Source organism: Salvia miltiorrhiza, chromosome 4, assembly GCF_028751815.1.
Source record: "Salvia miltiorrhiza cultivar Shanhuang (shh) chromosome 4, IMPLAD_Smil_shh, whole genome shotgun sequence".
NCBI lineage: Eukaryota > Viridiplantae > Streptophyta > Magnoliopsida > Lamiales > Lamiaceae > Salvia > Salvia miltiorrhiza.
This window is the reverse complement of record NC_080390.1, coordinates 2,419,050-2,562,127: the sequence shown is the minus strand read 5'-3', so window position 1 is coordinate 2,562,127 and position 143,078 is coordinate 2,419,050. Positions and strand designations below refer to the sequence as shown.

Below are 143,078 nucleotides of genomic sequence, written 5' to 3'. Positions count from 1 at the left end.
AATTTTTCGTTCACTACAAAGGATGGTGGCGTGATTCTCAGCTAGCCAGTCCATTCCTAAGATCATATCTACGTCCCACATGAGCAGAATATTAAGATTGTTCGCTACCATCTTAAGTTCTCCTATTTCAAATTCTACGTTCGAGCAAACATGTGTGGTGGTAGATCTTCCTCCTGAGGGTGTAGTGATTCTTAAGGCACACTTAGCTCGTTCTGATTCGATTTCTAAGGTATCTACGCAAGGGGCAGATATAAAAGAATGCGAGGCACCAGTATCGAACAGAATCATTATGGAAAAACCTTTAAGCTTGCCCATACCTGCCAGGTTTCCCTGGTTTTTCTCGGGCTGGTTTTGGGTGAGAGCAAAGGCTCTCGCCTGCTGCGGCAATGGTTGCTGCCGCCTCTGTTGCTGTTGGCGCTGTTGGTGCTTGTGTTGGTATTGCTGCTGGTATGGCTGTTGTTGGCGGGCTGGTATTGGTATTGCTGCTGGTATGGCTGTTGTTGGCGGGGCTGGTGTTGCCCTTGAACTGCTTGCAGGGGCTGGGCATAAGTGGCCCTGATTGCCGCGCCCTGCTGTTTGTTGGGGCATTGTGAGGAGTAGTGGCCCTTCTGGCCACACGTGTAGCAACTGTCAGTTCCAGCCCTACAGACACCACGATGTGGTTTGTGGCATTTTGGACAAAGGGGAACTTCATTTTGTCTTTGGCTGCCTCCAGCCGGGGCAGGACCCTGTTGCTTCCCTTGTCCTTGTTGCTGATATTGTCCCAACGGCGCATTTCCTTGCCATGGCCTCTTGTTAGTCTGGTTTTCATTTCCTCCATGGTCGTTCCAGTTGCGCTTCCCTTTAAAGTTCTGAGGGCGTGCAGGTGGGTTGGCTGGCGCTGAGGTCTGTGGCGGAGCCAACCTTTCTACTGGCATCGCAGCTTCGATGTCCAGTGCCCTGTTCAAAGACTCAGTGTATGAGAGTCCACCATGACTAGCTAGAGTCATCCGAATCTCGTGCCTCAGACCGGCACAAAATTTCTCCGCCATTTTCTCATCAGTATCCACCTGTTGCGGAGCATAACGCGATAGATCGCAGAACTCTCTGTCATACTCTGTCACCGTCTTCTTCCCTTGTTTCAGGCTATAGAACTCAGCCTCCTTCTTCTTTCTGTAGCTTTTGGGAATATACTTATCATATAATCCCGTCTTAAAGTCTTCCCAAGTGTATGCTGCCCATTGTTCGGGAGTCAGAGTCTTTCGGCGGGCTTCCCACCAAAAGTCAGCCGATCCGGCTAGTTGGAAAGACATACACGAGAGTCGCTCCTCTTCTGTGCAGTGTAGGAAGGTGAAGATACGCTCCAAGGCGCGTATCCAAGCTTCGGCCTCGGCTGGGTCGCCTGTCCCAGTGAATGTGGGCGGATTCTGTCGAAGAAACAGTTCTTCAGTCCTTCTAGCAGGGGGTGGAGGGGGTGGGGTAGGTTCCCTGTCGTTTCGCCGTCCCTCAGGTATTTCATCACGATTTCCATTGTTGTTAATGTTCCTCCTAGCGGGGCGACCTCGTTTAGGCGGCATTCTGTACAATACAAACACCCATTTTAACGCATTCTATACAGGAGTCTCTAAGGCAATTAATAAAGAACTGTTTGTCAAATTTAACTTATCATAACTCCAAAACTAAAATATAACAGGAACCGTTGCATGCACAAGTCACATTATTCAAAGTTACTACATTCTTAACTGACTCGTGAAGAATAAAACCCGCAGAGAAACATAAAACATACACGAGATCGTCGTAGAAAGCCCATGCTAGGGTCATATATATATCATGGAAAATTGCCTCATCGAGGGCTTTTACATTGTCAACCCAAAATGTAAGTAAAGTCTATCCAGTACTCCCTATGATGTACCGGCTTACTAGTTAAGCAATCACAAAAGGGTTTTTATTCACGGAACGTCCTAGAGACCAACATTTCCGTACTAATGCTAGCTAGAAACAACATAAATAAAATCATAGTCATTGGAACGAATCATCGTTTCCGGAGTACATCCACAAGCTAAAACTATCAAATCTGTGAACTCTGAGTCGCGGTATGACTGCTCCTCGGTGACGCCAGGGGGTCCTCTTCTGGATCCTCCTCGGGGTCCTCCTCCTCATCCTCGCCCGGCTCCCAGCTGGGCAACGGAGTCTCTCCCTGGCCCTCGCCTGTCTCCTGCATGATCTGGGCTGAGCGGAAGATGTCGTCCATAATCTCACGGATCGGATCGTCTCTGGTGCGGATCCTGGCCGTGGTACGAGGCTTGATCGGAGCTGGAGTTGGCACGGGTTCAGGACGAGTAATCCTTATCATACCATACTGCGCTGTATCGTCATCCTCCTGCATAGGGTATTTGCTCCTATCTAGAAACTCCCTCATGTTGGCCATGACCCTGTCGACATCTGCCATGGCAGCCTCAAACCTTGCGTCTATCGTAGGTATCAGTGGTGGTGGAAGAGTAGTAGCTCGGATCACTGAGTCAGGAGGCGATGGGAAATCCCTACGAGCCCGTGGACGAGAAGGGCCTGTCTCGTCATCATGCCTACCACGGCGCCCTAGAACTGAGGCAGGTGGTGGAGAATCTCGTGGCAAGGCCATCGGAGACTCAGGGGCAGTAGCGGGTGTCTCCGCTGGCATAGGCGTCCCCACTTGTACGTAGTCTCCCGGAATGATGTAGGGCCCTAGAGGGGCGCGGCCCCACAAGTGAAACAGATCTGAAGCTCCGCAATAAAGCTAGGGAAGTCTCCCATGAGGTCGTGGTAATCTTCTCGGCGAAAGATGTAGTGGGCAGAGATCTGCCTAGCCCATCCCTGCCACTCGGAAGGTAACAGTAAGATTCAACCTCTGGATACCGTCATACCCTGATACTCCATGTGCACTCGCCTCGACCCAGTGTCTGTGAAAACCTGCGAGGAACTGTCCGAGGTTATCCCCGTGACATGGAGCATAGGTGCGGTAGGACCGCTCGACCTCCTCTGGACTAGCCCATGGGGGCAGTGGTCGTCGTCGGGTGAAAACAGTCCTCGCCATCTAACAAAGGAAATTCTATCGTCAAAAGTAGCACACGACAAGTAACTTAAGGCGATAAGGTTCTAAATATCTAAAATCGGAAAACAAGTTCGGTTCAATAACCATAACGTGCAAAAACACCTCATCATCTAAATCTAGCATTTACACAAGCCATACAGGTTCTTAATACTTAATCACAGATTACCAATTCGACTATCATATAGTTCTAGTGTCGTTGTTTACCGAACTTAGGGCTTGTTATGTGATGATGATATTTTCTTAAATCTAGCAACGAGCACTAAAAGTTTCAACAAAATAAGTTCAAAAGGCCAAGCTAATTCGAGATCTCATCGTAGAAAAACACTCGAATATTTAAGCTATGCCCATGCCATCAACGTACTATTGGCGTTCGTTACGCTGCTCAATCTTCATGCTCGTGGTTTCATCATGCGACCCTTCGTGTGATTCTTCTTTCTCTATTTCGACCATCATTGTCGATGTCATCGTAACATGAAGAAAAAGTTAAGGCATCTCCCTAAGTTCTCTTCTATGTTCCGTCGTGAGAGTGAGCATATATAACTTAACAGTTCTAAGTTCTTGTGATTCATACAATAGTCATACTTATTCATGCTTCATACATTTCAAGAAATTAACTTAATTAAAACTTGAAAGTACTTACCATAACCTCCGTTGAGCATGACGAGATGTAGTGCCAAGCTTTTGTCAACTAGTTCAAAGTGTATTAACTCACTTAATCTAGACTCAACTTAGAAGGAATGATTAGTACTCAGAGCAAAAGAAACGCTCTGATACCATTCTGTCACGACCGCACTTGCTAAGGATAGCAAATTCGGGGAAACCGCGACTAAGGGAGGGGAATTTAGGAGCGGGAGTAAGAAAGGGCATATTCGGTTTCTTGATGACTCGACTTGTATAAGGAAATCAATCGAAATATCTAGATATCAACGAAGGCCACAAGGGGAACCGTACATAATATTATCCCAAAACGGGGTACTCAATAGTTTTAGTACATTATTAAATAATACATATTGTTTGACAAATGACATAATATCTTAACATAATCAGTGTTCGCAGCGGAATAATCAATAATTTGAGTATATGTATGAAGACATATACTCCTACTCTGAGGTTCTCGTCCTAAATTGACAAAAGCTTCCGCTTGCACACTACATCCTCGATCACAGCTCAACCTGCACATTTAAAATACATGCAGGGCTAAGTACAAAAGTACTTAGTGGACACTTGCCGAAATTTACATACATGCATAATATTTTATTGTCAAGCCTTTCAACAGTAGTAATATACGAGGGTTTTCCTTTAAAGACTCGTATTTACCAAACATAATATCATTTCTTTCATCAATAACCCGCGCAGGCATTTTATATCATTAATCACCATATCAGTAACTCGTGCCGAGAGGGAGGCCTCCCTCTACGGACACTATGATCGGCCAACCCGCTAGATGACTCACGATCACAAGGTGTACACCTAACTTCCGAAGGGATTTGCGGTCCCATCCAGAATCCGAATTCGATTAACATCAGATAGGCAATTAATAATAAAACATAAAGCATTTAGGCATTGACAATATCATTTAAATTCATAAGCATAAAGTCTTAGCAATTCTAATATATAATTTTAGTTTATACATAGAAAGCCTACCTGAATAGCAGACTCACGATTTAGCTCTAACTCTGGTGCTTGACCTTTAATCCGAGAAAATAAAATAAGATTCTAATTCTCGAAAAATCTCAATAAATGAGGATGCGTGAAATGATTATGCATGATTCATATTCCTTTAATTAAATTATGAGATGCTAATCCTATTTAAGGAATTAAAGCTCGTCTTATGAGGTCGGATTATTAATCTTTAATAATCTACTCATCTTAAAATAATCTAATTCACTTACTAATTAATAATTAGTAAGTCCTTAAAATCTTCTCTAATTAAACTTAATAGAATAATTATGAAGGCCTAAATAAATAATCAAGGCCCAATAGGAATTTAATTTGAGCCCAAATGAATAAATTCAAAGCCCAATGCATAATTAACATTAGGCCCAACATCAATTAAATTCTAAAGCCCAACAAATGAGGCCCAAGATAATAAAATCATGAAGCCCAATAAGTGAGACCATCATCACCCTTAAAATAATTAGTAAATTTTAATATTAATCTCTAATTAACTTAATTAGGATCAATAGTGAAGACCCAAATAAATAAAAATTGACTAATTGAGGATCGTCTCATGAGGGTGGATAAATAATTAATCTGCTCATCTTAGAGTATTCTAACTCACTTACTAATTAATAACCTCATTCTAAATTAATCCATAATTATAATTAGCTCAATTTAATTAATAGATTAATCTAAACTACCCTTAAATTGGGCCTGATTTTAAGCCAAAATAATAATAGCAGTCCAAATAAAAATTAACTCTAGCCCACACTAATTAAATACAGCCCATTATCAATTAAAAGGTGAGGCCCAAAATAAATTAAAAGAAAAGCCCATACTGAAAATAATCAAAGCCCATTCTCCCACTAATTCTCGGTTATCTCTTTCTCTCCAAGCAGGACACGTTCTCTCTCTCTTTTTTTTTTCAACTCAGAGACCGAATCTTTCTCTTTTTTTTCTCAAAACAGTCGGTTCTCACTCTCTATCTTTATTAAAGCAGAACACACTCTCTCTCTCTCTCAATTATCGGTTCTCCCTTTTTTTTTTTTATTAAAGCATAACACACTCTCTCTCTCTCAGTTATCAAGACTAAATCTCTCTCTAAATTCTCAAGAATCGAACACTGCTCAACATCTCTCTCTCTCGCTTGATCCAGCCGCCTCCTCATGAGTTCCACCGCCAACGGTTCCGGCGAGGCTGTAATCTTCGCCGCTCCGCCCTCTGGACGTTCCAGCCGTCGCCGAGGAATTCGCCGCCGACTGCTGCTGTTCCCGGAGTCGCGGCCTGGAGTTGCAGAGCTCCGAAATCCGGCGAATCAGCCTCTATCGCGCCGAGGTCCGGCGTCTCCTTCTCTCTTCCTCAATCTCGCTCTAATCTCTCCTAAATCAAACGCTCCCTTCGGTTCTCTCTCGATCTGTATCCAGTCGAGGAATCCACCGCCGCTGCAACTGGATTCCGGCGAGTTCGCTGCCGTCTGCTGCTGCTTTCTGGTCTGGGTCGCGACCAGCGGCGCTAGGCCTTCGGCCGCGCCATCCCGCTCAGCCGCCTGGAACTGCTGCTGCTCGCCCGGAGTCCGCCGACTGCTGCTGTTCGTCGAGTCGGCGAGAGATGGCAGAACAGCTGCTGCCGCCGACAGAGGCCATCTCGCCGTTTGGTGCCGCCGCCATCGGCTGCCGCTGCCTCGCCCAAAGACGACTCCCGGAGTTGCCGTTCGTCGTAGCGAAGGTCTCGGCAGTTCGTCAATGCCTCCCTCTCGTTTTATCTCTCTTCGATAGGTTTGTTGATTTGAAAAAGTTTTACATAAAACTCAAGTTTGTGTAAAGATTTGATTATGGAATCAAAACTTGATTTTTCTGTACTCTAGTTTAGTTATATAGAGGTTCTATTTCTGATTTCTTGCAAAGGTTTGATGCGTATGCAAATACTGTAAAATGTAAAATGATATATTGCTTGCTAATGAATTCTATTGAACATAAACACTTGTATAAGGAATGAAGTTGAAGAACTTTGAGATTAATATATACCTTGTTCTGCTGAAGTTTGGAACTCAAAACGAACACTCTGTATTTTAGAATTAGCAATTGAAGGTTGTGGTTTTAAAACTGATTCGTTTGAGTTAATTTATAGGCGAATTGCGGCGACAATGGAATTTATGAATGTGGAATTTTTGTGAGTGAAAATCGGCTGCGCTTGAACAAATAAGATTTGCTGCGGCTGTATCTGTATCTTTGAAAAAAAATGAGATTTGCTGTTGAAAACTGAGATTTGCTTTGTTGAAATCTTTCTGACTGTGTAGGATGGAAAAAGAAAAAAAAACTAAGCACGGGTGAGAATAGAGTGGCTAAGGGAGCATAGCGTGCTAGATTTAATACACGGAATAATATCTAAATTAATATCGTAGATTTAATTCTTCACAAGTCGGAATAAATTCACGACTCAAGAAATAAAAAAAATAGAAAATTAATTCTATTGTGATTAATAATTAACATGACTTTACTAAGTCAGTTATGAATCTGAAATAAATAATTATTGGCTTACTCAATAATTCTCATCGCGGTTTTATTTACGCGAAGCTACTAACTTGGTAATAAAATAATAATCCTGCTTAATTGAATATAATCCAGTGTCATAAACTGAATTTAAATCATAAATAATTACTGGGTTTGATTTACTGAAAGATGAAATAATAATTATCGTATTCCTGGATTTAAATATAATAAAAGAGCGGGTTGTTACAAATATTCTTTTATATTTAGTTAAAATTAAATTATGTTGCATTAAAAAAACAAGAACGAGTCATGATTTAGTGGATAAGTTGCTCCTTGTATTTGTTGAAGACTTGAGTTCAATTTCTCTAATGAGCAATTTATGTGAATTTTCTTTTTTAAATGGGTGTTTGGATACTCAATAACCGAATCGATTATTGAATAGCTGAACACCCAAATCGGTTCGGGAACTGTTATTGAATATGGGTGAAAATCGGTTTCACGTAACCTAAATTTTCGGTTCGAGTAACTGAACCCGAACCACTCGACGGGCCTAAATTTTTTGAAATATCTTATAATTTGTTGAAGCTTATAAACTCTCTAAAATCAGCTTAGTCTAACAATTCCTTAATTAAGTACTATAACTAACTAATTAATAATCCTTTTTTTATACACTAATCCTTGGTCTAAAAAACTAATTACAAATCCTGATTCGATCCACCGCATCAAACCCATGTAAAGAGGATATTTATAAATAATTAAATATTAGACATAATGGTGATTCACATATTCCAAAAATACATTATTATAAAGGGGAAAATTGTAATTATTGGTCAGTCCCTATTTAATATTGTGATAATAATAAGTCGAAGAAACGAGCACGACTCTACATCAAGAAACGACACACCCACAAACCACTTTTGGCCTTTGACTCAATACACGAGCCACACTACACCTCTTCTCGTTCGTGGTCGTGGCAGACTGGCACTTGTGCCATGGATTCGTCGCTCCATACAAAAATTATATGCCGCCTTCATTGTACCTTTTGAACTCTTTTACATCAGTCTTTCAATCTTTTCCTTAATTTCCATTTTCGGTAAAGAATTCACACCTCCACTTCATCTTATCTGTTTCCTCCCCAACGCTTATATTCAAGAATTCCCTTGTGATTCTTTCCCCCATAAGAATTGGTTGCCCAAGTTTTAATTTTGCTCTCAGCATGCGCTACTGCATATCCAGGATTGTCAAATGGCATCCGGGTCTGAGGAATTTCAGCTCCGTAAGTTCGTTTTGTTTCCTTCGATCAATGTCTTATGAAGTGCATTTTTCAATTTTATTCCATGTGAAGTGTGCTTCCCCAGTTGCCTAGGATGCACCTTCATTGGTGGAATCATCTTTTGATTTTTTCTTTTGGAATTTTAGTGAATTTTTAGTCCATCAGTGGATTTGAACTCGGGATATGGATTTGTTATGGATTTGATTGAGAATTTGAGTTTGTCATCTATCAGGATTTTAATTTTAATAAAATTGTGTTATTTGACAAGTTTCTGCTATTGAAATATTGTTTGTCTTGATTCAATGAATGTAGGCATTGTTGTATTAATATGTGGACATACTAGTTGATCATAACTTTGATCTTTGCTTATCTTTTGCTTTCTTAGTATGATACTTTTCTTGGTGGAAATATTTGTTCTTTATTAGAGTAGGAGGCTTCTGCATGCTGAATCATAAGTAGGAACCAAATTGGTGATGAGAAGTAATTCATTCGAACTAGCTGAGATGTAGAATGGGTTGCTTTTGAATGATCAGGCGTTATAACTATCTGTAATATCAGCTCGTCTTTATGTACATTGTCACGCATTAAATTTAGCCAAGATCACCTTAAGGTCGAAGAAGGTGGAGTCAAGGAAAGCATGCTTGGTTTTCACTGAGGGCTTCAAAGAGGAGTAGATATTTTTATTTGGGATTTTCTATAATTTTGAAAGCGAAGAGTTATTTCATTTTCATTTTCCAGTTGCCCTAATACTCTCTCCGCCCCTGCAAAATAATCCTAAGAGGGACTGACACGGGTTTTAATAAAAATGGTTGAGCGTATTGTGAGTGTAGAAAGGGTCTCTCCTAAAGGCTAGTGTTAATAATGATAATTAATTATATTGTGAGTGGACCATATGATAGAATAGGTAAATAAGTTGATATATTGAGGGTAATATGTTGTGGAGTAGTGTCTATAAATAAAAAGGGACTATTTTTTGTGGACGTACCAAAGTGGCAAAAATTGATTTTTACGGAGGGAGTATAATGTTAAGTTTGCACCTCGGCAGTGACTATTTCCGTTGTAGCCTCCCAGTTTACACATTGAATCATGGACTGTTCACTGCCTTAAGTGCTGGATTGTAGTTTTCCTAATAGTGATCAAATTTCATTTCAGGCCAACAGTACCTTGACGTCTCACATTCTACAAAACAGCAATGATGGACTAACTTCAACAAGTGACATTAATGATGGAACCGTTTCAAAGATGTATGGTACTTCATGTGAAAAGTTTCCAGCGGATGAACCTGTTTCCAACATGCTTGTTGATTCATTTGGGAGGCAACATACTTATTTAAGAATCTCATTGACAGAACGTTGTAATTTGCGATGCCAGTACTGTATGCCTGCTGAAGGTGCAGAGCTAACTCCGAGCCCTCAACTTCTCTCAAAGAACGAGATTGTGCGCCTAGCAAATTTATTTGTCAGTGCAGGTGTTAAAAAGATTCGCCTGACTGGTGGGGAGCCCACGATTAGGAAGGACATTGATGATATTTGCCTACAGCTTTCAAACTTAAGAGGGCTAAAAACGCTTGCTATGACTACTAACGGAATCACCCTGGCAAATAAGCTTCCAAGATTAAAAGAATGTGGACTTAGTTTGCTAAACATAAGTTTAGACACATTGGTTCCAGCAAAGTTTGAATTCATGACTCGGCGGAGAGGACACGAAAGAGTGTTGAAATCCATTGATGCTGCTATAGAGTTGGGATATAGTCCCGTCAAAGTATGTATTATTGTTCTGGTTGTTTAATTTTCCTATCTATTTGGCAGATTAATATGGATTAGAACTCATGACTTTATTTCCTCTGCCATGTTCTCTTTTTCCTATTTTTTTTCTTGTTCTGGAAGACAAGCCAGTATATGTTAATGTGCTCTCTGACTTTCTGTCAGGTAAACTGTGTTGTAATGCGCGGTTTCAATGATGATGAAATATGTGATTTTGTTGAATTGACGCGTGAAAAGCCAATAAATGTAAGGTTTATCGAGTTCATGCCTTTTGATGGGAATGTCTGGAATTCGAAGAAACTAGTACCTTACGCTGAAATGTTGGATATTGTGGTAAGGTAGAATTCTAAAATCTCTATTTTTAGCTTTCAGATTTTGTCATTACATACATGAGTGATTTAGAAATTCTCAACAGGTCAGGCAAAGAACTCCAACGAATTCAGGATCACCCAACCGAGACAGCGAAGAATTTCAGGATTGATGGGCATCAGGGAACAGTTTCTTTTATCACGTCAATGACTGAGCATTTTTGTGCTGGTTGCAACAGACTGAGACTTTTAGCTGATGGGAACTTTAAAGTTTGCCTCTTTGGTCCCTCAGAGGTAAAACATCGGTACCGGTAGTTTCGTCCTAGGTTTGATGCTCGCATAAATGCATATGAGGAATATGAATTTGAAGCATATTCGTTTTGCACCCTTGCCCTTCAAGTTTCTCTACATGTGCCACAGAGGAACGTGAATATTTTATTGTTGAAGTTTAAAAGGGCTTAATCGTGTAAATTTGTGGTTATCAATTGTTTTATGTTATGTATAAAACATACCTAGATGTTTGAAAGAGAGCTCTCTTGAACAATTTCTTGTTCTGTTTTATTTCATTGCAATTATTAGTGGGTTACTTTGTTGCAATGCCAGGCACAATTAGATTATTCTTTAGGGTAAGTTCTATTTGTTGACTGCGTAATATCTTTAGTTAACTGACTAACTCTCCGGCAACTTTTAGGTACAGCCAAGCGAGCAGATAGATTTTGTTAATACTATCAAATTGAGTCTATGTGTTTTGCACTTCTCTAACTCCATGCTTCTCATCATGTAATATGAGATTCTGTTGTAAGATTTACCTGCTGCTAGTGCTAGTATGAAGGTTTAAAATAACGTTTGTATCTCATACTTGCGAGGTTGCTCCTTTCAGGTTAGCTTGAGGGACCCCCTGCGCCGTGGTGCTGATGATAATGAACTTGAGGAGATTATTGGAGCAGCGGTAGGTAGCTTTCATTATCTCAATAGTAATTGCCCCCCCCCCCCTCCCCCCAACAAAGCAACCATAAAAAAACTGTGGAAAAAACTTTAAAACTGAACCTGCATGCTGCATTTTTGTGGTGTGGCTGATGAGGGAATCCCAGGCTTTTATCACCATTACTAATGAGTTTTTACAGTTACATCTAATATATCATTGCTGTATATTTATAATCTCACATATGCAAGCATTTATTGTTTATTGTGAGTACCAGATAAAAAGAAAGAAAGCAGCTCATGCTGGGATGTATGACATTGCGAAGACTCCCAACAGACCAATGATACATATTGGTGGCTAGAAATCATCATGCCATCTGCACTATCCTGTATGACTTGTGAGTGCTCTTTTTCTAGCCCTACTGCACACTTTCACTATGTGGATTAGCTGTTTGGTATTTCAATTAATTTCAAATTGTGTGCTTAAAACTCATCAAACATTGTCAAGTATGTATGTAAGACCTTGTGACACTGATCCTGCGGATCAGACGGTTATACATTAAGAAATTAATACAATAAGGGTGTGTTTACTTTGGTAGTAAAATTTTCATTTGAAAAGGATGGATAAGAAAAGGTGAGATAATATTATCTTTTTCTCCTTTTTTTTTTTTATCATGTGTTTACTTTGTTAGAAATAAATGGATAAACAAATTGAAATGTTGGAAAATATTTTCACACCCTCCCAATAGGATAATATTATCCAACATTTGTGAGAAAAGGAGTGAAAAGGGGTTGCCCGAATAAATTTTCCAGCCTAACCGGAGAAAATTATCCATCATAGGAAACATGTGAAAATGATGGAAAATATACTTTTTCTAACCTTTTCTATCAAAGTAAACACACCCTAAAAAAGAAAAGGATTTGTTTTATCCATTGTTTTCTCGTATGCTACTTAGTTACTGACTTTTGGAATGTAACTCAATTACTTGAGGAATATTTCCTTGATGATTTTATAATTCTTCTCTTTCAGCCATCAGTATAACTTGCTCCCCAGAAACTACATGGAGAAATTAGTTCTCCCTCATAGCTGACCACACACTGAAGAAAAAGAAGATGGGAATAAATGAGAACCTCTGCAGAAAGAGATGGCCAATTTTGATGTAAAATATTACATTATAGTTATTGCAAGAATTTATTGAACAATATAAATCTTTTTCATGTTTCATGTATTTTGGGTAATACAATTTCCAATTTTCTCTACATTTCTTGTAAGGCATATGATCCTCTTCTACAGAGAGAGAGAGAGAGAGAGAGAGAGAGAGAGAGAGAGAGAGAGAGAGAGAGAGAGAGAGAGAGAGAGAGTTCAGACTGGCCATACTTGTTTACCAGTGCATTAATAGTATAGGTCTTTTGTATCTATATACAATTCCTTTTTGGAGCATATGGCATTATTTACAACTATAATAGTTCACTTTATTATGGTATCAAAATTCCAATTGCTCTACTTCATTTCTCTAGAAATTGGCATAGAAAATATGATATGGAAAGTGTTAGGTGATTGGTAAATAGACACATTGTATACTAAAAGTTTGCTTTAGTATAAATGGGAGATTGTTGGATTTGTATACTGAAAGCAAGAACTTTTATGCTTGTATACAATGATTTATGAGTTCACTATCTAATCTCCTATCTGAATTGTTCATAATTACATATGTATGTCCAATTATCTCTATATAAGTAGATTATATGGTGTGTTGTAGATCACAGAAGACCATATAATTGGAATAACCTTATGAGATATAAAATTGATCACAGCCGAGACGACTCTAGGACGAGTTGTTAGTTTACACGCACCAGTATGTATCAAAAGAGGTATATCCTCTTTGATTACACCTAAACTAGAAGACCCTAATAGAAAGAATATATATGAGCACAATGAATAGGATGAGTTTCTGCTCAAACTTATTTGTACCAGATCATGGACTCTCACTCCCCCAACACCTCCTCTCCATCATCCTCTTCTTGTTCCATTTATGATCTAGTGGTAGCAACCGAGAGCGACGAACATGATGCTAGTATATCCACAAGTGAATCTCACAGTCATACCAAACATGAAAACTTTGTTCTGCACAATCCAGACATGAATCAATCTGCAACCAAAATCGAAAACAGAGCACTCCTTCACCAACTAGCAGAGATGCATTTCCCCAAATATATTGATCTGAGAAGGCCTGAAAGAAAAGAGAGGGGATTCATTCATATCATGAAAGAATCCATCAACATCTTCTAGAAAATTGGAGTACACGGTGTGATCGTGTATCTCTTCAACCTCAATCTTCATTCTCTCTTGTAACACACCTTCTGTTTTTATGCTGTTTCCCTTCTTTCTGCTCTGTTTCCTTTCCACTGGCTTGCCTGTTAGCCTCTGGACAAGCTGCTGGAAATCCTCAGCAGTCGTCGTTATGACTTCTGGCTCCACTATGTGAGTTATGCGTATCTTCGGCTTTAGTTTGGAAATGGAGCGTGAATAATCCGACAACTTAGGCCGAGCTATGGCTGCCTCCACTGAGTTGTAATAAGGTTTCATGTTTTCTTTTGTGGAAGAAGATGCAGTTGCAGATTATGTTGAAGATTCAGTTCTTCAAATGTAAGCATATATATACAACTAGAGTTGCACAAAAGAATTCCAACTTGGGAAAATTTAAGAAAAAATATGTTTGGCCTTTGGAAGCATTGATCAGATAATGTACTTACTAGTACACAAACACCAACAGGAGCCTTAGTAATAATCTTAATGGATAATGCTGTCTTGCTATGAATATGATCATATAAATTAATCATAATAATTTGATTAGTCAACGTCTGTTAATCACATAGCTAGGTTTATTAACGTTATCAGCTGTCTCCACATCAATTTGACAATATTTTTATCATCTTAGGACCACACACGATAGGACAATTAATTCACACAAAATATACAAAATTTTTTCATAATTTTGATCATGAGAAAAGTAATAAATAATTGATTGGTGGGGGCTGAAGCCCCTTCCTCTTCCTTAGTGGTTCTCGTCGGCAACGGCGGAGCTAGGGGGTGGGCACGGGGAGGGGGGTCACTGGAAACCCCTGGATGTTTCAAAAATAGTAGGAGTATGTTCGTAATTTTATAAATCATATTATCAAAAATAGAAAAATGTAATTAGTTTATGCATGTGATGCTTGAATCATAGAGATTCATTTTTTGAATTTGATATTGAAGCTACTTTGTCTAGTAAAGTTTTATCCATCTTAATTTTTTGAAAGGTAGTATTTTTTTATAATTTTAAATGGTATTATAATTGTGTTAATAATTATTACTTGTTTAAATTTAATTTAATTATTAATTTTATCTTTTTAAAAAAATTGAACCCTCATGAGTCGAAAGTCTGGCTCCGCCACCGCTCGTCGGAGAGCTTTATTTCTCACCATTACATGAATTTTGAATTTCGGTAGGTTGACTTTGTGCAACACATACACATGGAGTCTTTCTTTATGTTTACCCTCAAAGAATTTGGGTTATATATATATATATATATGCAAGTTGATGAGAATGTGTGTCATCCAAGTAAGATTATTGCCAAATTGCTAAAGTTAATCCTGATCGTTGACTTAAACATCTTGTTGTTTAATTACTACTAATAAGGATTAGAAAAAAACACAAGGTTGTTTGGTCGTTGTTGACACGTTCTTAGTCTTCTTCACATTGCAAATTGCGAGCTCCTGATTCCTCCAAGAGGGGAGCACCGAATTTATTGGTATTGTTTTTTTTTTTTGTTTTTGAGAATAAATTTTTTGGTATTGTTGAGAAGGAAACATTCTGATTCTTTTTTTAAGTCAAGGCTTGGGCGATATGAGATGCAAAACTCAACGTATAATACAAAATTCTAAATTATTGCTATTATAATAAAATATCAAATTATATGAAAGTGTACGTTGCGATAATTGCGACGTGCACATGACCGTGCTCGGACTCGGATGGTTCTAGGCAATGCACGGACTTGCTACTTGCTAGTCATAAAATGCTTAATACAAAAGACCCACTAAGGTGCATCATAGTGGTGCACACTTGATTGTTCCCCTTTCAATGAGATAACACTTATAAATGGATTTAGACTTCTTTATTTTTCTGGATAACTATGTTTCCCTCATTCTCAAGTATCAAACTTTATGCATTAATATTTATTTTGTCCTAACTCGAAAATGAACTAATAAATACATAAAATTAATGTACTCAAAATGTAGATTTCAAATTTACCATTTAGTCTCGATAAATCCCAACGAATTACCATAGTAAATTATAGTTTTATAAGCCATTTAATATAAAATTTCCAAGAGAAGTATGGGGTAAATTTTAAAATGAAACAATAGGGCCGGATGGCCCTATTCAACATACAACATCAAATTTTGTCCACCATTTGAAAAAACATAAACTTTGGCCATTTTTGTATGTCATGACTATTCTACCCTTCTCTCTCTCCCTCTCCAGCGGGCAGCGGTTGCCGCTCTCTCCTCTCTCTTTCTCATCTCCCTCTCTCTTTCCAGCGCGCCGCTTGGGCAGAATTCGTCGGAGTAGAGGATGAGGCGGCGGCGGTGGAAGAGATCCTCCATCTCTCTCTCTCCAGCGGCTGCCGCTCTCTCCTCTCTCTTTCTCATCTCCCTCTCTCTCTCTCTCCAGCGCGCCGCTTGGGCAGAATTCGTCGGAGTAGAGGATGAGGCGGCGGCGGCGGAAGAGATCCGATCCTCTAAAATCGGCGGCGTGGAGGAGGGACTGGTTAGGTGGCGGAGGATGAGACGGCGGCGGCGGCGGATCTGATTTGCTGAAGCGGCGGTGGGTCTGATCTGATGAGGCGGCGGCGGTGGATCTGATCTGATCGTTGCGCCGCCTCCTCCATCGGCAGATCTGATCTCCGCCTCCTTCGATTTCAGCCATCGGTATATCTGATCTGATCTGTATTTGTGCTGTACGTATGGCACTTATGGCACTAATAGTGCCATAAATGCACACTTCCCCCTAGGGTTTAGATATTTCATTTAGGGTTTAGATTATCCATTTGGGATTTAGATGTTCCATTTAGGGTTTAGATGTTCCATTTAGGGTTTAAATGATGTTGTTGTTTCTGTATTTGTGCTGCACGTATGGCACTTATGGCACTATTAGTGCCATAAGTGCCAAAATGACCATTTTACTTAATTTTATTTTGAATTTTCGTTGGCACTTATGGCACTAAATAGTGTCATAAGTGCCAAAATGAATATTTTACTTGGTTTTATTTTGGATTTTCGTTGACACTTATGGCACTAATAAGTGCCTAACCCGACCCGGCACGCGACCCGCGTGCTTGATCCTACCCGGTCCGCCTCATTAAGGGTAAAAACGTCCAAATCAATAAAAATGGCCAAATTTTGTGATTTTTCAATGTGTGACCATAAATTGTGTTTTATGCTTCATTTTGGCTACTTCAAAATTTTACTCTTTTAAAATTCTAAGATAATTCATGTATTTTATTATAATTAGCGGTAAGTTGGAAGTATTTTTATTAGTTTTTCAGATGGTTCGCATGTTTTATAGTAGTAATTATCAATTGCACATGATATTTTTGGTAAATAATCACTACTTCAAAATTTACTGTAGGTTATCCTAATAGTATAAAATATTGGAGTTGAGAAACAAGAAATTCGGGTTTTATCAGTTGGATTGTATTTGCAATTTATTTGCATGCTCGAATAAATATAAATTGATCAGTGCAGCGTTTATGCGATTTTGGAGTCCATTTTATTTTCAGAAGATGAAGTGAAGTCCAATACTTTGTTATCTTCAAAGAATTGTATCAGAAATCAGCAATCAGTGATTGATTATTGGATGCAAAGACATTGAGATAATAATACTTGGAGAATATTATATGCAAATGAATGGATTTGGTAGCAGAAGGGGTGGGATTATTAAAGGGTCGAAAAATTGAGAGGCTATTCTTGTATATTGAGACATTATTAAACACAGCTGATCTTTGACATTGGCCTATTTTAGTTGAAGCCAATTGCTGCTGTACTGATTTCTTTTTTCCTTTATTTATTTTATTTTGAGGGAATTGCTGATGTAAAGCTGATGACGATTTTGTGCATGTTGAAGTCGAACTACAACTAAGAATTTTAAAAATTTGTGTGTGGAAGTCAACTCTGTTTAATGTGACACCAACTCATTGGGTTTGTATTATTGTTGTCTGGCAAAAGTATAATTTTGTACTCCCATGTCCTCTAATTTCATATCACTTTTTCATTTTAGTCTATTTTCCAATTTCATGTCATTTTTATTTTTAATAAAATTACTTTACACAACTTTATAAAAAGTGAAATCCTCACTCACCTTTAATAGGACTGTAAATGAATAGAACTACAACTATTCGCAGATTATTCGAGGTTCGGCTCGAAAAAAACTCATTCGAAACTCGATTTGATAATAAACGAGCAAAGGTCGAGCCTGATTTCGAGCTCGATAATTTTATCGAGCAGAGCTCGAGCCTGATAGCACTTGGCTCATTGAACCCGCGAACATATTTGGCTGATAACACTTTTATAAAGGTGACTCTTATTCCACTCACAATACACTCAACTATTTTATTAAAACTCGTATCACTCTCAAACGGGAATGAAATTGGAGAATAGTATAAATCAAGTAACCAGGAACATATTAATGACCAATAATCTCCATAGGCTGAAATCAGAGATGATTATAGACAATGCTCAAATCGTTAAAGTAAGTATGAATCTGGGACATATTAATGACCAATAATCTCCATAGGCTGAATCCTGTATACGAGGGCAATAGGTAGCTACATATACAAAATTTCAAAACAGCAGTAAACACAGAAGATCTCAAATCAGGTCTAGTATTTGATCTGCTTTTATAAAAGGTAGTGCAAAATGTAAAGTAACGTACTGTCATTAGTCGTACGGGATCTGAATGTAAGCCGCATCGCACACGAACGGAACGTCGGAATACATCCCAGCAAGGGCACACCTTATGCACTCCAACACTGTGAACAAATACGCAAACGCCATAGCAGTCCAGAAATGCATTCCAACCTTGCCCCAGTATACGGCAAGTGGCATCCATCGACTCACGGTTCCAATAACCTGCAAGGCAATCTCCAGCAACATGCCCATAACCACGTGGAATCTAAAGAAATGGGGCCACTCCTTTCGTCTCACGACTCCAAGGTAAGCAACAAAGAAGTATGCCATCAGAAACCAGCTTGGTAGCCTCCCTAATGCTCCCAAGAAAGGATAAGTCACAAACTCAAAATCCTCGAGGAAAGGATGTAGGTGATACGCTGTTTCAGCATACATCCATGTCTCGTGTAGAGGCATCAGATACGGGAGGCAGGCCAAGGTTCTCCACCACCATCTCGGCTTCTTTGTCATAGCAGGGTACCGGTAACTGGAAGGCACATCTTTGGACGCTCTTGCAGCCAACGACTGCCGATGCCTCGTAGGAAATTTGGGAATAGTATGAAACAAACTCCCTTGTTCTCCATGTAAGAGTGGTGATGATGCAGCAGAAAGACACAAGTGCTGGATGCCTGCCAAGATATTCCGAAAATGAACATCATGATGAAAAAAAGTCACTACTAATTAGATCTGTAAAGAATATACTGATATCAATCCATCCTATTTGAGTCGTCATAATCCAACTAATATTCATTCTACGATCCATGAAGACTTACTCAGCTTGAGACCAACACGCTTCACTTACCATTTTGGAGTCTCCCAAACAGTTTTACTAAACCAATACTTTCTAGAAACACAAATTGGTGAACCAAGAGAGCAAGAGTAGCTACAATCACATTGATCAACTGCACAATTAACTAGTCACAGTGATGGAACATGCAATGTACCTTCTAGATACATTACAACAATAGATCAACATTAAACGCACAGAGGTGTATTCAATCGGAAAACAAGATTGATTGCAACTACTTGTTCTCACCCCATAACAATTGTAGGCTGTAGATCTATATTAGAAGTAATATCAGATACCACCTGCACAGGTATATTCTAACAGATAACAATATTAGGTTTTTTTATCACTGACACCAATAAATTCAATCAGATAAAAAAATGGGTGGGGTGGTAACGACATGCCTCTAAATTCTGTTATCTCTACCAACTTTGGCCATTAAAAAATAAAAGATTAGCATCACACGGCACCCACACAGGAAAATCCTATCAGATAACAATCTTGGTGGCAAGTGGCAACCACTCACAGCTGAATTCCCGTACTACAACTATACGTTAAATTAGAAAACTCCAGAAGATTCGCCAACATCAATTTGTTGATACATTAACTCAATGTTAGCATACAGGGTTATTTTGCAAACACGAGAAACTCTCACAGTTGCCCTATCACATCACATTAAGTCTGAGTTAACATTGCATAATTATGTTGCTAATACTACATTTACTATTCAAGATTAACAGCATACATGACTGAGTATTTTAATCCTCACCACAAGGATTTATTCAATCCTACCACTTTCAAGAGGATATAAATCAAGCAAATTAGCTGAAAGGATAGGAATTATTAGGGGCCTTAGGATGTGCCATGTTACCAATCCATCTTAGTAAACAATTGAATGCCGATATTATTTTTATCTATCTAGGCTAGTCCTCAGTAATAAACGTCCCATTTATGTTTACATACAGAAAAGAGAAGTATCGGCTATAAAAAGACAAGATGAAATGTGAGAAGAAAGAGTCTTAAACAGAGTGGTGGCATAACTACGAACAAGTTCTAAAATTAAATACTGCTTATCAATAGAAGATACAAATGAAAACTCAGCTCCATCTCTGAAAACACATATCTTCGGAAAACTAGGGCGACAGTTCAATTTAGCAAAATTGAACATACCTAAAGATGCCGATGATTTAATTTCAGGAAGAGGTCGCCTGGAGCTTCTATAATTAAAAGACTCAATGTTTCTGTGTGCGGGTTGAATGCTTGAAATTCTCGAACTTGTTCTGAGAGTATATGGATTTCTGTTGTAAGGGAGTAAACTCGAAACCCCAGAATTCAGACAACTCCCACTAAGATTCATATTCCAGCTTCAAGACTTCCACCCTATGTAAACAGAGAACAGGCGAATCAAACAAAAATGGGTGAGTATACGCACATTTATGTGTATGTATGTCTTGATAAACCTAACTCAAATCGCAGATTTACCCCTGTTCTTCATAAAAAATTTAGAAGCTGTCGATTGAAGAAGAACAATTGTGCAGAGGAAGAAAGATAAGAAACAGACAAGAACACACGCTACGCTGTTGACGACAAAGAGAAGACGACTTTTTCTTCTTTTTTTGAGCTGAAGAGCAAACGGGACGGTGAGCAAAACCGAACCCGAACTGCCCCTAAATTCTGAACCCGAACCGAACCGTTTCAATGACCAAAACCAAACCGCAAATTTTCGGTTCGATTTGGCATAAACCGTTTTATTTATTTTTTTATCAAAAACCTATTGGCAGCAAAAAAATTGAATAAATTCACAAAAATTCACAGCTCCACAAATGCATACCTAGAAGATTTAAAATTCAGCTAATTGAGGGAGACAGCCCTTCAGCTAACACACTGCAGCAAACAGGTTTTCAAGTGTGATTTAGTTAATAATTAACTAGTGAACTCCAAGAATTTCAAGCTCCAAAAGCAAAGCACTCAGATCTTGATAAAATCTAGCCTAATTTCACTAATTTGTGGCAGATTTTTATACAAAAGGGCTTGAGATTTCAGTGTAGTTTACAGTGTATACTCTTTTAGCACTTTATCAACAAGAGAAATCCCCAAATCTCGAGTTTACAGCTGCTCAAAATGCAAGAAAATTCATCAAGTAAAGAAAAAACCGCATTGCTTCTTAACAAAATTTCAACTGCAAACACCAAATAGAAATTCATAAGAAAAAATTAGAACTTTACACAAACAAACTAAAACCAAATTTGGAAACCTCAACTCTACAAAACTATATTGCCCGAACAAATATACATCAACCTCGACTCACCGTTTAGCTTGGGCCTCGGCGGAGCGTGAAGCTTGGGCCGACCGTGTCGGAGACTCCTTGGGCTAGGGCCACGGCGCGTCACAGCGGAGAGACCGAGAAGGCGCCGCAACGGAGGGGCTCTGGTTGGCAGGTGGCGGCCGGCGCACGCTGGGAGTAGAGTAGGGATAAGGGGGTGTGGGTAAAGCTAAAATCTGAAAGAGGCAAATATTAAAATAGCCATTATTATTTTATTTTATAACTTATCTATAACTAAAATTTTAAATTTGTAATTACAAAAATCCAAATAAAAAGATTCAACACACGCTCCAAATTCACGGTCACCTTCCTCGCCTAGACCTCGCACTGCCGATTTTGCCGTGGCCACCAACACCAATTTTATGTATCATTAGTTTTCACAGCAATACTCAAGACCTCCACAGAACTGAAGTCGACGAGCTTAAGTGTAGGAACAGAGGGACGGCGGGGTTCGGATGGGGAAGGGGGCGGCAGTTGGGAAATTGGGTAAGGGGACGTGAAGGGGGGTAGTAGTCGAAGGAATTTTTTTTTTTTTGGGGGGGGGGGGGGGGGGGGGGGGGGCGAGGTTTAAGTAAGTTGTTTTTATTTAGTTAATAAGTTTTTTATTTCAATTTTTCAGTTATAGTATTAATTATACTCATTAACGGTAAAATTGTATATTTGCATAAAAAATGATTATAAATAATATTTTTTTTATTTTTGTGGTTAAAATTAACCTTTTGTTAAATAAATTGGTTATTTAGAGGTATCAACACAATCTGAAATGGTACTGTAAACTTAAATCCTAATGTTTATTCGTTTCAAAAAAAAATTCCTAATGTTTATTGTTTAATAATTAATTAATTATATATATATATAGTATGTAATAATATTTGAAAATTGAACCATTTTTTCGAACCTGAATCCAAAAATTTCGATTTCTTACATTTCAAATCAAAAACCAAACCAAAACATCGTTTTTTATATTTTTTTTTTCGACCATAAGTGAGAAAAAAGAATAACATGAAAGTTAATGTATATTTTTTCTTGGAATTGCCATCAGAAAACCGACAAACTTTTGAAACCATGTCAATTTCTAAAAAATTTAAAAAAAAAAATGATGTATTTTCTATTAAAAAAAAATAGATCCGGTTAAAAATCAAAATTTAGGTATAATTTGTATAAATATAGGCTATCGTCCCATCGTACAGAACACTTCAACAATTCAAAACCAACAACATAATTTCAAAACCTAATTGAACATTTTTTTGTGAAACATGGCAGTAGCATTCATCACGCTACCATACACAGCAAAACTCCTATTAAGTAAATACATACAAAAAGAATTGGTGTATCAAGTTTCTGAAACCTTGAAAACGAGGCAAACATATAGTCTGTACAACAGTAAATAACTAGCGCAAAAAATTAAAAAGGCAATCGCACCCAATTCTGACTTTCAAATACCTTATTTCAAAATAATTGATGTGTATAAAACTAAATGATCCTACATTACAAATAATAATAATAATTGCAGCATTTAACATCAAGTAACAAGACACTGCAACAGTACCAAGGCTAGTTTCCTTGCCTCCACTGGAATTTTCATCACTTCACAAGATTTAACAATTTAGACCACACAATGAGCCAAGCTCTCACCAGAGCCAGACGATCAAATTAACAATTTTCTTCACCACCTCCGAGTAGAATTTTTAGGGAGATATACGATCTTGAAATGTCTCGAGGGGAAGCCGATCTGCCATGGTAACTGAAAGAAAGGTTGGTTTTACAAGGAGGGGGACTTATGAAATGCAACGAATCCTTTGGTTGTTAATTACCAAAAAATCTGTAGCAAAAACACTTTTCAAGTATGATTAAGAGTATTGATTACACTTTCAAGGAGCTGAGAGAAGGAAGGGGAAGGGAAGAAGAGAGGCTAGATTCACACTTTTCTTTTTTGGGTTATTAAACAGAAGAAGCACAGCCAATTCATGGAAAATTTACACTTCGCTACACTCGTTACAGGTGATAACATGGCCTCAGGCCCTTGACCTCCTAGGAATATACATAACCTGAAAACATAAACATCAATGAATTAATATTCAGGCAGACGATGCAGCAAGATATATGAAGCCAAAAAAGGAAAGCTAGATCTAAGTAGTGTGTTGCATAATAGGCATGCTGTATAACTCAGAGAGGGCTCAACTCAGTTCCTTTGCTATAAGTTATCAATCACCTTATGACTAGAGAGGCCTTTTCCCAATAATCTCAAGAAAATAGGATGACATAAATAACTTCCTATATCACAAACATTTAGGTGTGCAGGATGTGTAATACGAGGCCATCTTGCGGCACAGATAAGTCTGGTAAATTTTGTTATATACGTACTTCCCCAAATATTCAATCCCCAAACCAACAATAGAATAGCTCAAGAAAACAATACAAAACTGAGGTTGAAGGAAAACTCAACACATGCTTATTCTTCAGAAGTAGTACTCCAGAAGTAAGTGTTTTTGCATTCATGTCTCTATTTGGATTATACAAGGATAAGCCAACTTGACACAATTAAGAATATATCGCATGGTTAATTTAAAAGAACATGCGATGGAATGCAAGGCCTAACAGGTTTGTAGGTTCAAATATAGAGAGCTAAGAGATAACTACTCTAATTCTACACTTCTCGTGTAAGTTATACAACCTGGCCTAAACCACCAGGCTATTCCATCAACTTGCCAATTCATTATCAACTGAAAGACATTATAATAAAGGAATTTAAAATAGCTGACACAATATACGTTTTTTTAAGAAGAGCTGACATAATATACTTAATAATTAACAAATACATTACTGATTATACCACAGAAATAGCACAGAACCTCCAAGCTAGAGCTGACATAGTCCAACCATACATTTTACACAGAGATAAAGTTTAGCATCCCAACTCACCATTATGGCAAATCTATCATCTTTATATCCACAAATGATTTAAATATATGTAAGGCGGATACAATCTAAACTATCAACAGAACACAAGACAAGTGGTCAAGGCAGTCAACATGTTTGTAGCAAATGGTGTCCAGTCAACATGTCCAAGACATAACACAAGCTCACATCAGTCAATCGTCATAGTGCCCTAAACTTACTAAGACTGAACTTACTACTTCCACCCAACCACTGAATTGGCAACCCCTATATTCAGCAAAACATTTTTTCTGTGAAAGACATAATACTAATAATAAACTAAGCAAAACTGTGTTGAAGAAATCGTGTTATAAACCAATGTCTTAGGGAAGAAACTGCAACGAGGGTATAAATGGAATTTAATTTCACAATAGTTGTCACAGAAGAGCAAGGGGAAAAAGTGGCAAGTGTATATTTTAGATAAATTCAGATGATTTCAAGGATAAGTACCGAACTTTTAACAGCACAAAATTAATCAAGTGAGCCACAAGCTATTGAAGAGGAGTTCTAATGGAGAGATTCAGAGGAAAAAATCCATCTCAAAGAGCAAAGGATGGTTACAGCATGAGTCTTCCACCCTTAAGAATAGTAGAATACCAAGGCTGTAAGCTAGAGGCTATTGATCAAACCATACAGGAAAGACAAGTTATAAACCTTCATAAAAACCGAAACACCACATTTTAAGTTGGATTTAGACCCACAGACTAATCCCCGAAACATCAGCAAGTGATGCCACCGTGCATGCCAACAACCCCCTCCCCACCAATTGAGAGGGAACAAATAGAGCCAACAATCAGGCATAAAGGGAGGTGTTGGCACTTGACAGCTCCTGTATAAATGTTTGTGTGCATTTTTTTACCAGAAGCATCGAGATTTTATTAAAAGAGTGGAAATTCATACAGGTTACCATCAATCTTACCAAAACTTGAGGGTTCCAGATCAATTAGAGATTATTACCGCAGTCCTTAATCTAGAGGCTCCTATAACAGTGAAATAATGAACATGGTACCATAGAGTTCATTATGCTGCATTTCAAATATATGACCACTATTCACTAATCTTCAATTACTCCTCTATATTGATAATTTGCAATGTTAAGGAAAAGGAGTTTTTGTTGTGAAGTGAAAAGAATAGTGACTTACAGACTGAAGTACATCCAATCTATACTTCCCTCTTTCTCTTTGCTATCAGTTCTGATAAATTAGAAGCTTTCAAAAAACAATTTCCTGGCCAACTAGGTGACAACATATTCAACCTCTTGAATGTAACCTAACCACCTATGACCATGAAGATACTAAGAAAAAAGTAGTTTTCAGCAAACCACTTGAAGACAGACCATTAAGATTATGGAAAACTTGTTCTATGCATATGCAGTAGCACGATCAAAACATTAAAAGCAAGGGGATCTCAGGCCACAATCTAAAGACAGAGTGTTGTTAAGACTGGAATAAGTCTTATTTGAACTTTAAGAAACAGAAATTGCTTCAAAAGGAGCTATATCAATATCAAAGTAGAAAGCAGTAACCAGATTATACCTCTAACTTCTGCCGAAACAGTACAAAATCCAATTAGAAGTCCCAACCAAAATTTCAACTTCGAGCAAATGTATCAGTCTCGTCGGTTCCTCCCCCACCTCCCCCTCTCTCCTCCGCCTGCCACCTCGGCCAGCTCGACACAGTCTCCACGCTGTTTTCTCTCTCTAAAACTCCATCCCCTCTCTCTACCTCCCCAATCTGGGTCGGAGAAAATAAGTTGCCCTCGCTTCCACTCCCAATATTACCCTCATCATTCCACCGATGCCTCCTGGCGATATGCCTAAGAGTGTTCCTAAATCCATACAAATCGACCTCATCATCCACCAATTCCTCAAGCCTGACCGATCCCACGTACCCCTCCCCCTCGTTCTCTGCCGTGCGCTCCTCCACCGCCGGCAGCTTATAACGGCACACGGGGCAGGAATTATTTATCTCGAGCCACGGAACAATGCAATCGGAATGATAAGTGTGCTTGCAAGGCATTACTTTGACGACGGATTCGACCACAAACGGGTCCTTACACACTGGGCAAAGCATCGAGGCGTCGCTGTCGGCGGTGATGGTGACTTCTTTGAGGGAGTCTATGGAGGACCTAGGGGCGGGGTCAGATCGGGGGTTTCCGGCGTCGGCGGCGGTGGTGAGGTGGTGGATGAGGCGGTGGAGGTAAGGGCTAGTGAGGAGGAAATTGTCGTCGGAGGGGGTAAAGGCGGCGGCGGAGGTGTGGTCGAAGGGGCTGCGCGGGGGAGGCAGGGAGGGGGCGGCGGCGTCGTCCATATCCATCTGCTCGAGGGAGTCGCGGTGACAGTGGGGGCAGAGGAGGGCGTTGGGGGTGGGGGAGGGGGGGAGGCCGATACTCATGTCGCAGGAGTGGCACCAGTAGGCCGGGTGGTAGAAGAGGCGGGGCACCACGGTGGAGGGGGAGGCTGACATAGCGCGGCGGCGGAGGGATTGGGAATTGCGGTGGGTGGATAGGGATTGGGTGTTGTGAGTTTGGTTCAGAGACGGAGCTAAAGTGGGGTTAGGCCTAACGTTTCGTCACGGTACGTAGGGAAGACGTCGATGTTGACCTTTAAATTTTAAAATTAATTCATTTACCCTTCCATTATTAAATCACTAATAACCAAACAAATTAATTATCACTTCATCTCGACTACTGTATGGCATCAAATATAACAATAAACTGTGTGTGCGTGCATTGATTTAACGATAGAATGTTTAAAACTAAAGATTTTGAATACGACTCCATTATAATGTAAGTTTTAAATTTATTTATTTAATTATTAAATTTGAATGGGTTGATTATCTGTAAATTTATAATGTTTAAAAAAAATTAATTTTTGCTCCAAAAAAAAATCTACTTTTAAATTCATAGCCTTTCGTTTTTATCTCGTTTTTATCCGGTGATCGGTTTTTTCTTACACCGACGCCGGAAACGACGCGGTGGCAGCCGGAATTGATACGGTAGCAGCCGGAAATTGACACCTAGACTATTTTTGACATGTGGAATTAAAAAAAAAGCAATAACAAAAATAGGAAAATCCTCCCCCCATCCATCGTCTTCTTCCCTCTTCCCCCCACCCCCAAACCCTAATTCCCTCGTCGGCGCCGCCCTCTGCCACCACCATCGTCGGCGCCGCCCCCTGCCGCCACCACCACCGGCGCCACACACACGCGCGAAGGCTTTCACACAAACCTCACAAAAATGGCTTCCTCAACTACACCGCCACCTCCGTCGTCGCGACACACAGAGAGCTTTTTAGCACCTCCGTCTCCCTCAGAACTACGCCGCCACCTCCGTCTCCCTCTGAAAACCCGGCACACCCACCTCTTCTTCTCCGGCGACTCAGGGCAACGGCGACATTCTAGGCCCCATTCCCTCCGATTTCCGACGACAGAAACCCTAGATCCCCAAATTCTAGCCCTCATTCCCTCCGATTTCCGACGACAGAAACGGCTCCATTTCCTCTGCTTCAACATCGGCCGACTCTCATTTCATTTAAAAATAATATCTTCATTTCTCTTTCCTACTTTTTAGACAAATATATCCTCAAAAAAAGTTACTTCCTACCTATATGAAAAAACACGGGTTTTAAGAAAAAGAGTATTGTTTATTGGTTGAGTGGAGAAATGGGCCCACAAAGTGTATTGCTTATTAGTTGAGTGGAGAAAAAATGTATTGTTTATTGGGACCCACCAATTAAAATATGAATAAAACTTACTAAAAATAGATAGGCCTTGAGTTGCTGGACGGACTAAAAAGAAAAGTAGGTCTTGAATTAGTGGACGGAGGGAGTACATTTTTATCTCCTATTTTATTATAAACTATTCATTTTTTAACATTTGTGTCCATGTCTTGTGGTCTATTGAATTGGAACGGAGGGATTAATAGTTATAGCTAAAAAAGGTAGAGTAAAAAAGCATCAAAGACGCTTTGGCCGAGTGGTTAAGGCGTGTGCCTGCTAAGTACATGGGGTTTCCCCGCGAGAGTTCGAATCTCTCAGGCGTCGTTTTCTTTTTGGTTTTTCCTTGTCGGTGACTGTCGATTATAGTTTTGCAGTTTTCGAGCACACAATCTCCAAAAAATATCTCTATCTTCAATTTTTTAGGTTGCCACTATTGTTTCCTATCTGCACTTCATGGGATATATAGTTTTTGCAGTTTTCGAGCAAAGAATCTCAAAAAATCTCCCTATCTTCAAAATTTTAGATTACCACTATAGTTTACTATATACTTTAATTTTTAAAATCCAAATTAAAATAGAAAAAATAAAAATTATCTACTAAATTTTCAAAAAAAAATAACTATACTTATTATTTTATTTCTATAACTTACAACCACTTTATGACTTGATCGTAATTTCTAACTTTAAAATTCGAATTCACAATCACAGTTGTTTTTAGTCGTGACTTCGAATTTTAAAACTGACCATAGTTGTGAATACTAACTTTAAGACTCGAATTTACAATCAAAGCTATTTTTAGATGTGAATTATAGCTTTAAAACTCGAATTCATAATCAATCTATATTCGAGTTGTTAATTCAGCTTTAAAACTCAAATTCAATTGTGAATTCTAACTTTAAAACTCAAATTCAATTGTGAATTCATCATGAATTTAGACTATAATTGTGAATTTAAGAACAATAAAAATACAAACTTGATTAAATCACATTTAATTACAACAATAAAGTTATTTTAAATGTTTTTTTTTACTTTGGGGAAGTTATTTTAAATGTTAAGTCTGGATATCGATTGATAATAATCGATTACAAAACAACACTTAATATACAAAAATAACATAGTCTGCTATAACAATACGCAAATTTCAAAAAAAAATCATTGTGACATTCTGCTGAAGAGATGGTGGACATTCTTATTCTTGTATTTGCATTGTCGCGGCCCACGCCACCCCATCACAGACAGCAACTCCGCCGGCTTTCGAGGTGGCGGAGATGGACGCCGCAAGACTGGAGTTGAGGGTGGAGGAGAGAGGGGGAAGAAAAGTATGTAGAAGGTGAAATATTTGGTAAAAGAATAAAATAAGACTAATGATGTAACTTTACACAAAAATTGATCATTTTTAAAATTTTATTTTATTTTTATTTTATCTTAATGCATACTTTTATTTTTGTTACATGAGAATTAGTAATTTCATATATATTAACTCTAGTATAGTTTTTGTGTCACTTGATATTTATGGAACTATTTCGTGACTTTAGTATGGCATTAATCAACTGTTAATGATGAAAGCCCGTTGCGGAGAAGAAAGCTCGGAGCTAGCTCCCGGGGTGCTGCATTCGCGAGGGGCTCGTGCGAGCCGCGCACACACCCAATGTGGATGCTCTTAATTGCGTAATGCATATACATAATGTCAATGTAATTTTTGTTAATGAAATAAAACCAAAACCTCGATTCAACTTTGTACTATTCCCTCAATCAATCAATGAACGAGTTACGAATATACAAATGTCAAATTTACAATTTTCATCTAACATTTAACTAATAGCATTCGAAGATGCTTAAAAAGAGTTCGGAAATTCATTAATGCGTTTCGAAACTCTTTCCGTGTTTTCTTTTGCATGGGATCCTCTGTCGCACTATTTTGTGTGTACCACCATTTACTTCTCTTAATATATTATAGTTTTTAATTATATTTTCTTCAATTCTAATTTATTATGCTTTAATATTATAAAAAGATAATTAACAAGAGTTCACTCATCCAATTAGGGTTTATAAATATTTTTTTTATATTTATTTGAATTAATAATTAATTATTTGGGTTCATTAATTCAAAGTTAGGGTATATAATTTTTAAAATTTTCAATTTTTAGTTATAAATATTAATTAGAGTTCATAATATAATACTCCCTCCGTCCACGAATTAAAGCCCCATTTGAGGGTGGGCACGGAGACTAAGAAAGCTGAAAAAGGTGTTGTGGATGAAATATAAGGGTAGTTGACTAAAGTGATAAAGTAGTTGACTAAAGTGTTAAAAGTGTTGTGTGGTGAGTCCACTAGTGATAAAGTGTAATAAATATAGAATATAAAAATGATAAAGTTGTTGTAAGGTGGGACCATTAGTGGCAAAGGGTAGTAAATATAGGAAAAGAAGAAGAGTAAAAAGGTACATAAAGCACAATAGGGCTTTAATTGGTGGACAAAAATTTAAGTGCAAGTATGGCTTTAATTCGTGGACGGAGGGAGTAATATTTTTTATTTTTATAAAAAACAATTACTCCCTCCGTCCCATAAATAATGGTCTGTTTTCCTTTTTAGGTTGTCCCACAAATAATGGCATGTTTCCTTTTTAGGTTATAATTAACACTTAATTAAAAATTTTAATTATGCCAACAAAACCCTAAATCCCTAATTATTTCACCCCTCCATTCCAATTCCACCGCCTCCCATCTCCCATCTCACTTTACCGCCTCCATCTTTCTAATTCCACCATCTCCCATCTCGCCGGTTCCATCCACTGCCGCCGCCCTTCATCGGTTCGCTCGCCTCAACCCGGCGAAGGTGCGACGAAAGCCAGAGACGACTACTCGCCGGACATGTAGCAGTAGCAGCAGCGAAGGCGAAGGCAGCAGTGCCTCTTTCTCTCTACCCGCCTTTATCCTCACCTTCTCCACCTGAGCCGCCTTCTCCTCTGCCAGCTTCTCCTCCATTAGCCTTCCCTCCGCTGGTCGCCGGAGTTCTCTCATCCGCCGCCTTCTTCCACCAACAACACTCAACCTCTCCTTCAACCGCCAAACCCTAGATCCCTCAAATCTAGAAACTGTAGCGTCGCCGCCTTCACCGTTCAGAAACTCTAGCGCTGCTCCACCGCCTCCGCGCGCCATCCTCAACCCTCGCTCGTCTCCACTGTCTTCTCTTGCGCCGTCTTCACTGAAAATCCCCTCCGTCAGCCAAGTCAACGATGCACTCTGCGTCGAGATCCACGCTGCCGACGTCCTCTTACACTGCCGCGACCAGATCCAGGCTGGCATCTGGTAGGCGATGCTCGACCATCCCCTTCTTCGTGTTAGTTTGAAAGACTTTTTTTTTCCTTCAGATGTTGGATGTAATTTTCGTGTAACATCTTGGAGTTGGAAATGTAACATCTTTTGTTGTTAATTTTGATTTGTGTTTTCAGACTTATGGATGTTTCTCTGCGTTTTGGTTCTGTGAGTACTTGGAGTTCGGATCTGTGAATGTATCCATTGTTGTTTGAAGTGTCTGTAGATGGATTTGGGGGTGGAGAGCGAAGGGAAGGCGCCGGCCTCGCCAGCGATGAAAGCGCCGGTGGCAACAGCAACTAATTTTGGAGGAAGAAATGTTCTTTTATTAACATTATTTAAAATTAATTAACCATTAATTAAATATGTGGGGCATACAACTTATCTATTAATATAACTCTCCTTAATCTCTGTGCCAAAAAAAAAAACGGGTCATTATTTATACGACTGAAGGAGTATAAAATAGATAAATTAAGAGTGGTACACACATAACAGTGGGACAGAGGATCCCATCTAGTTTTTTTTGCCATGGCCATGGCTATTCCGAAAGTAATACTAATATCTTTGGAATTTATGTCTGCTTCTTCATTATAGTTTGAGCACACGTTGTTCTCTCCGGCAGCGATTTTCCAAATTTCTCGATTTTGAGTGCTTGGATATAAAAACTTAAAATTCTAAAAAATTGGCTGGATTCAAAATTTTCTTCAACGTCTACGAATTCCGTTAGTCAACTCCGTTCCATCTCCAACCAAATTATCCCAAACGTGAAGCATGTGAAAAGTACCCCCAAAAAAAATAAAATAAAAATGTAAAATTCCATTATGTTACAAGGAAGCCTCAACACCAACCATACAAACACACTTTGCCAGAAAGCAAAAAAAAAAAAAAGGATTGGTTATAGTCCCAACCAACTTATTGACAAGTGAAATCCGAAACATGGATCAATTAGGGTTAGCAATCTTGGATGCCTCGAGATCGGCGGCCTGCTTGAGGAGATTCTTGTCGCCGTCCTCGAGCGCCATCTGGATGGGGTTGGAGCCGAGGCCGTCGGCGATGGCGAGCAGGATGTTCCTGAGCTCGTCCCTGAACTCCTTCTCGTCCACGGTGCCGCTGTTGTCGCAGTCGAACCTCGCGAAGATCGAGTCGTACAGCTTCGTCAGCTCCTCCGGCGGCGTCTCCACGTCCACGCCGAAGTCGGTCTCGATCAGCCGCATCGACTCGAAGGCGCGCCGGAGCTCCGACCGCGAGAGCACGCCGTCGTGGTTCAGGTCCAGCGACGCGAACGCCTCGTCCACGCTCTTCTGGAAATGAGCCTCGTCGTTCACGAACGACTTCACCGTCGTGCCGTCGATTATCACCACGCCCATCTCCGATTTGATTCTGATTTTTTTTTATCTTTTAGTGCGTGTTGTGTGTGTTCCAATCTGAGATTGTTGTTTTCGAGGAGGGGGTTTGTTTTCTTTGTAGAAAAGGGATTGGGTGATGAAGAGGGCACGTTGAATTTGGACCGTGGGATAGCTGGAGTTTTCAATATGGATTTCGGCCACGTGGCTCAGTCGGTTATTCAAATTAAGAATGTTATTTATGGGGCATCGAATAAATCGTGTTAGTGGTATAAGAATATTCTTCTAATTTTGGGGTTTGTTTGCATCGGCGGTAAGATAATTTAACCCCCCTAACTCAAATTGAAAATTTGAAATCCTAAAAGTATACTCCTCCTCTTCACAAAAAATATTTCTAAACTTTTTTGAATAAAAATATTTAAGTGTATTATAAGTAAAAAAACATTGCTTAAAAAATATTATTATTAATAATAATAAATTATTAGTTAAGTACGTGTACATGTAATATTTATATTTTATTTTCTTCATGGATAGATTCACCTATTAACTCTATTTTTAATTTTTGCTATACGAGAATGGATAATTTTATATATTGACTCTATAAATAAATCAAACTAGTCTTGAATTTTTGGCTATTTGTATTATATATTTATAGGATATTACAATTAAATGAATTGTTGAACCTAAAGTGTACCATTTAGATTACTTTCAAGAGAACAAGGCCTATCATAGAGTGACAAATTGACCCAAGTCGTACATTCATAAAGAAAGCTTAACAAGCTAGTAATTCTTGTTACACACGGAAAATAAATACATCCTAATTAAACATTCTATCTAATAGTTCGAGTATCGTGTCTAAAAGATAAGAAATAAATTCAAGACAATAAGCAAAATAAATCTAATGTAAGTAGCATGTATAAAACGAGTATATGGTTCAGGTTTATTCTCCTCGAGAGTAAATTAACCTAGTTTGTAAAAACTAAGTGCAATTAATCAGTTCAAATAACAACTTTATATATACGCTCAATCATTAACTTTTGCATCCATGAAATGAGACTAAGCAACTAAATTGCAACAATAAATTGATAATTAGACCACACGTTTTTTTATCATATCTAACTCCGATTAAACCATCATAATCGAATAATAAAATCTTCTCTCGATCTCATCATTATTTAATAAGATTAATCAATGGCCAATCAATTATCCAAAGATAAATAATTTAAGCAGACAAACATAAATCATTCACAAAGAAAATCAACTCTCAATTTGAACAACTCGAACCCTAGAAATATAAATTTAGTTCATGGTGGAGAAATAAATAAATCAAACATGGAGTATCCATAGCATCAAACTAAAATTAAAAAGTAAAATAGTTCTTCCAATTCAAAGCATAAATCTTCTTTGGAAGCTTGTAGAATTTGAAATACTACATAATCTAAGTATTTTTTGTGGAGTTTATGGCCTAATAAAATGAAAAGAAATTGTAGAAGATGATAATAATGTCTAATAATTGCTAATATTTCAATTTTCAAATAAAAAGAGAAACCACGTTAAAAATAAGGGGAAAAATTGACCTGGCCAGCCACAGTTGACTTGGTCTTCTATGCTAACTCACTTGGGCTTCTTGTTTTGATCTTCGCCTAATGCATTCATGTCTTTCTCAATATTCCTTATTTCGATCCAATAAATTCAAAGCATGAACACGTGATCATCAAAATCCGACAAATTAAGCTCAACTCAACAAAAAATTGCAATAAATTTCCACAATTCATTAAGAAATATTTTGATCGAAAAAAAAAGATGTCATCTTACTAGCTAGAGTTCCTTTCGCTACAAAAAATTACCTCAATAGTGGCGGAATTTTACGACGGGATTCCCGTTGAGAAAAATGGCGGTGTTATCGACGGATTCTCGACGGAATTTAATTTTCGCCGTAAATCCGTCAAGAAATTTTAATTTCTTAAAATATTACCTTTTTTTTATTTGTCCGTCGATAATCTGTCGACAATTATTAAATTTAATTCAAAATTTTGATGTACGTCGACAATCCGTCGAGAAAGTTATTTTTTAATAATTATTTTTAATATTTTGATTTCCCGTCGTAAATCCATCGAGAATGTTTTTAATAATGAATAGTATCTCCTCCCCCCCAAGTTCAGTTCATCTACGCCATTTCCCCCCAATTCATTTCAGTTGCCATACGCCATCGCCGGAGTCCGCTGCCGCCGTTCGCCACCTGCCGGAGTCGATCTGCTGTCTCTCCCTCCCTCGACGTTCACCATCGGTTCTCTATCCCTCTCGCTCTCTCTCTATCTCTCTCTCTCTCTCTCTTTCCATCCCTTTCTCTCTATCTCAAATTAAATTTGTATGGTTTCAGATCTTTCCCGTTCGTCGCGCCGTCCGCCGAAGTCCCTTGCTTCTGTCTGTCGCCGCCTCGCCCCCTGCTGGACCTCCTCTCTCTCTCAAATTTGAAAGGTGCCTTCAAAGTTAATTTTCTGATCTCCGCCGGCTATGGTTCCTTTGATTCCGATTGCCCAGCTATCGATAATAGGAATTCTAGAAACCTTTGTCCAAACATGTTACAAAAATGGGAAATCTATACGAGCATTAGTGATTATTTTTAATAATTCAGTGAAATACTTGTTGCAGCATGAGATAAAGCTTTGTAGTTGGATTCTTAGTTGGGATGCTGCATTTTAGCTTTTATTACTTGCGGCTGTCTTAGTTGGATTCTTAGTTGGGATGGGAGATACCATCACAACCCTAGGTTATAAGTAGGAGAATCTTAGGCTGCTTCTAAACACACATTCATGTAATGTGATTTGCAGATTGTTGATCATAATCCATCAGAAAGGTTTCTGATTTTTGTTTTGGTCAAAAAAGGTGGGCTGCGCAAGGAATGAATATATATGGTAGTTAACATGATCAGATTTTTATTGCAGGTTTAATCTTCTTCCACTACAAACACAAGAGATTTCAAGAATTCTTTCAACTTCATTGGCCATTCTTATGGATTCAAACACTGCTCATTTTCCTAATCTGGTAAGGAGTTGGCTTATTAATAATATTGAGTATATATTTGCGGCTGAATTGTCTGATGATAAATCAAATACAAATTTAAAGAAAGATCTATTGATACAGAACGAGAGTTGATTGCAAATGGGCCTGAAGAGGCTGTTGGACCAGCAGCAAGTGTGAGAGTCGGCCCAAATGAGGAAGGCCCAACTGAAGATGGCGCAGCTATGCGCACGAGAGCTCCACCCACAAGATTCAAAGACTATGAGATGTATTAGGGTTATTAGTTGTTATTGTCCTTCCAAGAATGATCCTCTTTCATGTCTCTTTTCTTTCTGTTAGGATGGCTGAAGAGTGCGGCAGTAGTATCAGTCGTTGTCTCCGCTTTTGCTATTTAGTATGTTGTTTGTATGAGGATTGGTCCATCTTATGAATGAAAATTATCCTTTCCTCTGATATCTTCTCTCTTCACTGGAGTTTTGGCTCACTCAAAGTAGTCCCTATCTATCATTGGTGCTTTCATTGTTTTCATGGCTAACCCTGAGATTCTCGCCGCCATTCACGTTTTACAGACCCAACTCACCACTCATCTCTCCACGTCTGCCGAGCAGCTGGCGGCCACCAATGCGGTTGTGGCAGATACCAACTCCGTCCTCCAACGTTTCATGTCCGCCATGGAGTCCCACATCACATCTACGGACACTTCATCCTTCTCCTTTCGGTACACGCGGCAACCGCCACCCCCTCCGCCGCCGGAGCCTGATCCACCGGTGCACCCACCCTTCCGCTCCATGAAAATGGAAGTCCCGCATTTTGATGGCTCCGATCCAGCCGGCTGGATCTTTCAAGTGGAGAAGTTTTTCGCTTTTCACAACACTCCGGAGGACCAACGACTGCGCATAGTCTCATTCCACATGGAGGGCCGCGCTGCATCGTGGTTCCAGTGGATGAAATCTAATCACCTTATTGCCACTTGGCCGGTGTTCCTTCACAGCGTTCGCCATCATTTTGGCGCGTCTCTTTATGAAGATCCTCAAGGCGCTCTGTCCAAGTTAACACAAATGGCTTCAGTGGGCGAATTCCAGGCTGAGTTCGAGGAGCTCATGAACAAGGTTAAGGGCATTTCTGAATCATTGCTTGTTAGCTTCTTCGTCACGGGATTGAAACCCGACATTCGCCGCGAGCTTTCGTTTACAAAGCTATCCACCCTTATGGAGGCCTTTGCTCTGGCGCGTGCCTACGAAACTCGATTGGCAGAGACGCGAACTGAGAAACGTTGGCTCACACGCACGCTGATGAAGGCAGTACCCATTTCTTCGATGCCTTATTCCCCTCCGACCCCTCCTCTGTTACCTGGGGAAAGCACCAAGCCAGGGGAAACTCATAAACCACCATCGCCGCTGCTACTCAAAGCGCCGCCACAGGGTCCTACCCTTCCCATTCGGCGTTTTTCACCCCAAGAACTTCGTGAGAAAAGGGAGAAAGGCATATGTTACAACTGTGATCATAAATGGTTCCCCAACCACCGTTCCCGTAGTCGTTTCTACGGCCTCTTAGGCACAGATGATGAGCCAGAGATCAACGACGTTGAGCATGATGCTCTGTCCACGGACGAGATGGCCGAACCCACGCTCCCAACCCCCGACGCCGCTATTTGCGGTGATATCTCGAGCCTTCACACACTCTCTGGCCTTGGCCGGCCCCGTACCCTTCACCTTAAGGGCACCATTCATAGGCGCGCGGTGCGAGTCTTGGTGGATAGTGGGAGTACCCACAATTTTATCCAACCAACGGTGGTTCAAACTCTCCGCCTTCCGGTGACAACGATACCTCCGTTTCGTGTCTACGTTGGAAATGAAGACTTTCTCTTATGTTCTAAATTGTGCTCAGCGATTCCGATTGAAATTCAAGGGCAGATTCTTTCCGTGGACCTCCACGTGCTCCGAATCGCTGGATCGGCTGTCGTCCTCGGCATCCAATGGTTACAGACGTTGGACCCGGTCACCCACGATTACGCCGCCCAAACCATGGTTTTCCATCGCGACGGCGTGGCTACGACCTTGAAGGGGGACCCTGCTATCGACGTCCACCCCATATCTTTCTCCCAGTTGACGGCGGCGGTCCAAGATAATGAGATTGGTCTAGTGTATGCCATTTACATTAGGGTCGGCCCACACCCTGATGGGCCTGTTGCGATGCATAATTTGGAAGGCCCAACTGAAGCCCATGCATCTCTTTTGGCTCTCATTGACTAGTTTCAGATGCTTTTTTCACCACCGGTGGGGCTTCCTCCGCACCGCGCCATTGAACATCGGATTCATCTGAATCCGTCGACGGCGCCGGTCAACGTGCGACCCTATCGGTACCCCCAGTTCCAAAAGCAAGAGATGGCTAAGTTGGTTGCTGAGATGCTTGAACAGGGCATCATTCGCCCGAGTCACTCGCCATTTTCTTCACCGGTCCTGCTCGTTCGAAAGAAGGATGGTTTCTTCAGATTCTACGTTGACTACCGTGCTCTCAATGCAGTGACGGTAAGGGATCAATTTCCTATTCCTACAATTGATGAACTGTTAGATGACTTGGGACAGGCTCGGGTATTCTCAAAGTTGGATCTCCACTCTGGGTACCACCAAATTCGAGTTCACCACCGAGATATTGCCAAGACGACGTTCCGCACCACAGACGGCCACTATGAATTCTTGGTGATGCCCTTCGGTCTTTGCAATGCGCCGTCAACCTTTCAAGCGACCATGAATCGCATATTTGCCCCATTTTTACATAACTTTGTTGTGGTTTTCTTTGATGACATTCTCATCTACAGCGCGTCGATGGACGACCATATTTCTCATCTGGAGCAGGTCCTCCGCTGCCTTAGCGACCATCAATTTGTGTTGAAGGCTTCAAAATGTGTGTTCGGGAAGTCTTCAATAGCATATTTGGGGCATATTGTGTCCGAATGGGGAGTTCTTGCTGATCCGAAGAAAATTGCGGCTATGCAATCGTGGCCGACCCCGCGCACTATCAAGCAGCTCCGCAACTTCTTGGGGCTAACAGGGTACTATCGAAAGTTTGTCCGACACTACGCGAGCATTGCTGCCCCACTCATCGATCTCCTCCGCGTCGGTTCATTCTTATGGTCCCCGGAGGCTGAACGCGCGTTTGAAGGCTTAAAGACAGCCATGTCCACCACTCCGGTGCTCCGACTCCCTGACTTTTCCATGCCTTTTATTGTCGAGTCGGATGCTGCCGAGACCGGCATAGGTGCTGTGTTGATGCAGGGCGAGCAGCCCTTGGCTTATTTCAGCAAGAAGTTGTGCCCACGGATGCAGGCGGCGTCGGTGTACACCAAAGAGTTGCTAGCAATAGTGGAGTCAGTGCACAAGTGGCGCCAATACCTCATCGGCCGTTTCTTCATTATCCGAACTGATCAACAGAGCATCCGCGAGTTGTTGCAACAAACTATTCAGACGCCGGAGCAACAGAAATATGTACGGAAGTTATTGGGATTCTATTTTCGTGTTGATTATAGGACATGAGCATCCAATCTCGCTGCTGATGCTCTCTCTCGGCGTCCGGCATCTGGGGCTGATTCCATCGGAACAGAAGAAGGTGCTTCCTATCCTCTTCTGAGCTCACCTATGCCCGAGATTCTAAATGCTATTAGAAGGGAGAACTCCGAGAAAGAAGATCTCTGTGACCTTCACAGCAAGTTTGAGCGCGGGGAACTGGGCTCTGAATTCTCAGTAGTGGGTGGACTCCTCCGTTTCAAGCACCACATATATGTAAGTGCCACGTCGGTATTGATTACTCAACTTCTCAGGGAAGCGCACGCCACTCCCATGGCTGGTCATGGGGGCATCAAACGCACTTTGGTGCGGTTAGCATCGTCGTTTTATTGGCCCCGGATGACCTCGGTAGTCAAAGATTTTGTGGCATCATGCCTAACCTATCAACAGACGAAATACTCTCCAACACCGCCCGCCGGGCTCCTTCAACCCTTGCCCATTCCGACTCATGTGTGGGAAGACGTCACTATGGATTTCATCACTGGTCTTCCGCCAAGCCGAGGGTATACGGTACTACTTGTGGTTGTCGACCGACTCACCAAGTTTGCTCACTTTGGATTGCTTCCGACTTCTTTTACAGCAGCCAATACAGCAGCTCTGTTCTTGGAAATAGTGGTGAAACTGCACGGGTTCCCTACCTCTATCATCTCTGATAGGGATCCCATCTTCCTCAGTGTATTTTGGCAACAACTTTTCAAGTTGAGTGGTACTACTATTAAGCATAGCACGACGTTTCATCCTCAAATCGATGGACAAACGGAGGTCACCAATCGGACCATTGAGCAATATCTCCGCTCCTTCACCTTGGACCAACTCAAGACTTGGGCTGCACACGTGGGCTGGGCCGAATTCTGCCTTAACACTTCTTACTGTCATAGCATACGGATGACACCCTTCGAAGCCCTGTTTGGCCGCCAACCTCAGATGATTCCCCATTATGCAGCGGGATCGACCAAAATCCAAGCTCTCGATGAGCTCTTGCAGCAGAGGAATGGCATACTTCGGCAGCTTAAGGAGAATCACCATCAAGCTCAATCTCGGATGAAACAGCAAGCTAACCGTCGCCGGCGTGACCTCGAGTTTCAGGTGGGCGATGAAGTGCTAGTGTGTTTGCAGCCATATCGCCAAACCTCAGTCCGCGGCAGACAGTCGCCCAAGCTGTCCCAACGTTACTACGGGCTTTTTCCAGTCACGGAGAGGATAGGGAAGGTGGCTTACCGTCTAGAGCTCCCTCAATCCAGCCGCATCCACCCGGTGTTCCATGTCTCTAAACTTCGACGGTTTATTCCATCCGGCACCACCCCTTTATACACCCTCCCAGCTGAGTCCTTCGGCTCCCGACCCATTCCCAAACCTTTGGCAATTTATGGGGAGCGACAAATTCTGACGGCCGCGGGTCACCAGCGCCAAGTCCTAGTTCAGTGGCATGGCGAGCCACCGGAGAATTCCACCTGGGAACCTTGCGAGGACATGCAGCGCCAATTTCCTACCTTCAACCTTGAGGACAAGGTTGATTCAGAAGGAGTGGGGAATGATACAGAACGAGAGTTGATTGCAAATGGGCCTGAAGAGGCTGTTGGACCAGCATCAAGTGTGAGAGTCGGCCCAAATGAGGAAGGCCCAACTGAAGATGGCGCAGCTATGCGCACGAGAACTCCACCCACAAGATTCAAAGACTATGAGATGTATTATGGTTATTAGTTGTTATTGTCCTTCCAAGAATGGTCCCCTCTCATGTCTCTTTCCTTTCTATTAGGATGGTTGAAGAGTGCGACAGTAGTATCAGTCGTTGTCTCCGCTTTTGCTATTTAGTATGTTGTTTGTATGAGGATTGGTCCATCTTATGAATGAAAATTATCCTTTCCTCTGATATCTTCTCTCTTCACTGGAGTCTTGGCTCACTCAAAGTAGTCCCTATCTATCATCTATCCAACAGGATTTCTCGAAGTGCAGAGATTGAAGATCTTGAGGGGCCTAAAAGCATTGGGAGATACAGGTTCAACTACTTTGATTCTTTTCTGGTTTTGTTTGAATCCTGGTTAATCATTTGTGTGGCTGCCCGATTCATGTTCCTTCATTTTCTTATATTTCCCTTGTTGTTTCAAGAGTTGGGAAACACCGGCCAACTTTTGAATTCGACATTCTATTATGAGAGGAAATGGCACTATTGTTGATATAATCTCATATGCATTTGATCATATATTGTAAGTGAGTACAAATTGGCAGCATGGTTGAAAAGAGAGTAACAACTATTAGTCAATGTTGCTGCTAAGCTTAGGTGTAGGGGGCAAGATGAGCTTATATTCTCAATTAGGATGTTGAAATTTCATACCAAAGTGAAGCTAGATAACTACAATATAAAAAATCATTTCAAGAATCATTTTAGACACCTTTAATTTGTTCCAAACAGTTTATGAGGATAATTATAATATATATTCTTATAATTAATTAATACTTATAATTTGAATTTTGTTTATAATGTCAGCAAATACTTCTAAGTTGTAGCCTATCTTTGCTTTTGATTTTGTTTCGATTGTTGGATTGGTGTTTGGGACATCTCGTGAGCTTTATGTTTATAAATTCGTAAAATATTGTAAAATGCTGCTGATATTGAGGGAACCACCAGTCTCCAACCCTCTCAACCGGTAAGTTTCCCATATGGTTGTTGTTCTTTTAACGATTAATTCGGTGTTTCTTCAACATTGATGCTAATCCAGCAGAGTACTATATGTTGGTGATGATTTTCAATTTGTGCAAAAGTTGAACGAGCCTTGATCATGTTTTTGCTATATACCTGCTGCAGCAGCTTTTAGTCTATCCTAATTCTGGATATCAATAATCTATCAGCTAATTACACGTCTACAAATGCCTTCTTACCCCCATGTCGTTGAATAATATATAAATACGAATACTTTTGATAAGGTGAAAATATATCATGGAATATCATGTTTCAAACATGGGAAAGAATTGTTTTCTTGTTGTCATTTGGAAATTATAATAATCCACGTTCCAGGCGAGTTTATTATAACCCCAAACCCGATGTGTGTAAAGAGGATGATGCAAATTCTAAACAGCAAACATAATGGTATTATTAAACTTTAAAAGCAACAATGTCTTTTTAATAAACAGTAATGCAAATTGTTTAAAATGTTCAACAATGTGGAAACATGAGATATTATTAATAATTACATAATTAGCAACTACTACTTTTTTGGCCTTGCATTCTTTTAAGTTAACTAACTTACAAGACACATATAATTATTTTCTGTAATTTGATGTGTTGTGACTGTTATAAAAGGGAAAAGAGGCAAATACTTCCCTCCCCAATGTTTACACCAAGAGGCGATTCCTAATGTTTATTTTGGCAACTAAGTCCTGAAAAACGTTTGTCATGGGCTAATTAGACTTACGACGGAGATTGACTGCATTGTTTATCTTGTCCATTAACTCTTAAGATTTGACAGTTACATCCTATATTTCTTTTTGAATTTAAACTCCGAAATGGTTAATTCTAACTCTTTATCAGTTAGAATTAAAGTGGAAATAATTGTTTACAATTTAATGAATATTGGTAAGGGCCGTAAGGCGATCTAAATCTTGGATTAAGTGATAATATGTGGGAAGAGCCATATTACTTTGAGAATGAATATCCATGTAGCCGACCCCAACAGTAGCTGGAACGGAGCTAATGGTGATAGTGATAACATGCATAATTAGTTGAAAATATGCCGATTAAGTTTGATGTGGTGGCTTATTTTACGAATTGCATTTTACAATATTTTTTCTTTGCTTTATGTTATGAAAATTGTAGCCTATCTATGCTTTTGATAGTGAACTTGAGCTAACTTGAATGTATTTGTATAAAATTGTAGCTTTTGCAAGATTGTTGGGTGAGCTTCAATACAGACATCTCGTGAGCTTTTGTCAAGATTTTCTAAAAGGTTAGTCTTTTATAAACTTACTTAATTTATGTGTTAGGTTTTAGGATTATTGTATGAATACATGCGTAATTTACTTAATTTATGTGTTAGGTTACATGATTTAATCTAGCTAAGTTATGACCCTTTAAATACTAGGTTACTTAGATTGATTAGATTAGTTGTATCTAGTCATGACATTAAGTGATTCACACAAGCTATGGCCTTTTAAATATAAGGTTACTTAGATTGATTAGATTAGTCGTACCTAGTCACATTAAGTTATTGCAATTGATTTTATTTTTGTTAATTATGTCGCCAGTGGGGGAGAGGCGAATAACATGTTTGATTGAATTTGAATAAGCATGATTATGTGCGTTGAGCATGATTTAATTTGAATATTATGTGCGAAACTTAATGTATTTCCATCGATAGATCAACAGTTTCGATGGAGGAATTGTTTCAGGACATGAAGACGCTGCGCTCTCAGATAAACGGTTCTCACTCCCTCTCTCCGCAGATCGTGTAGCTCTCGTTAAATAACCTTGAGTTTTACTTGAAATTTTGTTGGTTAATGTTGTTAAATGGCCGGAGAGCTTTTGAAATGCGAGATTGAAAGTAAAATCCGCTGAATTGCAGATCATGTGGCAGATCACGCAGGTAAAATGTCAGTGGAAGAGCATATGCAGAAAAGTAATATTTCCATGGATAGATCAGCAGTTTCAATGGAGGAAATGTTTCAGGACATGAAGACGTTGCGCTCTCAGATCAACGGTTCTCTCTCTCTCTATGCCGATAATTTTGGAATTGATTATGTAGCTCTCGTTAAATAACCTCAAAATTTACTTGAAATTTTGTTGGTTAAATTGCCGGAGAGCTTTTGAATGTGAGATTGAAAGTAAAATCCGCTGAATTGCAGATCATGTGGCGGATCACGCAGCTAAAATGTCAGTAGAAGAGCATGAAAAAAATTAATAACAAACATTCAACCATCAACTACAATATAAAATTAATTCTAGTTATAATTCTATTTTAGGACGTTTAGAAATGAGTTTAGATCGAGGGTGGATGTATAGGCGTGTTGCGAATGGATCTCTAACTACGGAATTCATAGAGGGTGTCGTAGTTTTTGTGCTTTTTGCTAGTTCTCAACCAATACACATGAATGGGGAAAAGATTAAGTGTCCGTGCACTAAATGCAAAAATAGAAAATATGATTATCCGATGACTGTGAGACTTCATCTCGTAAGACATGGTTTTGTTCCTAATTATCAGTTGATGAAACTAGATTGCGAATTGCTAAAAGGCAAAAGACTAATGTGTCGGGGTGGAGAAAGAAAAGCATCTTTTGGGATTTGTCGTATTGGAGTTCATTACTTATTCGACATAATCTTGATGTTATGCACATTGAAAAAAATGTGTTTGACAATATCTTTAATACTATAATAATGTTAAGGGCAAAACAAAGGACACAACCAAGTCTCGTGAAGAGTTGAATATGTTTTGTCGCAGGCCCGAATTGGGAACGATTGATGCCTTGGGGCGGTATCCAAAGGCTTCTTACATGCTTGATAATGATGAGAAGAGAATCTTTTTGAAGTGGATAGAAGACCTCAAATTTCCTGATGACTATATATCGAATATGGCTAGGTGTGTTAACTTGAGCACTCTTCAAATGTTTGGGATGAAAAGCCATGATTGTCATGTTATGATGCAACGGATCTTGCCTGTTGCATTTAAGGAACTTCTTCCAAACAATGTGTGGAAGACAATAACTGATCTTTGTTTTTTCTTTAAAGAATTGACATCTCCCAACATTCAAGTTGACAATCTCCGGCAAATGCAGCAAAACATTCCAGTAATTCTATGTAAACTGAAACGAATTTTTTCACCAAGTTTTTTCGACTCCATGGAACACCTTTCAATACATTTGGCAGATGAAGCAATGATAGCAGGGCCCGTTCAATATAGATGGATGTATCCATTTGAAAGGTATCTGAGAAAGTTGAAAAAAACTGTGAAAAATAAAGCCAATGTAGAGGGATCAATTACAAATGCCTACCTTGTTGAAGAAGCCACTGCATTTTGTTCTTATTACTTCGAAGAACATGTAAGAACAAAGCAACGGAACATTCCTCGTAACTTTGCTGGTAGTTCATCATCAGGTGGTATGGAAGAACACCATGATACGTTGTTTGTTTTCAAGTATGCCGGTAGAGGGTTTGGAAAAAAGTCAACCAGATTTTTAAGCAAGGATGAGTATGATGCTGCACATTTGTATGTCTTAAACAATTGTTCAGAGATAACAGAAATTTACACACGGTACATAACTTCTTCATTATAGACCTCATTACTATAATCATAACAATTATGAATTTCTAACTTCTTAATTATATAGATTGTTTGTTGTTGAAATCAATGCCAAGTACCCAAACATTTCACCGAATCAACTTCAAATCAAGCTCAACAAGGAGTTTCCCGATTGGTTCAAGTTATATGTAAGCATATGAATACCCTTAACTTTCTCACCAAGTTATGATATATTTAGTAATTAACTCTACATTTCATTATGTTAGGTTGCAGATCCAAATAATCGAGTGAAGAACTCTGACTTGAAGAGTTTGTCTTTAAAACCATTTCAAAGAGTCACTACTTTTCAAGGATTTTATGTGAATGGTTTTAAATTTCACATGATCGAATACAAATCAAAGAAATCAACCTACAATAGTGGATTGTGTGTAAAAGGTTTGGAGTTGGACGGAGTTCAGTTAGATTATTATGGACGTTTAGTTGAAGTAGTGGTGCTTGAGTATTCTGGTGTACCAACTAAAACAACCACACTTTTCAAGTGTGAGTGGTTTGACCCCAGACCATCAAGGATGTTAGTTGATCGTGACTTCAAATTGGTTTCAGTTAACCAACGTCGTCGATATGACAAATATGAACCATTCATCCTATTAACTCAAGCTTCTCAAGTATTTTATTGCACATATCCAAGTAAAAATCAAAGTAGGAAAGATTGGTTGGCAGCTTGTAAGGTGAAGGCAAGACCACTTGTAGAAGTATCAACTATTCAAAATATTCCTATCGATCCTACTCCTTTTCAAGAAGAGCTTGTTGATAGAACCCCCTCACACGACAATTGATGATGATACAATGCCAATTCATCCAGATGGTGCTTTGGTATATCTAGTAGATGAGGATGATGAAGAAGATGTTGACAACAATGAATATGTCTTAGAAACATCTGACTCTACAAATAATGATTCAGATGATAGCGAATAAAACACGTGCTTGTGTTTTATTTTGGGCATAATGTTTTTTCTACCTTTGATCTTTGAAATTCAGGTAAATAATGATTCAAATGATTGCTTAGATCTTTGAAATGACTATCATCCTTGTTTTTTCCACCTTATGCAATGATATGATATTATGATATTAAAATTGTAAATCATTCATGTTGCAACCTCTACTTCTAGTGATGAGATCCAGCAGCAGTAGCAGCCTGCATCGTCACATATCTCTCGGTCAGGCGAGAATATCACTGTTCTTCCTAATGGGAAGATTTTATGCACTTTAATATGTAATTTATAATATTTTAATACAATTTATATTGTTTTAATATACAAATATATAACCTCCCATTTGTAATTTGAAGGATTTTACGACCAAGCAATAAAATCTGGCGTCACACATCACATACTTTTCAAGCATACATAGAGGTCACTGGCACCTCATGGAAGGCGCTTACTAAAGACACGATTGAAGTTTACTTCAATCGGTTTGTTGTAAGTGATTGTTTAATTATTTTCCTAACGCTATTATAATATTAATGTTATATAAGAAATTGACATCATCTAAAATATACAGAATGCATTTGAGTGGGACCCTTCTATGTATTTAAGAAAAGTTATCCGCACTGCATGGATCAAGATGGCTAGAATTGCTTACAAGGACTTTTTGAGCGCGACAAAGAAGCTCGTCTTAATTGAAAAGAAGACGCCAGCATATCTGAAGGAACATGTTGAAACGGCTTGGAAAGCCTATTGGGATCTACCTGAAGTGAAGCGCATATCCGAGCAAGCGAGCAAGAACCGGCGCTCTAAACCTAGTGGTCCCGGTACAGGAATCGCCATACATCATGGCGTGCCGTTGACCACGCTGAGCATCTGGTGAGTTAAATAATTTATTTCATTGTAATAAATTAAATTATTTTTTTATATATATATATATTGTTAACATCTTATGTTTTTATTATAGGCTCGGGAAAAGAATATCCCGGTTGACTGTGCTGCGTATGATACATTTCAACGCATACACTGGAAGGGAGGATTATACACTGGCATACGTTCCGAGGTACACGCGGTAAGTGTATTACTTTAATATGTGTTAAAGTTTCATTATTCCATTTTTACTTGAATATTTAGTTTTAATTCGATTCAACTAATTGTAGGTGGAGATTGAGAGTCGCATTCAAGATATTCAAGCCACTCAGGGTAGGGATCCGACACCAGAAGAGGTACACAACATCTTTAAGGAGGTGGTGAAGAGGGACACGAAAGGCCGTGTGCTCAGGATGGGAATGATGACACAGATGGTGTCTAGTGGATCTAGTACTTAGTCCACTAGCACGTCTCAGGCTGCCCCTGCTGCTTCTCTTGAGGAGGTTGAGGCGCTAAGAGCTGGAATGAATGCTTAGGTTGCTAGAGGGAACAACCTCGAGGCGCGTATGCTGGAGCAAGATGGCACCATTAATGATCTCAAGAGTATGTTGGCGGAGTTGATGGCAAATATGAAGAAGGGTCATAATCCTTGATACTTTTTATGAAGTTTGAATTTATGTTGTGTTGAGTTTGGATTTATGTAGTAACTATGGAGTTAGAATTTATGATACTTGATATTTAGCTTAATTTAGGTATGTTGAATTTGGATGTTTAGTAAATATGTTTGAATTTGGATGTTTTGTAAGTATGTTTGAATTTGGATGTTTATTATAAGTATATTTGAATTTGAATATTTTATATTGATTTTTACAGGATATTCAATATTGAGAAATATATATATATATATACAAACAGAATAATTGTTGACGGAAAGCAAAACTTGTCAGAGTCTCGACGGATTCTCGACGGAAAGCAAAACTTGTCGAATTCTCGACGGAATCCACTTTAAGTGGGGAAAACAAATTCTCGACGGAAATCTCCCGTCGAGAATTCTCGACGAGAATTTCCGTCGAGAATCCGCCATTAATCAGTAAGATTTGGCAGAATTCTCCAACGCTCTATCGACGACCTAAAATATTTTCTTGACGGAATTTCCTGTCGAGAATTTCTCAACGGAATTTTTCGTCGTTAATTAATTTCCCCACAATTAAATTAATGACTCCCGATTTCCGTCGAAAATCTGTCGAGAAATAAAATAACGACGACTTTTTTATATTTGTCGACGGGAATTTCCGTCGAGAATTGCGAATTTTTTTGTAGTGTTTTTATATTCAGACTTTATCTTTTACTATTACTTAGATAGAGATTTGAGAGTACTCTCATAAATAAATAAAAAAAAACCTGATAGACTAACACGTAATGATAGACTATTAGATTTAATTTCATGCAAAAAAGTGGAGCGAATAAAACTTTTATCAAAAAATTTACTCCCAAGACAATGACAAGTTATTGACTATTGAGGCTCATGTTATTTCTACTAGAATTCTATCTCGATGCAACTGAGTTTTCAAACCCCTCTTCTTCCAGAATCAGATTTGGTCAAACACTTGAGTTTAACAAGGAAATTCTCCTTCCTTTTCTTCCCATCAAACTTCTCCGGCCACTCGCACCGCCTCCGGTCCGCCACGTTGTCCGGGGTCCTCGCCACGTCATCGCACTCGCCACGGCCTTCCACGGCATCCACATCAGCACCCAAAATCTTAGCCTGCATGGCCGCGACAACGGCCTTGACCGCCACGTCAGCGTCCCGCCTGTTCCTGAGCAGGATCTCCCCAATCTGAGCTGGCGTGAGGGCCCCACCGGCTCCGACGCAGCTCTCGACCGCATCGAACAGCGCGTGCGAGTCCAGCCCCAGGTAGTTCCTCGCCAGCGCCCTGAAGGCATGCATCCCGCACGTGCCGAGGCTAACGTGCACGTCCATGCGGCCGCATCTAAGCAGCGCCGGGTCCACCGCGTCGCGGTGGTTGGTCGTGAACACGATCACCCTCTCCTCCCCGCAGCACGACCACAGCCCGTCGGTGAAGTTCAGTAGCCCCGACAGCGTCACGCGCCGCCCCTCTTCCTCCTCATTGCTGTTGCTGCTCTTCTTCGATCTTCTGCTCTTGATCGCTCTATCGCCGGTTAAATCTATGGAGCAGTCGATGTCTTCGATCACGATGATCGAGCGGTTCGTAGTCTGTATGAGCAGAGCCCTAAGCTCGGAATTGTCCTTGACTTTGCTGAGCTCGAGATCGTAGACGTCGTAACGGAGGAAATTCGCCATGGCGGCGATGAGGCTGGATTTGCCGGAGCCGGGAGGTCCGTAGAGTAAATACCCTCTTTTCCACGCGCGTCCGATTTTGGCGTAAAAGTCCTTGCCGTCGGCGAACGCCGTCAAGTCCTCGAGCAGGTGCTTCTTCATCTCGGGGTCGAGCGCTAGGGTTTGGAAGGTGGAGGGGTGGCGGAACGGCACGGATGACCAGCCGGAGTCGTAGGAGGCGCGGCCGTTGTTGGTGAAGAGGCGGCGGTCGAGCAGCACGCGCTCGAAGTCGGCGGCACGCGCCGCCACGTGGTCGAGGTAGGGGGAGAGGAGGGCGAGGCGGGAGCGCTTGGGGAGCTTGAGCGTGAAGGTGCGGCGCTCCTCGAGGGAGTCGTGCACGGTGTCGACGTGGTGGGTCCAGGAGAGGCGGCGGCTGCGGAAGGCGTCGTGGACGGTGTGGTTGGGGGCGACGGTGTAGGCGATGCGGGAGGAGGATTTGGAGCGGGAGAGGGAGAGGCGGCGGCAGGAGGAGGAGGCCGGGTTGATGGAGTTGAGGTAGAGCGTGACTTGGCGGTAGAGGTCGTTGATGTCGACGCCGCCGTAGCCGTTGAACTCAGGGATGTCCAAGTAGGAGTGAGGGCTCACCAAATCTTGGAGGGCTTCGTAGAGGCAATGCAGCCATGCAAGGACTTGAGTTGGGAGAATGTTCTGGATCACCGTTAGAAGCCCTAAGAGAGACCACATTTGAGATAATATTTCCATCATTAATGTTGCAAACATATGTTAGTATAATAAAGATGATCTTCACACAACAAGATAAGAAGAGATCTATATATATTAGCTATAAGGTTTTAAAAAGTTGATTCTTTCAGGGATGAGGAAAGAAGCTGTAAAGATATAAAGCAAAAGACATGGATTGATCGGACCACTGTTCTTGCTTTTTCCTTTTCTCTGTTGTTGATTTATGGATCATCCATATATTTATCCATTTCCGCTTATAAATCACTAAATCTTCAATTACTTTTGAATGTCTTTTGCTATATATATATATATATATCAACTCAAATCATGTTTTTAGCTATAGGTGTTTGAATTTGGAAATGGTTCATTCTTTATGTGGAATAATATTATGGTTACATTTTTTTTCAAGTGAGTGCACATGTGGATAAGAACTACATCCGTCCACGATATCGTTTCCACTATGTGGACGGCAAAGGTTTTAAGAAAGTGGTGGATAATAATTGATATGAGTAAATACTACAATAAAAAATGAGTATACATGACATTGCATACATGACGCTTTTCTTTTTATGAAAAAGCGTCATATATGAGCGCATTTTTAGTAAAAGTTGAAATAAAAATGATATATAATATTATGGACATACTAAAATGATAAAAGTAGGAATGATATCGTGGTGGATGGAGGGAGTATTACCAAGATAAATAGAATAACAAGTCAAGAAATAAGAATAGATGTGATGGACCATACCTTATGCTCTTTTGTTTATAAATTTAATAAATAACATTGCTTTACTTTGTGCCCACCTTTATCTTTAATTTGTTCTTGAAATGTTGAGACTTTTTATGCAAGAGATTGCTCTTTAGTTCGAGTAATTTACTAATGTGACCCATGAGATCAGGTTGAGCAAAGTTTAATTGATTATGCTTCTAAATGAGATTATGTGTAGTCTTGTATATTTATTTATAGCATGTAGAGTGATGACTGATGTGATGCAAGCTAGATGATAAAGTGACACGTACTATTCAACTGCTTTCAAATTTCCTCTCCATTACCCATATAGCTTTTATAAAAGTTGATATTTTCTTATCCATATATATGATACGAGCCTCCAATTAATTGCCCTTCCATTTTTCTTTTTCAAATTCACTTTTATTTTTTATAATTCTCTTTTACACGCCCTCTTTTAGGGGCGTCAGCAAGTTTGGCAAAGCACAATATATGAGAATCAACATATAATGACAAAAGGAAAAGGCCAAATAGTGGATTTCACATTGAATGCCTAGAAATTGATGATGTGTACGGTTTTTTTAACCCACTGGCGAGATGTTTTTTTATATACTGCTCCCTCCGTCCCAGCCTAATAGGCTCAGTTGCTTTTGACACAGAGATTAAGAAATTCATTTTACAAGGGATAAGTAGTGTGGTCCACCAAAGATTAAGCTTTTAAGTATTCCCGTAGTTTTTGTTAATCGTATTTACTTCCTTATCTCATTTATACCATTTTCATTTAATTTAACTCAATTATTAAAATAAAACTGAATTGAAAAAGGCGGATGAATAAAAATTAAACTGAAATTAGAGCATCACAGATGCAACAACAATCACCACCAACAATAGAAATTAGGGCATCACAGATGCAACAACAATCACCACCAACAATTCGCCTTTCAAAAAAAAAACAATCACCAACAATAGAAATTAGGGCATCACAGATGCCATCACAATAGTAAAATGAAAGTCCTCACCCGTCTCAGAGACAAGCACCACCTCCTCCTCTTCTTCAGCCGCCACCACCTCCAGTGGTTCTGTCTCAGGGACAAAGGTCTCCGACAGATCGGATACAAGAGTTCTTAATCCCTTTCGAACCACCTTCCTTCGAGCCTCTCGAACCGCCTTCCTTCGAACCTCCCGAAATAGACATGGAATGGAGAAACTGAGATCTAGAGTAGACGAATCTCCATCAGAAAATTGGGAGTCGAAAGCGTATCCGCCGCTCAAAGACTCTTGGTCGACAAAATCGACCAAGGATCGGCGAGGAATCACGGGGGTGGGTTGCGGTTGATGGGCGAAGGTGAGAGAGGCGGAGGTTGAAGAATCAGCTCGCGCAAAAGTGAAATGAAAAAATCGGAAGAAAGATTTAATTAGCCGCCCCATCTAATTTAATATGAAATTAGGCCCTTGTTATAATATAAACAACCCCTAATTATTTCTATTTTAAGACTGAGCCTATTGGGCTGGGACGTCCCGAAAAGGAAATTGAGCCTATTGGGCTGGGACGGAGGGAGTACTTTTTTTTATCAAGAAAATTGCATTAAAAAAAAAACAGTGGTACCAGAGGTACCAAAAGAAGGACTTACATCAGTTTGGACAACAAATCTTTATAGTACCATTCAAAGAAGCTCAACTCCTTTTCTATGATCTTAAACTCATTAAACCAACTCCAAGATAACATCCATGAGCACTCTTTTGATCGACCACCTTTTACTATCGAAACGGCTATCTCCTTCTCTTCCACAAAATCCAGTTGATACACATCCACAAAGCCTTAAGGAAACTCTCTCACATTTCTTCCCCCTCCCCAGGTGCATAAACAAATCGAAATGAGAAATAACACATCGCGGACGTACCGTACTGCACCCAAGCCAATTCTGGACTTCGTCCCACAACATTCCAGTTTTTTTATATACTACTAATAATTATACTTGAAACAAATTATTCTAATTATGATTTAATTCATTTGTATGAAACTTTTACACTTTGAAACAAATTATTCTAATTATATCAGATCTTTACAAGAAGTGGTAAAACAATGCTCTCTTTGTGGTATATATTATGCACACTTTTATGTGCTGCATTGAACGAAGGAAAGGCCTTTGTAAAGGAGCCAAAACAAAAATGAAACTTTGTTTTTTGATCATACCTTTAATGACTACTCCCTTCGTTCCATGAAATATGAGTTATTTTTTTAACACGAAATTTAGAAAAGTATTACTAGTATTTAGTGTATTAAGTGTGATAAGTAAAAAAATGAAAAGCTGAATAAAAAAAAAGAACTTTTGCCATATAAGAAAACGTAACAAGTTTCATATATAAGACGACCTAAAAAGAAATACGATCCATGTTTCATGAGACGGATGAGTATTATTTTATTTTTATTTTTTATATGTGTTTTGTCATTTAGTTGAATTGTATAATCATCAAGTTTTGTTTATGTTGGTACGTATGGTGGGTCATAGTTGAAAATGCGGCATGTCGCCACTGGGTTGCTTAAGTTTCAAAATTCAACAATGCGATAGTTGTCATACAAACTTTTGCCACGATAATAAGTTTAACAAACTTTTTCCATATACTTGCATAAACATTATTCTAAATTTCTAGCTATGGTTTCGAATATAAATAAATAATCGTAATTGATTTTAACATAAAAGTATCACCATTTTGTAAGGTATTACGCTTTTTATATTGGAAAGCACTAACTTTTATAATAGTATATTTTTTAATATTATGGAATTTATCTTCGGCCATTTTGTAAGGTATTACTGTGTTTATATCTGATGAGTAACAAACTCTTTAAAAGACGCATGCAACAGCAAAACTTATTGCTTCTATACCGTTGAGTTATGTAAGATAAATTTAGTAATGTACACGAATTTCGCTGATAGACGACGAGCCAACACTGTAGTTTATTAGAAAATCACATGTCATAAATGAAGCTATAATTTATGTAGGAGCGCTGATAGGCGATGATCAACCGACTATCGTCTATTTTGTGCTCGATATACTTTTTATTACCGATTAATTAGTTTCTCAATTAATAATAACAACCAACTCTAGCATTCAAAAAGCAATCATAATTCATAATATATCATTCATTTGTGTAACAACACAGGCAGAAAAATATGTCACATATCAAGAAGCAAATAAAGTATGCATAAACAGGTCTTAACATGATAAAGAAATTGAAAAAGAATATGAGCTAAGTTGCGAAGCACAACTTACATCAAGAATCTGAGCATGAGGATCAGTCTCGAGCAGCTCTACTCCTCGAATAGAGGTGGTCAGTTTGTAAGGCTTGTGATCTCAGGCAAGAGGCTGCTCACGACGATCGGACGATGGCACGCCTGCGGAGGGATGTGTACAGCTTGGTGCCGTTGGGCAGTGATATTGTGTTGTCGGAGGCATGGATCCCCACGGTGTCTCTGAATGGAACTCTGATTTTGGGGCAGACGTGATTTTTGGGCTGAATGAAACGTGAATAGACGACGGCCAATAAAATTTGTCTTCTATTAAAGGCAATGTAAGCAACACCGTTGTCTATTATACAAATACCATAGTCTATTATATTTGGGGACAACGCCTGTAGAACATCGTCGTCTATATCAACAGTAGATAGGTCATAGACGATTCGTCGTCTATGACCGCGTTATAGACAACTCTCAGACAAAAAGTGTTGCCTGTGCGTGAATAGACAACATGTTTTGGATTGTTGTCTATATTGTGTTGTCTATTACCACATTTCTTGTAGTGGCGTATCACGCCTAGATTCTCCCTCTCAAGAGAGTATATAATACTCCCTCCGTTCCACTCTAATAGGCTTATTTTTTTTAGTACATAGATTAAGAAATTTACTTTTTAGGAGGAAAATGGTGGTCCACACCAATTAAATACATTATTTTTATTTAAAATGAAAAACGAGCCTATTCTAATGGAACGTCACAAAAAGAAAAACGAGCCTATTGTTGAAAATTTGGTTTTAATACCAAACTGAAAATTAATTATTTAATTAAATATTTATTATTTAATTAAAATAATTATTGGATGTTAATCTACGTCTCGAGTAGATGAACGTGGTATACTTGAAGTCTCAAAACCGATTTCCGGTGAGTGAGATATTGTATGCCAAAGATTAGATGTTGTGTAGGGAAATAACACTTGGGAAGTGTTATTGTCCCACATTGAAAAATGAAAGAAGTATTCTCTTGTATAGGAATAGCAAAGCACATGGAGCTAATAACTTGTGACTTGCTAGTGGGCTTGGATGAAGGCTATGGCCTCGCGCGCCCCGTCGATCGACCGGGTGGACAGGTATGGGCCATGGCCAAGGACTTGGATCTTGGCAATTGGTGCTTTGGGTCCAACTATTTTCTTTTTAGATAAAATACTTTCCGGCCCATTTGATTTTGTGTATCAGCCCAAAGTCGGCCCCCAGGCGTCTAGACCTGAAGCAGCAAGAGCAGTTCAAATTTTTTGCAACTGCAAAAACGTTACAGATTAAATTCTGTAACCACAGAATTCAAATGAATTGAACTCGGTAACATCCAAAATAGCTCCTGCTGTTAATTCTCTTGATGAGGCAGCTTTAATCCCTTGCATGGTTGAGTTCAGCCTATAAATAGGAGTCTAAGTTCATGGCATTCGACTTACAGAAAATTTGCATACAATCATACGCACTCTGCATCTCTCATACTCTTGCTCAGTTCTTGATCTTGTTCTGTTCGCCGGAGCTTGCCGGAACTGTGGTACTGCTACATCCGCCGAGACGTTGCCGTTTTATCTTTGGAAAAGAATCGCCAACACCGAAGAGCACTACCGGGGCGAATTTCTTTTTGCGGGAAGAGTTCCACTTGACTCAGTTTCAAGTCTCTTTAATTTGTTTTTCCCTCTTGTATTCATTTTCTTTCCTCTCCTTGTTATTTCTGATAATTTGTTTTCCTAGTACATTTTGTTTAGCTCTTTGAGTTGTAAAAGTTTCGGGCATGTACCCGGTGCCTTCACCTATTAGAGCGGGACAGAGGGAGTAATATAAATGAGAAGAAAACTAGATACAGGAGAGTTGCATGAAGTGTGAGAGGCGGAGTGTAGATAGCCATTGATTCATGGCCTAAGCTAGCTGCGTTTTCTTTTTTGTTACAGATTGAGATATGTTGTAATGCTCTTTGTTTCTTATTTGATACTTGTAAAATTATGTTTAATTACTTGCCCGTAGATGTAGATTTATGTGATAAATAAATAAAATCTTATCAAATTTGTTTAGAATCGATTGGAGTGAAATTCTTGTATATTCATAATAATCAATTAGAAAAAATATGAGAATAATCATATTATTATCCTTAAAATAGATTAAAAATTAAGAACAAAAATAGGCCAAATAAATTTTGTAAAACAAGACTCTTTCATAATAAGTATAGATTTCTATGTGTGTTAATACATAAAAATGTCCACATTTTTAAGTTAAAATTAAAAAATTTGATCTTATGCCCAATTTGAGTGAACTTTCCAATAAGCCCTTGTGACATACTTGTAAAGTCAAACGCATGGATAATAGATTAAAAATTATTCATATATTTGTGTGCAACATCATGCATATTTATGTTCAATATTATACATATTAAAAACGCGTTAAAAATATAAAAAATATGAAAAATCCCAAACCATGTATCTTTAAGGGACAATAATACCACTCCGCATTTTATATGTGTGCACTTAAACAAAATATAGTTCAGATTTGGTACTATATATATATATATATATATATATATATATATATATATAGGGTGCGGTTATAGTGAGAACCACAATTATCGTGAGAACATAAGAACCAATAAAATTACTGCATCTGCTATACAAATTAATGCATCCGCTATTAAATTTAATGCATCCGAAAAAAATAATTTTTTTGCTCCCTTCAGGATTCGAACCCAGCATCTGCATCCATTCACCAAGATGATGCATCCACCGTAGATCTTGATGATCGAATGGCTTAAAATGGTTCTCCGTTCTTATTTTATTAGTGGTTCTTATTTGAACCTCTCCCTATATATATATATATATATATATATATATATATATATATATATATATATATATATTACCTAAGACTTGAGTACTACGTGATTTCATATTTATACATATATATAGAGAGGGAATAGATCTACTAAGAATGCCCATATGTTGTAAAAATGGAGAATAAATGTCATGCATTCAATTAAGTGATCTAATGGACGATTTTTTTTTATACATTTTCTAATTAATATATTATTCAAAGGTTAAATGTGTAATCTTCTCTAATTGTGCAGCTATTTATATCCCTTAATTTTGTAAGGTTTCTTTAATTAATCAACTTACCATTTGAAATTGTGTTAATAGCTGTAAATAACTACTTTACTTAGTAAAAAGTTAATAATAACTATAAAAATAAAAATATATTAATTGTAATCATATTTTGTGTAAATAGACTAATTTATCCTTTATAAAATTATAGTAAAAATAATGAATAAAGATAAAAATATAAGAAAACTAAAAAATGAAAAAAAAATCACCCCCAACTTTGACGATGGATCAATCCCCATCCCCCGGTCAGTTACCTTCATCCCCGCCAATCCACCATTATTCTCTGCAAATTCCTTCATCCCCTCGCTACACCCTCTCCCCGCCCTCCTCCCCCCACAACCTCCTTTCCCCCACTTTCTTTGTCAATTACCTTCATCCCTGTCACTATCCTCCAACCACCGTCCCCTTTAGCTACTTGCAGACATTGTAAGGCGGTGGGATTTTGGCTTTGTCGAAGATGCGGCGTCGACATTGAAGGGGAAGAAGTCTATCAGTTTGAGGTTTCACTTCTTGGGCTCCATACCAGGGTATCCAGAAGAGTTGTTGGGTAGCGATGGTACAAGCAAAAACTCGGCGACACACGTTTGTCCGGCGGCTCAAGCTGGTCGGAAAGGAATGAGATTGGGCTGGGGTCCGGCCATCGGAGAAGTGGGAAGAGAAGATGATGGAAATTTGAGGGTTGTTTTTCGTTTATATTTGTTAGATTTCAAATTCTTTTAAAATAAATTTTAAATTTTAAATTATTAGTAAATACTAAAATAAAATAACAAAAGGGTATTTTGATAAGAGTGTTCATAATTAATATATTTTTATTTTTATGATTATAATTAACATTTACCTAAGTAAAATGGTTATTTTAATATTTGCCTCTTTGAAATTTATGGGATATGATTTATGTCAATTTAGTTTTATGTCAATGCTTAGTATTCTCGATTGTTTTACTTTGTTTTATTCTTTTTATATTTTTATTCACGATTTGTTTGCATATCCATCATCATTGTCGCAGCCCGTCGCCTAGCCATTGATAGCGTAGACCGGGTATCGATACGACTATATGAAAGAAGGAAACAAAGGCTGGAAAACTAATCTCGTCTTTGTGCGGAAGCGTAAACAACTCGTAATAACTTTAACATTCTTCTAGATTATAAACATCGGCATTTCTATAAAAGTCAAACATCGGAGTTTTGGTGTTAACATAAACAAAAGATCATAATTCAAAATATGTACAGGGGTTCTAATATATACAGAGTTACACAACAAAAGGTGATCGAACTATATGTATGGAGACATATAGCCGAGAGTATATTTCTTGAGTAAGCCAAGAACAACTTCAAAAACGTCATGCTGCCATAGAGGCGGAAAGACATCAAAATGTGATCACTCGAAACGACGATCCCCACCAACACCATGCCATCCTCCGACCATGCTTAACCTGCACATTTAGAAATATATGCAGGGCGTGAGTACATGATACTCAGTGGGCAGGCGCCGAAAGACAAGAAAAGTGCTCTTAGAGCTATATGTTTGAAGCTTGCCATAACATCAGCAATACACAGAAATTTAGTTAACGTCAAAGAAGCTGTGTATGCAGATTTCATAATCAATCATCATAAAAAGTGTCTGCAGACAAATAATCAACATGCATGTACCGCATCTACAACTTATCATCATCAAGGTACTGAGAAGTAGGCCTCCTTCTCAAGCACCGTGACCGGCCGACCCGAAGACGGCTCACAGTCACCTCTGTGTACACAACCCCGCTTGTGGCAGGATCCGAATTCGTCTCATCAGTAGAGGGTAACACACAAGTTCATCATCAGAAATATCGGCAAGTCAAACAGTTCATAAACATCATTTTAACTCAACATTTGATAAGCTCATAACATCAATAATTCATTTTAGAAAACTCGGTATAATTTCATACTCAACATATTCTCAACATACTGCCCACCTGTAGAAACTTGGCGTATTGCAGGTGGTACCTCAGAAAGATCTTCACTTACGTCCTCGACTGGTCTCTGTAGTTGTAACGTCGGAGTAGTGCATGTGACAAGTGAGGAATTAGTTAGAAACTTCCTCACAAAAGCTTAACCTTAATCTTATAATAACACTCATCATAATCATTCTCAGCTTATCTCCGTCTAATCACTCAACTCTATGATAAAAACTTCTAATCTTATTCTCGACTTAACGCTTAAAGGGCTAGATTAAGAACAATCAAGCACATCGGCATGCATAAACAGTTAAGCATACAACTCACTTAAAACATATCACAAGTAAGGAAACATAAGTTGACTCGGAGACCAGAGCAGAGGAATGCTCGGTGGTCGGAGTGGAAAACTCAGTAGAGCGGAGCGGAATAGCTCGGCAGAACAGTGGAGAAATGCTCGCCAGGGCAGAGGAATCAACTTGCCAAGGCAGCGAAATCATGAACTCTCTGGCATAGTAGCAGAGAAATTCCAGAGGAATGGCGAACTCTTTGTCGCCAGAGGAATCAAACGTCAGAGAAATCGAACGTCAGAGGAATCGATCGTCAGAGGAATCGATCGTCAGAGGAATCGAACTCAGAGGAATCGAACTCAGAGGAATCGAATTCAGAGGAATCGAACTCAGAGGAATCGAACTCAGAGGAATCGAATTCAGAGGAATCGAACTCAGAGGAATCGAATTCGCTGGCAGGGCAGCGGGGAAATAATTTCTCTGGCATGCCAGCGGGGAAACGATTTCCCTGGCATACCCGGGGAATGACTTCTCGGTTCCGAGAAATCAAAAGTCATAAGAAACATAATGCCAGAGCGGAGAAATGACTTCTCGGCTTAGTAGAGCAGGACTCAAGACAGAACGATGCAGTCAAGAGCAACTCGAAAACTCATCAACTCTAAAATCATCAAAACACGTTAATCCTATCACAAGTTCTTACTCAACATCAAAACATCATTCAAGACATCACTCTACAGATTTTTCCCAAAATCTTATCTCAACTAATTTTTGTAAAAACTCATATCTCAAGACTCGGTTTTGTAAAATACACGTTAATCACTTCAAAACATCACATAACACACAAAACATCACGTATGACCCATTTCTCATCTCCATTTAAGAAAAGAAAGATTTTTACAGGGCACGAACCCAAGTTTTTCGAAAACGAAGAAGAAAAGAGAAAGGGAAGTTTCTCATGCTTAAAACATCTTATTACACACATATCACCACATACTTCTCACAGCAAGTCTAAACTCAAAGAATCAGAACACTTACTCAAAAGTTTCAAGAAAAAGGGCGTCTTTATCGGTTTCTTCAGGTTATAACTCAACAAATCTTCTTGAAACAAGCGTGGGAAGTGTTTAAAGCTAGATTTAGCGGAGTATTTGGTCTCGGTTGTGACTGGTGAAGCTTCGAGCTTAGACTCCAATGGAGGAGAGAGAATATCGTGAGGCAGAGAGAAGAAGTTGAAGGGCTGAAATGTTGAGAAATGACGGAGAGAGAGAGAGATGCTTCGGTTTTATCAAGATTTTTATTCCATAAGATAAGTAGCATTTAATGCTCAATAGTAACTTGTCTCCCCCTAATCAACAAGTCCAATCCGGCTAATTATCCACATGTGAGAAAGGGATTAAAATATTGTGGTGAGTGTAGGAGTGTGCGACGGTAATTCAAATCATTAGTGCAATTTCGAAAATTATACAGACTCAATTAAATATAAGTGCGCACGTATCATATAAATCACATAACGTCAAATAAATAACTCACAAAGTTATCACATTTAAAATGGATCATCACTCGCCATTAATCTAATGGTCACTCTAGCTTAATCTTCTATATAGTGATTCTCGATCACTACCTCGACTCTATCTCTCGCACTTCGTCTCTACTCGAAAACAATTAACATCTCCATCTTAGCTCTAACATCATTCTCAATTCTCTTAACATCTCTATTTCACTCATATTACCATCCATCGATAACTTCCTCTCGACTTTAGTACGTTAGTCCTTAACTCTCGGTAGTATTTCGATACTATTGTAAGGTAACTAAATACGGGGTGTTACAATCATCCTATGCATCATCTCTTAGAACTATTTTTCGTTTATTCATCTCTCAAGATATTGAAATTTACGTTAGTTTATATTCCTATGTAATAAAAATCTCGACAATATTCATTTTACTGAACATCTCAGTGTGTTATTGTTGGGAACTTAATGAAATATCATAATCCTTGTTTTGATGATACCAAAATCCATAGGCCTTGATTGTAATAGCCTATAGGTGTATTCCCCCCCATACACCTATTCGAGACCCTCCGGACCTAACATTTATATGACTTTAGCTTGTACGTCCTGTTTATTTTCTACGCGTTATATGAGAAAAGTTTTTACATAATCATATTTTATATAAATGTGTGTGTATAAATTGATATGTTTTGATTTATAATAGGTATAATTCAATCATGCTTCATATAACATTAATAAAATCATTAATGTAGTAATGTCACTTGAGCAGAAGAGTTAATCTTTAGGCCTAATGTTATCGGTCTTGGGTTCAATTTCGCTTACGTGCGGTGATATTTTTTCACTTTAGGTCGTGCGGGTTGCATAATTGATTATATTCAAATACCTCTTGTAATTAAAAAAAAACCTTAAATAAGATTTTATTAATAATTATAAAAAAAGTTACCTTTAATTACACCTCTTGTTTTGATCCAATGATTTAATTTGGGTCCACCATTTTTCTCAAGTAAATAAAAAACAATGGTGAATTTTTTTGGTATTTGTAGGATGAGATTTGCAAGGAGCTTCAAGATCAAATGCCATGTTTTATAAATATTGTGTAATTTTGATACTTTTTGTCGATTTATTTTGTGATTTTGCATTGTGGATTGAAAAATTTGGAATGACTACATAACAAATTTTATTTATTATTAATACACGAACCGAGCTCGAACTCGAGCCTTAATTCGAAATCGAGCTCCAAAATCGAGCAAATTCCAACCGAGATCGAATTCGAGCCTGAATTCGAAATCGAACTCGAATTAGAATTTGAAATCGAGCCAAATTCGAGCCGAGTTCGAGCTTGAGATAAACGAATAATTAACGAACCGAATACCAATCGAGCTCGAACTTGATATTATTCCGTCGAGCCGAGCTCGAGCTCATTTTAAAGCTCGACCTCGAGCTCGAGCCGAACTCGAGCCTACCCAAAATTTCGCGAGCCTCAGGATACGAATTGAATTGGTGAATCAAAATAAAAGTGCATAGAATTAAATATAAATTATATTATAATTGTTTTAAAAAATATTTAAGTTACTGAGATTCAAACTAATAGTTTCAGGTTGGAATATTTTATCGGCAGCTCATTTTCACTTATTTTCTCTCTAATGTTAAATAATATTATCCTAGGGTAGGGTGCGAAAATATTTTTCAATATTTTCTCATCTTTCTATCTCTAGTAAACATATGATAAAAAAAAGAAATAGAGATAATATTTTTTTCTCATATTTTTTCAAAGAAAATTTTACAATAAAAATAAACGCACCCTTAAGGGTTGACTTCTTTACCAACCTAACATTGCTATATTTAATTGTGAGCGTGTTGATTTGTGTTCATAGTGAGTAGGAGAGTGATTTTTATGCTACTATATTATATTATTATTATGTTGGTAAAATATTTCAAAACCCTTACTATTACACTAGTGTATAACCCGTCGAAATTCGACGGGTCATTATTTTATAGCATAGTTTATAATAAATTTTAATGTTAATTATATTGACGATATATATATTATTATTTTAATTTGATATTATCTGTAGAAGTTTTTGTGTGACTTATTTTTTTATATCTTTGTTCTATTTTAGAATTAATATTTAAACAATTATTAGTGTTATATACGACATATAAGGAAGCTAAATCGTACAACATTAGGCAATAACTTAGTTACGAAAAGTAAAGTTAACGGTACTCAACACAACAATTCATTAAACAGGCAATTGGCCACATCTTCAAAAGCAAGCAATACAACAGTAATTGTCAATTCCTCACTTCAAACCTGAATCTACAGTAACCTTCATAAGCTTTTGCTTGAAGATGAAGTTTCCAAATCCAGAATTGTAGATCCGCATATAGCCTCTGCAAGTAAAAGATACGATATACATAAGCAATTTTCATACATAGAAATCTAACACTCATTCTCATCCATCTAGAATAGCAATGTTAAGTAAATAGCATTATAAATGTTTAATAAATGCTACCGGTCTATAAAGATATGAATAAGATGATCACAGTTATATCGTTCTTACATTTCAATCTATCAAAAATTTCATTGTATACCACGTTAGTAGTTGTGTTGCTTGTCTGACCATTTTCATCACATATCAAAACTTTGAGACCTTTTTTGCTAGTGACTCGTGAGATCGTAACATACAGCTGGCCATGACTGAATACGGGTTTTGGTAGGTAAAGTCCTACGTTTGAAAGAGATTGTCCTTGGCTTTTGTTTATAGTCATAGCAAAACAAACGTTTATGGGGAATTGTCGCCTTTGAAACCGGATCGAAAATTTAGTGAAATCCGACGGACTCATGACCATTCTAGCAATTGGGAATTTCTTACCCACATTATTTCCTAAAATCAGTTTTGCTTCAATCACACGTTCTCCTACTTCTGTAACTATCATCCTCGTTCCATTGCACAACTCATTGGACGGATCGATATTTCTAAGAAGCATGATGATGCATCCCTTCTTCAATTTTATTTCGTGGTTTGCCAATCCTGAACACTTGATTGTGTTGAGATATTCAACAGAAAACACTTCATCATCAACATCCACTTCTCCATCCGCTTTGCAAATGTTATCTGAACTAAGGTATACTTTTTCTTCGGCCGGCATTAAAGACATAGCGTAATCATTGATCGTATCCACCATTTCATTCGTGGGCGCCAAGATAGCTTTGTCCTTAAATTTTTCTGGATCTGACTCTGTATTCAAACCATCTGTATATGTACTGCTCACTATAGATGCAATAGGATTAGCTGCATTTCGTATAAGAATATCATCTGATAATTTCACTTCAGCTTCTCCATCATCAAAAGTGTCGCCAGCAATACCATCGCCTACATTAAGTATCCATTGTGCAAAGTTCTTGGTATCTTCAGCCTCTGATCCTGATGTGCAATTCTGATATAAAAAAATAAAATTTAGTAACATCATAATCAATAAATAAAATAATTTAGAAGAACATATCTCTAAATAAAAATTTAACTCTAGGTTGATTACCTGCAATCTCATGTTCTTAGTTAATTTAAGAACTTTGCATTGATTCCAAAGTTTAGAAGAACTTATTGAGGCGTTGACAATATCATGCCTGCTACCATTTGGCACGACTGGTAGTATTTGTCTGAAATCTCCACCTAAGACAACGACTAAACCGCCAAATGGTTTTGAAGAACAAATTCCTGTAGGTGACCGTAGCACATCCTTTAGACTCCTATCGAGAGCTTCAAAACAATATCTATGTGCCATTGGCGCCTCATCCCAAATAATGAGCTTTGTCTTCTTAAGGAGTCCGGTCAGATCACTATCAGGTTTGATCTTGCTACATGTTGAGTTCTCATCACAGTCTAAGGGTATACCAAATCTGGAGTGTGCAGTCCTACCTTTAGGAAGCAGTAATGAAGCTATGCCACTTGAGGCAACTGGTAGTACAATATCACCCCTCCCACGTAAGGCGGAGCATAAAGTCTTCCAGATAAATGTTTTTCCTGTACCACCGTGACCATATAGAAAGAAAAGTCCACCTTCACCACTATCAATTGCGTTAATTATCTTCTGATAAACCATCCTTTGCTCATCCGTTAAACATGGATATAGATTAGCGTGCTCTGCCCTCATGTCTTCCATGTTGTAAGATGTCTCTTCCAATATGAGCGGGTTTTCAGCGTCAGAGATAATAGTTTCATTTGGTGTGGGCATGCCAGGAAAATGAATTAGACTGCTGGAGTTAGCAATGAGTAACTTTTCAATTTCAGCCAACGTGATATTTTTTATTTGCTCATCCGTTAGCTGCAAATCTGGGGGAAAAAAGAAATACAAACATAATAGATGCAATAGTAAACCCATTCTTGAATCTCAATATATATCACTATTTAAAAGTATAAACAACGCCAAAAATTTTAAACACTTCAACATAAATATGAAAACACCATTTCAATATTGCTTCCAAAAAAAGAAAACAAACTAAGCATTACAATAAAATCTAAATTGCAGCGCCAGAACAACACATATTATTACCTAATCTATATATGATATTTCATTAACTCAAACCATATAACCAAATTTAGTATAATATAATTTGTTTTAACTTATTCAACTATCAAGGTTAATTTATTCATAATTTATCTATATTTATTATATTAATTAAAGTCTCAAATTCTTATAGAAAGAAAAAATCATTTTCCTACAAAATATACTTAATCCAAATGGACTAAATCAAAACTCAATTATTAAAACATGATAACTAATACATAACTCTAACTTTAGTATAAATTGAGAAACAATAAAATTACCTGGATTCTTAAGACTCTTTCGCTTCATGTGAAGGATGTCGTCTGATAGCAATCGCCAAGTTTGTTCCCACACTCTCTCCGCCATTGAAATACTATTCGAGATGAGTAAAGTAGTAAAGTGGCGACGTAGGTAATCTCCAGAACCCCATGAACTTGCTTCAATAATTCCTTCGATGTATTCCTTATCGTCGTCTAACAAACCCATTGCATAGCATGCTTCCTTATAACTCTCTTTTAGTTCTCCATTCACCCTACGAAAGTCCTCATAACATGTTGCACCCCTCACATGATTCAGTAGTATCCTAAGATGATATATTTTTCCAGCGGACGGGGCGACATGGAAGATGCGTCCAATGCCAAAACCTCGGTCTCTTTTGGTCCATACTTGATCCGTTGCATTCCACACGTAGTGTTGTGGAAGCTCACTATACAACAACTTCCGAGCATCCAGATCTGTTTTATTTATTTCCATCCATTGTAGAAATTGAGATTCTGCAATGGTATTCTTGACCAACACATTATCAATGTAATCGCCTTCTCTAAACACACATGTTTGCTCTCCCTCCAAATAGAAAGACAAACGTTCTACATGCGGAATCCGATGGTGAATTTTGAACTCAAATATTCTCCACATAGCCTCGCACGCAGAAATGTATCTACAATCGACGTACTCACTAATTTCATCGTTATTGGTCTTAGTTATTCTGGCACCCATCCTGTCACTGCCCTTGTTGATGTACTTGAAAAGATACTTCACGGATTGTCCCTGATTGCAGAACTCAACATTGATGTGAGCTCGATACTTCAAAATTAAATATGAATTGTACGGAACAACGAACCTATTATCAAGTAAGATTCCATTTTTATCCACGGTTATTCCCGCGTCTCTCCTCATATAGGTTGGGTATCCGTTATCATCAAGTTTTGTATGATCAATGTAGTCCTTCGGGTATCACTTTGAGCACTTTGAATTCACCATGCAAGATGAGTTTAATCTGTCTGGACCGCAAGGACCGTGCATCATACATTCAGCAACTGCGTTATATAGTTCGAGATTTTCCTCTTTCTTTGGAATTTCTGCACATATGAAATCATCTGTATTCTCTATCAAGTAACGCTGATCTTCACTCTTAATAAAAAGAATGATGTGAGCATGAGGGAGCCCTCGCTTCTGAAATTCGACGGTTGCAACAACTGTACGAAAATAAAATAGAATATTATGAACCTAGTAAGTGATCATAATATAAACTAATTTGTAAAAAGTATATGAATAACTTACATGCAGTTGGTTGGCCAAAAACCTTACCGCTCTTCAAATCAGCCAAAAGTTCGCGAAGTTTGATTCTGAAGATACGAACGGATATATCTTGCCTATCTTCCGGCCTCAGGCCCCTTTTTTTAACAAATCTCGATATCTCAGGCCATTTTGGATTACATGTGAAAGTAATAAACAATGATGGATATCCAGTCCACCTGCAAATAGCCATAGCATCTTGATAATTCTGAATCATGTACCGCTTCCCTCCGGTGAAAGATGATGGAAGAATGAGAGGCTTGCCAACACATGAACTGTCTGTGTTTCCTTTATTTTTTGAATCATTAAGATTATTGTATCTTTCCGACCTAAGAGATGGTTGGTTGTAACGGATCCATTGTAGCCTTTGAGTTTCCATCATGGTGTATCCGTCAACAATAAATTGTTGAAGCAAACGTCTAGAAAGAAGAAGTTGTTGACCTTCATCTTCCCTGTCTTGCATTTTGAATGCTAAGAATTCCCTCAATGTGAGCGTATTCCTTTTGCTCTCTTCCGACTCTTCTTCATTTCTCTTTCTCTTTTTGGAGGGATCACTGGATTGAGATTCATTCTTTTTTGTCTTTCTCTTTTTGGCGAGAGCATTGGATTGAGATTCATTATGTGGAATGTCTAGATAAAATCCATCCTCTCCATAAATGAATATAAGTGGGTATTGAAGAGGAAGGTATGAAGGATGAAATTCATTGATGCGCTGGAGTTCACCGCTTCTCTTCTCAACAATTACGTCTCTCTTATCAGGCATACACTCAAAATCTCCAACAATAAGAGCAGCCACCTCTGTTGTAGTTGGCATATTGTATGTCCTTCCATCTCTTGATCTCTTTCCTATAAGACGAAGCTTCACATCCACTGAGTTATCTCGTGAAATATGATCAGCATCCATTCTATAAATCTTTGCATATGGACTGCTCTCGTCGATCATTTGTTTCAGGTCATTCACAATAGAATCATCGAAGTCATTGGATTTTCCTTTGCTGCAAAATCATACAATAATTTTATAAAATATATTGTATTTATATCTTAAAATGAAAAAAAAAATCATATTTATAACGATTAAGTTTTGCATTAGACTAACCTCACAGCATTTTTTCGATGTTGTATTTCTTCATCTGGTTCGAAAATATAGAGTTGTGAGAATTTTGGAGTGGATCCTTCAACTGGTAATAAACTCCCAATGCGATGCAGATTCTGACTACTCAACCGAAACGTATAAGGTCCGACACCTTGATTTATGGAATAATCCAATTTTCCACCCATCGAGGTGAATGAGAACATCATATTATAAGCACGAATATCCTCGATAAATTTCTTGCTCTTTTCGTGCCTATTTTCCAGAAGGTCGCTCAACAGCTGAGGCGGTTTTTGCAATGGTGGAAGAACGACTTTACCCTTCTTGCAACATAGTGAGAATATTGGGTTGGACGACTTGGAACGTTCTACATTTTCTTCAATCCACATTTGTGCATTGCAATACCCGCACTTATAGATGGGATCACCAATATCAAAATATTCTGTTTAAATATGAATCATAACAATAGTCACATTAGTTTCTATAATTCTTAAAATCTAAACATTGTTATGAATAGTAATATAGTTAAAATTGGAACAATTTGTCAAACTATATATGATAAATACAAAAGAGATGAAAGTGTACCTGTTTTTTGTTGAGAGTGATTTTTTTTTCCGTAACAATTGTCTCTTAGCTCGGGCTGTATACGCATCCCTTTTGTTCTTGACTACAAGCATAGATTTGAAATTACATATGGATTTATAAAATTTTAGAACTAAAAAGTTGTGATTTATATACATGAAGCTTATAAAAGATCTATTGAATAATATATGAATATATACCCGTGTTAACTTTCAAAACGATGGCATTTCGTAAGGGTGTATTTCTCTTTCTAGACATGATTATACGCCTTCTCTGTCTCGCAGTATAGGATAAGTAATTGTAGTCTGAATAAAAAAATTAATAATTAATAAGAATTACATTGAAAATATTATATATAGTTTAAATAATAATATTCGAAATATATTATTAACTTTACCTATATATGGGCATTTCCAAATCACATCTCTGTAAGCTCTATTTGCCATGATAGCACGTCTCCTTTGTCGAGAAATCCAAGCATTTATTCTTGCAACTGTGACATAAGTTTTGATATTGTAAAAGCATAATTCAAAATCCAAGCAGTTATTCTTGCAACTTTCATAAATATAAACCAAAAAATACGGTGTGCTTAAGGGTTAATAGTGTGAATAGATGCTTACAATTGTTTGCATGAAACATGGCCATATTTAGATCATAAGCTCCAATGCTTGGACTCACTGATTGTAAAACACATGAACTTTGTGTCACTTGCTTATCAATGATATGAGCATTTAATTTAAATTACGAATTAAGATGTACATGTGGTTATTTCAGTATTGTAGAAATTGGCAATTCTTTGTCGCTTGTTAGTAGGTGAATACATCTACAATAGGAAATTTATAAATATATATTAACTTCACAAGTATCCATTCACACAGTTTATTAGATTTAAAGTATACACAACGAATAATCAGATAAATATATTTTAGTAGTATCATGATGAGATTAAATTCGAGTTCGAATGAGAAATCCTATATAGGTGACGTTGATGAGATTTGAATATGAAGAAAATTATTTTAAATTTGCTCAAGCAATTAAATTTTATAAAAATCATATATCTATATTAATAATTTAATTATAATATTTGTATGGATGTGAAATTGTGATTATTAAGTTAAAACTCTAATTGTGATTATTTTTCAAATATAAAATTGTAATCTTCACTATTTAATATCCCATTCATTTAGATTTTTACTATAGCTCATAAAAAATAATGATATCCATATTATTTAATTAAAATAAATCAAAGGTTCGACAACTACTTGGATTAGTTAACAAATAATTTAAGAATTTCCAATACTTAACAAAAAGCAAGATATTAAGTTTGAAAGTAACTGTACAGTATATTTATTGAATTTAATATCATGTGTCGAGTCTTTATTTAAGAACATATAAGTATTTTAATCCTTCTAAGATTTATGAATAAAAAATACATAAATATAAAAAAAGACAATACACGCTTGAGGTGAGAAAATTAAAAAGAAAAAATAAGCATAAAAGACAAAGAAATAAAATGAGAAAGTTATAAAGTTGAGATTCTAATAAAGCTTAAATGACAATTCTTTAATTTATAGGTTGTTAGTAGGTGAATCCATCTACAGTCAGAAATTTATAAATATATATTAACTTCACAAGTATCCATTCACACAATTTATTATATTTAAAGTATACACAAAGAATAAAAAGATAAATATAACTTAGTACTATCATGATGAGATGAAATTCGAGTTGCAATTGATAAAACATTTAGCACAGAGAGATATTCACTACACAATGAAGTACATACCTCAAAATTCATAATTTGATGAACGGAGATTAAATAGAAATTAATATTGATCCGAATGTATGTAATTTGATTGGAGATGAAAGGTAGAGTGTTCAAGCCATTATTTATAGTTGAAAAAAATGTATGATGGGCAGTAGCCAAATTGGAGGCTGATTATTAGCTTTTTAAAAGTTAAGATAATCAACGGGAGTAAATTTTGGAAAATTAGCTATAACTCAACGGATGTTAATTCCGTATTCTTTTCCTACTTGTTATGATAATCAACAGGAGTAAATTTTGGAACATTAGCTTGTTATGATTAGTTGACTTTTGGAACATACTTTTTTGGATTCATTTTATTTTCAAGCACCTCACGTTTTTTCTTGCCACTTAGTTAGGTTCAATTAATTGTTTTTAACTTTTTGATCAAGGAGGTTATTGGCAGCTGGAAAAAAAAAAATCCCTTGCAAGCATCTTTTCATGATTTTTTCCTAATTTGCTTTATTGTATATAAAATTAGGCACTTGATTCCTAATTTATATGCCTGTTTATATGCACTCCTAATATGCACTCCCTGTTATTGGCGGCTGGAAATCACAGCTGCGTTTCCAAATGGCAAGTCTCATTTTACAAAATTAGATTAGTAAATCCCATAAATTATTCACACGCTAATCACAAAATTAGATTAGTAAATCCCATAAATTATTCACACGCTAATCACAATCTAGTCTTTACTCTTTAGTAGGGTTAGAATTCCATATTTTTGTTGTAGAATGGGACATTTATGTCGTAGTGATGCGTATAATGATTCTTATTGTATAATAATTCAAGTAATTGATTCACGTAATACATATAGTGATTTCATTGCTGGGATCAAATATAAAGTTAAATGCATTGTTTTTTAGAAATATAATTATAAAACAAACAGAACTTGTTATGGTTAAGTTTGAAAATAGTCAGCACACAAATTTTTTTCAGAGTTTCGAAAATAATTTTTTGTGGTTGAAAACGTCAAGTGAAAATTATATTCTTAAACTCTTATTTTTGTAATTCTTTTTAAAATGTCAATCATATTATAAAATTGAAGACCCAACAAACAAAACACAAAGTTCAACCAATGGAATCAAACAAAACCTGCTTACATATTATTCAATTTTGTCTAATAACCTGCTTATGTCAAAATAAGCGAAGTCCTCGCCAGAGGAGTCAGCGAAATCCTCGCCAGAGGAATCAGCGAAGTCCTCGCCAGAGGAGTCAGCGAAGTCCTCGCCAGAGGAGTCAGCGAAATCCTCGCCAGAGGAGTCAGCGAAATCCTCGTCAGATGAATCAGCGAAGTCCTCGCCAGAGGAGTCAGCGAAATCCTCAAAAAGCGGAGTCAGAGAAATCCCCAAAAGGCGGGACCAGAGAAATCCCAAGAAAGGCAAACACAGGGGGTTCGCCAAAGGAAGAGTCAGAGAAATTACGGCAACACCAGTCAACGAATGCAAAGATGTCATAAGGAAACCATCAACCATATCAAAATCAGAGAAATCCAATCAGACGAGTCAGCGAAATCATCAGAGGAGGAGTTAGCAAAAATTCTAAAGAAAAATTTCAGCACTTTGATTAAAAGGATAAACACGCAATTTCACAAGAAGAAAATCTAACTTGGAATTACAATTCCAAAGTCAATCATATTATAAACTTGAAATCTAACTCTTATTTTTGTAATTCTTTTTAAAATGTCAATCATATTATAAAATTGGAGACCCAACAAACAAAACACAAAGTTCAACCAATGGAATCAAACAAAACCTGCTTAGATATTATTCAATTTTGTCTAATAACATGTGTTGGGAACCTTGTGGAATATCCTAACCCTTGTTTTGATGATACCAAAATTCATAGGACTTAAATGTAATAGACTAGAATCGTTTTGAACTCAAGTGTTAGAGTTCGTTTCTAGTTTAGTTGCGGTGTCGAAGACTGAAGACTGAAGACTGGAGTTACCAACTGAAGTGTCAGTTGAAGAATCAGTTGAAGACTGATTATTTAATGCGCGCCATAGACTGATACTAAAGTCAAGTATCAGTTGAACATTCCTCCTAGGACTGATCTTCCAACGTTCAGAGGAAGCCACGTACGCTCAAAGTACAGCCGCATTAAATGCAGAGATATCTCAATATCTTATCTCTGCAGAGGTCATTCCTATCTGGTGGCTACTTTTCAGAGATGTCACATCTCCTGTCCTTCAAAGAGAGTCGTTTCCACACAGACAAGGAACCTCGAAGATTGAAGCCTCAGCCCAAATTCGAATTGCTCTCCAACGGAAGAAATCTTGAGGACGATTTACGCCAACGGATCTATTCAAGAGTTCTCCTACAAATAGCGCTCGAGGATCACTTCAATCTTCACCGATTCAACGACATAAGCTGAAGCTCTGTCGAAATAGCTACTCAGCCTAAAGCTTAACCGCTCAAAGCTTGAATCGAAGAAGAGAATTCCAAAGCCAAAATCAGTCACTGCTGATTACATACATTCTCTTAGACCCTAGGCATATATCTGTGTACCCAGAAGCCAAAGGTCAAACTTGCTTCAAAGAACTTGTTCTTTGTAAGTATAGTTGGCACTCGTTTAAACCTCTCCCCCATAAGAGTGTTTGAGTGACTCGGAGTTCAGGAAGGTACTCTGAACTCTGAAAGGGAAGTCTGAGCACGAGGTGTGCTTAGCAGGGAAATCCTACGCGAGTTGTGTAGGTGCTGAAATCCTACGCGAGTTGTGTAGGTGCTGAAATCCTACGCGAGGTGTGTAGGTGGGGAAACCCTACGCGAGGTGTGTAGGTGCTGAAGAGAGTTTATCTTCAGTTTACGGTTTGCAGTGCACCAGGCAAGCACTTGCGGAGTGGATTGTTGGTCTGATCAACCAGCCGTAGATGTAGGAAAGAGTTTTTCCGAACCACGTAAAAGTCTCTGTGTTATTTACAGCTTTCAGTTTTACATTCATAACTGTGCTATTTCAATTGATAAAACTGAACACTGACTAACAGCAAAGAGAAACCCTAATCCAACTATCTGCTCCACTGAGGCTATTCGAAACTAAGTTTAGTTTCCGCTGCGTATGATACCAATCTGACTCACTATCATCTGATAGTAAGGAAGAGAGATATCATCTTCATCTTTGCAAACACGACTGAAGCCCTTACGTGGATCAGTTAAGTTCTAGTGACTTAACTGATAACTCTTTACTGAAGAGCTTTCAGTATCAGTCGTCAACCCTGTTGGTCAAAACTAATTTCGGTTAAACAGGTGTCTGGTTTGCATGCAAAGTTTCTTTTCTATCTCTGACTGAGATCCCTCTGATTGAGGTCGGTAGATAGTCAAAAATAGCCTATAGGTGTATTCCCCCCCCATACACCTATTCGAGACCCCCCCGGACCTAACAATTGGTATCAGAGCAGGTTGTTCGCAAGAACTATTTGTATCTGACTAGTTCCTACTTGAACTAGATCCTCTTGGGGGTGACGTTGTTTTTGATCAAAAATCTCTTCTCGAGATTACTCTTGTATCTGCTTGGTTGTGTCCTTTTCCTGTTTCCTGTGTGCTTCTCCTGCTTTCTCTAACCATGTACAGGAACAAGAAGGATTCCTCCAGCGATTATGTTCATACATATTTTCGAGGAATCAGCGGATTAGAGTTAGGATCATTGGACTCCGATGAAGAAGAAAGATTCATCTTTCCAGAAGAGAACATAAGTCCAACTCACTCACAACCAGAAGATTCAAGCAGATATGATCAAATGTGACTAGAGTATCAACACCTAAGATCGAGATTTGAAGATCTCCTTAGGGAGCACAGACAGATCCTCAAAGAGATTGATCGTGTGCAAGATGCTCGAAGGATCGTCAGGCTCCACTTCGTTTCAGATGAAGACGAAGCAGACAAAAGAGATGTACAGGAGCACAGACTGATCAACAGACTGAAACTTCTTCAGTCTCAGAAACAAGAACTTCTTCAACGTCTCAAGGAAACAGAGACATAATTCAAAGCGACGTCAGAAGTTTTTGAAAGAGTGATTCGTGAGGAATCACTACTGCACAGAAGAAAGATGGAACGAGAAAGAAGCGTGCAACAACAGCCAACGGACTCAAAATCCAAGGAGAATCAGTCATAAAACTCAGGGGGAACTTACACTTCAATCAATGACAAAACTAGTGTCAATCACTGTGTAAGCCTCCCTCAACATTTCATTTGTATCTATGACTACTTCTCTTTAATACTCTTGGCTGTATTGTGCTTAAATTTGACTTGTCTAAATGCCTTTCTCCTCATTTTTTTTAATAGACACGTGCACATTTGCGTTAAGAACGGTTGTCACACGATCACACGAACCCGCCCTTTTTACTAACAAGCGGAGTGATCCACGTGGCACGATTTCATTTGCACGGATTTCAAACGTTTATTGAAACCGCCTCTTGCACGTCCTCTCACACCTTCTTCAAAAACGTTTCATCTTCGACCAAAGATTTACTCAATCTCAGAGAAATCTTTGTGTACAAAATTTTTGAGTGTGCCTTTTTCTGCAAGACTAACAGCAAGAATCCACAGTTCCTTCTCTGTGAGAATCAATCTTCAAGACTTTTGCAGAAAACCTCTCAGAAAATCCATATGGGAAAATCAGCATCACAACAAGTTGTGTGCTACGAATCTGTAGCAACACTGGAGTCACTTCAACAGTTTGCTGATTTCAAAAAGATCGATGAGATCTTAGGACGACATGGATGGATGAAGTTCGTCCAATGCTCACCAAGTTTCCTTCTCGACAAACCGATCATCCGAGAGTTCTACGACAACATCAAGACCGATGAATCGACTGGTGAACTCAAAACAGAGATTTCTGTGTTTACAAGTGAAGATTTCTCAGAATCAACCAAGATGTCCATCAACATATCTGAAGCAGTGAGAGATATGTTCAATCTCCCAACTGATGGACCAGCCCCATTCTTCAACGACGAAGAAGCCACTGAGCACATGAGGGAAGCACTGACAAGCAATGCACCTACCGATCGCGTCATCACAAATGTACTGAGCATTTCAAGAATTCATACTCATCTCAGACCCATTGCGAAGATGATCAAGAGATGCTGGTTTGGCACTCTTGGATCCCATGGTCACCTCTCAAGACCACACAAACTTGTGTTGATCGCCCTGATGCAGAAAGACCCATTCAACTGGGAGAAGGCCTACATTCAGATCCTCACTGAAGAGAAGAAAGAGTCACACTCCACCAGACATCTGCGTCAAGGAACAAGAGTCTCAGCACTCATCCTCCATAGTGCTAAGGGGACTCCTTACTACTGGAAGAACACTATTCAAGTGTCTTCCACCATCCATCTGTTTGAAAAATAGAAAAGTTCACTCAGAGGAAATTTCAGCATCTCGACTGAAATTCCTCTCCTTTCTTCCGAACCACGATACAAGACTCGAGGCTCAACCAAAAGAAAGTTCGAAAGCGTGTCGTCTCCAGTCAAGATCTCATTGGACACCCCTCAGAAATCCCACAATGAGGAACATGAAGAAGATGCTCCAAAATCTTCTGAAGAAGTTCCAATGCCGAGCACAGAAACTCCTCAACAACAGACTCCATCTGTCACTCCAGCAGATGAAGAAAATCAACCGTCAGAGGAGACTCGAGCAACCTTTGACAGAAAAACAGAATCTGAAGAACTTCCTCTCAGAGGTTTCTTCCATTACTGTCTTGAAGGGTTCAACAAGAAGGCAAAGTTTGATGAAGTCTCTAACGACAATGCTGCATCCTCATCCTCAATCTTTGTCAATCAAAAAGCCCTTCTCAAAAGCTTCGTGACACAACTGTCCGAACACTGTGTCACAACCCTTTTTCCCACAGTTTTTGCCTCCCTGAATCCTGAAGAGTTTCAAGCACTCGTCAGCTATTTCTTCTATATCTTCATCAAAACCCTACCCAAATCACAATACAAAGAGATTGATGAAGTTCTCACTGATGGTGAGATAGAAGCTTTGGAGAACAGCATCTTTGAGAAGTTCAGAGTCACAAATGTTTGGGATGGCATCCACGACTGGGCACCCAACTTCAGACTGTACCTCACTTCCAGAAGTCTTCTCAAAGAAGACAATGATGAGGACTTTGAAGTCCACCATGAAATTCCACCTCATCAGTCGGCTTCAGCCAAAGCAACAGAAGAAGAAAAGCAAGCTGAAGAACAAGGGCCTACTGAAACTACCACTGATGAAAGAGTCCAGATGCTGGAAGAAAGGATGCTCATTCAAGAAGAAGTTTCATATGAGCTAAGAGTCAAGATCGCGATTCTAGAATCAACTGTCACTCATCTTCAACAACAACTGGACATCCAGGACAAAGTCAGCAATGTCCCCGAGTCTGATGACAAGGACACACTAGAAGAGGACAGGAAAGGAAAAGGGAAGCTGACTGAAGAACCAAAAGGAAGTCCTCCAAGGAAGCCAAGCAAACAACTCCGCATCAACTAAGGACTAAGAAAGAACAAGGAATGTCATCTAAACAGTAACTCATTATTTTGTATATGATGTTCTTAGTTTGTCTTAGCTAGCCCTTCCTTGTTATGATCTTCTGCATTCTTGGTTCATATTGATTTGTACTTTGTTCATAAAGATTCATGCTTATCCTATTTTTGTTCTTTGCCTATTTTACACTCGATGAATATAGGTTATCTTATTTAGGGGGAACACTGTTTAAGCTTTTTCAGTACTTGACTGATTGTCCTTACTATTTGTTGGGAACTTGTTCGTATCATTTTCTTGGACTAAATGAAAATAGGGCCTAGGTGTGATTTTGGTTAACTGGTGATATTGCGTTCTTCTTTAATCTTTTAATTTCCAAAATCTCCTTTTATGCATATCTTTTCAAATCATTGCAGGCACTATTCGCCGCCTATTTACGGCAAGTGATTATGACAAATATTCTATATCAGTGCATATCTCATCTTTCTAGGCATTTTACTGTCAGGCACTTACTACGGACGTCAAAATTTATTATAATTGATTTAGCGCGCATATTTCAAACTGCGCCCACGTCTTTTCGATTACCCTAGGAAACTGTTCATCTCCCACGATCACACTTTCTCCATTACTACTGCTATTCCACCTTCAACATCACTTTTGCACTTTCTCTCTAACTTTCTAAATCCACAGCAATCTACTGTGAGATCGCTTTCTGCAAAATTTCTCTTCACAGATATTCTATTCAAGATGGCCAATACTTACATGAAGAAGACTGACAACGAGAAGGAAGCTTCAATGAAGAAAGAAGTCAGATATGAACAGACAGTGCATGAGGAATCATTTGAAAAGAAGCCGGAATTTACGAAGGTCTCTGAAATACTTCGCCAGAATGGTTGGAAGAAGTTTGTCACAAGTGAACCAAATTACTTACTCGATGAAGCTGTCAGAGAATTCTACAAAAATCTCAAATTCATCAAGTCCGGAGTACTAATCTCAAAGGTCAGCATCATCGATGGAGCAAAATGCTTTGAAGAGACTCTCAACGTCTCTGAAATTGTCAGGGAATTGTTCAATCTCCCAAACAACGGATTTCTACTCTCTTCACTGACTGATGATGAAGCAAATTATGAAACCCTCAAGACTGCACTGAAGGATAAATCTGAATCAACAAAGAGTCAGATCACTTTATCTCATCTTCATCCAGAATTTGCCACGTTGGGCAAAATTATCCAGAAGTGCTGGATAGGTGCTACAGGAACTCCAGACAAAGCCTCTCAACCGCAGAAGAATGTCATGGCTGCTCTTATGAAGAAGGAATGCTTCAACTGGGAAGAAGCTTACCTGAAGCTTCTTTACAATGAAGCCCACAACACTAGACCGACAACGATGGTCCGACAGGAGAACAGGGTATCCCAGATCATCATCGAGGGGACAAAGACGCACAAGTATGTGCAATGGCCTAAGATGATCAAATTCACAGACAGCCTGCGTCTCTTCAAAATTGCCAGAAGAGATACCAAACCTTCCTCGAAGGCAAAGGTAATCGACATCTCTTCTCCTCCATCATCTGATTCTGAAGCCCCTGATTCACCTCCTTCAAATCCTCGCACAAATGTGCCACGACGTGTTCGTACAATCCTCCCCAAGAAACCATTTATACCAACTGAGATGCCTTGGAAATTCTCTCCAAGATCCAAAGGCAAAGCAGTTATGGAAACTGCACCAGAACTAGCCTCCACCTTCATCTTCAAAGGTACTCAAGAAGCTGTTGAACTTCAGTCTGAAGTTCAACAAATTGCCACCAATCGCCTACGATGCATAATTGGTGATGTTGATACGTCTCTAGAAGTCTACCGGGATCTTCATAGACTTCTCACGTATACTCTTCAGAAGACAACGCCATGTCCAAAAATCAAAAATCTCTGCTGCCTTGAAGCTGAAGACTCGTTTGAGATGGAAGAGGCTACTCTGATCAGCCTCTTTCAAATTGAACATGTTTGGGACGTAATTCATGACTTTGACAGTATTGCCATGAATTACTTGAACTCGTCCAAACAATTCAGACGCCTTCTGCCACTAAACAACGATGCCGGGACATCAAAGGTATTGGACGAGCCTCTCGTCATAGAGGAAGTGATTGCAGCTCACAACTCTCCTATTAATGAAAATTCACAACCGGAGGAAGCTTCTGTTGATCCTGCCTTTAATGATCAACCATTGACTGACTCAATCAGTCAACCGGAGCTACCATCCACTCATCCGACACTTACTACTGAAACGGACCTGACGAGCATCACTGCAGTTGATACTCCTCCTCCAGTAGAATAGGAGAGATCAGCAGACAATGCTGATCCAGAACGAGTTGACGACATCTTGAAGTCTCAGCCGACTTCATCAACTCTCTTAAACACTGATGAGGCAATTCCACCTGAAGGTCAAAACATCAGTCAAGAACAAGAGATTCCGCAATCTATTGAAGAAAGAACAGATTGCCCTGCCTCATCCAATCAAGCTGAGGCCTCCACATCCAAGACTGATGAAGTGCGTCAGCAAGAGCAGAACTTTCCTGACGAATCAGATATTCCAATAGAACATGTCGAGCTTCCTCGCCCAGAAGGACCTGTTCTATTTGATTCGGATGAAGAAACTGATGTGCGCCTTACCCTCTGGAAACATAATCGGCCACGCAGACATCTATTAAGGATCGCTGATGATGAAGAAAGACCAATGGATGTACAGCTGAACCAGCTTGCTGATCAACGGCTTGAAATCGACTCGCTTAAGCACGAGCTCGAACGACAGCAAATCTATGGTGAAAAGTTTGTGAAAAAGCTCAAAGAAGTCGGAGAACAGGCAACCGCTGATATGATCCATCATGTCGGGTTAATCAATGAGATCAAGCTGAAGATAAAGGCACAGAAAGATTCTCTGATCAATTACAAGCTTGAAATGATTGATACAAAGATTGGCTTCCCCAAAGTTCAGAAGGGGCACGAGGAACTCTACACTCTCTTTCTTGAAGCAGAGATTGAAAGGAAGACACACTATGTTCGTCTAACTACACATCTCGAGAAAATGGAACTTGAGTTCCTAAAGACGTTCATGCCAAGAACCGAGGTCCAGGAACTCGTTGCAACGACGGTACATCCTATAATGGAATGACTAGCAAAGGTGGAAAGGGAACTCCAACAAAACAAAGAATCTCCTGACACCGCTCTCGTTCAGAAAATGCTCACTGATCTTCAAGAGCTACAGAGCCGACTTCCTCCAGCTGATGCCAAAAAGGGGGAAGAGGATATATTGAGGCGTATGCAAAAAGAAGCGGACATGCTCCCCGATGTTTTCAACAGGGTGGAAAATAGGGCCGAGGAAATCACGGCAAGAGTCGCCCCCACTTTCGCCTCAGTTGAAGCTAGCAGAAAAAGAGGCAGAGAAAGCTCTTCAAGTGAATCAGAACTGAAGAAGAAGAAAACGGTCGAATTCATCTCAACTCTGAAGGAAAGTCAAAAGCTTGAGCATTATCTCAGGAGTGGACTGATTGTATCTCATCTGGAAAAGTTTGAGCGACCAGATAAATGGATACCATCAAAGCTGAATGATTGGTGGGAACAACTCAAGGAACGCTACACCAAATGGATGGTGTTTGCGAATATTCAAGGCGAAAAGGAGCGCAGGTATGAAGCCTGGAAGTACTTCCTGATGCATTTACAAGAACAGGAACCTGTTCATCAAATGTTGGAAGCTCAGAAGGCTTATGGACAAAGCATACCTGACCCTCAGAAGAAAGTAGCAGCTCCACCAAGGTTCAGGAATGGTGTTGACAGAGAGAAGATCAAGAAAGAATTCAGAGCCGTCTGCAGAATCTGGAACATCCATCCAGACTCTAAAGAAGCCAAAAAGGTATGGGAAGCAGTATTCAAACTCTACAATCAAGTACCTTAAGTAAGATGGCAATACTCTGTAATGTTCTTTTTATGTTCCCAAGATGTAATCTTAGACTGATGCTTTATCAGTCTCTCCTTTATAAAAAGAACAACTTCTTATTGATCTCACCCTGAAGACAATGACTCTTTGTGCAGGCTCTGATTTATGGTTTTTCTGTCTTCTTTAAGTTATGTGTTTAGAACTGTTTTCGTTCTTGCTCTAAGTACAAGTTGTTTAGGTTCTATTGTTAAGGGGGAACTGTTTTCACTCCTTGTCTAGAACTTGTACTGAGAGCTCAGTCTTTTTATTGTCTAGAACTGTTGTGTGGTTTTGGCATCATCAAAAAGGGGGAAATTGTTGGGAACCTTGTGGAATATCCTAACCCTTGTTTTGATGATACCAAAATTCATAGGACTTAAATGTAATAGAATAGAATCGTTTTGAACTCAAGTGTTAGAGTTCGTTTCTAGTTTAGTTGTGGTGTCGAAGACTGAAGACTGAAGACTGAAGAATGAAGACTGAAGACTGGAGTTACCAACTGAAGTGTCAGTTGAAGAATCAGTTAAAGACTGATTATTTAATGCGCGCCATAGACTGATACTAAAGTCAAGTATCAGTTGAACATTCCTCCTAGGACTGATCTTCCAACGTTCAGAGGAAGCCACGTACGCTCAAAGTACAGCCGCATTAAATGCAGAGATATCTCAATATCTTATCTCTGCAGAGATCATTCCTATCTGGTGGCTACTTTTTAGAGATGTCACATCTCCTGTCCTTCAAAGAGAGCCGTTTCCACACAGACAAGGAACCTCGAAGATTGAAGCCTCAGCCCAAATTCGAATTGCTCTCCAACGGAAGAAATCTTGAGGACGATTTACGCCAACGGATCTATTCAAAAGTTCTCCTACAAATAGCGCTCGAGGATCACTTCAATCTTCACCGATTCAACGACATAAGCTGAAGCTCTGCCGAAATAGCTACTCAGCCTAAAGCTTAACCGCTCAAAGCTTGAATCGAAGAAGAGAATTTCAAAGCCAAAATCAGTTACTGCTGATTGCATACACTCTCTTAGACCCTAGGCATATATCTGTGTACCCAGAAGCCAAAGGTCAAACTTGCTTCAAAGAACTTGTTCTTTGTAAGTATAGTTGGCACTCGTTTAAACCTCTCCCCCATAAGAGTGTTTGAGTGACTCGGAGTTCAGGAAGGTACTCTAAACTCTGAAAGGGAAGTCTGAGCACGAGGTGTGCTTAGCAGGGAAATCCTACGTGAGTTGTGTAGGTGCTGAAATCCTACGCGAGGTGTGTAGGTGGGGAAACCCTACGCGAGGTGTGTAGGTGCTGAAGAGAGTTTATCTTCAGTTTACGGTTTGCAGTGCACCAGGCAAGCACTTGCGGAGTGGATTGTTGGTCTGATCAACCAGCCGTGGATGTAGGAAAGAGTTTTTCCGAACCACGTAAAAGTCTCTGTGTTATTTACAGCTTTCAGTTTTACATTCATAACTGTGCTATTTCAATTGATAAAACTGAACACTGACTAACAGCAAAGAGAAACCCTAATCCAACTATCTGCTCCACTGAGGCTATTCGAAACTAAGTTTAGTTTCCGCTGCGTATGATACCAATCTGACTCACTATCCTCTGATAGTAAGGAAGAGAGATATCATCTTCATCTTTGCAAACACGACTGAAGCCCTTACGTGGATCAGTTAAGTTCTAGTGACTTAACTGATAACTCTTTACTGAAGAGCTTTCAGTATCAGTCGTCAACCCTGTTGGTCAAAACTAATTTCGGTTAAACAGGTGTCTGGTTTGCATGCAAAGTTTCTTTTCTATCTCTGACTGAGATCCCTCTGATTGAGGTCGGTAGATAGTCAAAAATAGCCTATAGGTGTATTCCCCCCCCCCATACACCTATTCGAGACCCCCCCGGACCTAACAATTGGTATCAGAGCAGGTTGTTCGCAAGAACTATTTGTATCTGACTAGTTCCTACTTGAACTAGATCCTCTTGGGGGTGACGTTGTTTTTGATCAAAAATCTCTTCTCGAGATTACTCTTGTATCTGCTTGGTTGTGTCCTTTTCCTGTTTCCTGTGTGCTTCTCCTGCTTTCTCTAACCATGTACAGGAACAAGAAGGATTCCTCCAGCGATTATGTTCATACATATTTTCGAGGAATCAGCGGATTAGAGTTAGGATCATTGGACTCCGATGAAGAAGAAAGATTCATCTTTCCAGAAGAGAACATAAGTCCAACTCACTCACAACCAGAAGATTCAAGCAGATATGATCAAATGCGACTAGAGTATCAACACCTAAGATCGAGATTTGAAGATCTCCTTAGGGAGCACAGACAGATCCTCAAAGAGATTGATCGTGTGCAAGATGCTCGAAGGATCGTCAGGCTCCACTTCGTTTCAGATGAAGACGAAGCAGACAAAAGAGATGTACAGGAGCACAGACTGATCAACAGACTGAAACTTCTTCAGTCTCAGAAACAAGAACTTCTTCAACGTCTCAAGGAAACAGAGACATAATTCAAAGCGACGTCAGAAGTTTTTGAAAGAGTGATTCGTGAGGAATCACTACTGCACAGAAGAAAGATGGAACGAGAAAGAAGCGTGCAACAACAGCCAACGGACTCAAAATCCAAGGAGAATCAGTCATAAAACTCAGGGGGAACTTACACTTCAATCAATGACAAAACTAGTGTCAATCACTGTGTAAGCCTCCCTCAACATTTCATTTGTATCTATGACTACTTCTCTTTAATACTCTTGGCTGTATTGTGCTTAAATTTGACTTGTCTAAATGCCTTTCTCCTCATTTTTTTTAATAGACACGTGCACATTTGCGTTAAGAACGGTTGTCACACGATCACACGAACCCGCCCTTTTTACTAACAAGCGGAGTGATCCACGTGGCACGATTTCATTTGCACGGATTTCAAACGTTTATTGAAACCGCCTCTTGCACGTCCTCTCACACCTTCTTCAAAAACGTTTCATCTTCGACCAAAGATTTACTCAATCTCAGAGAAATCTTTGTGTACAAAATTTTTGAGTGTGCCTTTTTCTGCAAGACTAACAGCAAGAATCCACAGTTCCTTCTCTGTGAGAATCAATCTTCAAGACTTTTGCAGAAAACCTCTCAGAAAATCCATATGGGAAAATCAGCATCACAACAAGTTGTGTGCTACGAATCTGTAGCAACACTGGAGTCACTTCAACAGTTTGCTGATTTCAAAAAGATCGATGAGATCTTAGGACGACATGGATGGATGAAGTTCGTCCAATGCTCACCAAGTTTCCTTCTCGACAAACCGATCATCCGAGAGTTCTACGACAACATCAAGACCGATGAATCGACTGGTGAACTCAAAACAGAGATTTCTGTGTTTACAAGTGAAGATTTCTCAGAATCAACCAAGATGTCCATCAACATATCTGAAGCAGTGAGAGATATGTTCAATCTCCCAACTGATGGACCAGCCCCATTCTTCAACGACGAAGAAGCCACTGAGCACATGAGGGAAGCACTGACAAGCAATGCACCTACCGATCGCGTCATCACAAATGTACTGAGCATTTCAAGAATTCATACTCATCTCAGACCCATTGCGAAGATGATCAAGAGATGCTGGTTTGGCACTCTTGGATCCCATGGTCACCTCTCAAGACCACACAAACTTGTGTTGATCGCCCTGATGCAGAAAGACCCATTCAACTGGGAGAAGGCCTACATTCAGATCCTCACTGAAGAGAAGAAAGAGTCACACTCCACCAGACATCTGCGTCAAGGAACAAGAGTCTCAGCACTCATCCTCCATAGTGCTAAGGGGACTCCTTACTACTGGAAGAACACTATTCAAGTGTCTTCCACCATCCATCTGTTTGAAAAATAGAAAAGTTCACTCAGAGGAAATTTCAGCATCTCGACTGAAATTCCTCTCCTTTCTTCCGAACCACGATACAAGACTCGAGGCTCAACCAAAAGAAAGTTCGAAAGCGTGTCGTCTCCAGTCAAGATCTCATTGGACACCCCTCAGAAATCCCACAATGAGGAACATGAAGAAGATGCTCCAAAATCTTCTGAAGAAGTTCCAATGCCGAGCACAGAAACTCCTCAACAACAGACTCCATCTGTCACTCCAGCAGATGAAGAAAATCAACCGTCAGAGGAGACTCGAGCAACCTTTGACAGAAAAACAGAATCTGAAGAACTTCCTCTCAGAGGTTTCTTCCATTACTGTCTTGAAGGGTTCAACAAGAAGGCAAAGTTTGATGAAGTCTCTAACGACAATGCTGCATCCTCATCCTCAATCTTTGTCAATCAAAAAGCCCTTCTCAAAAGCTTCGTGACACAACTGTCCGAACACTGTGTCACAACCCTTTTTCCCACAGTTTTTGCCTCCCTGAATCCTGAAGAGTTTCAAGCACTCGTCAGCTATTTCTTCTATATCTTCATCAAAACCCTACCCAAATCATAATACAAAGAGATTGATGAAGTTCTCACTGATGGTGAGATAGAAGCTTTGGAGAACAGCATCTTTGAGAAGTTCAGAGTCACAAATGTTTGGGATGGCATCCACGACTGGGCACCCAACTTCAGACTGTACCTCACTTCCAGAAGTCTTCTCAAAGAAGACAATGATGAGGACTTTGAAGTCCACCATGAAATTCCACCTCATCAGTCGGCTTCAGCCAAAGCAACAGAAGAAGAAAAGCAAGCTGAAGAACAAGAGCCTACTGAAACTACCACTGATGAAAGAGTCCAGATGCTGGAAGAAAGGATGCTCATTCAAGAAGAAGTTTCATATGAGCTAAGAGTCAAGATCGCGATTCTAGAATCAACTGTCACTCATCTTCAACAACAACTGGACATCCAGGACAAAGTCAGCAATGTCCCCGAGTCTGATGACAAGGACACACTAGAAGAGGACAGGAAAGGAAAAGGGAAGCTGACTGAAGAACCAAAAGGAAGTCCTCCAAGGAAGCCAAGCAAACAACTCCGCATCAACTAAGGACTAAGAAAGAACAAGGAATGTCATCTAAACAGTAACTCATTATTTTGTATATGATGTTCTTAGTTTGTCTTAGCTAGCCCTTCCTTGTTATGATCTTCTGCATTCTTGGTTCATATTGATTTGTACTTTGTTCATAAAGATTCATGCTTATCCTGTTTTTGTTCTTTGCCTATTTTACACTCGATGAATATAGGTTATCTTATTTAGGGGGAACACTGTTTAAGCTTTTTCAGTACTTGACTGATTGTCCTTACTATTTGTTGGGAACTTGTTCGTATCATTTTCTTGGACTAAATGAAAATAGGGCCTAGGTGTGATTTTGGTTAACTGGTGATATTGCGTTCTTCTTTAATCTTTTAATTTCCAAAATCTCCTTTTATGCATATCTTTTCAAATCATTGCAGGCACTATTCGCCGCCTATTTACGGCAAGTGATTATGACAAATATTCTATATCAGTGCATATCTCATCTTTCTAGGCATTTTACTGTCAGGCACTTACTACGGACGTCAAAATTTATTATAATTGATTTAGCGCGCATATTTCAAACTGCGCCCACGTCTTTTCGATTACCCTAGGAAACTGTTCATCTCCCACGATCACACTTTCTCCATTACTACTGCTATTCCACCTTCAACATCACTTTTGCACTTTCTCTCTAACTTTCTAAATCCACAGCAATCTACTGTGAGATCGCTTTCTGCAAAATTTCTCTTCACAGATATTCTATTCAAGATGGCCAATACTTACATGAAGAAGACTGACAACGAGAAGGAAGCTTCAATGAAGAAAGAAGTCAGATATGAACAGACAGTGCATGAGGAATCATTTGAAAAGAAGCCGGAATTTACGAAGGTCTCTGAAATACTTCGCCAGAATGGTTGGAAGAAGTTTGTCACAAGTGAACCAAATTACTTACTCGATGAAGCTGTCAGAGAATTCTACAAAAATCTCAAATTCATCAAGTCCGGAGTACTAATCTCAAAGGTCAGCATCATCGATGGAGCAAAATGCTTTGAAGAGACTCTCAACGTCTCTGAAATTGTCAGGGAATTGTTCAATCTCCCAAACAACGGATTTCTACTCTCTTCACTGACTGATGATGAAGCAAATTATGAAACCCTCAAGACTGCACTGAAGGATAAATCTGAATCAACAAAGAGTCAGATCACTTTATCTCATCTTCATCCAGAATTTGCCACGTTGGGCAAAATTATCCAGAAGTGCTGGATAGGTGCTACAGGAACTCCAGACAAAGCCTCTCAACCGCAGAAGAATGTCATGGCTGCTCTTATGAAGAAGGAATGCTTCAACTGGGAAGAAGCTTACCTGAAGCTTCTTTACAATGAAGCCCACAACACTAGACCGACAACGATGGTCCGACAGGAGAACAGGGTATCCCAGATCATCATCGAGGGGACAAAGACGCACAAGTATGTGCAATGGCCTAAGATGATCAAATTCACAGACAGCCTGCGTCTCTTCAAAATTGCCAGAAGAGATACCAAACCTTCCTCGAAGGCAAAGGTAATCGACATCTCTTCTCCTCCATCATCTGATTCTGAAGCCCCTGATTCACCTCCTTCAAATCCTCGCACAAATGTGCCACGACGTGTTCGTACAATCCTCCCCAAGAAACCATTTATACCAACTGAGATGCCTTGGAAATTCTCTCCAAGATCCAAAGGCAAAGCAGTTATGGAAACTGCACCAGAACTAGCCTCCACCTTCATCTTCAAAGGTACTCAAGAAGCTGTTGAACTTCAGTCTGAAGTTCAACAAATTGCCACCAATCGCCTACGATGCATAATTGGTGATGTTGATACGTCTCTAGAAGTCTACCGGGATCTTCATAGACTTCTCACGTATACTCTTCAGAAGACAGCGCCATGTCCAAAAATCAAAAGTCTCTGCTGCCCTGAAGCTGAAGACTCGTTTGAGATGGAAGAGGCTACTCTGATCAGCCTCTTTCAAATTGAACATGTTTGGGACGTAATTCATGACTTTGACAGTATTGCCATGAATTACTTGAACTCGTCCAAACAATTCAGACGCCTTCTGCCACTAAACAACGATGCCGGGACATCAAAGGTATTGGACGAGCCTCTCGTCATAGAGGAAGTGATTGCAGCTCACAACTCTCCTATTAATGAAAATTCACAACCGGAGGAAGCTGCTGTTGATCCTGCCTTTAATGATCAACCATTGACTGACTCAATCAGTCAACCGGAGCTACCATCCACTCATCCGACACTTACTACTGAAACGGACCTGACGAGCATCACTGCAGTTGATACTCCTCCTCCAGTAGAAGAGGAGAGATCAGCAGACAATGCTGATCCAGAACGAGTTGACGACATCTTGAAGTCTCAGCCGACTTCATCAACTCTCTTAAACACTGATGAGGCAATTCCACCTGAAGGTCAAAACATCAGTCAAGAACAAGAGATTCCGCAATCTATTGAAGAAAGAACAGATTGCCCTGCCTCATCCAATCAAGCTGAGGCCTCCACATCCAAGACTGATGAAGTGCGTCAGCAAGAGCAGAACTTTCCTGACGAATCAGATATTCCAATAGAACATGTCAAGCTTCCTCGCCCAGAAGGACCTGTTCTATTTGATTCGAATGAAGAAACTGATGTGCGCCTTACCCTCTGGAAACATAATCGGCCACGCAGACATCTATTAAGGATCGCTGATGATGAAGAAAGACCAATGGATGTACAGCTGAACCAGCTTGCTGATCAACGGCTTGAAATCGACTCGCTTAAGCACGAGCTCGAACGACAGCAAATCTATGGTGAAAAGTTTGTGAAAAAGCTCAAAGAAGTCGGAGAACAGGCAACCGCTGATATGATCCATCATGTCGGGTTAATCAATGAGATCAAGCTGAAGATAAAGGCACAGAAAGATTCTCTGATCAATTACAAGCTTGAAATGATTGATACAAAGATTGGCTTCCCCAAAGTTCAGAAGGGGCACGAGGAACTCTACACTCTCTTTCTTGAAGCAGAGATTGAAAGGAAGACACACTATGTTCGTCTAACTACACATCTCGAGAAAATGGAACTTGAGTTCCTAAAGACGTTCATGCCAAGAACCGAGGTCCAGGAACTCGTTGCAACGACGGTACATCCTATAATGGAACGACTAGCAAAGGTGGAAAGGGAACTCCAACAAAACAAAGAATCTCCTGACACCGCTCTCGTTCAGAAAATGCTCACTGATCTTCAAGAGCTACAGAGCCGACTTCCTCCAGCTGATGCCAAAAAGGGGGAAGAGGATATATTGAGGCGTATGCAAAAAGAAGCGGACATGCTCCCCGATGTTTTCAACAGGGTGGAAAATAGGGCCGAGGAAATCACGGCAAGAGTCGCCCCCACTTTCGCCTCAGTTGAAGCTAGCAGAAAAAGAGGCAGAGAAAGCTCTTCAAGTGAATCAGAACTGAAGAAGAAGAAAACGGTCGAATTCATCTCAACTCTGAAGGAAAGTCAAAAGCTTGAGCATTATCTCAGGAGTGGACTGATTGTATCTCATCTGGAAAAGTTTGAGCGACCAGATAAATGGATACCATCAAAGCTGAATGATTGGTGGGAACAACTCAAGGAACGCTACACCAAATGGATGGTGTTTGCGAATATTCAAGGCGAAAAGGAGCGCAGGTATGAAGCCTGGAAGTACTTCCTGATGCATTTACAAGAACAGGAACCTGTTCATCAAATGTTGGAAGCTCAGAAGGCTTATGGACAAAGCATACCTGACCCTCAGAAGAAAGTAGCAGCTCCACCAAGGTTCAGGAATGGTGTTGACAGAGAGAAGATCAAGAAAGAATTCAGAGCCGTCTGCAGAATCTGGAACATCCATCCAGACTCTAAAGAAGCCAAAAAGGTATGGGAAGCAGTATTCAAACTCTACAATCAAGTACCTTAAGTAAGATGGCAATACTCTGTAATGTTCTTTTTATGTTCCCAAGATGTAATCTTAGACTGATGCTTTATCAGTCTCTCCTTTATAAAAAGAACAACTTCTTATTGATCTCACCCTGAAGACAATGACTCTTTGTGCAGGCTCTGATTTATGGTTTTTCTGTCTTCTTTAAGTTATGTGTTTAGAACTGTTTTCGTTCTTGCTCTAAGTACAAGTTGTTTAGGTTCTATTGTTAAGGGGGAACTGTTTTCACTCCTTGTCTAGAACTTGTACTGAGAGCTCAGTCTTTTTATTGTCTAGAACTGCTGTGTGGTTTTGGCATCATCAAAAAGGGAGAAATTGTTGGGAACCTTGTGGAATATCCTAACCCTTGTTTTGATGATACCAAAATTCATAGGACTTAAATGTAATAGACTAGAATCGTTTTGAACTCAAGTGTTAGAGTTCGTTTCTAGTTTAGTTGTGGTGTCGAAGACTGAAGACTGAAGACTGAAGAATGAAGACTGAAGACTGGAGTTACCAACTGAAGTGTCAGTTGAAGAATCAGTTAAAGACTGATTATTTAATGCGCGCCATAGACTGATACTAAAGTCAAGTATCAGTTGAACATTCCTCCTAGGACTGATCTTCCAACGTTCAGAGGAAGCCACGTACGCTCAAAGTACAGCCGCATTAAATGCAGAGATATCTCAATATCTTATCTCTGCAGAGGTCATTCCTATCTGGTGGCTACTTTTTAGAGATGTCACATCTCCTGTCCTTCAAAGAGAGCCGTTTCCACACAGACAAGGAACCTCGAAGATTGAAGCCTCAGCCCAAATTCGAATTGCTCTCCAACGGAAGAAATCTTGAGGACGATTTACGCCAACGGATCTATTCAAAAGTTCTCCTACAAATAGCGCTCGAGGATCACTTCAATCTTCACCGATTCAACGACATAAGCTGAAGCTCTGCCGAAATAGCTACTCAGCCTAAAGCTTAACCGCTCAAAGCTTGAATCGAAGAAGAGAATTTCAAAGCCAAAATCAGTTACTGCTGATTGCATACACTCTCTTAGACCCTAGGCATATATCTGTGTACCCAGAAGCCAAAGGTCAAACTTGCTTCAAAGAACTTGTTCTTTGTAAGTATAGTTGGCACTCGTTTAAACCTCTCCCCCATAAGAGTGTTTGAGTGACTCGGAGTTCAGGAAGGTACTCTAAACTCTGAAAGGGAAGTCTGAGTACGAGGTGTGCTTAGCAGGGAAATCCTACGCGAGTTGTGTAGGTGCTGAAATCCTACGCGAGGTGTGTAGGTGGGGAAACCCTACGCGAGGTGTGTAGGTGCTGAAGAGAGTTTATCTTCAGTTTACGGTTTGCAGTGCACCAGGCAAGCACTTGCGGAGTGGATTGTTGGTCTGATCAACCAGCCGTGGATGTAGGAAAGAGTTTTTCCGAACCACGTAAAAGTCTCTGTGTTATTTACAGCTTTCAGTTTTACATTCATAACTGTGCTATTTCAATTGATAAAACTGAACACTGACTAACAGCAAAGAGAAACCCTAATCCAACTATCTGCTCCACTGAGGCTATTCGAAACTAAGTTTAGTTTCCGCTGCGTATGATACCAATCTGACTCACTATCCTCTGATAGTAAGGAAGAGAGATATCATCTTCATCTTTGCAAACACGACTGAAGCCCTTACGTGGATCAGTTAAGTTCTAGTGACTTAACTGATAACTCTTTACTGAAGAGCTTTCAGTATCAGTCATCAACCCTGTTGGTCAAAACTAATTTCGGTTAAACAGGTGTCTGGTTTGCATGCAAAGTTTCTTTTCTATCTCTGAGTGAGATCCCTCTGATTGAGGTCGGTAGATAGTCAAAAATAGCCTATAGGTGTATTCCCCCCCCCCATACACCTATTCGAGACCCCCCCGGACCTAACAACCTGCTTATATATTTATTCTATTTTGTTAAAAAAATCCATACGCATCACACGTTAATCATAGCTGCATTTCCGAATGGCAAGTATATTTTTCCTATATTATAAAGAATATTTTTTTCTCAAGATCAGCAGCAACGTTTCTCAATCTCAGAGGTGTTTAACTACGATCAGCTCAATGTTCGACTATAAATCATAGTCTCACAGATTTGTTTTATTACATACTTGCTGTTTAATTCATTTCGATATTAACAACCATTGGATTTTCAGAAGAACTTCAGAAACTCGAATTTGAACTGCAAATTCTTAAGTTTTATTAAATTAACTATGCATGAAACCATACTGCACTTATTTAAATAAAACACACGAACAGGAATTGTAATATTTCATAAAAACTAACTAATCTTCACACTCGTCCATCAATTCCGCCTCATCTTCGGATGGATCCTCCTCCGAATCACTTATCTCAATTGGTTCGTAGTTTTCGTCGATAACTTGGACACCCAGATATAGAGCTCTAAATTTGTCCTCCAAGGCGATCTTGAAATGCTCAAAATTAATTTTGTCAATGCGCCCCGGTCTTTTAACGATCATTTGATTATATATCTCGGTGACAGTGTAGTAAAGATCTTGCAGAACGGAATCAACAACTTTAAGTGCAGCCTCAATATCACTAACCTGTCGTCCGTATTCCATGGTCCTAAGCCATAAAAAACGGATACGATCAAGATTCTCTAATATTCCCATTCGGCCGTTCCATTTGCGGTTAAAGAATCTATGTTTGGAGGCCTTGTGCAATTCTTTCATTGTTGCGTGGATGCCGGCCATTCTAATGAACAGAAACCAATTGTAAGAAAAAATAATCGATGGATTAGTGATAATATGGGGATTCACTTTACTTTATAAAATATAAGTCCAGATCAAATATAAAGATAATGATGATGATGAAGAAAATTTTCAATGTTGAAAAAATGTATCTGAACTGTTATTTATGTAATGATATTGTCAATGATAAACTAAAAGTTGCCTGCATCTATTACTATTCTCACCTGCAAACATAAACTAAGTATCTTCAAACTGGTCATGGCCCATAAGATATTCAGATTTTCAGCATCGAATATAATAGTTCAAACACAAACATGAATGATTACATATACAAACAGAATCCAATAACACAGAATCCAATAACCTTGCATGATAGAAATAGGAACACAAACACAAACATGAATAGTTCAAACACAGATAGAATAGTTCAAGCATGAATAGTTCAGCTTAGTGCATGATAAATATTTATTGTTATTATTTCGGACGGGAAACCACTTTGATTGCGGTTCAAGTGCGTTCAAGTGCGGTTAAGTCCTTGATTGCTTTATATAACAGAGAAGCATCCAAATGAAAGCAAAACTCCACATATTTTCCAAATGCCCACTACAAAACAGAGTATTGAAATCGAAAAAATGGAGCAAAACCGAGCACATGCGTGATTACCTAGATAATACGAAACAGAGAAAGAGCAGATCCTTCAATCGTCGGCGCCGGTGTCCACGTCTGTAAATTAATTAGGTACGGGAGGGGTCTGTGGTAGTAATTGTCTGCAAATTCAAAAATTTATATAAAACTCAAGGTGTAGAGCAATATGGGACGGATGAAATCCGCACCTTTCCAAATCGATCACTACCAATTACTTACCCTGATTCATGGATCTACAGCGATGGGGAAGAAACGTTTGCAACCATCCCAAATTAGGGCCCTCGAGATTGAAAGAGAGATATACTGAATCTGCCTTCTTTTGCAGCCATGGATGAATCTGTAGTTGTTGAGAAGAAGGGTTTGCAGCCATGGATGACGCACATCCCTAATTTGTGTCATCGAAATTCAAAGACAAAGACTGATTTTGTGCCTACTGTTTGAGAAATTGCCTATGTGAAGATTATGGAAACTGGTGCGGATTTGAAGATGAAGGGATTCCATATCTGAGTGGCTATGAATGGGGGAAACAAATAATCCTTGAATATCCGCTGAAACTTGATATACCTAACTCCCTCGCAACAAATGTGTATTGTGTAAAACAAATGAGCCACCGTTAATATTTTTTTCGTATTTCATGTTATTAATTAATCATTAAAAAAACATTTAAAAATTAAGGTCATGAAAAATAAGTCCCTCAAGCCCTTTTCAAAAAAGAAATATGATTAACGATCTCAACATAAATTAATATTACAAATTTTATTTCCCTAAAAAAACGGAACCCATATAGGAAAAAGGTAGTGAATTATGAGTAGACTTGGAAAACTCGAATGTGCAAATGCTTCTTTCTTTTAGCACCAAATAGTTAATAATTTGATTGTTAATTAATTTAAGTGTATAAATTATCTTCCCTAAAAAAAAGCTTATAAATTATCAAAGTGTTTGGATAATTGAGCTTATAAACTACAAAAAGAATTTTCAGTTAGAGAGTAGTGAAACGGGAAATAATACGGTTGATAAAAGCAGTAAACGACACCGGATTTACGTGGCCATGCACGAGTGCATGCACGAGTATTTATAGAGGAATACAAGCTAAGGATAAGAAAGTAATTTCGCTCCCCGAACACGCTCCTCGCATGGACGGGGGCAAAATAGTAAACTCCTATCTAAGAACATGCACTCCGCGTGGTCAGGGGCAAAAAGGTAGATTCACTGGTGAGGTGGACGATTCCTCTGGCGCAAGCCTTCCCTCTGGCAAGGACCTTTCCTCTGATTAAGTATTGTTCCTCTGGCAAGTATGATTCCTCTGACGAGTGTGATTCCTCTGGCGAGTATGATTCCTCTGGCGAGTGTGATTCCTCTGGCGAGTATGATTCCTCTGGCGAGTGTGATTCCTCTGACGAGTGTGATTCCTCTGATGAAAGCTATCTCGCTGCTCCCCGTGATTCCCCTGGTAAAGTCATTCCTCTGTTCCGCATATATTACTCCTCATCAGCTACTCCCCCTAGTCTGGTTGAACCGGGTATTCTTCGTGTTCAACCAGCGAAGTATTGTTAAAGCCAGTGCTGTGCTGTTTTCCTTAATCCCTGCAAATCATGAAGACATAAGAGTTCTAATATTGTAAGAAAGCAAAGATAAACATTTTCCCCTTGACTTTGGAATTGTAATTCCAAGTTAGATTTCCTTCTTGTGAAATGGCGTGTTTATCCTTTTAATCAAAGTGCTGAAATTTTTCTTTAGAATTTTTGCTAACTCCTCCTCTGATGATTTCGCTAACTCGTCTGATTGGATTTCTCTGATTTTGATATGGTTGATGGTTTCCTTATGACACCTTTGCATTCGTTGACTGGTGTTGCCGTAATTTCTCTGACTCTTCCTTTGGCGAACCCCCTGTATTTGCCTTTCTTGGGATTTCTCTGGTCCCGCCTTTTGGGGATTTCTCTGACTCCGCTTTTTGAGGATTTCGCTGACTCCTCTGGCAAGGATTTCGCTGACTCCTCTGGCGAGGACTTCGCTGAGTCCTCTGGCGAGGATTTCGTTGACTCCTCTGGCGAGGACTTCGCTGATTCCTCTGGCGAGGACTTCGCTGACTCCTCTGGCGAGGATTTCGCTGACTCCTCTGGCGAGGACTTCGCTGACTCCTCCGGCGAGGATTTCGCTGATTCCTCTGGCGAGGATTTCGCTGACTCCTCTGGCGAGGACTTCGCTGATTCCTCTGGCGAGGATTTCGCTTACTCCTCTGGCGAGGACTTCGCTGATTCCTCTGGCGAATGGATGTGCTTTGGTGATCTGATCTTTGTGCGTTGGTGAATGCTTTAAGGGGGAGGAAGGTGTAAATTGTTACATGTAGACACCAGGAGGTGCTTAACTTAATATTTATGAAACAAATATTTAACTTAAAAACAAACAAATTCGAAGATAGCAGATTGGATAAAAAAAAACATATAATCCATATTTGTTTAAAATCAACCAAAATTCAACAATAGCACTACAAATTCAGATTAATTGACATTCGATTTCTTTGGCCTCTTTGTCGCTGAAAATTGTATATCACCACCATCTATATCCGTAGGGGACAATTTCAGCCGATTACGTTTCTTGGGAGTGACTGAGGTGGTCGTTGAATTCAAACATGTCTCTTCATTCATTTCAACAGCAATCTGCAATATTAATATTATATTAGTCGTAAATAAATAAATAAATTGAATAATCAATATAAAAAAATATACGCCTCTTTAATATAAGTCCATTTTACCTCTTCTTCTGGTTCGTCCTCAATAATATTGCTACCATCTTTATACTTGGAAGCAACTTCCTGCAACTTTTGCAATGCAACATAAATTTCAATAGATTAGTATAAACAAATAAAACACAATTTAAATTAAATCATGAAAAACATTATGATTTTTTTATTTATCAAATTGTGAAAGTTTTTAAATTACATATCAATGAATTCCACTTACACCAACATTTACACCAGAGGGAAATTGAGCAATGACACGAGCATCTCATGTTACATTTTTCACCGTATAGACACGTTCACCGAATCTTAAACCAACCTCAACTTTAAAGAGGCACTCTCTCGCTAGCATGGTGGACAATATTTCAGGTGTTCCATTCCTATCACCGGTCTGACAACAAAAGGAGTAATTATAATTGATAGATTTTTATATAATATCGAAAACAATCCTATGTCATTGTGAAATAAATTATACAATTCATTGATAAATAACCTGTTGCACCATTTCCTCCATGACTTGGGTAGCAGTCCTTTTCAAAAGATATAGGGCACAATCCTAAAAAATCGTGAAATACGTCTGATCAATTTCATCGCCTACAAGTACCTTCATCAAGTACCTAATGATGATACAAAATTTAAAATACATCCTTGAAAAAAGCGATCCAAATAAATGTTCACAAGTCATTAGATTTCTACATACACCATAACAAAATATTATGATTCTCCCAACATTGATTTCCCTCAATGTATTTATAGAAACATATTTTAAGTTTGACTTAAATTACCTTATAATAATTGACCCAATTGGACGTTTGCACTTTTTGCAATGATCTCCGATAGTGCTTCCTTTGGCAATCCCTTTCAAGCATCTATCATTTCCACATGCTTCATAATACCACGACTCTTGCGGGTGAAAGTCCAATATTGTCCCTTTGCAGTTAAATGTTCCACACTATAGATTTTAAAAGCACAAATAAAAGAAATATGTGTTAGGAAATTACACACTAAAATAGCTCATAAAAAAAATATTACCTCTTCTGATTTTATCAAGTCGCATAACCTTCTTGCATGAGCAGCATCTAACCATTCATTCCTATTCAGTGCTTGTTGACCGATAGATATATCGGTAATGGTATCATTACAGCTAGAAGATCTACTAACACCACGCCTTAATGTAATGCAAAAAATTTCATTATATATTGGAACAACGTAAAATGCAAAATTTGTACAAAAGTATAGATGTATGAATCAAAATTCTCATTTAAGCAGACAATATTAAGCAAACACTAATAATAATTAATTATATATTAAAGTTGGGAATATAAACTGTTAACAGTTATTGAATTATCAAACACTATATCTAACTCGTGAAATAGCTAAAACATCTTAATAAACAGAAACCAATGGTAAGAACAGAAAAAAAAAAAAAAAAAAAAAAAAAAAAAAAAAAGGAAAAAGAGAAAAATCATTGACCTATTACATAATATTGACAAAACACTTCATGGTCATTTAAGTTGCAATTAATACTTTCTTACTTACTTTGGCAAATAGCTCATTCATCTTTATGCAGTTCATATGCTATATGAATTATTTTATTTACTATCATGTGCATAATGGATTTCTATTAGTGTTAGTGAACAGGAATCACCAAAAATTTTAGATGCGCCATGATAAAAATAGGACAAAATTGTAGACCATTCTTTTAGCTATGCATATAAATACAAACCTTAGTATAAAATCTTTCACTTCTTTTATATCTGGACAGATAAAAAATTTGCTCGCATTCTTCATCGAGGAAACCTTGATTTGGCCTACACAAAATTGAATTAGTAAATTCGACAATGGAGTTTGGATATAGGTAAGTTTTATATGTATGAATGTTTATGTTTAGTCATAATAATTAAACCTCTGAATGTGGATATCTTTGCAAATTGCAATGCCACCATTACAGGCTCTTTGTCTTCTGCTAATTTGTTCTCCATAAATGTTTTCAATTCCTCGGCAAGTGATCCCCATAAGACACAGGTTACTTGCGTGCCGCTGTTACGAAGACATCAGGAGAATTAAACATCAACCAGAGGAATCAGCGAAGTCCTCGCCAGAGGAATCAGCGAAGTCCTCGCCAGAGGAGTCAGCGAAGTCCTCGCCAGAGGAGTCAACAAAATCCTCGCCAGAGGAGTCAGCGAAGTCCTCGCCAGAGGAATCAGCGAAATCCTCGCCAGAGGAGTCAGCGAAATCCTCGCCAGAGGAATCAGCGAAGTCCTCGCCAGAGGAGTCAGCGAAATCCTTGCCAGAGGAGTCAGCGAAATCCTCAAAAAGCGGAGTCAGAGAAATCCCCAAAAGGCGGGACCAGAGAAATCCCAAGAAAGGCAAACACAAGGGGTTCGCCAAAGGAAGAGTCAGAGAAAATAGAAGAGAACAAAGGAGAAAGAGAAAAGGGCGGACAGAATAGAGCAGAGTAGAGAGAAGAGAACAGAGCAGAGATAGAGAGAGTGGACAGAGTAGAGAGAAGAGAGAGCGAGAGAGTAGAGCAGATAGAACATTCTTTTAGCAAGGCATGCTTACATCATTCACCATTATCTCTTTATCTTAATCCACATCAAATTAGGCTGAGTATGATCCCAAATTTTAGAAATAAAAAGCTAAAAAGTATACTCCAAATAAAGGATTGTTTTTCATGCATAGATATCAATATGAAATGCCCAAAAAATCTTATCTTTAAGCACAGATCCAATCCAATAAGGCTTTCAAAAATAACAGACTATATAAGTTTTAAAGACAGGTTTATAACAGAGATAGTAAATATAAATTAATAAAGACAATCATACTCTGCATCGGCTAATGTTATGTCACACTTGGATGCCTTGCCAGTTCTCATTTCGACCCAATCTATGTTAATAGTGTGGGTCATAACCTCCCCAAGAACATCTGCACCATGAATATATTTTTCAACGTCAAAATATAGATTACAATACACATAAATTGTAATATGACTTTCATGATATTAGGTTTAGCAAATTATACTAACCCAAAAAGAAAGTGGGATCGTGTGTAGGAATATCTGTAAAGGGAATAAAATTAAATCCATTTTCCAGAATTTCGAAGCCTTCATCCGGTTGCTCAATTTGGGTGGCAAGGCCGAAGCCAAGCATATACAAGTGGTCGACCTTGGCCATCTGAAAATTGGGTTTGTTGTCCATTACTTGGAAATTTTGGATCATATTTATATCTCCCTCTCTCAAAAGAGGCATAAACTTCCTTTTATTTCCAAAAGAGACAGATGCTTGAATTTGATTGCCCTACATGACAGATAAATTTTTCAAAAGGTAATCTAATGCTTGCATAGAGTAATTAGTTTATATAAAATCTAGATTATCTCAACTAAACTCAAATTTAAAGCATTACCCATTCATCGATTAAAATCATCTCCAAGCCTTCTCGGCCTGTTAAATCCTTTTGAACCCAAAACCGCAATATTCTAACGATGACCCTTTTATTCCAAGTTTTTTTTATCGATGGAGTTGATTTGAATGATTCCATTCCTTGTCGTCATTTCCTTCGTTGAGAACAAAACAGATAAATATCTGCTGAAATATAAAGTTTATTAAAAAAGAATAAAAAACAAAACATATTGATATCAAAGAGGAAAGAGCAGAGCAGAGCAGAGAGAGAAGATAGCGGATATAGTAGAGGAGAGCAGAGATAAGAGAGCAGAGCATAAAGAGGTTATAGCGGACAGAGTATAGAAGAGCATAGAGAAGAGACCAGAGCAGAGATAGAGGAGAGCGGACAGAGCAGAGAAGAGCAGAGATAAGAGAGCAGAGCAGAAAGAGTAGATAGCTGACAGAGTAGAGAAGAGCATAGGGAATATAACAGAGCAGAGACAGAATAGAGTGGACAGAGTAGAGAAGAGCAGAGGGAATATAACAGAGCACAGAAAGAGAGAACAAAGTTGCGGGAGCGACAACATCGAGCGATCACAGCTAAGATATTGGCTGGGCTTCGTAGGCACGGCAACTACAATCTTAGAACAAATCTCAGAACCTCAAAGTTCAAAGAATTACCTATTGTTGCTCCAAGGACGAAGAATGACTTGCAACTTTTCCTGCAACTTTTCCCTCTCTCTGCAATTTCTAAAGCCCACTTGTAGAGGAATAGGCTGTAAAAAAATTATATAAAAAATGAAGGTGTAGAGCTATATGGCAAGAATGAAGTCCGCTGATTTGCCTTTCCAAATCTATCACTTCCAATTACTTACCTTGAATCATGGATCTGTAGTGTGGGGTTCAGCCATGGATGAAGCACCTCCCAAATTTGGGCAATCGAAATTGAAAGAGAGAGAGAGAGAGACTGAATCTGCCTCGTTTGCAGCCATGGATAATCTGTAGTTGTGGGGAAGATGCGTTTGCAGCCATGGATGAAGCACATCCCTAATTTGTGAAAGATTGATTGAATAACAGAGAAACTTGAGAAAAGAAACGGTTGATTGCTTGATATTGTGAGAGAAATCTGAGAAAAGAAACGGCTGAATAATAGAGAAATCGACACCAATGCTGAATAGAATTTGTGAGGAAGAACCGCTAATTTGTAAGAGTCAAGGGTCGAACTCATACCTTGTGAGGAAAAGAACCGCATTTGGCTTTCAAAAATTGTGAGAAAAAAGGCTTTCAAATAGTACAAAATAAAGCCCTGTGAGTGTGCCATGTAGGAGAGAGAAAGAATATGGGGCCTTCAACATGTATTGCTTTATAGAATTGATAGATGTTATGTATTTTTTGTTATTATAGATATTAGCTTATCTCAATTTATTAAATATATATTTTTATAGTAAATTATCCAACATGGCCTTAAACCGATTGTTGATCTCATGGGCCATATTATACGTGAATCATTATCAGTTTCTAGAATAATTGAAGCTTAAATATATTTTTGTAGTAAATTAACCAACATGGCCTATTAGCTCAGTTGGTTAGAGCGTCGTGCTAATAACGCGAAGGTCGCAGGTTCGAAACCTGCATGGGCCATATTTTTTTAAAAAAAATTCGTATAATTAATATTTTCGTCAAATATCGTCATGCCTTAAATCGATTGTTGGTCGCAGGTTTGAAACCTGCATGGGCCATATTATTTTTATTTTTTTTCGCATAATTAATATTTTTCGTCAAATACCGTCATACCTTAAACCGATTGTTGGGCCACAATGTGTCTTTAAAAAAAATGCATTATTATTCCTATATTTTTCTTATAATTTACAAATGACATAAGTCAAAATAAGTAAATCTATTTTTCTGATAATTTAAAATAACATCTATATAATATGATAACGATTATCGGTTGTTAATAGTAATTTCATCTTTATGTTTTTTTCACATTTTGCTTTTAGAAATTTAATATTTTATAACTAGTATATGTATTATTAGAAGCTTCACAAAACCGCCAATTCCTTTATTTAACCAACTAGCGCACGCCCACTCGTGCGATGCACGATCAGTATTGAAATTGAACGATATTTTAAATAAATAAATATGCATATTAAATATATATAATTTAAATATAAATAAATATAAATAGTATACCAAAATTAATTATTAATAAATAAAAAGATATTGAATTTATTATATATTAATCAAGTAAAAAAAATATACTACTTAAAAACTAAAATACATCAAATATATGGACAAAACACATAACTTTAAAGAAAATTCAGTTAAAGAATTAATTTAGCCCAAAAAAGAAGCCCTACAATTATGTTAAGTTGAGCAAAAATTGTAAAATAAAACAATAAAGGAAAGCAAAATAAAGTCAAAGAAAAACAAAGAATCTCTAAATCAAAGCACGGCGCCGCTCTTCTTCTTCTTCTTCTTCTTCTTCTCCACTCATCACCTCCATTTTTTAGCACCGCTAGACAGCGCTGTCCCGACTACTCTGGCACCAGCCGCACGTCTTTCACTGCATGTCCCTCTCATTGGGTCGCATCTCTATCGCCTAACTCATCGTCGTACGGACCACCCTGCCTTATACAACTGCAGAAGTAGCATCGCTCAGGCACACAGTCCGGCCTTTGTGGCTCCCCTGGACTCCACCATGCGGCCTTAAAAACATCAGCAGACATGTAACTCATTTATGCCTTCGAACATCCTCATTTCCTTCTCATTCTCCTTTTTCTTCTCTTCTCCATCCATGATTTTTGAATACATAGAAACTATAATCTCATGGGTTCTTGAATTTTGAGTTTTAATTTGGCTGCAATTCCTTGTAAACACCTATTAAAAGGAGCAATCTTTGATACTTTGAGAGCATTAAACAATGGGACGCTTCAATTTTGCGTGATTTTTTTCGGAAAAGAAGTGCAGAAATAAGTGTGAAATGGTAAATGAATGCGATGTGGTATTTATAAATTGTAAATTGGACGTTTTTTTTTATGTAGTTTGTTAAAACTTGAAGTTGTGGGTTGCTACAGTTTATTTGGTAACTGGTGTAGTGGGTAGTTCATTTAAGAAACATGGTGTTTACAGATAAAAACTGAATTGTTGGTGAAATACGTTCTTTTAAATGTATTCAAAATTTTGGAGAAAAAATGTTTAGATTTTGCCAGGAAAAATTGACCGTTGCTTTATATATAATATAGATATAGATTATTAGTCGTTCGAAAATAAATGGTGCTTGGAACCGGATTTACCTAATGTTGTTAGAGATTGTTGGACTAATCTTAATGGCATTAGTGTCACTAATCGCCTTATGGCGGTGTCGGAGTCTATTTCTATATGGGCTCAACGTCTCCATTGTAACGAGCGGACTTCAAAGGCCCAATTGCAACATCATATATCCTCTTTGCAAGGAAGAAGGGACCCTGATTCTATTTTGAAGCTGAGAGGGGCTCGTACTGAACTCACCAATATGTTACTTAAAGAGGAATCACACTGGAAACAGCGAGCAAAGCAGCATTGGCTTAAGGATGACGATTATAACACGAAGTTTTTACATGTTATGGCCTCGGCTTGCGGCTCGCCGGAAGACTAATACTATTTCTAGACTTCAATGGAAAGATGGAAGCTGGACTTCGGGGGAAAATGAGGTGCGAACTGTTGCCATCAACTATTTTGAGACCCTCTTTGATGCTTTCTGTTGGGAACCTTGTGGAATATCCTAACCCTTGTTTTGATGATACCAAAATTCATAGGACTTATTTGTAATAGACTAGAATCGTTTTGAACTCAAGTGTTAGAGTTCGTTTCTAGTTTAGTTGCGGTGTCAAAGACTGAAGACTGGAGACTGAAGACTGAAGAACGAAGACTGAAGACTGCAGATACCAACTGAAGTATCAGTTGAAGAATCAGTTGAAGACTGATTATTTAATGCGCGCAATTGACTGATACTAAAGTAAAGTATCAGTTGAACATTCCTCCTAGGACTGATCTTCCAACGTTCAGAGGAATCCACGTACGCACAAGTACAGCCGCATTAAATGTAGAGATCTCAATATCTTATCTGTGCAGAGGTCATTCCTATCTGGTGGTTACTTTTCAGAGATGTCACGTCTCCTGTCCATCAAAGAGAGCCGTTTCCACACAGACAAGGAACCTCGAAGATTGAAGCCTCAGCCCAAATTCGAATTGCTCTCCAACGGAAGAAATCTTGAGGACGATTTACGCCAACGGATCTATTCAAGAGTTCTCCTACAAATAGCGCTCGAGGATCACTTCAACCTTCATCGATTCAATGACATAAGCTGAAGCTCTGCCGAAATTGCTACTCAGCCTAAAGCTTAAACCGCCCAAAGCTTGAATCGAAGAAGAGAATTCCAAAGCCAAAATCAGTCACTGCTGATTACATATATTCTCTTAGACCCTAGGCATATATCTGTTTACCCAGAAGCCAAAGGTCAAACTTGCTTCAAAGAACTTGTTCTTTGTAAGTATAGTTGGCACTCGTTTAAACCTCTCCCCCATAAGAGTGTTTGAGTGATTCGGAGTTCAGAAAGGTACTCTGAACTCTGAGTGAAAAGTCTGAGCACGAGGTGTGCTTAGCAGGGAAATCCTACGCGAGGTGTGTGGGTGCTGAAGAGGGGTTATCTTCAGTTTACGGTTGTGTGCACCAGGCAAGCACACGGGTACGGTTTGCAGTGCACCAGGCAAGCACTTGCGGAGTGGATTGTTGGTCTGATCAACCAGCCGTGGATGTAGGAAAGGGTTTTTCCGAACCACGTAAAAGTCTCTGTGTTATTTACAGCTTTCAGTTTTACATTCATACTTGTGCTATTTCAATTGATAAAACTAAACACTGACTAACAGCAAAGAGAAACCTTAATCCAACAACTTGCTCCACCGAGGCTATTGCAAAACTAAGTTTAATTTCCGCTGCGTATGATATCAATCTGACTGAACTATCCTCTGATAGTAAGGAAGAGCGATATCATCTCTTTCTTTGCAAACACGACTGAAGCCCTTATTTGAATCAGTTAAGTTCCATTAACTTAACTGATAACTCATTACTGAAGAGCTTTCAGTATCAGTCGTCAACTCTGTTGGTCAAAACTGATTTCAGTAAAACAGGAGTCTTTGTTTGCGTATAAAGTTTCGTTTTAATCTCTGACTGAGATCCCTCTGATTGAGGTCAGTAGATAGTCATAAAAATAGCCTATAGGTGTATTCCCCCCCCCCCCCATACACCTATTCGAGACCCCCGGACCTAACAATTGGTATCAGAGCAGGTTGTTCGCAAGAACTATCTGCATCCGACTAGGTTCTATTTGAACTAGATCCTTTTCCTTAAAGGTCTCGAAAAAGTTTTACTCTTTCTTTTTGTGCTTGCAATTTGCTCTATCTGCCGTTATCTGTTCTCTCTTTTTTGATGGAGACTAACCACAGCAGATTATCTTCTCTACCGATGTTTAGTATTGAAAAATACGACATATGGAAGTTTCGGCTTGAAAGCTTCCTCACCGCCCAACATTGCCGAATGTGGGAAGTCATCACCAGCGGACTGATCACCATCACCGAAACCATCAAGAGGGTTCCTGCTGATCTCCGACAGGATCCTTACGATGAGGTCCAGCCCAAGTCAAAGGCAGACTTCACCACAGAAGAAAGGAAGCAAGATGAGTTAGACAACCTCGCCAAAAGCATCATCTCCGGCACCGTTCCCGACAAGCATGTCATGAAGATCATCAAGTGCGGAACAGCAAAAGAGATTTGGGACATTCTGGAAAGAATGTGCGTAGGTTCTGAGGAAATCAAGGAGAATAAGCTATCCATAGCCTGCCAGAAGTTCGACTCATTCCTCATGCTCAATAATGAATCTGTTGAGGAAATGGAACAAAGATTCAATCTTATCTTGAATGAAGTTCAATCCATTTCCAAAGACAAATACACACAACGAGAAATCAACCTGAAGATTCTTCGAGCACTGCCACGTGGAGAATGGCAGATCTACTCAGTTGCTCATCAACATAAGCCATGATTCAGTCAGCTCCCGACAAACAAGCTTTTCTCCGATCTCATGGCAAATGAGTTCGACCTTCTGAGAAATCTTGGTAACAAGAAGGTTGGAGGATCAGACGAAGATGGTCCATCAACCTCAAGAGGAGTTTCACTGAAGGCCTCAACCAGAGAAGGCAAGAAGCAAATCAAGGAGCCAACGGAACTAAACCCAGAGGACTTCTTCAGTCAATATGCTTTGTTGACTGAAAGATTTAACAAGATGGAGTCCAAGTTCCGGAAGTACAGAAGGTTCCACAGGCAACACTACAAAGAAAAAGAAAGAGAAGGGAACTCCAGACATTCCACAGATCGTAGCGGAGAAAGGAAGTCAGCCGCTTACGACATCAAAGACTTGGAATGCTTTGGATGTAGAAAGAAAGGGCACTTTCGACATGAATGCCCTGATCTTACTCCAGCTGAGCGCAGGGAACTGAAAGCTAAGAAAGATCGTAGCTTTTCAAATAAGAAAGCGATGGTTGCTGACGATGCTGACTCTTCCAAAGACACATCAGAATCATCCGACCTCGACAGTTCCAGCTCAGATGATGAGAGCCGAGCCCTGATGGCCAATGAATCAGAAAGCGTGGCTGACAACAGCTACGACAATGGAATGAATGGCCCAGAGGTAAACTCTCACTCAAAAACTCCTTATACTGATAACTTCTTGATGCTTTCAGGAGACCACTCAGAATCTGGAGATAGCTCATCCGATGAAACTGACGAGTTTGATCAGCTCATGACTGATCAATGTCAGCTGAGGAAAATGTTCGAAGATCTCCTCAAGCAGAATCAGAAAATGGACAAGGAGATCAATGATGAACGAGCTAAGAATCAGACAATCATCTACTTTCCGGATGAAACGTGTCTTGATCAGCTAATCATGGAGAACAGTAGACTGGAAGAAGAGCTCAGAATCTCCAACTCAGAATGTGAAAGAGCATCTCATGAAATCAAGAGGCTCAATCACAAACTGGAAGAATCAGTCAAGAACTGCATGATGCAGTCTCCCATGATGAGCAACTTTCAATCGAAAGGGCTGGTCAACAGCATCGGAGGAAAGGTTACAGCTACCAAAGGAAAGGATATCATGATCATCTCAAAGGATGATCCTTCTGAAATCACAACCTCAGAAGAATCAAGGGATCATGATATGGATGAAGTTCGCAAGCGCAGACTGATGGCTAGATCAAATGTTCCACCTCCACGAAGCTACAGACGAGCTAAGGAGGCCCCCAACCAGATCATTCTATTGAAAAGGCTGGAAAGCAGATTTCAGTCAAAGATCCGGGAAGGAACATCATGAGTCAAGAAGAAAAGCCACATCAGTCAGAAACTGACATCCACAGTTCAGTTTCAGAAGGAACAACATCCGTGGAGACCAAGTAATGCTGAGTCCAGACGAAGCAAGAGCCATCCTCGACAACAAGCTACTGGACATCAGCCAAGTCTCCAAAAGTCTGCAAAGACTCGAGTATATCAGGGAAGATACTTCGCCGAGCAAAGAAGACCTCAACCACTCATCAGACAGAACTGCTACAAGAGTGAGGCCTTCAAAAGGATTTCTCAACAGAAGAATGCTCATGTGCTACCTGAAGCGTCAACGATATCAATCAGACATTCAACAAAGCGCAAGAGATCAGCCAGACCAATTCTGAAGCAGATATGGGTTCCAAAGGGAACTCGAGCTAACATCGAAGGACCCAAAGCTTGATTGGGTACCTGAAGCAACTCTTCCTTGCAGGTCAATGTCAGGAAACATAAAAAGAAAGAAGAGGCCAAAGCTTCAATCAGAACGTGGTATCTGGACAGTGGCTGTTCGAAGCACATGACGGGCTACAAAGAATATCTATCTCAGTATGTTGAGAAAGCTGGATCCAAAGTTGCATTCGGAGACAACTCAATTGGAGAAACAAAAGGCTACGGTGTGCTCAACATGGGTAACGCCAGTATCAGTAATATTAGCTTTGTTTCTGGTCTTAAACATAATCTGTTGTCTGTGAGTCAATTTTGTGACAGTGGTTTCACAGTGAAGATCAAGAAGGATGAATTCACTGTTAGAAACAATCAAAAGAAGGTGGTTCTGAAAGGATTCAGACAAGGAAGTCTCTACGTCGTTTCTTGGGAAAACAGCCCACCAGAAACGTGCCTCGTCAGCAAGAGCAACTCGGAGCTCAATTGGCTATGGCACAAGAGACTCAACCATCTCAACTTCAAGACGATCAACAAACTTGCTAAGCATCAGCTGGTAGAAGGTCTTCCTTCTATTGTATTCCAGAAGAAGCAAGAATGTGAAGCATGCCTCATAGGAAAGCAAACGCGGATATCATTCAAGTCAAAGTCAGGACACTCCTCTGAAAGGATTCTGCATCTACTTCACATGGATCTGTTTGGCCCGATCACTCCAAGAAGCTACAACGGTAGGAAGTACACCTTAGTAGTCGTTGATGATTACTCACGATATACTTGGGTTGTATTTCTCTTCAAGAAGAAAGAGACACTGGAGGAACTGCCAAAGCTGCTGAGAAGACTAAGCGTTGAAAAGGAAGTCAACATCATCAGCATCAGATCAGATCGTGGGACTGAGTTCCTCAATACTGTCATTCGTAAGTATTGTGATGAACAAGGAATCAGTCATCAAACTTCTGCAGCAAGAACTCCACAACAGAACGGAGTTGCAGAAAGAAGAAATCGGTTTCTAAAGGAAGCAGCAAGGACTATGCTAGCCGAGTCAAAACTCCCCTTGAAGTTTTGGGCCGAAGCAGTCAACAACGCATGCTATACGCAGAATCGCTCCTTCCTCACTCAGAGACATGGAAGAACTCCATACGAGTTATGGAAGAACAGAAAGCCATCGATTGCCTACTTTCATGCTTTCGGTTCTAAGTGTTTCATACACAACAATGATAGGAAGAGGTTAAACACTTTCGATAGCAAGGCTGATCCAGGAGTTTTCCTTGGATACTCTGGAACAGAACGTTCAAGCAAAGCCTATCGAGTGTTTAATACTCAAACTCTCTGTATTGAAGAAACACCTCATGTGATCTTTGATGAGTCTACAGATGATTTCAGGGAACAAGATGCTGAAAAGTATGTTCAGATCGCTGAAGGTTCCAAAGCTGAAATCCACAACATCGAGCCCTCTACTGTCTTGGTGTGGGGACCTGGCAAAGATGAAGATACTGAAATGCTTCAGTATCAGAAGATCAACCAAAGGTCTGAAGTTCAGACTGAAGCCAATGCAGATGGCATCAGTCAAGGGGGAACTCCAGTTGCTGAAGATCGAGTTGAACGCGCAGAAGCCGCTCCAGCTCAACTCTCCCCTGCTCCAGAAGGTACTCAACACCCCAGAGCAATTCTGACCGAAGAAGCCCCACCTTCCTCAGATGAAATCAAGAAGTATCGAAGATGGTTTGAACTCCACTCGAAGGAGAACATCATTGGAGAACCATCAGATGGCGTCAAGACTCGGAGATCAATGTGCAACCTCGTCTTCGACATCAATCAGAACTGCATCAATGAAGATAAGAATTTCAGCTGTTTCTTATCAACTACAGAGCCCAAGGATATTGAAGAAGCTCTGAAGTCTACTGAGTGGGTCATCGTAATGCTAGAGGAACTCAATGAATTCAACCGGAAGTCAGTTTGGGAGCTTGTGGATCGACCAGACGATGCAAAGGTGATTGGCTTGAAATGGATTTTCAAGAACAAGGAAGACGAAGAAGGAAACGTTGTGAGAAACAAAGCAAGGCTAGTGGCTAAAGGATACAGTCAAGAAGAAGGAATCGACTATGACGAGACGTTCGCCCCAGTTGCCAGATTGGAAGCAGTCAGACTCTTCTTAGCCTTCGCAACTCACAAAGGTTTCAAGGTACACCAAATGGATGTCAAGTGCGCATTTCTCAATGGAGTGCTCACAGATAAAGTCTATGTAGAACAACCTCCAGGGTTTGAGGTTGCTGGACCAGAAAAGGTGTACAAGCTGAAGAAAGCGCTCTATGGGTTGAAGCAAGCACCAAGAGCGTAGTATGATACTCTCTCGGAGTATCTGGTTGAACAAGGCTTCAAAAAGGGATCTGTGGACAGAACTCTGTTCACTCTCAAAGAAGGAGATGATCTCTTGCTTGTTCAAATTTATGTCGATGACATAATTTTCGGATCCAAATCTGAACGCATGTGCAAGAAGTTTGCTGACATCATGACCAACAAGTTTTCAAATGTCCATGATGGGAGAAATGAATTTCTTTCTCGGATTGCAAGTCAAGCAGACCAATGAAGGAATACTGATCAGCCAGTCCAAGTATGCCAAGGAGCTGATAGCTAAGTTCGGTATTCAGCACATGAAGTCAGTCAAGATCCCGATGAACACAAACTGGAAAGTTGATCCAGGTTTAGAAGGAAAATCTGTTTCTTCGAAGAAGTACAGAGAAATCATTGGATCTTTGTTGTATTTGACTGCGAGCAGACCAGATATCGCATTTGCAGTCAGGGTATGTGCAAGATATCAATCAGATCCTAAGGAAGCTCATTTGGATGCAGCTAAGCGGATTCTGAGATATCTCAAAGGCACGCCCAATCTAGGATTATGGTATCCAGCAGACGACGACATCAAGCTCACCGAATATTCAGATTCAGACTTCGGTGGATGCAAGCTTGATCGCAAATCAACCTCCGGAACATGTCAATTCCTAGGCAACAAGCTCATCTCTTGGTTTTCAAAGAAGCAAACTTCAGTCGCCACCTCTACAACTGAAGCTGAATATGTTACTGCCGGAAGCTGCTGCTCACAAATCCTGTGGTTAGTCCATCAACTAAAGGACTATGGGATCGACGAAAAGGAAGTTCCTATCTTTTGCGACAGCTCCAGTGCTATTGCAATCTCCCAGAATCCAGTTCATCACACCAGAGTAAAGCACATTGAGATTCGACATCACTTCATTCGTGATCATGTCGAAAAGAAGAATGTCTCTGTGGAATGGATTCCCACTGCTATTCAGAGAGCGGACCTGCTGACCAAGGCTCTTCCAGAAGAGAGGTTCAATGATCTTTGTGCAAAGATCGGCCTCATCAACCCTGAAGAGTGATGCTGTGTTTTGAAGATTTTCTCAAACAGTCATGCTGACTGGTGGTCAACCAACTGCTGCTTCTACGATCGCCGATGTGGAAAGCAATGAAGTCCGAATGCTCATCTGAAGAAGAAGTCATCCTGTTGATTCAACCAGGATCTTGTGGTATCAACTGACTATTATGATCAGTTGATCAGTAAGTATTTTAAATGCTTACCTTTCAAAATCAGTTATTTCAGTTATGAGCTTTAAGTTTTTTGTACAAAATCTTTTCTCTAACTGATCAGTTTCTTTTAAAAAACTTTAACTGATTGTTGGATTTGTTGGAAAATGGAATATCCGTGAAGGACAAGATTTTTATAAAGTGAAAATCTGTTTTGATTGAACTTGTCCTGATCTTTTTGCTAAAAATCCTTCCAACCTTTTTGCCTCTGCAATAAAATTTCTTGAAAAGCTCATTGACATGACAGTATGCAATGATGCCTTTCAACTTTTTAGAAAACACAGTCCCTCGCAGTGACGGCAGACGCGAATTTTCTCTTTAAAATGCATTTTAGGCACAGTTTTCGAAAAACCTTTCATCTTCTACATGGTTCACTTTTTATCTATTTATACCATGTTGCCTTCACGTTTTTTCTGCATCAACTAACAACTCTCCACAGCCTTCACTGTGAGAAAAAGTTTCAATTGTTTCAAAAGTTGCAGAGAAAATTTGTTCCGACTAAAGGATAAATCTATGACTGCAAAGTCATGGAGTGGAAGAATGACGCTCACATACCTGGTCTTCACCGGACTCTTCCACTGGATCTCAACGTCTCTCCGGCGTCAAAGTTTGCTCTACCCTCACTTATATCCAACGAAGCGAGCGTCTTCCATCCTCATGCCTGGCACATGGATTGGAAGTTCCTGTCTAAATATGGACAGACTTCACCTGTTCCTCAGGAAGCTTCTCGCCTTTTGGTGAAGCCTCCATGTGATGCAACAGCAATGTGCAGAAGCTCATTGCCATCCGGCGCAAAATCGACAGTGCTAGTCCTCACGACTACCACTGATTCGATTCTCCATCTTCACATCTTCTTCTCTCCCATGTATGACAAGGCGCGTTTTGATCCTTTTCTTTCATCAACGCCTCGCCATGCATTTCCTTTGTTTCTCCTCCCCTCCTCTCCCACTTCTATAATTCTTCTCTCCTCGTCTGTCTCCCCGCTCTCCGGATAGTATGTACAGCTGCATCTCATGATTATCTCTAACGATGCTATGCATACTTTCCTTTCCTTCACACTGCTTCTCATCATTCCTTTGTCTCCCCGCCTTCTCCGTCCTCTCTTTTTCATTCTTCTCCACACACTCCTGACGTCCCTCTCCTTCTGCATATTCGGGACTCCTCCCTTTCTCAAGTCGTCACCACAACTTGAGAATTGGAGTTGAAGCCTCATTTGATTTCAGCTTCCATGGTCATCTCTCTTTTTGATGTTGCCAAAAAGGGGGAAAGTTGGGAAAGTCAGAGTCAGTGAGCAACCTTTTGAGAAGGTTACTCCTGTCCCTATTTCTTGACTGTAGATGGGATAACTATGGATCACCAGAAGGATGACGTTTCAGATGAGACCTCAATTCAACGGAACACAAGTGAGAGTGGAACAAGCTTAGGAACATGAAGACACGAAGACAGAAGATGAAGATCAAGAAGTTCAAGGCGCAGCCAAGCAGACTGCTGGAGTCCATGGGTTTACCATGATGTTTTTGTTTTTCTTTTTACTCCAATGTAAGTCTTGCTCTGTACCTCGACTGATGGCTTATCAGTCTTTATTAATGAAATGAACTTCTTTTTGATCTCAACCTGAAGACAATGACTCTTTGTCCAGACTCTGATTATGGTTTTTTTCTGTCTTCTTTTAGAACTGTTTTCGTTCTAGTTCTCAGTACAAGTTATTTAGGTTCTATTGTTAAGGGAGAACTGTTTTCACCCCTTGTTTAGAACTTGTGCTGTGAGTTCAGTCTTTTTGTTGTCTAGAACTGCTGTGTGGTTTTGGCATCATCAAAAAGGGGGAAATTGTTGGGAACCTTGTGGAATATCCTAACCCTTGTTTTGATGATACCAAAATTCATAGGACTTATTTGTAATAGACTAGAATCGTTTTGAACTCAAGTGTTAGAGTTCGTTTCTAGTTTAGTTCCGGTGTCAAAGACTGAAGACTGAAGAACGAAGACTGAAGACTGAAGACTGCAGATACCAACTGAAGTATCAGTTGAAGACTGATTATTTAATGCGCGCAATGGACTGATACTAAAGTCAAGTATCAGTTGAACATTCCTCCTAGGACTGATCTTCCAACGTTCAGAGCAATCCACGTACGCACAAGTACAACCGCATTAAATGCAGAGATCTCAATATCTTATCTGTGCAGAGGTCATTCCTATCTGGTGGTTACTTTTCAGAGATGTCACGTCTCCTGTCCATCAAAGAGAGCCGTTTCCACACAGACAAGGAACCTCGAAGATTGAAGCTTCAGCCCAAATTCGAATTGCTCTCCAACGGAAGAAATCATGATGGCGATTTACGCCAACGGATCTATTCAAGAGTTCTCCTACAAATAGCGCTCGAGGATCACTTCAACCTTCACCGATTCAACGACATAAGCTGAAGCTCTGCCGAAATTGCTACTCAGCCTAAAGCTTAAACCGCCCAAAGCTTGAATCGAAGAAGAGAATTCCAAAGCCAAAATCAATCACTGCTGATTACATATATTCTCTTAGACCCTAGGCATATATCTGTTTACCCAGAAGCCAAAGGTCAAACTTGCTTCAAAGAACTTGTTCTTTGTAAGTATAGTTGGCACTCGTTTAAACCTCTCCCCCATAAGAGTGTTTGAGTGATTCGGAGTTCAGAAAGGTACTCTGAACTCTGAGTGAAAAGTCTGAGCACGAGGTGTGCTTAGCAGGGAAATCCTACGCGAGGTGTGTGGGTGCTGAAGAGGGGTTATCTTCAGTTTACGGTTGTGTGCACCAGGCAAGCACACGGGTACGGTTTGCAGTGCACCAGGCAAGCACTTGCGGAGTGGATTGTTGGTCTGATCAACCAGCCGTGGATGTAGGAAAGGGTTTTTCCGAACCACGTAAAAGTCTCTGTGTTATTTACAGCTTTCAGTTTTACATTCATACTTGTGCTATTTCAATTGATAAAACTAAACACTGACTAACAGCAAAGAGAAACCTTAATCCAACAACTTGCTCCACCGAGGCTATTGCGAAACTAAGTTTAATTTCCGCTGCGTATGATATCAATCTGACTGAACTATCCTCTGATAGTAAGGAAGAGCGATATCATCTCTTTCTTTGCAAACACGACTGAAGCCCTTATTTGAATCAGTTAAGTTCCATTAACTTAACTGATAACTCATTACTGAAGAGCTTTCAGTATCAGTCGTCAACTCTGTTGGTCAAAACTGATTTCAGTAAAACAGGAGTCTTTGTTTGCGTATAAAGTTTCGTTTTAATCTCTGACTGAGATCCCTCTGATTGAGGTCAGTATATAGTCATAAAAATAGCCTGTAGGTGTATTCCCCCCCCATACACCTATTCGAGACCCCCGAACCTAACACTTTCCTCTACCAATGTTGATTATCATCAAGTATTGAGTCGACTTCAACCATGCATTGATAGGGTGATGAATAAGATGCTCACGCGGCCCTTCCAGGCCGAGGAATTTAGGACCGCTATGTTCCAAATGCATCCCGACAAGGCTCCGGGACCGGATGGTTTTAATCCTAAATTCTATCAGAAATTTTAGGATGTTATTGGTGATGACGTTGCGAGCTGCTCTTCTTGGTTGGACAGCGAGAGTTTTTCCCCTAAGCTCAATCACACGATGTTATAGCTTATCCCGAAAATTGATGCGCCTATTACCATGAAAGATCTCCGCTCCATTGCACTTTGCAACGTCTTGTACAAACTTATGTCTAATGTGCTATGCAATCGTTTGAAATCGGTTTTGCCAAGCCTTATTGATAGAGCCCAGTCGGCCTTTGTTGAGGGAAGACTTATACAAGATAACATCCTCATTGCTTTTGAGGCCATTCATACTATGAAGCAAAAGACCAGGGGAAAGTTTGGGAGCTTTGTGCTCAAGATTGATATAAGTAAAGCTTACGATAGGGTGGATCAGAACTATCTCGATACTATTCTTAATCGCCTCTATTTATGTGATAAGTGGAGATCGTGGATGAGGCTCTGCGTTTGTTCTGTCACTTATGATGTTCTTGTAAATGGTTCAGGCGTTGGTCCTATTGTGCCAGGAAGAGGGCTGCGTCAGGGGGACCCTCTTTCACCCTATCTTTTCATATTATGTGCCGAAGGCCTCTCGGCTATGATTTGTTATGAGACAGACTGTGGAAACTTGCATGGGGTTCAATTGGGCCGCGGGGGCCCTGCCATATCTCATTTGATGTTTGCGGACAACTGCCTCTTCTTTTGTCGGGCTACACCGGGTGAATGCGCTACCCTCAAACGCGTGTTAAGTACATACGAAGATGCATCAAGTCAAGCTATAAATTATCAGAAGTTTGGCATTTTCTTCAGCGCTAACACTAGTGCCGCAGGACGGGATAAGATCTCTTCTGTTTTGGATGTTTTCTCACCACTGAATACTGGGAGCTACCTTGGTCTTCCCTCTCTTGTGTCTCGGATAAAGAAAGATATTTTTAGATACCTTCGGGATAGCATGTGGAACAAGATTCAAGGATAGCAGGGGAAAAAGGCTTTCTAAGGCAGGGAAGGAGATTTTGATTAAGGGTGTCGCTCGGGCTATCCCTTCTTATTGTATGTCCATCTTTTCTTTGCCCCCTAGTTTGATGGATGAGATGGAAGTGATGGAACGCCTTATGAATAGTTTCTGGTGGAGCAATAAACATGGGGCGGGTAAAGGTATCAATTGGATGAAATGGGATCGGTTGTGCATCGACAAAAAGTTGGATGGTCTTGGATTTCGAAGTTCACAACTTCTCAATCTCGCTTTGTTGGGGAAGATGGGCTGGCGTTTTCTTGATGATCTGGATGCCCTTGTTTGTCGTGTGCTCAAGGCGAAATACTTCCCTCGGGGTGATTTTCTTTCGGCCTTAGTGGGGCATAGCACGAGTTTCACTTGGAGGAGCATTTGTTCCGCGCAAGACTTGGTTCGGCGAGGTGTGCGTTGGAGGATTGGGGATGGTAGATCAGTGCGGGTTTTCGAGGATCCTTGGCTGCACAAAGATGAGTCTTTTTGGGTCTCATCTAACTGTTCCCTAGATTTTGTCGGGCTTCGTGTCACCGATGTTTTGAATCCAGGTTCTTGCAGTTGGGATGTAGACTTTGTGAATTTTCTTTTTGAGGATAATGATGCTCAAAGCATTCTCGGGATTTTTCTTATTCCCACTCCGCGGTCGGACAAATTGGTATGGCTTTTCGAGGACAAGGGCCGTTACACAATCAAATCTGCTTATCAGTTGGCGAGCTCTCTCACTCTGGACACGATGTATAGTGTTGAAGGTCTTTGGGGAAATCTTTGGAAGATTAAAGTTCCACGAAAAGTTCGCAATTTTCTGTGGAGAGCTGCTCGAAACAACTTGCCTTCTAAGGAGCAGCCTCATACTCGTGGTGTTTTGGTTGGAGGAGAATGTGAAACATGTAAGTCGGGGCTGGCGAACCTTTGGCACGCCTTCTTCCACTGTCTGTTTGCAGAAGAGTGATGGAGATGTAGTGGTTTACAGACTTATATTTGTAGCATTACTCAGCAAAGCGAATCCTTTGTGGCTGTTTTTTTCCTTATCATTGGGGGCAGTGACGTCGAGCATAAAGCTAGGGTGTGTATCGTTTTGTGGCAAATTAATCTGGAAGGACAGGAATGGGGTCATTTGGAAAGGTATCTTCCCTTCTTCATCTCGCTCGATCATGGCGACTGCGGAGAGTCAGATTGAGTGGCTGTTGGCTCGGCAGAAGCTCTCGTCTCAGGAGCCTTCCTCGAATGCAGCTACTCCGTGCGTTGGCTAGCACTCTCTGTCGTCGGGTTCTGTGAAGTGTAGTATTGATGCTGCATTTTTCTCCTATATTTATGCCATGGGAATTGGTTTGATCATCCTCAACTATGATGGGCAGTTCATTATGGCCAAGTCGCTGAAGGTGTTGGGGCTCTATAGAGTGGAAGAAGGTGAACTTATGGGCATAAAAGACACGCTTTCTTGGCTAAAGGATTTAGGGTACTCTCATGGTTGGGTGGAGTTCGACTGTAAGCGTGCTTATGAGGCGATTAGTTAGGGTGAAAAGAACATTTTTGAGTTGGGCATATTGGCTGCCTTTTGTCGTAAGGAGTTGTCGTCGATGCCGGATATCCAGAGTAGCCATGTCAAAAGAGATTGCAATATTATTGTGCATTATTTAGCTAAAGCTGCGAGAGATTTTCATACACACCATGTTTGGAATGAACCCTCGTCTTTCGTAGAGGGTCATATCCATTTACCATGCTCTTGTGTTTAATAATATGATCTTTCTTTTCTCTCTCAAAAAAAAAAACCAATTATTAGTCATGCCTAAATGAAACCGTAACATATGATTGATTTATGCAAATAATTAGGATAATATAAATGGTAAGTTGTATTAATTGTTTTTAGGATTATTATCGTCTATATACACCAACTTTAGAGGTAGTTTAATTTTGCAGATGAACATTGAAAAGAGTAAAAAATACATAAACTTTAATATTGTGGCAATTTTACCGCAAATTCATTTTTTGCTCAAATTAAAGTTGATGTAGCAAGTCGGAAATGTTGACATGTACTGATCGAACATTTAAAAAATTTACTCCGTACATGACATCTTTAAACGACGCCGTTTTGAGAAGATTTACAAAAGACTAAAACCTGAAAATTGTAGAGTTCAAATATCTAGAAATTGAATTTATGGTAAAATTACTACAACATTAAAGTTCATGTATTTTTTTTACTCCTTTCAAAGTTTATGTGCAAAGTCAAACTACCCTCAAAGTTGGTGTATTTAGACACCAATAACCCTTATTTTTCATAGTTTTGTACAAATGTATATAATATAAGCTTATCTATCCCATCAATTATTCAACGTGTTTTTCCCCCTCAAAATTTAAGTTATAACACACTTTCTTCTTTCTCTGTCATCTTCGCCTCTGTATTCGTCTTATTCTAATATTCTTTTCATTGGGGCACTCTTTATAGCTCTTCGCCAATGAAGGAAAAATTGGCAAATGGGTCCTATGTTCTTATGAAAATTGTCATATGCGGCGTTATCGGTGCGATCAGTGTTTTATTTAATTCGCCTTACATTCGTTTCATGTGCTAGTAGAGAGTACACATGTGCATTGCACACAATCCATGAACTTCACATTAATAAGTTATTGGTAGAGTTAAAAAATGTCCAAATTAAAATAGTAAAAAAAATGTCCACTAAGATTAAAACACAAAAAAATAGCTATACTTATCATTTTGTCCTTCACATAAAAAAATTAAAAATTATCCATTAATTTTTTAGTTGTGAATTTAAATGTTTGAGCTCGAATTCACAGCCAAAATGATTTTTAGTTGTAAATTGTAACTTTAAAATAAGAATTCACAACTAATATATATATATATATATATATATATATATCAGTCACATTCAATGGAGACCACTAAATATTCAAAGAATAGAGACCAAATCTCAGCCGTTGATCTTATCTAATCTAACGGTCAGTATTTATTCACGCCATGTTCAACGATTTTTTTGTTGAACATATACAGGGTCGAATCCCACAACCCAAAAAAAATCAGCATTTATTCACGTCATGTTCAATGAATTTGATGAACGTTCAACGGATTTGATGAAACAAGAATGAGAGCTTGTGAATTCAAATGCACAACGTTTCTGGTCATTATTTCAGTGGATGAAGCGAGGTATTTATACTTCAGAGGTTGAATAGTTCTGTTAGATAGATCATTTTCAAAAATTTGATTGTGTAGTAGTTGAAATCTTCTCGTTTGATCCATAGAGTGTGATTGTCAAGTTTCCGATTCTTATTACAATGTAGATACTGACATTCTGATTTTTCTCATACTTCTTTTAATATAAACTCTATATTTTAGGATCTGCATCAAAAGTTGTATCTTCGCATTAATTGTCCCGTCCTTTGTCTATATAAGCTACAAGTTGACTTCGCCTTTAAAAAGAGTTGACTTAGGGCTGACGTGGATTCATATTGTAGAGACCCAAAATATTTTAACTTCAAATTGTTAAATTTTTAAATTTCTTTAATTATTTTTTTAATAATTAAATTTTAAGTCTTATAAGTCGCGCCTAGATATTTCATGAGCATGAGCATTTAATCATTTCAAGCATTTATTTATTTATTTATTTATTATTATTATTATTATTATTATTATTATTATTTATTCTTTTGTTATAAGTTACTTACATATTTTTTTTAGCCCAAACAATTATATTTTATTCCAGCCCAAATTCTTTCTTGGAGCCCATTACTTGAGCCCAAAGTAATTTCTCTAGAATTTTCAGCACCAATTGGAAACCCTAATTCACCTTTCCTTCTTGATGATATTAAAATTTCGGATAGATTGTTCTTGATTGATTCTTTTACCAAAATAAACCCCTAGCTACTTGTATAAATAGTAGCCCTCCTCATTCCTACTTCCTCACACAAAACCATTCAACACCGAGAGCTTCTGCCTCCTTCTTCTGGGTGAGGTAAACCTCCCCCTCTCTTATTCATTCTCTGTATTTTTTTTTTGTGATGTATCTCTTCTAATCTGCGTCTTTCTTCCCATTCTCGTGAAGGAGATGACAGATGCCTTTATCCCTTGATTTTGACTCCATCTTTCACTGTGTCAGTACTCTGTACTACTTTGCATGAGTTTATATGAATATATAGTATTTTATAATTTTTAGTTAGCTTAACTTGATATCTCTTTAATATATTAATCTTTTATACAAACTAGTATACGCCCATTCGTGCGATGCACGACATACATTGAAGTTAAACAATAAATTTAAATAAAAAATATAAATAAAAAAATTAAAACATAAGCAAATACAAAATATATTTTAAAATAAAATATAATCATTCGCATCAATTACTCAATAAAATCTTGAATTTAAAAATGTATATTTCATTATTAGCCAAATTATAAGATGTTTGAAAAAAACTATATATATAGAAAGAAAGAGAAAAAAAATGAAGAAAATAAATTAGAAAACTGCAAATGAACATAAATATCTGAAATAAAAAATGAAGAAAATAAATTAGAAAACTGCAAATGAACGTAAATATCTGAAATCTCTCTTTAATAACTAATCTCCTAAATTAAAGCATAATATAACTAAATTAATAGCCGTCATTTAATATAATAATTTTGGCTCGTAAAAGTCCAAATCGTATATTATTAAATTGTTATATAAATAAATAAATAATTTGTACACATAATTAAATTAATATATATATAATATTTTAAATTCTAATTTTAAGATATATAACTAATATTTTATTTACAAATTCATATTAAAATTAATACAAATTAGAGCTCAAGCAACCAAATAATAAAAGTAATAAATTGAATTATCATCAAATTAACATAAAACAATCGCAACAATAGTATTTGATCAAATCTAAATAATCGCAACAATAGTATTTGAACAAATCTAAAGAGAGAGATGGGAAAAATCTAACTTTTAGGTCGTAGAAATGCAGATAGTGAGGTAATACTGGGTAAATTAAATTTTGGAAAATTTTACCATTTTTCAAGAACATGAATCAGGGAAACCCTCGGTTCATTACATTTCGACATGAATATTTGAAGTTCATTGAAACAAAACTCTGACTACGGTAGTGGCTATGGAGCTATTTGGAGAATTGTGAAAGAATATGTTTGGTAGAAGAATTGAAGATATTGCTGATTATTTTCGACAAAAATGTGAGTAGGCTAGAAAAATGGAGAGTGATGGGATAATATATTTAGCCATAGGATAATATGGAGAGTGATGGGATAATATATATATATATGTTAAAAGGCTTCAACTAATGAAGGATACAAGCCATAGGGGCAGGTTCTGTTTTTCAGTTCAGTGACCAACACGTTGAAAAACACCTGACAAAACATAAAGAATATCTACTCAACTCCGACAATTCCATGCTTTCTTTCATAACCAACTCCAAAAGCATTGTTTCTTTTTTCAAATTACTAAGCTCCGCTTTGTTTGAGGGTTATGTCTCATTTTCTAATTAGGCATCAAATGTGACATCCAAGGATCTACCATGCTGCAAATCTCTTTTTCAGCTTTGTATGCAAGATCATTAGAGCAAGTTCATTCTTAAGAACCAATCTGGCTTGTTCTCCATCTTGATTGTGTGTGGTTAATGATCCTACTTTTGAGTGATTCTATAATTACATTATACTACTAAAAATAATCAGAAACATATAAGCAAACCAAATGCATCAAGACTGAAAACTAATCAGAAACATGTCACAATTGCACCACAAAATTAACCATATTTATTGTAGAAACGAAAATGATCTCTACAAAATTGACCATCCAAAAATTCATCCTTACTTGCAATATACCTTCAGTTGCTGAGGTTTTTTATCACGATTGCTGAACACATTCGGCCAATCATCGAAAATTGGAGGTTTCTGTTGTGAAAATGATGAAAAGAAATATTAGGAAGATTCCATTCAATTGTCATCCAGACAAAATGCACGGACTCATGGGCTTTTTTATAGAGATAAAGACACAAAAAATATATAGAGAACAATAAAACCTCAAAAATATTGAGAAACCTCAAAACTCCACCAAAATTCATAAGCTTCTGTGTAACTTTCACACTTCACCTATAAACACACATCAAAACCCTTTATTCAGCAAAATTAAGAATTTAAAGAGACTGAAATAGAAGTGTGATGGAAATATAAGATATGGCGATGGTAGTTTCTGTGTCGATTGGCTGGGAAGGGAGTGGTGGCTTTTCTGTCGAACATCGGCGGTCAAACAACGCTGCAAGGCGCTGGACTAAGTCACTGGCGAGGTCGCGACTCGATGATTTGGCTGATGAAAATAGAAGGAAGACGGCAGAGGTCGTCGCTTGCTGAAAAACCGTGAGAAGCAGTTGCGTTGTGTTTCATCAAGAGAGAGAGAAATATGTTGTTACTAAAATTATGGATAATGGAAGTTGCTGCGATGCTTTTCAAAGAGACAAAGAGAGAGGTGCAGTTCCTAAAATTTGGGATTACGGGGTAGTTAATTGATCAATGGATCCATGATTATCTCGAGTATAAGTAAATCACGTTCTTTTAAATAGCATAAAAAAATTGGCGGTAAAATATTACCGTTAAACTGCTGTTTTATATAATATATAGATGTGTACAGGCTACGTGTATTATTGCTTGAGTGGCCTAAGTAGCTAGCCTTTTTGTGTTTCTTTTGTTTATGCCCATATATGTTTGTAAGTCCAAGTTTCTCTAATGCTATACGTGTATATATATATATATATATATATATATATATAATAGTTCAAGTTCTTTATTTTTTAAATCATTTATTTATTTCCTTAAGTTAGTCATACATATAATTGTTTAGTTATTACGTATTGGAGTAATTCATAAAATTAGATTTAATCCTATAGTACATACTTTTGAATATTTAATAAGGTATTTAAAAAAAGAGGAATTGTTATTATACGTGTATATATATATATATATATATACTTGATTTTCTTAAATGTTCAAATTTTATTAATAAATATTTGGTAGGAAAAATTTGTATATTTTATTTCATCCATCTTCATGGAACTCATTGTTTTAGCATATTTTAATTATGATTTTATAATTCATTTTAGGAACGGCGCGCGAGACTTAATTATTTAATTGCAAAATTTATTCAAGAAAGGTTAAGGTGGGGTTATAACGTTGCATTTAACATTTATCCTTATTATACGTTTTACTCAATTTATATGTGTGAGGAGCAGGCAGAGCCTCCGGGCTATGAGACAGAAAGTTATAACCTACGGGTTATATGAGACAGAAAGTTATAGCCTACGGGTTATATGAGACAGAAAGTTATAGCCTACGGGCTATATGAGACAGAAAGTTATAGCTATGGGCTATATGAGACAGAAAGTTATAGCCTACGGGCTATATGAGACAGAAAGTTATAGCCTACGGGTTATATGAGACAGAAAGTTATATAGCCTTCGGGCTAAGAGACAGAAAGTTATTGCTTTCGGGCAATATGAAAGAGCAGACAGTTTTCTTTGCACTTATATTTTGTTGTGATTCTTATAATATGGATAAATGCACCCCACTGAGTTTATTGTACTCACCCCAAAACAATATCTTTTTCAGGAGATGACTCGGGCGATGAGAGGCAGGGCGAGTGATGGTCAAGATAAAAGAAGAAATAATATTTTATTTTCAATTAGAATAAAGACTCAGTTTATGATGTTTATTTACTTTCCTCTGTTGGATTTGGGTTTTTAGTTATTTAAATATTGAAATCTTATTATTTTTATTCAAAGTACTTCTTTTTATTTAATAAGAAAATTGGGGCGTCACACATATCAACTAGGATTCCCAATTAGTAACAATAGTCTTAGATCTTTCAGCTTCAGCATGCTTCACTTTTCAGCTAAGCAATGCAAGTCATTGGACTTTTGAAGGTCTTGATATCTATGCACAATCTGCTCATCATTTTTGTTGATCCTTCAACTAAGATTGTTCACTTATTTCTTTACACGCCGCAAGTGTACTGATACAATTGTGTATAGGCAAGCAAGGTCGAATCCACAGAGACTAATTAATATCCCCTTCGTCCCACGAATCTTGACACGTTTGGTTTCGGCACTGGAATTAAGGAGTTGTAGATTAGTGTTTTAAGTGTGTAGTTAATAAAGTATAAAAGTGATAAATTAGGAAAGAGAAGGTAATAATTATTGCCTTATTTGGAAATGTGTCAAGATTCGTGGGACGGCCCAAAAAGGAAAACCTGTCAAGATTCGTGGGACGGGGGGACTACTAAGTATTATCCTAAATTATTATTCTATATCTGGCAAACAAATAAAAGATGGGTTTGTTTTAAAGCAATATAAATAAATAACTTCAAAGAACAATAAATCAAGCTACAGGAAAAATCCAATGGAAATAAAGTATCCCAAGGTAAAGGTTTCTGTTAGAATATTTCTTTACTCTATGTTTGGTTGTCATTGTGTAGACCATATGTTGTTTCTTCATGTGTTGATGAAGCCCGAACAGAGCCAAGATCGCACCAGAGTTGATGTCTGTGCAGAACAGAGCAGATTGTATGTGCAGAGCAGAACAGATTGTATGTGCAGAGCAGAGCAGACTGATGTGCAGAGCAGAGCAGACTCTCTGTGCAGAGCAGAGCAGACCGTATTGCAGAGCAGAGCAGACTGTCTGTGCAGAGCAGAGCAGACTATCTATGCACAGCAGAGCAGACTGTCTGTGCAGAGCTGAAAATGTCAGAGTAAACCTTCAGCGCAGAGCAGAGCTGAAGATGCCAGAGTTAACCTTCTTAGCAGAGCAGAGCTGAAGATGCCAGAGTTATTCTTCAAAGCAGAGCAGAGCTGAAGATGACAGAGTGTACCACCAGAGCAGAGTAGATGTTTCTAGAGCTGGCGTGGTGTTCTCGCCAGAGCATAGTACATGTTTTCATAGTGGTGTTCCCAGAGCAGAGCTGGCGTTTTCCTGAGCTGTCGTTCTTATTGAGTTGCTTGAAGAGTCCGTTTCTTTGGGGTGTCTTCGTACCCTAGGACTCGCCGCGATATGAAAACCCTACTTGGGCCCTGCGTTGGTTTGGTGAGGCAGTCCATGGGCTCTCTTCTTCTTAGCAAGGGTTTTCGTATTTAAAGAGAAGTTGTCGATCGTAGGCGATGGTTGTTTTTGCTGTTGTTTTTCTTTACTTGGTGAGAGTTTTTCATACATCTGGAGTGCATACAATTCGTGAGTGTGTGCAGTTGTTTTACATGTTCGTTGATCAATACTCCAGTCTGTTGGAGTGCTTCATGTTGTTGGATTGAACGTGGATTGAGTGGCAATCACGTTCGTTGGGTGTAAATTCCGTCTTTCTCTCTTAGGTTCACGTAAGTGACGATTTGGGAAGATATAGTGGCTAGGAAGATCGAGTCTTCACTGTAAGTTCGTTGTATATCTTATCCTCACTAGTGAACTGTTTGAACTGGGCGAGGCCCCCCAGACGTAGGTGTTTTATCACCGAACTGGGTTACCATTGTTGGTGTCTTTTGTTCTTTACGTTATGCTCTTTTTGCTTCAAGAATCACTGCTTACGTTATTTCTGTGTGGCCGAGACAATAGATTGTTGGATAGGTACAATTTCAGTTTCAACAGATTCAATTCAATAATCAAGATAAATTTTCCTAAGACAATCTCAAAGCTAGTCTATACCCACAACCGTGGCATGCAAGCAGTTGATTACATGCAAGCTACCGTCCTCGGATCACTCTTAAACATGCAACTCCCAAAAGTTTATAGGATTAATGTCCCCACACTTATAAACTCTCTTTCGAATTCAATAAGAATGTTTATGTTCTTAGTTCAAGTAATAATTATCATTTCCCGATATCAAATTAAAACCTAAGATTATGCAAAATTGATGATCAAGCAATTAAGCAAATAACAAGCACAAGAACATAAAAAAGATAAATAAATCTTGAATTATTGAATCAAATAAAGTCAGGAATCCAAATCTTTTTACTTCCTAAACCTAGGATAAAAAAACGTACTAGCCACACATAGATATATGAACTAACAAAGAAAAATCAAGAATAAAACAAATCATCCAACAATAAAACCGGTAAAGCTGTGACGAATCTTCAATTCTTACTCTTTTGGTCTTCACCGTCTGTCCTTCTCAGCTCTCAGGAAAAGAGAATATGATAAAAGGTGTTTTCAATATGTTTATGGGGAGTATTTATATGTCATATGTCTCAAAATATAAGTAAAAACCGTGTAGAATCGAAAAATAGCTGAGATACTCAAAAAAACGCGCAAAAATTGAGCTAACACGCGGCCCGAGGCGCAGCCGCGCGCTGAGCCCGCGTTCGGCGCCGAAATGCCCTCGGTCGGGCCCGTGGCCGCGGCAATGACCGCAGGGTCCTGACAGTTTTGCGCAGAAAATTTTGTTTTGACCCGTTCTCCCTCGTCCGGTGTCCGATTTTCGATCCGTTTGCGCTCATAAACTCGTATCGAGATGAACTTTAACTTCCATGCACATCATTTTGCCAAATCAAGCTTCCATAATCTTGAAAATTTGTTCAAACAACAAGGAAGTAACAAGTTCTCAACAATGAACCAATATATAAGCAAGTAAACCATCAAACACGCAAAATCCTCATAACTAAGTATCAAATATGACATATCAAGAGGCAAAAATGCATGTTTATCAAAGATCTGTAAGCACAAAGAGCACATAAGCTCTTAATAAGCGAGCTTCAATCTACAAGATATAATCAATAAGCAATTCATCAGTCGGAGGGATTTTGGTATCGAATTAAAACGTTCATAATTTGTCCAACATTAATAATATTTCTTAATTTATGAAAAACGAATATGATTTTAAATTTCCATTAAATATTATATAATATCAAAAAGATAGGCATTATTTTGGTTTATTAAATTAAAATTAGATAGTCATTACTTTGAATCAAAACAACTAATATGTCATATTAATCTTTACATATAACTATATTTTTGATAATTTTTTATATAGTTTGAGGATTAGTTTAGACAATTATTTATAATTGTTATTAGGGGTGCAGCGTGCGGGACAGGTTGGGTACCCTATACGGTTTTGTCACCCCGGATTTGGTGAAATAGGATGAATTGAGACAGTATTTTGTAAATACGTAATTATCTTGAATATATTAACCAGTTCTTTATTTTTCAATCGTCTGGAAGGGACAAAAGAAATATCTTGTTGTTTCTTCAACAATTAATCATCTGCTTCACGTTCCGTGAATAGCCGAGACATTACAAAAAAATAGGAGTAAGTTGTGATATGTTCACTAAAAAAAATCATTTTGTAGACAAAAATGCACAATCATGGGCGAACGACGGGAATTGAACCCGTGTGTGGTGGATTCACAATCCGTCAGGTATCCAACCCTAAAAATGCTACAAAAGCGCCACTCGGCCCCGACCCGTTCTGTAATACCAAGTGCCCAAATACCCGGATTCGATTATCCAAGTCGGACATTAAGATACCTAAATATCCGACTCACGTGTTAAGTTCATCCCATAAATTCCCAAAATACAAACCCTATAAACACACACTTATAGCGCCACACACATACACTTCTTGGCTTTCTCTCCCTTTGCGAAGGCGGCGACACAACTGCTTGATGCACGCCGAGGCGAGGGCGACTAGACAAAGGTAGGGGTGGCAGTGTCCGAATGAAGATGAGATAGAGCCATAGAGGAGACTCAAATCAATTACCTATATATATATACTGAAAGTATGTTGTTTGAGTCGGCGAGGTCGACAACTGGTGTAGAGGCGAGGCTGACTGAGGCGAGAAGGAGAATGGCGAGGCAGAGAGACAGTGAAAGCCAAGAGAGAGGGACTACAAAGTGCAAAGTCGAGAGAGAGAGAGAGCTATTGCGAGACAATTTCATTGTTTCATTAAAAATAAATTAAATTCTTAAACAGTAACATAATCATAAAAATAATTAATCGGGTATACCGAACAACCTGCTACCCGAAAAACCTAAGACACAAATACCCGATATCATAAATACCGAGTCGGCACCAAGTGACGCAAAATCTGGATAAACCGATTGGCCCGCCCTAAAAATGTATTATTATTAGCAATTAATTTTATATTATTAAAATTAATATTTTTACTTTGATTTAAGAAAATAAAATTTTCAAAATAAAATAGATATAAAGTAAAATATACGTTGGAAATGAAAAATACAATAATAATAGTAGTAAGTTAAAGTAAAATGAGATTAGTACAGGATATTATCGCGGTAAGTAAATATTATTACTACTAGTGCGCAACCCGTCGAAATTCGACGGGAAATTATTTTAACTTATTATATAAATTATTTTTAAATTTATTTAATTTAAGGTAATATAGTTAAAATTATATTAATTTGAATCATATTCCTCAATTAAATGTTAACCTTTTGTTAGAATAATAAATATTCTTTTTATGTAGATTTTTATTTAATAATATTTTGAAAAATGTATCGATATTGGAAATTTTATTTCATCTGAGCATCATCTCATCTGAACCTTGTAGGATCATATCATAATCTAAATTTCGGAAGACGACAACTAACGTTTGAATATCAGACTTTTGAGTATCATCTCGTATAGACCTTAAAATACAAAAAATGAACTTTTATGCGTCAAGTTTTTTTAACATAAATATCTGGAGCTTTAAAAATCAAAGTTGACTTGTGAGATTGTATGATTTGGAGCTTCTAACACCATAACTAACTTGTAAACATCATTTTGTATGGAACTTGAAAAAATCTTGACAAACTTTTATGCATTATTAGTTCTAAATATTATAATTGGGTTCCAAGAATCATCTCGTTTGGAGTTTAAAAAAACAAATTTAACTTGTGAGTATCATCTCATTTGAGCTTTGAATGACCACAATTAAGTTACAAGAATTATCTTGTGTGTAGCTTTAAAGATCATTATCATCTTTAGCTTGTAAGATCATAACTAACTTCTAAACATCATCTTGTATGCAGCTTGAAAAATCTTGACAATTTTTTGTGCATTATTTTATGTGGAGCTTGAAATATCATAATTGAGTTTCGAGCATCATTTCGTTTGAAATTTGAAAGAATAAAATGGACTCGTTAATATTAATTATCTTCAAATCTTGAGTTTCGAGCATTCCGTCTGAAAATTGAAAGAATAAAATTGACTCGTGAACATTATCTCGTTTGAAGTTTGAAAGACCATAACTAAGTTTTGAAAATCATCTCGTGTGTAGCTTAAGAAAGTTGACACGAGATTCAAATTGTATTAATTTATTTAGTAATTTAATTGATAAATTTTCATAAAAAATTTATGTTGAATCCAAATTTTATTTTTAAAATTTTATACAAAATATATTATTTTATAATCAAATTAAATTGAAGAAATAATTTACTTAATCAAAACAATTTATTTTTTCAAATTAAATTAATTAGACCATGTATTTAATTAAATAAATTTGGTCAAATTAAATTGACAAAAGAATTCAAATTGTATTAGTCTCAATCATTCCGCCAATTAAATGTAGATTTTTAATTTGGAGAGCAAGAGCTTATTTTTGTATAAATTTTATTTTGGTGAAATCTCATAAAAATACTCAATGTGAAATGAGGTGATTTATATGAATTCTTCACTCGATTGAGATTATTATAAATTTGATATATGATTAAAGATTTATAATATATTTTAACACCATATCCTCTATTGTTCTTTATCTAAATTCTTCATTTATGCATTACTAATTTCATAATTTATCTATTATTATTATTATTATTATTATTATTATTATTATTATTATTATTATTATTATTATTATTATTATTATTATTATTATTATTATTATTATTGGACGAATAGAAACAAATAAAGTTTGTAGAAATGAAAAATATATTTTTCTTCCCTATATAAATAAAATGTATGGATTTATTTTATAAAAAAATAAAAATAAAATTTTAATTATTTTGATAGACATAAAATAAGATTTTGTTTTAAACTAATCATTTTATAGAATTTGTGCCTTATTATGCAAACATGTAAATCAATGACCAGACCTGTTTATAATTTACATATACGTGCATGTCTCAATTCAAACTTAATTTAAAATTAATTTTATTAAAAATTAAGAATATAAATATATATATATATATATATATATATATTCATACAATATAATATATTGCAACATATACATATAATATGTACGCTATTGAGAAATATAAAATTAATAACAAATATACATCTAATCACTAACATTCAATTAAAATAAGATATCAAATATTTGGAGTTTATTTGATCATCTGTGAACTGCAAACCCGTTAAAAAAAGTCATTAGAACAATGTAATATATAAATCAAAACTATAAACTATAAATCTTAGACATATCTATAAATTATTTTACTGAAAATTAATTAAAATTCTTAAAAATAAAAGAATGAATAATTATTGATTTTTTTTTAATTTAGGATATGTAATTGAAACTCAGATGTTAACTATTTAGTATTTTGATGTATAGGATCTGCATATGAATCTAAAATTCGTTGGAATAAGTTGATGTATATATTCTGCATATTAATGTAAAATTTGTTGGAGCATTATATTGTTATTAATTGTACAACTTGAAACTCAAAAAATGCATATTAATGTTATATTCGTTGGAGTAACTTACATATATTATATAAGTGATACTATTGATTGATTTTTATAGATTTATATATTATTGATTTTTATAAATTTTTTAATAGATGGAGTTTGATTAGAGGTGGAGATTGATTAGAGATATTGAAAAATATAAGAATGAATGAGAATTGAGAAAAATTGAAATAGAGTGATTATATGCCGCCACGTAGGATAGAGTTTATTTTGGAGTAACTTACATATATTATATAAGTGATACTATTGATTGATTTTTATAGATTTATATATTATTGATTTTTATAAATTTTTTAATAGATGGAGTTTGATTAGAGGTGGAGATTGATTAGAGATATTGAAAAATATAAGAATGAATGAGAATTGAGAAAAATTGAAATAGAGTGATTATATGCCGCCACGTAGGATAGAGTTTATTTTGCTTTTATATATATATAGATTCTAATCAAATTGGTGTGTGTTCATTGAAGAGTCGAAAGATAATCAAATTATTATTCTATCAGACATCAAGCCATTTTTAATAAAAAAAAAAAACAATTTTCTCTCGTGGTTATCTCTAACATTGTTATTTCTAAATTCGAAAATCAATTTAAAGATCTATATTAATGAGACAAAATAATAGCACAAGATGACAAGGCGTTGTGTGTTAGAAAGTTTTTCATGATTGTACCCCAAATACTAAAATTTAGGAATTTGTAATGAAATTTTCGTTCTTATTTTTTTTATTGTAAAATTGCACAAATTTAACTTCCATTTATTATTATTTATTATTTTTTTAAAATATGTTAAAAAAATAAGAATACATAAATCTATAATCTATTTGCATTACATAAATCTTATGAAAATGAGTCTAACATAAATTCAAAACTATATCAATTACTATTTAATAAATTTTTATTAAATAGCTTGCTCATTTTAAGATAAAGGATCGTCTGAATTTAAGATAATTAATTTTATTTAGTTAGGATGTAGTAACAAGTTCTACTTAATTTTTATTCAGAAAATGCTAACATTTATAATATGTAGATGCCAATATGTATTTATTTGAATTTAATGTTGAGAAAATACTATCATTTATTAATAATGACATAAAGTCCTATTAATAATTTTGTAAGTATAAAATAAATAGAGATACAAACTTTTGAGATAATTGGATTATTTTGAGAGTAGTCAACCTAATTACAATTGTACTCCAATAGCTAAAGTGAATCTACATAGACCCGAAAACTTAACTAAAAGAATGGCTTACTATTTCGTAGTTGTCTTAAAAGAACTTGCTGATTTATAATTTTATTCTAAAAAAGGAGTATATAATTTTGGTTATTTCATAACTGTGTTCTCCCTCTATCTTATTATAAATGACTCAAAACTTTTCGACACAAAATTAAGGAGAATATATAAAATAATTAAAAATTATAGGATCTATATATATATTTTTATATTTATTTATAAAAATATGCCATTTATAGTGCCACAGCTCAAATTTAAAATATGTCATTTTTAGAAGAATCAAATGACTTAAAAAGATACGTGTCAAAAATTTAGACTCGAAAAAGAAGAAATGATAAAAATAAATAATCCCAGTAATCCCCACCGCCACGCATAGCGTGGGTTATATAAACTAGTTCCACGCTAATTCTCACCCCTTTCCTTTCCTTTCCTTTCCATCTCTCTCTCCAATCACCGATTCTCACACTACCGCGTCCTCATCTCTGTAGATTTTCTTCGCTCCTCTAGCTCTAATTAAGGTACTCTCTCGAATCCCTAATTCGTTCGATTATTTTGTTGATTGAATCGCTGTTTTTTTTCTTCTTCTCTGACTACCCAGCTCGTGATTATTAGGTTTTAGATCGCTCTAGTGTTTGAAAGCATTCAATTTTGTTTTATGTTGTTTGATGTTTGGTCCATCTAGTAATCAATTTGCAGCAATTAGCAGATCTGATTTTCAAATAAAATTTGAAATCTGTTTATTTTTCTGTGTTCAGGATTGGGGATGCAAGTATTGTGAGTGACCAGAATCTATATTTTCTGCTGTTATCTAGCAATTGATTAGAGCAATGCGAGGGTATGAAAAAGATGTAAGCCACTGATCATCATTTTTTTGGGCAGGAGTATTTTGGGGAACTTTATTCTGAAATTTTTAATTTTTCTAAAAGATTAATTTTAAGTGCAGGAGTACGAAGACTGGGATGAGTATGAGGAAGATGGAGAGGAGCAAGAAGAGGAAGAAGGTGGTGATGATGGTTATGATGAAGTTCATCAGCCCACCCAGGAGGAGTTGGATTATCTTGCTATCAGGCAAAAGTTAAAAGAAAAAATCAGAAAGAAGATGATGAAGGATGCAAGGACTGCAAACCCTAGTTCCCGTGACAAAGTGAATGCATCACGAAAAGACAAGTGAGCTTACCTTGAAAAATTGATTATCTTGTGTTTTGATTTTGTATATTGTAACGAGTAAAGTGCATTTGTGTGTGTGTGTGTATGTATGTTGGTGTTATTTTGCTTTGTAGGTGTATTCGACCAGTTTTCTGTGACTCGCATAGCTTGAGCATTTTGAATCTTTGATTTTTATGCCGAACATTACACTACTAACATAAGCTTTGTTGATGAACCAACAATAATTTTTATGTTAATAGTCGTATTACATATTTATGTTATAGTTGTAATGCATTCAAATCAATTTAAGGTTGATTTTAACAACCTGTTTATTTGCAGCTATGGTTCTTTCTTTGGGCCTTCACAGCCAGTTATTGCTCAGAGGGTAATCCAAGAAAGCAAGTCCTTGTTAGAGAATCCAGAACTGGCAGCAAGATTTTGTAAAACTAGCCATAAGGTACATGCTGAAGTTTTGTCCTTTTTATGTTGGCATTGCTGCAATCAATGCTGCTTTGATGTTGTTTTATTTTCCTATTTTACTTGTTGAACTTTAATATGGGCCGAACATAGATGCATGTTAAGAGCCTGAACAAGTGCCATTTCAAGCTAATGACCAAGAGAGGTGTGGTTGGTTTGCTTTTGGCAAGCATTATCACTACTGTTTGTGGTTCAGTTATCGAGTTGTGCTGCTATTGGATAACTTCTTTTGGGTTGGGGATAGGGGGACGGTGAGGATTGAACCCTAAAACAAATTGGAAACTTGTGATTTTTTCCTCATACCCTGTGTTTATCTGCAGGAGAAGAAGAGCTTTGTTTCAGCTCCTGTCAGTTCAAAACCTCAAGCCAACCGTCCACCAAGTATTAAAAAAAAAGTCGAAATGCTTAAAAATACAAGAGACTATTCATTTCTGTTATCAGAAGATGCTGAGGTTCCATCCTCCACAAAAGGTCCACCCCCAAGAAATGTATCAGCCCCCAAGTCTGGTGTGAGACTGCTCCTCTGTATTTTCTGGTTCGTTGACGCAAATCCTATTGCAATTATATTTTTCTCAAGGGAACTTATACAGGTTTTTTCATGGACTTGAAGATGCACGATCTGCTGAATCTATACCAAGGAGCAGACCGGTGGTGAATGGTCGTGAAAGAGAAGTCTCGAGCGGTCGGGATGGCAGGAAGCCTATGCTTCCATGTAGCCAAAGCAAATCTACAGTTGGGATGGATAAGTTAGCTCAAACTAAGAAGCCATCTACAGAATCTAGGAAACAATTTGGTAACAATAGTGGAAGTGGGCCGAGTGGGCCCGGTCGGCCTCTAGGACCCAAAGTCGCACCTGCTAGAAGTTCGGTGCCTACTACAGCAAAGTTGACCCAACCTGTTACAAAAAATGTTATTTCTGGTGTACGTAGACCAACTTCTTCACCTCTCCAACCTGTTGCACGTAGACCTACTCCATCAAATTTGCAATCTGGCAATAATAGACCTACTCCTTCGCATGGTCAGCCTTCGACTTTGAGAAGACCTGTACAAAAAGACTATCATGAGACTAGTAAGCCCAAGGTTATTAGTAGACAGTCATTGCCTTCCTCTAAGGTTCAGGTATGAGCTGTTAGGTCAGTTACAAATTAATTTTGCTTTATTGAGTATTTTTGTAAGGTTTATGTTATGGTCTTTGCAGTTGAAGAGATCGCCTCCAAGACACCCACCACGTGCTACTTTACGGGATGAACGACCAAAGGCAAAACCTAAGAGGCAGCTGCGAGATGATGATTCCGACGATGATAATGCCATAAATATGATCAGAAAAATGTTTGGGTAATTAAACATTTTTTGACTGCCATCTTTTTCCTAGTAATTCTATTTCAGAGGGAAACCTTTCCTTATTATTCGTATTGAAGACTGCCATTGTTTTACAGTTACAATCCCAATAAGTTTCGAGATGATGATGACACTGCTGATATGGAGGCCAATTTTGATGATATTATGAGAGAGGAGAAACGAAGGTCTGTGAGATGCACCGAGTTTTTAGTTTGGTTCATTAATATACACTGGTTCATTTTCTTTTTACATTTTTCATGTGATGGTGTTATCATATACATCATCTTTAATCATGTAGGAAATTCAGACCCATATTCTTTACTATATCCAAGATGTTAAATGATTGTTCTTTATTCCTCTTATTCTTTCCACTATTTTGAGACGAATATTTGTATATCTTTGATGTTAATCTGAGTATGTTGTTTTGGTCTGGGCACCCAGCTGTCTCTCTTGAATTTGAACTCTGTTGACATGTTATGTTTGGTGGTCCAGTGCAAGAATTGCGAAACAGGAGGATGAGGAACAACTCCGGCTGATTGAAGAGGAAGAAAGAAGGGAAAGGTTGCGGCAGGCGAAGAAGCGCAAGATGAGCCATTAAAGAGTGGGGACATCGTAAATAGATAGAGATGACATAAAGATATATGGATCGAAGTTTGTTATGGTTCAATTGCTCTTTGCTTTGGTGGCTACATGAATACTTGTCTGACCCATCAAACTCTAGGGGACTTGTTATGAAATAGTTATCATTCATTCGATTTGGATTCTTTATTTTCCTTCCTTTTTAAGGCAAATCCGGAGTTCATCATATAGAGATTGCCTTCTCTTTTTTTTTTTTTGGATAACTTGGTGTGGTGAAAGCCAATTGACTTTCCTCTGCTTTTAATCAGAAGGAACGAGTAGTAGGAATTGTCTATTTTTTTTTCATATATAATAGTGGTAATGAGTTGCCGTAATTATGAATTTTTATCTATTATTTCTTTTGTCTCACTTTAATATATTTGTTTTTCTTTTTGGGACGTTTCACTATATTAGGCTCGTTTTTTTATTTTGAATTAAAAAAAATGTACTTAATTAGTGTAGATTGTATCACTTTTCTCCTAAAAAATAAATTTTTTAACTTCTGTTCTTAAAAGAAGTGAGCTTATTATAATAGATGGAGGTATAATTTTTTTAGGTGCAGTTTTTGGAGCTGAGAAGTATAAAAAATTACTATTGTTTGATATATATGCGGTTTCTTGAAATTAGATGTATAAAGGGTGTTACATATTTGTACATTTGACAATTTTCAGACGATAATTAATTTAATAATATGTCAACTTTTATAGGTTTTATCAATTCTCTACAATGTTAACACTATTTATTATGGAGGTAGTAAGAGCACCTACATCGATGAGACATATTAGTCGACTGAAGTTAGACTTGACGATAAGCCTCCCGATGCAGGTGGTGATGACTCAAAGGCACGGTACATTGAGCCTGACTCATCGGTCGAAAAATGAGACGTGTATACGTAAAATTAAATAATAAAAAAATTTGAAAATGAGGCGTGCCTATTTAAAATTAAATAAAATTTCCCAAGATCACTTGCTGTTCCAGAATGGTATTTTTCTTTTTTAAATAATCTTTTTACTTTTTTCCCCCTTAACCACGAACAAGTTACGTCCATCAAGTTCCACTTCAACAATTGGAGTATCATGGATAGATTAGATCGAAGAGTTTCACGATTGACAGCCTTTTTTGAGAAAATCTTGACCAATCCAGCCGTTTCAGGCCTCTCACTGCTTCCCCCTTCCTTACCTCCGCCGAAAGTTTCAAACTAGTAAGGAGTCGCGCAATCTCCTCTGCATCCATAGTAGAATACGGCAAAGATAACCACTGCCCTACGGCCAGGGGACAACGACGAGAGCAGAGAACTACGCTCCCAAAAACTCTAGCCGCCTAGGTTTAGCAGAGCGATACAAAAAATAAATTTCAAATATGAAACACACATTATACATCTAATTTCAAAAAACTGCATACATATCAAACAAATATAATCTATCATTATTTATACTAAATATTAGTAATTCATAATTACGGCAACACATTATAACTATTATAAATGATTATAAAAAGAATATAGATAATTCCTAGCTGTCCTCGCTCCTTCCGATTAAAAGCAGAGGAGAGTCAATTGGCTTTCACCACACCAAGTTACCCAAAAAAAAGAGAGAAGGCAATCTCTGTATGATGAACTGCGGATTTGTCTTAAAAAGGAAGGAAAATAAAGAATCCAAATTGAATGAATGATAACTATGTCATAACAAGTCCCCTAGAGTTTGATGGGTCAGACAAGTATTCATGTAGGCACCAAAGCAAGGAGCAATTGAACCATAGCAAACTTCGATCCATATATCTCTATGTCATCTCTATCTATTTACGATGTCCCCACTCTTTAATGGCTCATCTTGCGCTTCTTTGCCTGCCGCATCCTTTCCCTCCTTTCTTCCTCTTCAATCAGCCGGAGTTGTTCCTCATCCTCCTGTTTCGCAATTCTTGCACTGGACCACCAAACATAACATGTCAACAGAGTTCAAATTCAAAGCTGCTTCTTCAAAAGAAGAAAGACCAAAACAACATACTCAGATTAACATCAAAGATACACAAATATCAGTCTCAAAATAGTGGAAAGAATAAGAGTAATAAAGAAACAATCATTTAACTTCTCGTATATAGTAAAGAATATGGATCTGAATTTCCTACATGATTAAAGATGATGTATATGATAATACCATCACATGAAAAAAGTGAAAAGAAAATGAACCAGTGCATTAATTAACCAAACTAAAAACTCAGTGCATCTCACAGACCTTCGTTTCTCCTCTCTCATAATATCATCAAAATTGGCCTCCATATCGGCAGTGTCATCATCATCTCGAAACTTATTGGGGTTATAACTGTAAAACAATGGCAGTCTTCAATACTTGAATAATAAGGAAAGGCTTCCCTCTGAAAGAGAATTACTAGGAAAAAAATACCAGTCAAAAAATGTTTAATTACCCGAACATTTTTCTGATCAAATTTATGGCATTATCATCGTCGGAATCATCATCACGCAGCTGCCTCTTAGGTTTTGCCTTTGGTCGTTCATCCCGCAAAGTAGCACGTGGTGGGTGTCTTGGAGGCGATCTCTTCAACTGCAAAGACCATAACATAAACCTTACAAAATACTCAATAAAGCAAAATTAATTTGTAACTGACCTAACAGCTCATACCTGAACCTTAGAGGAAGGCAATGACTGTTTACTAATAACCTTAGGCTTACTAGTCTCATGATAGTCTTTTTGTACAGGTCTTCTCAAAGTCGAAGGCTGACCATGCGAAGGAGTAGGTCTATTATTGCCAGAATGCAAATTTGATGGAGTAGGTCTACGTGAAACAGGTTGGAGAGGTGAAGAAGTTGGTCTACGTACACCAGAAATAACATTTTTTGTAACAGGTTGGGTCAACTTCGCTGTAGTAGGCACCGAACTTCTAGCAGGCGCAACTTTGGGTCCTAGAGGCCGACCTGGCCCACTTCCACTATTGTTACCAAATTGTTTCCTTGATTCTGTAGATGGCTTCTTAGTTTGAGCTAACTTATCCATCCCAACTTTAGATTTGCTTTGGCTACATGGAAGCGTAGGCTTCCTGCCATCCCGACCGTTCGAGACTTCTCTTCCACGGCCATTCACCACCGGTCTGCTCCTTGGCATAGGTTCGGCAGATCGTGCATCTTCAAGTCCATGAAAAAACCTGTATAAGTTCCCTTGAGAAAAATATAATTGCAATAGGATTTGCGTCAACGAACCAGAAAATACAGAGGAGCAGTCTCACACCAGACTTGGGGGCTGATACATTTCTTGGGGGTGGACCTTTTGTGGAGGCTGGAACCTCAGCATCTTCTGATAACAGAAATGAATAGTCTCTTGTATTTTTAAGCATTTCGGCTTTTTTTTTAATACTTGGCGGACGGTTGGCTTGAGATTTTGAACTGACAGGAGCTGAAACTGAAACAGAGCTCTTCTTCTCCTGCAGATAAACACAGGGTATGAGGAAAAAAATCACAAGTTTCCAATTTTTTTAGATGCAACTAAAAGATTATTAAATGAAACAGGCTGTGATATTTCTTGTATAGGCACGTCTTCAGGTTTTTCAAAACTTGCAAGTTCAACGGAGCCGAGTAAAATAATACGAGGCTTAAGTCATCCTATGTCCCTTTGGTTACATCCAAGCAGTGAACCTCCTCTGCGTAAAGAGAATGGTCTATGGTTCAATCCTCACCGTCCCCACACCCCCCAATTAAAAAAAGTCATCCAATAGCAGCACAACTCGATAACTGAACCACAAACAGTAGTGTTGATGCTTGCCAAAAGCAATATTGAACCAACCATGCCTCTCTTGGTCATTAGCTTGAAATGGCAGTTGCTTAGGCTCATAACATGCATCTATGTTCGGCCCATATTAATGCTCAACAAGTAAAAGAGGAAAATATAAAAACATCAAAGCAGCAATGCCAAGATAAAAAGGACAAAACTTTAGCAGGTACCTTATGGCTAGTTTTACAAATCCTTGCTGCCAGTTCTGGATTCTCCAACAAGGACTTGCTTTCTTGGATTACCCTCTGAGCAATAACTGGCTGTGAAGGCCCAAAGAAAGAACCATAGCTGCAAATAAACAGGTTAATAAAATTAACCTTAAAATTGATTTGAATGCATTAGAACTAAAACATAAATATACAATGCGACTATTAACATAATGCTTGTTGTTCATCAACAAAGCTTATGTTATATAGTAGTGCAATGTGCAGCATAAAAATCAAAGATTTAAAATGCTCAAGAACCCAAAATCATGTGAGTCACAGAAAACTGGTCGAATACACCTACAAAGCAAAATAACACCAACACACACACACACACACACACACACACACACACAAATGCACTTTACTCGTTGCAATATCCAAAATCAAAACACAAGACAATCACTTTTTCAAGGTAAGCTCACTTGTCTTTACGTGATGCATTCACTTTGTCACGGGAACTAGGGTTTGCAGTCCTTGTATCCTTCATCATCTTCTTTCTGAATTTTTCTTTTAACTTTTGCCTGATAGCAAGATAATCCAACTCCTCCTGGGTGGGCTGATGAACTTCATCATCACCTTCTTCCACTTCTTGCTCCTCTCCATCTTCCTCATACTCATCCCAATCTTCATACTCCTGCAATTAAAAAATATTTTTTTAGAAAAATTAAAAATCTCAGAATAAAGTTCCCCAAAATACTCCAGCCCAAAAAATTTAAGACGATGAGTGGCTTACATCTTTTTCATACCCTCGCATTGCTCTAAAGTATTGCTAGATAACAGCAGAAAATATGGATTCTGGTCTCACAGGACTTGAATCCCCAATCCTGAACACAGAAAAATAACATATTTCAAATTTTATTGAAACTCAGATCTGCATATTGCTGCAAATTGATTACCAGATGGACCAAACATCAAACAACATAACCAATAAGAAGCTCTGTTTAATGTAGCACAAGTAACATCCAACAATTTGCAGATAAAGGTACAATCCTATTCCTAACATCGAAATGATAATATCAAACCCAATTGACATTTCAAGAGACGTAAAGGAGATGAGACTCGATCAGAAATTGTCTTCAGATCTTCGTCTGCCTCGTAAATGCAGATGATATCAAATTCAATAGAACAAGAGAATAATGAAATATAACATCAATCCACCAACGGTCTCACGACTCACGGATTCATATCACAATTCATAAATCAAAATTGGAATTTCTCTCGGATACAATTGTCAATTGCACAGAAATTCGACAACACGAGTCCACGACAATGAAAATCCGAATTCGAACCTAGGTCGGCGGCGACGGGAGGTGGGCGCTAGTTTACCTGGTATCTGCTGCTCTGCAGAGGCGGCGCCCACGCGAAAGAGAAAGTCCAGAGATGAGGCTGCAGGATGCTAGGCAGTGGGCGACGAGGCGCGGCGGCGAGCGCTTGGGCAGGGGGAGGCGGGGTGCGAGAGAGCAGGAGAACTTGAGATGAACAGCGGCTGTAGAAACAAGAAGAGTGACTGCAATTTTCATTTTCCTTTTTCATTCTTCATTCTTCATTCTCATCGGGAGTTTACTCGCCTCGTTGATAAGATATATAATTGAGTATATTTAATATTAATCATCATTTTAATGAAATAAAAATTAAGTAAAATTAATTTATATGATAAAAAATAATTAAGAATTTTAATTTTAAAATTTTAATTCATCAAATTAAATAAAAAATTAATCTTACTATTTTTATCTATAAAAACTAATTATTCAAAGTAAACGTCTTATATAATCATGCATAATTGAGTATAGTAGGATTTTTTTCAATGTCACTCTTTTAATGAAATAAGAATCAAATAAAATTAAATTATATAATAGAAATAATTAAGGACCTTGAGATATTCAAAAATTTTACATACATAAGTATAAAAAAATTATTGTGTATGGCTCAAATAATTATAGTAAAGCTAATTAAAAATGCAAATAAAATAATTATTAGTAATATTTTAAAGTACATATTTCTGTTTCATAAAAGTATACTATTTATTACTACTATCTTTTTTTGTTATTTTTGGGCATGAACCCATCTCTATAGCCCATCATTTTTTTTAATTACAAGAGTTATTTGAATAATTAATTATGCAATATGTACGCAGGCGAGACCTCACCACCACCCAAACGGTGGAAAAACATCACCGCATGCAAGCGAAAAACGCCCTGCGTGTGGGACCTCAACACTAAATAATAAGTACAACATTGCACGCAGGTGTGAATACAATATCACTTAAAGTTGTCAATTTTCTCCCCTTACACTATATTCATCTAATATTTATTAAAAGAGTTAATTGCCCATAAAATACTAAACTTTCATCCAATTCTGGTTTTGCACACAAACTTTAAACTGTGGCGTGATAATTACTAAACTTTTGATTTTATCTGATTTTGCTACTAATCCAAATTTCGGCCAAATTCTAGGCTAATATGGCGTGCCAATATTTGATGTGGCGTATTTATTCTTGTGTGACAATAAGTTGGCAAAATAATATTTTTTATTTAATTTTTTATTAATATAAAATAATACAAAGAAAATAACCCATATCATCAATAACTTAATATATCAAATCAAATAATAGTACTTTTTTTAGTTGAATTAATTAATTGAATAAATTTAATAATGGTAAGGAAATTCCAAGAAAAATTTCAAGAAAGTAAATTTAGGTCGTTGAAATAAGAAGCATTGGATGAAATTGTGTTTAAGGGATGAATCCCCTTATTTTTGGCGCCCAAAAAGTCAAACGAGTTGATTAATTTAATTTGTATTGTATGTTATTTGCATGAAAAAAATTCAAAGAAAGCAAATTTAAGTTATTTTCTTTGTTTCTTTTTTTATTTTTTAATTTGATTTGATATATTAATTTATTGATAATTAAAATATTTTTTGGTTGATACACTTACATCCGAAGAATCTCCTTACTATTATTGAATTAATTCAATTGAAAAAAATATTATTATTTGAGTTGATATATTAAGTCACTGACAATTTGAGTTATTTGCTTTTTGTTCTTTTTTATTAATAAAAAATTAAATAAAAAATATTATTTTGCCAACTAATTGTCACGCAAGAATATATACGCCACGTCAAATATTGACAGGCCATATTAGCCTGAAATTTGGCCGGAATTTGAATTAGTAGCAAAATTAGATAAAATTAAAAATTTAGTAATTATCACGTCACAGTTCAAAGTTTGTATGCAAAACCAAAATTAGATGAAAGTTCAATATTTTATGGACAATTAACCCTTATTAAAACTCATATCAAACAGACGAAGCATACTATTCCGGAACGAGGGGAGTATTAATTACTAATAACATACATAGGCATAAATGTATTCCAAAACTGTAACCTAATAATTGAGTGATTAATATTTGAAGTAGAAATTTTCGAGTTCGGGTTAATCGTGATGTGAATATTAAAATTTATATTTATCCGATTAAAAGAATAAGAAAAAGAAAAACCTAGAAATTCAGACCAACCTGAGTTTGAATATAACCAAGTCATTTATTTATTGTTCCAAACAGGTTAAGGTCGGGCCATTTCATACAACGTTTGATGGGCTCAAGAAAACATACGGTTTGGAAAAGCCCATAGTTACACCACCCATTTCTTCTTTTAAATCAGTGGGTTTAAGATGGGTAAGCCCAACCCAACAGTTTCATATATGTACTACTTAATAACTTATGCATAGACTAGGTTTTCCACAAAGTATAATTTGTCAAAATAAATATCGATCAAAAAAATTTGTCAAAATATATAAACAGGGATTTAATAGCTGGATTTAACA

At 38.2% G+C, this 143,078-nt stretch overlaps 11 protein-coding genes, 1 long non-coding RNA gene and 2 other non-coding genes across 21 annotated transcripts; 6 read left to right on the top strand and 8 right to left on the bottom strand.

Annotated features, from left to right (window-relative positions):
* Nucleotides 1-8,119: 8,119 nt before the first annotated feature.
* On the top strand, nt 8,120-12,956 carry LOC131022197 (GTP 3',8-cyclase, mitochondrial). The gene is made up of 7 exons (XM_057951634.1): nt 8,120-8,491; nt 9,641-10,249; nt 10,417-10,589; nt 10,667-10,853; nt 11,440-11,508; nt 11,759-11,878; nt 12,511-12,956. The coding sequence occupies exons 1-6, from the start codon at nt 8,432-8,434 to the stop codon at nt 11,840-11,842; spliced, it is 1,182 nt and encodes a 393-aa protein (XP_057807617.1). The 5' UTR covers nt 8,120-8,431; the 3' UTR covers nt 11,843-11,878; nt 12,511-12,956.
* A 712-nt stretch (nt 12,957-13,668) lies between these two features.
* Nucleotides 13,669-14,067, bottom strand: LOC131021130 (VQ motif-containing protein 18-like). Its single transcript, XM_057950219.1, has one exon. It carries the CDS (start codon nt 14,065-14,067, stop codon nt 13,669-13,671), a length of 399 nt encoding a protein of 132 aa, XP_057806202.1.
* Nucleotides 14,068-18,221: 4,154 nt separating this feature from the next.
* On the bottom strand, nt 18,222-22,105 carry LOC131022196 (protein TIC 20-I, chloroplastic-like). 2 transcript variants are annotated; one of them, XM_057951632.1, is made up of 5 exons: nt 21,881-22,091; nt 21,560-21,750; nt 21,083-21,135; nt 20,422-20,631; nt 18,222-19,093 (listed from the first exon to the last, which is right to left on the bottom strand). In XM_057951632.1, exons 4-5 carry the CDS (start codon nt 20,606-20,608, stop codon nt 18,456-18,458), a joined length of 825 nt encoding a protein of 274 aa, XP_057807615.1. In that variant the 5' UTR covers nt 20,609-20,631; nt 21,083-21,135; nt 21,560-21,750; nt 21,881-22,091; the 3' UTR covers nt 18,222-18,455. The 2 variants fall into 2 exon arrangements, with proteins under 2 accessions (XP_057807615.1, XP_057807616.1); XM_057951633.1 differs by lacking the exon at nt 21,083-21,135 and having other exon boundaries at nt 21,881-22,105.
* Nucleotides 22,106-23,003: 898 nt separating this feature from the next.
* On the bottom strand, nt 23,004-27,099 carry LOC131022195 (E3 ubiquitin-protein ligase RZF1-like). Its single transcript, XM_057951631.1, has 2 exons — nt 26,047-27,099; nt 23,004-23,622 (listed from the first exon to the last, which is right to left on the bottom strand). The coding sequence occupies exon 1, from the start codon at nt 26,974-26,976 to the stop codon at nt 26,101-26,103; it is 876 nt and encodes a 291-aa protein (XP_057807614.1). The 5' UTR covers nt 26,977-27,099; the 3' UTR covers nt 23,004-23,622; nt 26,047-26,100.
* A 1,372-nt stretch (nt 27,100-28,471) lies between these two features.
* On the top strand, nt 28,472-28,553 carry TRNAS-GCU (transfer RNA serine (anticodon GCU)). Its single transcript has one exon. It is a non-coding gene; the product is annotated as a tRNA-Ser (tRNA).
* A 3,785-nt stretch (nt 28,554-32,338) lies between these two features.
* Nucleotides 32,339-33,268, bottom strand: LOC131022194 (uncharacterized). Its single transcript, XM_057951629.1, has one exon. The coding sequence runs from the start codon at nt 32,907-32,909 to the stop codon at nt 32,484-32,486; it is 426 nt and encodes a 141-aa protein (XP_057807612.1). The 5' UTR covers nt 32,910-33,268; the 3' UTR covers nt 32,339-32,483.
* A 1,432-nt stretch (nt 33,269-34,700) lies between these two features.
* Nucleotides 34,701-44,591, top strand: LOC131022193 (uncharacterized). Of its 4 annotated transcripts, none has more exons than XR_009101176.1 (6): nt 35,001-35,172; nt 35,266-35,363; nt 35,831-35,930; nt 41,406-41,465; nt 43,342-43,410; nt 44,423-44,591. It is a non-coding gene; the product is annotated as an uncharacterized LOC131022193 (long non-coding RNA). The 4 variants fall into 4 exon arrangements; XR_009101177.1 differs by lacking the exon at nt 44,423-44,591 and adding an exon at nt 43,501-43,756 and having other exon boundaries at nt 43,342-43,447; XR_009101175.1 differs by lacking the exon at nt 44,423-44,591 and having other exon boundaries at nt 43,342-43,755.
* A 293-nt stretch (nt 44,592-44,884) lies between these two features.
* Nucleotides 44,885-46,671, top strand: LOC131021129 (uncharacterized). Its single transcript, XM_057950218.1, has 4 exons — nt 44,885-45,708; nt 45,785-45,884; nt 45,963-46,361; nt 46,495-46,671. Exons 1-4 carry the CDS (start codon nt 44,885-44,887, stop codon nt 46,669-46,671), a joined length of 1,500 nt encoding a protein of 499 aa, XP_057806201.1.
* A 2,333-nt stretch (nt 46,672-49,004) lies between these two features.
* On the bottom strand, nt 49,005-50,867 carry LOC131022191 (AAA-ATPase At4g30250-like). The gene has a single exon (XM_057951628.1). The coding sequence runs from the start codon at nt 50,626-50,628 to the stop codon at nt 49,117-49,119; it is 1,512 nt and encodes a 503-aa protein (XP_057807611.1). The 5' UTR covers nt 50,629-50,867; the 3' UTR covers nt 49,005-49,116.
* A 12,773-nt stretch (nt 50,868-63,640) lies between these two features.
* LOC131022189 (uncharacterized) lies at nt 63,641-101,033 on the bottom strand. Of its 2 annotated transcripts, XM_057951625.1 has the most exons (13): nt 100,741-101,033; nt 100,583-100,641; nt 99,888-100,069; nt 99,511-99,781; nt 99,311-99,410; nt 98,389-98,522; nt 98,209-98,293; nt 97,515-97,650; nt 97,268-97,434; nt 96,976-97,099; nt 96,706-96,873; nt 96,498-96,563; nt 96,118-96,402 (listed from the first exon to the last, which is right to left on the bottom strand). In XM_057951625.1, exons 3-10 carry the CDS (start codon nt 100,020-100,022, stop codon nt 97,039-97,041), a joined length of 1,089 nt encoding a protein of 362 aa, XP_057807608.1. In that variant the 5' UTR covers nt 100,023-100,069; nt 100,583-100,641; nt 100,741-101,033; the 3' UTR covers nt 96,118-96,402; nt 96,498-96,563; nt 96,706-96,873; nt 96,976-97,038. The 2 variants fall into 2 exon arrangements, with proteins under 2 accessions (XP_057807609.1, XP_057807608.1); XM_057951626.1 differs by lacking the exons at nt 96,118-96,402; nt 96,498-96,563; nt 96,706-96,873; ... (3 more) ...; nt 100,583-100,641; nt 100,741-101,033 and adding an exon at nt 63,641-63,817 and having other exon boundaries at nt 99,888-100,325.
* Nucleotides 92,498-93,879, bottom strand: LOC131022190 (uncharacterized). The gene is made up of 2 exons (XM_057951627.1): nt 93,764-93,879; nt 92,498-93,104 (listed from the first exon to the last, which is right to left on the bottom strand). Exon 2 carries the CDS (start codon nt 93,101-93,103, stop codon nt 92,675-92,677), a length of 429 nt encoding a protein of 142 aa, XP_057807610.1. The 5' UTR covers nt 93,104; nt 93,764-93,879; the 3' UTR covers nt 92,498-92,674.
* Nucleotides 101,034-101,432: 399 nt separating the features above from the next.
* Nucleotides 101,433-101,506, top strand: TRNAI-AAU (transfer RNA isoleucine (anticodon AAU)). The gene has a single exon. It is a non-coding gene; the product is annotated as a tRNA-Ile (tRNA).
* Nucleotides 101,507-132,059: 30,553 nt separating this feature from the next.
* On the top strand, nt 132,060-135,554 carry LOC131022188 (uncharacterized). Of its 3 annotated transcripts, XM_057951623.1 has the most exons (9): nt 132,060-132,212; nt 132,450-132,542; nt 132,638-132,861; nt 133,180-133,297; nt 133,638-133,824; nt 133,928-134,436; nt 134,516-134,652; nt 134,754-134,840; nt 135,148-135,554. In XM_057951623.1, the coding sequence occupies exons 2-9, from the start codon at nt 132,522-132,524 to the stop codon at nt 135,251-135,253; spliced, it is 1,389 nt and encodes a 462-aa protein (XP_057807606.1). In that variant the 5' UTR covers nt 132,060-132,212; nt 132,450-132,521; the 3' UTR covers nt 135,254-135,554. The 3 variants fall into 3 exon arrangements, with proteins under 3 accessions (XP_057807606.1, XP_057807605.1, XP_057807607.1); XM_057951622.1 differs by having other exon boundaries at nt 134,754-135,460; XM_057951624.1 differs by lacking the exon at nt 132,060-132,212 and having other exon boundaries at nt 132,445-132,542; nt 132,633-132,861; nt 134,754-135,193.
* Nucleotides 135,555-136,728: 1,174 nt separating this feature from the next.
* LOC131022187 (protein spt2-like) lies at nt 136,729-140,829 on the bottom strand. Its single transcript, XM_057951621.1, has 9 exons — nt 140,585-140,829; nt 139,992-140,082; nt 139,681-139,892; nt 139,223-139,340; nt 138,513-138,705; nt 137,910-138,409; nt 137,695-137,831; nt 137,505-137,591; nt 136,729-137,195 (listed from the first exon to the last, which is right to left on the bottom strand). Exons 2-9 carry the CDS (start codon nt 140,010-140,012, stop codon nt 137,090-137,092), a joined length of 1,374 nt encoding a protein of 457 aa, XP_057807604.1. The 5' UTR covers nt 140,013-140,082; nt 140,585-140,829; the 3' UTR covers nt 136,729-137,089.
* Between the last annotated feature and the right edge of the window lie 2,249 nt (nt 140,830-143,078).

Excerpts from the sequence above, each read along its gene's own strand:
- LOC131021130 (XM_057950219.1), bottom strand. The coding sequence starts at position 14,067 with ATGAAACCTTATTACAACTCAGTGGAGGCAGCCATAGCTCGGCCTAAG.
- LOC131022196 (XM_057951633.1), bottom strand. The coding sequence starts at position 20,608 with ATGAATCTTAGTGGGAGTTGTCTGAATTCTGGGGTTTCGAGTTTACTC. Across the intron at positions 19,094-20,421 it reads TAAATCATCGGCATCTTTAG|GCATCCAGCACTTGTGTCTT; the intron begins GTATGTTCAATT and ends ATATCTTGGCAG.
- LOC131022195 (XM_057951631.1), bottom strand. The coding sequence starts at position 26,976 with ATGTCAGCCTCCCCCTCCACCGTGGTGCCCCGCCTCTTCTACCACCCG.
- LOC131022187 (XM_057951621.1), bottom strand. The coding sequence starts at position 140,012 with ATGCGAGGGTATGAAAAAGAT. Across the intron at positions 138,706-139,222 it reads TTTGTAAAACTAGCCATAAG|GAGAAGAAGAGCTCTGTTTC; the intron begins GTACCTGCTAAA and ends GTTTATCTGCAG. Across the intron at positions 137,592-137,694 it reads TTGATCAGAAAAATGTTCGG|TTATAACCCCAATAAGTTTC; the intron begins GTAATTAAACAT and ends ATTGTTTTACAG.
- LOC131022194 (XM_057951629.1), bottom strand. The coding sequence starts at position 32,909 with ATGGGCGTGGTGATAATCGACGGCACGACGGTGAAGTCGTTCGTGAAC.
- LOC131022188 (XM_057951622.1), top strand. The coding sequence starts at position 132,522 with ATGCGAGGGTATGAAAAAGAT. Across the intron at positions 132,862-133,179 it reads AATGCATCACGAAAAGACAA|CTATGGTTCTTTCTTTGGGC; the intron begins GTGAGCTTACCT and ends GTTTATTTGCAG. Across the intron at positions 133,298-133,637 it reads TTTGTAAAACTAGCCATAAG|GAGAAGAAGAGCTTTGTTTC; the intron begins GTACATGCTGAA and ends GTTTATCTGCAG.
- LOC131022189 (XM_057951625.1), bottom strand. The coding sequence starts at position 100,022 with ATGGAATCATTCAAATCAACTCCATCGATAAAAAAAACTTGGAATAAA. Across the intron at positions 99,411-99,510 it reads CGATCCCACTTTCTTTTTGG|ATGTTCTTGGGGAGGTTATG; the intron begins GTTAGTATAATT and ends TTCATGGTGCAG. Across the intron at positions 97,435-97,514 it reads ACTTGATAAAATCAGAAGAG|TGTGGAACATTTAACTGCAA; the intron begins GTAATATTTTTT and ends TAAAATCTATAG.
- LOC131022197 (XM_057951634.1), top strand. The coding sequence starts at position 8,432 with ATGCGCTACTGCATATCCAGGATTGTCAAATGGCATCCGGGTCTGAGG. Across the intron at positions 8,492-9,640 it reads GTCTGAGGAATTTCAGCTCC|GCCAACAGTACCTTGACGTC; the intron begins GTAAGTTCGTTT and ends ATTTCATTTCAG. Across the intron at positions 10,854-11,439 it reads GCCTCTTTGGTCCCTCAGAG|GTTAGCTTGAGGGACCCCCT; the intron begins GTAAAACATCGG and ends TGCTCCTTTCAG.
- LOC131022191 (XM_057951628.1), bottom strand. The coding sequence starts at position 50,628 with ATGTTTGCAACATTAATGATGGAAATATTATCTCAAATGTGGTCTCTC.
- LOC131021129 (XM_057950218.1), top strand. The coding sequence starts at position 44,885 with ATGTTTTGTCGCAGGCCCGAATTGGGAACGATTGATGCCTTGGGGCGG. Across the intron at positions 45,885-45,962 it reads CCGATTGGTTCAAGTTATAT|GTTGCAGATCCAAATAATCG; the intron begins GTAAGCATATGA and ends TCATTATGTTAG. Across the intron at positions 46,362-46,494 it reads TATTAACTCAAGCTTCTCAA|AAGAGCTTGTTGATAGAACC; the intron begins GTATTTTATTGC and ends CTCCTTTTCAAG.
- LOC131022190 (XM_057951627.1), bottom strand. The coding sequence starts at position 93,103 with ATGGCCGGCATCCACGCAACAATGAAAGAATTGCACAAGGCCTCCAAA.